The sequence below is a fragment of the Kogia breviceps genome, chromosome 3, assembly GCF_026419965.1.
Source record: "Kogia breviceps isolate mKogBre1 chromosome 3, mKogBre1 haplotype 1, whole genome shotgun sequence".
NCBI classification, from domain to species: Eukaryota; Metazoa; Chordata; class Mammalia; order Artiodactyla; family Physeteridae; genus Kogia; species Kogia breviceps.
The window spans coordinates 49,091,197-49,235,375 of record NC_081312.1 but is presented as its reverse complement, the minus strand read 5'-3'; the positions used below and the strand labels follow the sequence as shown (position 1 = coordinate 49,235,375).

The window sequence follows — 144,179 nt, the reverse complement described above, 5'->3', positions numbered from 1 at the left end:
ACACTGTTTTCACATTTTATTGTGATTAACATTTGTGGAAAAAGAAGTAAGGTACAAGATGCTCAGGCTCTATATAAAACTTATATAAATCAAGCCATGAGAATTTTACTTATTTCTTTTTGCCTCTGTTTTTATAGTCTGTGACTGTTAAGAGTACATATAAATCACATTTTTATTTAGGGCGGACTGTGCACATACATTTTATGTAGAATGAAAATGTAGCCAGAGGTCACTCAGGGAAGCTCTCAGTGGAAGAAGATATGGTGCTTGAGCAGAACCTTAGTGATGGTGTAAGGTTTAGGCTATGAAGAAGGTAGAATTGGACTTTCTGGGAAGTAAGAACAGCAGAAAGAAAAGCTGGGATTTGGAAATGATTATAGCCTGTTAGGAGGAATAACTGTCTTGCACAATGGTGTGAGAAAACTTTTATAGGGGGTCTTGAGCACCAGGCTGAAAAGTTCAAACAAAAATCCACAGACAAGTATAAAAGCAAAGAATTGACTCATTCATATAATTACAGCGTTGGAAGGGACCTTGGTGAGCATCCATTCCCACTCCTCCTTTTATCATTGTAGAATCAAAAGATCCAGAGGTCATTCCCAGTGTCACTTACCTAGTGGTAGAGCTAGAACAGAGCACAGCTGTCCCGATTCCTCATTTAACAACATTTCCAATGTTTCAGGCCACTCTGGGAAGTTCACGGGGCAGAGGCATTTGGTTCAACTCAGAAGGAAGAGAAAGAGGCAGGGTGACCTGTGAGGCAGTATTGCAAAATTCAGGTGAAGCACAAGAGGCTCAGTGGAGATGGTAAACTTTTGAGAAAGGATTGAGGGAATTTGATTGGGTATCACTAATAAAGGGATGGAAAGTGCCAAGGTGCCTCCACATTGGCATAACTTTGAAAGAAATAGAGAAATTGGACAGAGATGTCTCTTGGGCATAGAGATCATCAGTTCAGCTTTAGTACCTGTGAGAGCAGGGTGACCTATTATACCCAGTCCATGTGGGATCTTCTGTAAACGTGATGATCAGATTCCAAGGCCGTCTGCAATTTCTCCATTAAGCACTTGCCACCATCATTAGCAAGTGAGCAAGTCCTTGCCAAGACTATGAGATGACATTGAACTCAGTTTTGCTTCTATTTGGTGGTTTCTTCTACTGCCAGTCAGCCTCCTGTGTGTTCACTTCCCCCAGAGGCTGAACAGCAGAGTGGTAAATAGGGTCAGCTCTAAATACAGATGGCCTGTGTTTGAATCCTGCTCTACAACTCTTTCCTTGTGTGATTTGGGCAAATTACTTCACTTCTTGGTGACTCAGTTTCCTCATCCCTAAAATGACACTGTGATCAGTACTTACCTTCTAGCAATGTGAATTATTAAATGAATTAATACATGTAAAGCACTTAGAGTAGAACTCAACATGCGGCAAACACTCAATAAACAGTAGCTCTGATAGTGGCTATTCCGTGATTCATCTCTGCTCCATTAGAGTCCCGGAGGGTTTTTTTTCTTTACAATAGCCTGGAGGGCTGGAGTTCTGCCTTCCTACCTGGTACCTCATTCTCTGTGGCTGCTGTTGTAACCTTAGCATGTTTCATTCATCCCAGGCATCGCCCTCTGCTTCTCCAACAAAGGTCACCCTAGGCCCCCTGCATCCTTACCACATCTAAGTCCCCCATCGAATAAACCACGTTTTCCCCTCACACAGATACAACTCAAGTTTGTTCCCAGGAGGGGGCGGGGGGTGACAAGGACCCCTTTCTCCATTTTCATGCAATCTCACAATGTAAAATTGTGATTAGGCCCATCTGGCTTTTACCAAAGACCTCTCAGATTAAGCAAATCACGCTGTTCTGGAGTTCATCTAGCTAAAGGTTCAAAAGTAAATTCTCTGTTTCTGAAGCAGGACTGAGAAGGAATTAACCTAGGGGCAGGAAGGGAATAAAGACACAGACCTACTAGAGAATGGACTTCAGGACACGGGCAGGGGGAAAGGGAAGCTGGGATGAAGTGAGAGAGTGGCATGGACATATATACAATACCACATGTGAAATAGATAGCTAGTGGGAAGCAGCCGCATAGCACAGGGAGATCAGCTCGGTGCTTTGTGACCACCTAGAGGGGTGGGATAGGGAGGGTGGGAGGGTGACGCAAGAGAGAAGAGATATGGGGATAGATGTATATGTATAGCTGATTCACTTTGTTATAAAGCAAAAACTAACACACCATTGTAAAGCAATTTAAAAATAAATAAATAAAAAATAAAGCAATTTTTTTTTTGGAAAAAAAAAAGCAAAGAGAGAGGCTGCTGGACTGAGATTCAAATCCAGGCTTACTAGCTGTGTGACTTTGGATCATATAGTACCTCTGACTCTTGGTTTCCTCACTTATAAAAGTAGGACTATTAATACCTATTTTGCTTCTTGTAAGGATTGAAAGTTATAAACTTTTGGAATGTGCAGTACCTGGCACATAGTAAATGCTCAATCAACTCTGACTCTTGATAATATTATTACTGCCATGACTTCATCATCCCCCAATTATGAGTATACCCAATGTTTGAAAATATAAAGATTTTTCAACAAAGTGAGATCTTGTTTTTGGCTTTCATAGCTCAACCAAGTTGTGCCTGGTGATGACAGGCAATGTCCAACATTAGAACGAGTCAGAGTAAAGTGGCAGCAAAACCAGAATCTCTTTTGATTTCATCTTGAATGTTGGCTCTTTAGTCTGGAGGTGCCAATGGCAGGGCCACCAGCCAAGAATTTCAGGCTTCTCTGTGACGTCAGAGAATTTCAATGCCATGGGGTGCTGAACTAGTGCAGAAAGAGCTGTTTGAGTAGACTCATCACTACTATGAGATCTCAAGTCAATATGGTGATACTACTGCCTACCTTATTTTTCCATAGTCTTTATAAAACATATCATAGACCACATAGTAGTTTTAGGCATTTCTGAGAGCTCCCTGAGGTACATGAATAAGCTAGACATGAAAATTTAAAGCCTTTTGGTTTCCTCTGCCACTGAATTTTAAAAGTAGAGTGAGATGACCTCTCTAGAAATACAAATGATGTGGCAGTGACACCCCCAAATCCCTCGGGGGCCCTGTGCAAATGATACCTGTCCCTGTCCATGAAGATAAACTTGAGGGTCCTTCTAACCAATTTGAACTGCAGTGGAATTCTTATCCCTCCTCTGTGCAGTCAACAGAAAAAGGCAAAGTTTAGGTTTGCAGCAAAATGGAAGTTAACTCCCCTGGTGCCCTCTAGTCGAGGGCTGTTTGGGTTAGAATTCTAGTGCTCTATTTTTCATGCAGAGTATCTTTCTTTTTTACTATGTTCTCTGGCATTTTTACTGTCTATATTACTCTGTTCTCATCTAATTTGATCTTAAACATTTTAAAAGATGAAGTTGCATTAGATCCTCACAAAACTAAGCACAGGGAGAAGTTTAAAATAAAGATGTTCTGCAGGTCTCTACTTGGTTATGTAACAAAAATTATAAATTATAAATACAGGGGGCAGAAAAGCTGCCCTCTGATGAAATATTTTCTAAAATCTGCAGGAATAGGACCCAAACAGGGATTCTAGTTCTCACATTCCCTTTTAAGTGGAGAGCCTTAGATCTTCTAAAGCTACTACTGCCCCAGCCTGCCCCCCATCCCCACGCTCTGATTTGTCATGTCTGTGCCTGTCACAGCTCTCACTTGAAAGGGTTCTGACCAAGCTAAGCTGTAAGGAACTAAGTGGAAGGGTGTAGAGAAGCTCACAGACTCTACCGAAAAGCCAGAGAACCAGACTCAGAACCCAGATAGGGAACAAAGGAAGCTCACAGCCCAACTCTCATGTCACATAAACTGTTTGGCTCAGTCACCACCATCATCACTAGGGACTACACAGCGTGGCTGGTACTATTCACTGAACAGAAGGAACCCTAAACTTTCCAGGCTTCTGTGTGCCATTCACTCCAGTATTGAAACGCCCAGTGGGAACACCCAATTGGCCTCCCACCAAATACACAGTGGTGATGTCCCCAAACACAGGAAGGGGATTCAGATGATGGGCAGCCAAAAAATGATGTTCACTTTCCCTTCCACCTTCCTCTGCCTGCTCCCATTCTACCTTAAATTTAGTAAGGGAAACTTTTTTTTCAAAAAATCTTTTTTTCATCTTTATAGCATTATTATTCCCATGTCACAGATGGGAAAACCAAGCATCTTAATTAGAACTGCCATAACAAAATGCCATAAACTGGGTGGCTTAAACAAGAAGCATTTATTTCTCACAGTTTTGGAGGCTGGCAAGTCCAAGATCAAGGTGCCAGAAGATCCAGTATCTAGTGAGAACCCACTTCTTGGTTTATAGATGACCACCTTTTTCCTGTATCCTCACAAGGCAGAGAGAGCTCTGGCCTCTTTATCTTCTTAAAAGGGGCTCCATTCTCAGGACCTCATCTAAACCTAATTACCTCCCAAGGGACCCACCTCCAAATACCATCACATTGGCGATTAGTGCTTCATATGTGGTTTTTTGCTTGTTTGGGATTTTAGGGAGACACAAACATTCAGTTCACAGTACCAAGCCTCAGAGAGGTTAAGTGACTGTAGAAGTTCATAGAACAGTACTTATCACTTCTAGATTTTTGTTCCATGTTTGGGTTTTAAAACACTGCTACCCATTTTGTTTTGTCTTTTATTGTTGGTTTAAGAACTGTTTTTCTGTTTTGCCAATGGAACCTTTTAAAATTTTTCTAGCGAAACTTACAAGAAATCTCAATTTCTAAGGCAGAGAAAAGCAGAGCTGCTTGGGTTGAAGAGTAAAGGAGAACAGAAGACCATCTGCTGAGACTCACAATGCTAGTTTCAAACACACAAAGCACCACAGAGGTTTGAAAACTGCTGTTGCTTCCCTCAGTGAGAGAGGTCAGTCATTAGTCCATTTCCTGTCACTGCCCCTCTAGCCTCCGACTCAGGGACAGGAAATAGCTCTGAGTTTAAATAGAGAAGTAACTGTTCATACCCAAATTTGTCCATGGCTGTGGTCCAGCATTTCTCAAAACATATTCCATAGAACTCTTGTTCGTCGGGATATTAATAAATAATAACTGAGAAAAATAAAAACGTTTTGTCAATGTTGAATCTCTCACCTTAGCTAAAATGTATTGAAAACACTAAAAAATTTAAAATGCTTTCTTACCTACGTGGAAGGACTCTCAGACAGTATTGTGACACTCCAAAGAAGAGGTACAGTGTCTAGAATTTTCCAAATATTTGACCAGAAACCTATTTTTTTGAATTGCATTTCTGAGGGCCAGTCTCTGGAAATTTTTTGACTCAGTTTTATCTTTTAATGCCTACTAAACATTTGGCTATTTTTGGAAGCAGGATGAGTTGGTTCTTACCCAGCCATTTTTCTTATAAGAATTCTTGTAATGTTTGTAAATCCCAGAGGAATTACTAAATTCACTCAGGAAAGGTAGACACCTATTTGATCCCTTATGTCTGAAGGAATGGGTTTAGGTATCAGCATTTCTGTCAGGTAAGGGTATAGACAGTAGCTCAGAAACACTCAGAAAAATCTTGGGCCTGGATACTCTCAAGATAGTAACAACAGTTATTACAATTTGCTAATTAACAGAGGTCTGTAAAGTGCAATTATGAAAGGCAGTGAGGTGAAGGGAAATTTGCTTTCAGATTCAGTGTTTTTAAATCCTGGTGATAATTTATCCCTCAAAGGAAATGGAGGTGTCTCCAAAGGTCTGTTTCAAATGCAAGAAGGAACCAAAATTCTGGAAAAGAAATGATTTAGCCAGGTGGAAGACATAGAGCTGGCCAGGGCAATCTATTCCAGGTGGACATCTGTGACTTATCTTTTTACTTCCTTGAAGTCAAATGTGTAGCCTGATTTATAAAGGTCTACAGTCCCCTATGCCTTTTGCTTCAGATGAAACCTGCTCAGCCTGGAATCTTATACCTTCCTCAACCACATCTTTATCTCACCAATTCATTTCTTTCCTTAGATAAATCACCTACCTAATGTGAGCCTCAGGGTTTTATTTTTAGTATAAAATTGGAATAAACCTAACTGCTCTGTCAACTGTCAATTCTGAGGTTGTGTTGAGAATCAATCATGTTGATCAGGACCAAGACTAGCCTATACTACACCTTTGTGCTAATTAGAAAAAGGCATCCCCTCTGGAAGTAAGCAGCCTGCTGGCTCAGGATCGGCTAGTGTCATAGGCTAGATTTCAGCCCCATGCACCTCAGAAATCTTGTACAGCCTGCCCAATGGTACATCTTTTATCCATAAATGCAAAAGAATTATGTAAACTGAAAAGTGCTTTTATCGGACAGTGTTATAGAGCAGTCAGGGGCAAGACCACAAGGATCTGGGTTCACTGCTGGCTCTGCCACAACAGCTGTGTGACCTGGGCAAACTCAGTGACCTCTTTGAGCTCCAGTGTTCTCATGTGTAAGAATGGGGATGACAGCATCTAAGATTTGAAGATTAAGTGAGATCACACTTAGGGCTTCCCTGGTGGCGCAGTGGTTGAGAGTCCGCCTGCCGATGCAGGGGACATGGGTTCGTGCCCTGGTCCGGGAAGATCCCACATGCCGCGGAGCGGCTGGGCCCGTGAGCCATGGCCGCTGAGCCTGCGCGTCTGGAGTCTGTGCTCCTCAAAGGGAGAGGCCACAACAGTGAGAGGCCTGCGTACCAAAAAAAAAAAAAAAGTGAGATCATTCTTGAAAAATACCCAGAATATAGTAAGCACTCAATAAACGTTATTACTATTATTATTTAAAGCATAGAAAAATGGACTTTTGGACATTACTGTCATTTTAATTCTAACATAGATCCTACATTCTAGACAAATTAATCTTCTTCTCTGTGTAACAATGTGCATTGGCCAATCTGCACCTTTCCCTAGGCTGCTTCTTACTGCAAGTCACTCTGTGAATCCACAGCTCTCCTTTTACCATTCCCTTGGTATTTTCCCAATCACATACATTATTCTACAGTATTGTTAGAGACTAGTTAATATCTCCTGATATAATGCTAAATTTTAAACGGCAAGGTACAAAATGGTATATTCAGGACCTCAGTTTTATTTTTTAAAAATAATAAAAAAAATATGTACCCAGGCAGTCCATTCTTTACACAAGCTTAATATACATGAATTTCAGTTACCATGGGTTGGTTAAATAACAACAGTCTCTCAGCAACCCTGTTCAGATTTCAGTTACTTCAGCATATTATCTGTGAGTAATTGCATAAAGTGTAACTTCACTGCTAGCAATTTAGTCCACAAATCACTGTGTAAATGATGCATATATTTCAAGATCAGAAACCAACCATATGAATTCTTTCCAAGTCTGTCCCTCACTGGCCACTGCATGTCTGTTATTCAGTTCACGTACAGACAGCAAAGTGTGTGGTTGTGTTGCTTCCTTGTCTCCCAATGATAGACTTACATGGCATTTTTTTAAAGTGAAAAATTGAAGAGGGATCTGGTTAAAAATGATGCAAGTGCAGCGCAGAAATGAAAAGTGGTAACAGTGGATAAAATTTATATCAATGTAACTGGAGTTATAGAAGAAATGTTTAACCATGGCATGTTGACACTGATGCTGTTTAAGAGACTGTAGATATGGCCCCAGCCAGAGGAACTTAGGGAAGGTGAAACTGACAGAAGTGTACAAGTGGGAGAAAAAGGATGGAAATGTCCCAGAGGAAGTGATGCTGGCAAAAAAAAAAAAAACCAATAAAACTTTACACTAAAGGAATTCTAAGAGATATTTCACATTATTGACAGCGCAAAGGATAAAATGTTGGAAACTGATCTAAACTTAGAAAAGAGTATGACAATTTGCCAAGGCATAGAAAAAATGACTGCTCTATATCATAGCTTACACAATGAAAGATAGACAATCACTACTCAAACTGCTTTTGCAAAGAAATAAAACACTTTAATTCTGTGTTTCTAATATTTTAAATTACAGAATACTAAATACAGATTTTACTATTTCTATTTCTCTGTACATTTATAACCAACAGTAAGAGAGTTTTTAATGTTTTGACAAAAAATGCTAAAGGTCACAGAACACTTGAGTTTTCTCCATTGATTATGAAAATGACCTTGAATGGTTTCAACTTGCATGGTCACTGTTACAGTCATATACTATCATGCAAAGTGACAATTGCCTGTACTTATATCTCCATAGAAAAGAATGACTAGATGAAAGTGCACCAAAAAGTAAACACTGGTATTAGAACTATAACTGATTTTAACTTTCTTCTCTGAAATTTTCAATATTTTCCCATTATTCTACAATTAGCACAGATTACTTTTATAATCAGAGAAGAAATTATTAACAAAAAAATTGGTATAAAATTCAGTTCCATTGGGAGTATAAGGCACCCTTGATTGGCCCTCTCTGCCCTTGGTTCAGGGCCGTTTGATCAAAATATAAGGTGCCTTGCTGCTGATTAATTATGTAAAGGCATTTGGGTTATTGTCTGTGATATTTTTAATGATCTCAATAAAATAGACATTTCCTGTGTATATAAGGTGTTACCCTCCTATCCCCTGGAGCCCTGAACAGTGTTCTGAATACTTAATAGGTGCTCAATAATATTTCTAACCCATCTCTCAAAAACCTGCCAGCAATTGCTGGGGAAAAATTACCCCAAAAGCAGCAAGGAACACATTAGATGATATTTAAACACGTGTTAAGAAATTTCATATAAAAGTCTTTAGGTGTTCTGCTCATGTAATTAAAAAGTAAATTTTTCTTCAAACAACATAATAGTTGAGAATCTAGAGGACTCTAAATTATGATGGTTCCAGTTTTGGTTTCCATAGTAACTTTAATTCAGCCTGAGTCTTGACACATTTCTTTGGATTGCAGCAAATGGAGTTAAGTTTTTTATCTATGTATCTATAGAAAAGCAAAGTTATGATTGTTGTAGAAACCACAATTTCTATTTCTTAAATATTGTTCATTAAAAACTAACAAACTATCACACAAATAATTTTTTTTAATGTATGTCCTTTGTTTATATATGAAGTGCAATGGAAGACAAAATTTGTGCCTTCCTGGTTGCAGTACCTGACTCTTTTTTTTTTTTGAGATTTCACTCTCCAAGTTAGTTCAGGCTCAGGCATAAGAGCTGAGGGATGTAGGCAGAGGTGGCAGGTATATAATGCCATTTCTGTCACTCAGGTTAGTACACAGTGCATTTGGTGGTTTCTACCTAAAACACCTTTTCATCTCCCATAGATAAACTGTATTTCACCACATTGCCCTCAACTTAGTGGGACATCACCGAGGCCTGTGTCACTACACTGCCACCTCCAGAAGGAGGTGAACTGGGCAGAGGAGAGCAGGCAGAGGGGCTCTAATGTGCTGCCAGCAAATCACTCTAGATTTTCCCTTTTTACAAAGAGGTTTTTGTATTATAGCCTCTAACCCCAGCCAAAGAAACTCCATCTTCCATCCGAGACTGTATCATTCACCTTTTCCTAAAGAATGTGAACAAGTGAAAGCAAAGACAAATTCTAATTTCAAAATATATCTAGAATTTTTAGCTTTCCTCACCCTCAGCCTTTTTAATAAACACCCGCCTCCTCCCAGGCTTACTAAATTTTACCTGTCACAATTTGGAAATAAATAACTGTTTGTAGAGTTGTGTCTGTACCAGCTGACAGTTGGCTGCTGTACATAAATTCCAGGGCCTCTCAGGGCTCTTTCTTCAGGTCCCTGCCCTCAATCTTGGGTGGCAGCACACAAAGGTACCAGACAGGGGGAACTCCTGCTTTCCAATGGCAAATCCAGTTGATTCTGTCTGCCCTGCCAGAGCTTGTGGGTTTCATTCCCAAAGAGAATAATCTAGGTTAACCAGGACTCCCACTGCTGGATACCTGGACACTTGTTTGATATTTTAAGTACAAAACTGAAGATGGCAATTTGAAATGTGTTTAACATACATTTATGAAGCCCACCTCTCCACCTCTGTGAAATTTCCATTCCTTCTTCCCAGGAATAGAATCCCCATACTTTCTGAACTGAAGAGAGGGCCAAAGAGCTTGGCATTCACAGGTGTACTTTGGGGGACAGAAAAACAGGGTGTGTGAAGTGGAGATAACAGACTGCATGATTGATGGAGCCTAGATGAACTCAGGGCATTTCTTGTACCTCTTCCAGAGACTTAATAAGAAAAGGAAGTGAGTACACATTGTAACCCTCTTCCACAGCAGGAACCCAACTCCCCATTACAGTTGGATTTGGGAAATAGGGTGGGGAAGGTCCCTGCTATTTAGAGGTGGCAGGACTTGTGTCAGAGCTGGTAAGCAAAAGCAAAGTTAACTGCTTTGAATTTTCATTCCTTACATTGGAGAAGTTGCCGTCAGATTAACTGCTAGAACTTGTATGGAAGAGATAGCTGAGTGATACCCCATTGGGTTAACTCTGGATAATCCAGCCTCAACAGAAGAGGGAGTCTGGAACTGTGCCAGAAATGGAAAGAGGGAGTATGGGGGTATTCTTGCAGCCTTAGTATCCCCATCCCCATTATATCCCTGGAGCCCATGTGGACCAGTGAACCAAGGTTCTTTGAATAGATGGACTAGATAGATGCTTATAAAATATGATTTTGAGAGTTTCTGAAAGACCTAACTTGCCAAAGCTACATCAGTCCCCTCACTCTGAGGGCCTGAAATTTTACCTTTTAGAGTTCCAGTCTTAGGCTCAGGAATTATTGCCAGAAGATCCTTTTGAACTCAGATTTGTTCCCTAGGAACATAATGTATATTATTAGCTCCCATTTCTCCAGATTAGTTTATAAAACACTTGCACTTTCCCTTAACAGAGACTGGAGAAAAGGGGACTCTGGAATAATGGAACAGGAGACTGGTAAATTTTGATTATATCAGAAAGAATGAGAAGAAAACCTGCTTCCAGAGTGAACAGAAATATGAAAGTATCTTTAACAGTGTGAAGATTTGCCCATGGAGTGAAGTGTCAGAAAGAAAAATAATGTTTAGAGAGGAGAGCAAAGGGTGAACCCTGACAATATCAAATCCAGCTCTATCTGCCAAATCAAAGAAGGCTGCTGTTTGATCCTGCTGTTTCATGGAAAAGGCAATTGATCAGAATGAATTGAAGATAATACTTGTTACTTGTTGTCTTTTATAATAGCCATTCTGACAAGTGTGAGGTGATATCTCATTGTGGTTTTGATTTGCATTTCCCTGATGATTAGTGCTGTTGAGCATCCTTTCATGTACATTTTGGCCATCTCTATGTCCTCTTGGGGAAAATGTCTTTTCAGATCTTCTGCCCATTTTTTAATTGGGTTGTCTGTTTTTCTGATGTTGAGTTGTATTAGTTTTTTGTATTATTTTGGATATTAACCCTTTATCATATATATCCTTTGCAAATATCTTCTCCCATTCTGTATATGGCATTTTCATTTTCTGATAGTTTCCTTCCCTGTGCAAAAGCTTTTTGGATTAATGTAGTCCCGTTTGTTTACTTTTGCTTTTGTTTCCCTTGCCTGAGGAGACACATCCAAAAAAATATTACTATGACTGATGTCAAAGAGTGTACTGCCTATGTTTTCTTCTAGAATTTTTGAGTTCTTACATTTAAGTCTTTAATCCATTTTGAATTTATTTTTGTGCATGGTGTGAGAGAGTAGTCCAGTTTTATTCTTTTGCAAGTAGCTGTCCAGTTTTCCCAGCACCATTTATTGAAGAGCCTGTCTTTTCCCCTTTGTATATTTTTAACTACTTTGTCATACATTAATTACCCACATAAATGTGGGTTCATTTCTGGGCTCTCTATTCTGTTCCATTGATCTATGTGTCTGTTTTTGTGCCAGTACCATACAGTTTTGATGACTGTAGCTTTGTAGTATAGTTTGAAATCAGGGAGTGTGGTATCTCCAGCTTTGTTCTTCTTTCTCAATACTGTTTTAGCTATCTGGGGTCTTTTGTGTTTCCATACAGATTTTAGAATTATTTGTTCTAGTTCTATTAAAATATCCCATCAATATTTTGATAGAGATTGCACTGAATCTGTAGATTGCCTTGAGTAGTATGGTTATTTTAACAGTATTAATTCTTCCAGTCCATGAACATGGTATATCTTTCCATCTATGTTGTCTTTAATTTCTTTCATCAGTGTCTTATAATTTTCCAAGTACAGGTCTTTACCTCCTTCAATTTATTCTGAGTTATTTTATTCTTTTTTATGTGAATTATAAGTGGGGTTACTTTCTTTTTTCTCTTTCTAACAGTTCATTGTTAATGTATAGAAATGCAGCAGATTTCTGTATATTAATTTTGTGTCCTGCAACTTTACTGAATTCATTGATGAGTTTTAGCAGTTTTTTGATGGTGTGTTTAGGATTTTCTACGTGTAGTATCATGTCACCCACAAACAGTGACAGTTTTACTTCTTTCTTTCCAATTAGGATTCCTTTTATTTATTTTTCTTGTTTGATTGATGTGGCTAGGACTTCCAATATTATGTTGACTAAAAGTGGCAAGAGTGAACATCCTTGTCTTGTTCCTTATCTTAGAGGAAATGCTTTTAGCTTTTCACCATTGAGTATGATGTTAGCTGTGAGCTTGTCATATATGACCTTTATTATGTTGAGGTATGTTCCCTCTATACCCACTTTATTGAGAGTTTTTATCATGAATGGATGTTGAATTTTGTCAAAAGCTTTTTCAGCAACTTTTGAGATGATGATATGATTTTTATTCTTCAGTTTGTTAATATAGTATAACACATTGATTAATTTTGAGACATTGAACCATCCCTGCATCCCTGGGATAAATTCCACTTGATCATGGTGTATGATTCTTTTAATGTATTGTTGGATTCAGTTTGCGATTATTTTGTTGGGGAGTTTTGTATCTATGTTTATCAATTATTTGTACCTGTAATTTTCTTTTTTGTGTGATATTTTTGTTTGGTTTTAGTTCCAGAGTGATGCTGGCCTCATATAAGGAGTTCAGAAGCATTCCTTCCTCTGTAATTTTTGGAATAGTTTGATAAGAGTAGGTGTTAACTCTTTAAATTTTTGGTAGAATTCACCTGTAAAGCCATTTGGTCCTGGACTTTTGTTTATTGGGAGTTTTTAAGTTACTGATTCAATTTCATTACAGGTAATTTGTCTATTCATATTTTCTGGTTTTTCCTAGTTCAGTCTCGGGAGATTGTACATTTCTAGGAACGTTATATTAATTAATGGTATTTGAATGTGAATGAAATATAAGTTCCCAATCTTGAGTTTATAGTTTTTTTTAGACTTTGCAGGGTTTTGTTTATATTTTGGTTTGATTCATACTTGTGAAAAATGTTTCACTTCTACTAGTGTTGAAATCATAACCACCTACTGTTTTCTGTAGCTATGAAATATTATGTCTTGTTGCTTGCAAAAATAATGTTCTTACTGATTTTCCCTCCTCACCCTTTTGATTAAAAAGCAGCAACAGCAGGAGACAAGGCATGGGACTGAGAGTTGCCCATTATTTTTATGTCTTCTCTTGTCACAGTAATTCTCAACCCAGACTTCACATCAGACTGAACTATGCAGCTTTTTCAAATTGTGGTATTTCCAGGGGGAGAGCCTGACTGGTGTGTGTGTGTCTGTGTGTGAGTGTGAGTGTGTGTGTGTGTGTGTGTGTGCGTGTGCACGTATGTTTTAAATTCCACAGGGAATCTGATGCACAGCCAGAGTCAAGAACTCTCACTTTATTGACATCAGTGACTATCTGCCAACTGTTTAAGTCTGGGGTTGGGAGTTGATTTAAACCTCTATTTTAACTGATACTTACAAATGTAAGATCCTGCCAAATGATCAGATCAAAATATTTTGTGTGTGCTCCTCTCTCTGCCTGGTTGTTTCTCCTGCTGCTTACACAAAAGTTGGAGATCTAAACTCCTTTATAGGTTACCCCTGTGGCTGAAGGTATAAAATGTCAAGAATGACTTTTTAAATGTACTACTTTATACAAGGGAGGAATTGTTTTGCACCCTGAGGGTGGTGGCCTGAGCTGTGGCTGAGCCCCAAGCCTCACGGTTAAGCAGTGATGCTTCTGTGGCCTGTAAACGTAGCTCACTGTGTGGACACATTGGTAGATGAGAGAGTCGCCTGGAGCGGAGCCCCACTGCCCTGGTTCAAAAGTTCATGGGCCCAGAAAGGGCGGTGGTAGAGTAGAGGCCAGACAGAAACGCTTTCTTTCACACAAGGGAATGCAAAGAAGCAATGTGACTCCTGGTTCGTCTGGGCAGACAGTGCCCTGCGTGTATACACGGGGGTCCTCAGATTTCTTGTTCTGTTAGTTCAGGTTTATACACTATACAAATGCTTTCCCCTTCAGGAAAAATTGCATAGCATTTGACAGATGTTGTAAATATTCCTCTTGTGAGTATGCATTTAATATATCCGGTGAGCCTAATTGCAATATGTAAAAGAGGGCGTTGGTTCATGAAGTAACATAATGTATAGTGTGCATATTCATTCAGCCATTTTATCTGATATGTAATAAATACTTCAACAAGTATTAGCTCAAGACATAAGCTACAAAATGTGCAAGCACAGAGATAAATCAGATATGCATCAGATCTTAGAGTGCTTACCTTATGATTTTAAAGATAAACAGTGCTTATAAAGGGCAGAACATGGCACATGGCACACAGCAGAGTTACAGTTCTTTGCTGTTTCAGAATAAGGAGACTGACTCTAGCTGAAGGCAATTAGGAGAGGCTGTTTGGAGGAGATAGCCCTGGACCACGAGGGTTAGGTGGGATTTAGACAATACCTGGCTTGGGGGAGTGGCAGCTGGGCAGATTTCCAGGCAGGAGACAGAAGATCTAGGGGACATACAGCAAATTTGGCCAGAATGTGTAAAGAGGCACCTCTGACACCTTCTAGAAGACCCTCTTGGGTAAGTTACTGAACCTCTCTGTGATCATTTTCTTCATCTGTAAGATGGGAATGATAATAGCACCTCCTTCATGAGGCTAGGTGAGAAACAAATGAGTTAATATATGGAAAATACTTAGAACATTCCTTGGTACACAGTGTTCTATAAATGTTATAGAGTTAAAGTGTTAGATCTGAGTTATTATTAACGAGAGGGGTAAAGAGATTTCAAGACCAGATGGCTGCAAGGTCTGCTAATTCTAAGGACGCAGCACGCAAACCCGCTAAGAGTTTTGAGTGGCCTCCTGAGGGAGGAGGCCAGCTTCCCAAGGCTACTGCACCACTAAACCTGGTAACAGTTTGGGAGAACAGTGTGGGAAGAGACAGAGACCTGGGAACAGAGAAGGCTCTGAAAACAGAGGGCTGCTGCACCTAACTTTTGCTGTTAATATTAATATGGAGTTGAAAGAAAAGGAAAGAAGCCCTGTTAGGTCATCGTCTTCCCTCTCAGTGGAAAATTCCCTATTTTAATTTCCTTTGGCTCTTCTTTTGTGTCTTCTTTGGCAAATAAAGGATTTTTTAAAAAGAGAGAGTGAGAGAAAAACAGCTTTGCCGTAGAGAGGAGAAAAAATACAAGAAAAACAACCAAACCAAAACGAAAAAACAAAACAAACAGAAATCATCGTTATAATCTGTACTCACGGACACAGAAAGTGGCTCCAAGAGCCAAACCTCTATCCACCCCCTTCACATCCATGGCAGAAGCCCATGAAGAGTAACTGAGGCAGGTTGTTGGGTGCAGGGTAGGAGGCTCTCTCCCCTCCCTCACTTCTTGTCCCTTGTTGTTGTAGCTCATTGCCTTTCCAAGGCAAGCATGGGCTTCCTCAGTCACTCCTTGGCCTTTTTACTCCAAGCTTGGGAGTCAGGTTTTAAATGATAAATGATCTCCCAGGTAAAATTCTCTATGTGAAATGCTGAAAGAAACGCCCCTGAGACCCTCCTACTTCACTGGGCATGGTTCCCTTTGGAGTTTGCTCTCCACTCTGAGTGACTGCCAGGTCCTCAGGATTCAGGGAGGGAGTTGGGAGTTCTGGTCTCCATTTCAGCTCCTGTGGCCAACCTGATCTCCATCACACAGATTCCCTACTATTCTCACCTGAAAAATAAAGCTGTCAGAAGACTTGAAAGCCCCATCTGAAACCCCCTACATTTTATAAATACAAGGTGACATTGTTACTGTTCTAATTTTCATTACGGCACTCTCATTTGTTTTCCAGAAAAGGTATAAACAAGAAGACAATTTAGTTTGTATTTTTTTCACTTTCTTACCTCAAGCTCTCCTTTAAATTGCCAAAGGGAATGAGTTACTTGAACAGAGACACAGATTTATTATGGTGGATAGCAAAATAAGATATGCTAAAGCTCAGGGGCTTAATTTTTTTGCTTCATTCAGTAACATATTTCAAAAGAGCACCAGTGATTGGAACATAATTTATTTATCAACAGGGTTCTAGATTACTCCCTTGTAGTTGACTCTGAAATCCATCTGACTCTTGCCGAGTGCTATAACCAAGGTGAGAAAGGCTAGAAACAGACCTAGCATTACGATTACCAAAGGGAGAAGAGTTCACCATGGATATTTATACAAACTGGCATTTGACAACCGAACTCTGAGTCTTTCTTCCCAGCTCCTGACACTTCCATTTGTAAAGCAGTTTAATAATAGCATCATACCTACATCTCCACAGTTACAGCTAAATAACAGTTTCCATGATAAACCTTTATTTTCCTGCAATTTAGAATTTAAGACAGCAATTTTATCTACAATATCTAAGCCCAGAATTCATTTTTGGCTTTCTCAAAGAAAGTTGTACCCATTTAACTCTGCCTGGCATGAGAGAAAATTGTTTTTAAAAGTACAGAGTTTAATTAGCTAGGCAATTTGCATGTCTAAACCTTCAAACCCTGGCCATTGCCAGAGACAGGGAGCCAGATGAAGTGGAACCAAGGTCAGATACAGGAAGGCAATGTCAAGGGTTTGCAGTGAACCCCAGTTGCCAATAGCCTGGTTTAGTAATACGCATATTATTTTAATGACCTATTAGCACTTGTCCTTGAAGTGAAAATTGGGTGATTTTTTTTTAAAAAAGGGGATCTGTGCGATTTTTAGAACATAGAGGGAAGGTGTATTTGTTTTACCCTTTGCTTTCAGAAGCAGTCTGACACCCAGATGTTGACCTTCAAGCTGCCTCTCTTAGCCCTGGGGCTTCTCTTGGCATTACCTGGGCGGACCCCGCCTCAGCCTCCCCGGAACTGGAGTAGAGCTGAATTCCAGCTTGTGGCCGGCGTTGAAGTTGGGCAGATGGCAGGCAAACGTCGCTGCAAAGGGAAAATGCTGGTGTAGAACACCTTGGTCCAAGCTTGGTTTTGTTTCTCAAGGCCACCTTTTTGCTCCGCCTTTGTGATACCTCTGAGGAGGCTTTCACTGCCTTGGAGTTTAGGATGTGTCTTTCAGGAAAGAAGGTGCTTGTGACTTCACTCTGAGTAACCTACCTTCCTCCGCCTCTTTGGTAAGAGGAGACCTTTGCAGGAGATGTTTTCACATCAACACCTGTTGCCCTGTTTTCCGTTGATTGTCCAATGGTTGCCTTAGAGTTAGTGGTGAAACTCCCTGGCCCAGTCACTAAAGCACTTGTGAAGGCATTTTGTTCAGCCCTTCACACATCTCTGGCTATTTAAGAAAAGGCTCAAGAACTGCCTCCAAGCTTGTGTTGCTGCCTAATACGATAGCACAGGCAAAACCACAAAGCAGGGACTCTAACTGGATAAAAGCCTTGGGCCCCTGAGGATGTCGTGAAGCCATTAGCCACAAAAGGCAAAGGGTAAGGCCCTATGTCTGCCAGTATACAGAGCATACAGAGAAATGTCCCCAAATGCTTGGGCTTGATACCACTGGGCAGTTTTTAATAGTCTCCATCAGAGCTTAGCCATTGAATTTATTCATCAGTTCTTGACAGTTAATAGCCTCTGATTTGACTTTTTAATTTTCTTTGTCCTGCTTCCCCAATAACAGTTGACCCTTGAACAATGGGGAGGGGTGGTACAGGGGTGCCAACCCTTATAGTCCGCCTTCCACATCCGTGTGCCGCATTCACGGTTTCTTCATATTCACAGTTCCATCCTCGGATTCAACCAACTGTGGGTTGTGTAGGACTGTAGTATTTACTATGGAAAATAATCCACATGTAAGTGGACCCTGGCAGTTCAAACCTGTGCTGCTCAAGGGTCTGCTGGAGATACTGAGTAACCAGTAGACTCATCATCTTAGCCTTCTTGGTCAGCCTCATAACACCAAGATCAACTTCCTGAATAAAGAACTGGATATCCTGCTACTCAAAAATGTCTTCCCTGACATCCAGTTACCTACATCTGTATGTTTTCTTTCAAATGAAAATTCCCAGAGGGAGGATTGGTCCCTGCCAATCACTTCTTAATGTGAACTACTTTGGTCAGATAATCACATGCTCCCAGAAAGAGAATCGAAGAAAATGGAAGTAATTTTTAAACCTGTGGGACTCAGGGAGAAGGTGACCAGCCTATAAAGGAAGGACTTTGGGGCAACCAGATATGTGTGTGTGTGTGTGTGTGTGTGTGTGTGTGTGTGTGTGTGTGTGTGTGTGAGAGAGAGAGAGAGAGAGAGAGAGAGAGAGAGAGAAAGAGAGAGAGAGAGAGAGAGGGATTGAGAGAGAGAATGGGTATCTAGGAGAAGGAAGGGTTGGAAAGAGAATTCTCATTGATTCTGTAACTTGGTCTGTGGCTCTGGTGATATGCTCCAAGCCTGAATGGATGATTTAGAGCAAGGGTGGGCAAACTGCCACCTGTCACCTGTTTTTGTATGGCTCACAGATCAAGGGTTTTTTGTACATTTTTAAATAATTTTTTAAAATCAAAAGAAGAATACTATTTTATGACACATGCAAATCATACAAAGTTCCAATTTCAGTGTCTATAAATAATTTGGTTGACACACAGCCACACTGATTCATTTATGTGTGGTCTGTGACTGCTTTTGTGCAGTAACGCAGAGCTGACCAGCTACAACAGACCGTATGGCCTACAAAGCGAAGCTAGTTACTACCCGCCCCTTTACATGCAAAGTCTGCCAACTCTTAATTTAGATAAAGTTTTCTGGTTGGTTCCTTTTTAGCTTTAACGCTTTTGGTGGCAGCCTTTTATCACTCATAAAGTGAGCAAACAATATTTCTTCCTTTTCATGGCTAACCATTTGGTATTGGTTTAAGTATGGTACATCTACACAACTGAATGTTCTAGAATCATTTATTGGCATAGAACTATGTGTCCAACCTTAACTCTTTGTACAGCATAATCCATAAAAAAGGTTCCAATCAAAAATATCTTCAAAGATCCATACCAAAATTTAGACATGTTATATCCAAGTGGTGGGATTACAAGTGATTTTTTTTCTTCTTTTTGCTTCTCTGTATTTCCTACACGATTTTCAGTGAACAAATATTACTTTTATAAAGAAGAAAAATATGTAATGAAAAACTTTGTCCTCTGATGGATAGAAAAATAGAACAAGATATTAATATATTAGGTATTTTTCATCCTTCCCTAAAGGAAAAAAAATGGAGTTTTCCTGGGAGATATTGAAGCAAGGGCCTTGGCATCAAACGCCCACTGGGGTTCAGAAACCAAGTCTGTGGGTCACTAGTTCTGTAATCTGCAGCGAACTGCTCACTCTCTCTGAGCCTCGGTTTTTCTCTAGTAAAGAAAAAAAAATCCTCTTGGGGCTTTTTCAAGCATTAAATAAGACAATGCTTTCAAAGCAAGTAACAACTCATGTAGTGACAGGCACATCAGCATTAAAAAGCTGCCAGTTTCCAGCAAGCTTTATGGGGAATATTTGCTATAAAGATGTCTGCCTTTTGCAGCAGGGTCTTTGTGACAAGTCCCTAAAGTGAGATGTGTGGATCAAGGAGAAGGGGAAGGGGAGGTGTGGGCAGGAGGGCAGCAAGGGCACAAGAATGCCAGCTCTCCCGAGGACAAGGGAAATGGAGTGGTTCAGAAGAGCCATTTGGTTTTTTCCTTTGGTTAGGAAGCTTCCATTACAACCCGCAGCAGTTGGGGACAGCTAGATTGCTGAGGGGAGGGAGGGTGGGTGTGGGCAGAATGTGTGCATGTGTGTGACGGAGTGGGTCTTAGAGGAAAATTGTTCCAACAGTTCACAGTTGAGCTCGACCGTTTTGAGTGTCTTTTAGGAGGAAAGTTCCAGGCATTCCGAGATGCAAAAAACGCAACTCCAGAGGAAGCTACAGCCCCTCATGGTTGGTTGAGAGAGGGGACTTTGGGGAGAGATTTTGGGCAATTGATCACTTGTGCATCTACCATATTTTCTAGTTCAAGTAAATAGCATTCCAAGGAGTGCTCGCACACTCAGGCTTAGCAAGAATGAAGAGTATTTATTACAACAGTATTCTTTTATCTTTTCCTTTTTTTTTTTTTTTTTTTTTTTTACGGTACGCGGGCCTCTCACTGTTGTGGCCTCTCCCGTTGTGGAGCACAGGCTCCGGACGCACAGGCTCGGCAGCCATGGCTCACGGGCCCAGCCGCGCCGCGGCATGTGGGATCTTCCCGGACTGGGGCACGAACCCGTGTCTCCTGCATCAGCAGGCGGACTCTCAACCACTGCACCACCAGGGAAGCCCTACAACAGTATTCTTAAAATTACCTTCTTTTGAGGAAAATGATTGGGCCAGGAATAAAAAGAGTCACTAAAAATATCTAAAGATAAGTTAGGGGTCTAGATGCCCAGAGCTTAAGAGAATGGGAAAAGGTGAAGAGAAGATTCTAGGGCCCATTGTACTTCAGCACACATCAAGAGGCAGCCCTTGGGTGGGATAACACCAAATGTAAACTCGTCAGTGTGCATGTTCTTCTCGTCGTCTTTGTCCTTCTTATTTTCCAGGGAATACTGAACTTTTCCAGGGAAAAGCTCACTTTCCACTTTTACTCTCTCCCAGGCCCTCTCCATATCCATATATTCCCAACCTCCTAGACTGGTGCTTACTGTTAACACTGGCATGTGAATCTCAGTTCTTGAGATTATATCCTCAAAGCGTCAGTGGCCTATGTGAGCTGCAATCTCAAGATACCTGGGGGTAAAACAGAGCAAAACCTGTCGAAAACACAACCATTTTTTCATAAAGTTCACTCTGTCTCTCCCTGTCCTGCCTTGGCACTCATATAATGCATTGCTCAGTCATTATTTTTTCTATGCTGTATACTTCTCTGCAGTTTTTTTTTAACATATGTTTGCATTATGTTACTTATTCTAATTTTAGGATGGGTCAGGCAGGCCTTTGCTACATCAAAGAGAAATAAATCGGGCTTCCCTGGTGGCGCAGTGGTTGAGAATCCGCCTGCCGATGCAGGGGTCACAGGTTCATGCCCCGGTCCGGGAAGATCCCACATGCCGCGGAGCGGCTGGGCCCGTGAGCCATGGCCGCTGAGCCTGCGCGTCCGGAGCCTGTGCTCCTCAACGGGAGAGGCCACGACAGTGAGAGGCCCGCGTATCACACAAAAAAAAAAAGAGAGAGAGAGAAATAAATCATTCTCTGTTAATGTGTTCATGCCTGAAGTATTTAGAGTGTGTATAATTATATTGCTCATGTCTTACTCCAAAAGATGTATGTTCTTCTTAAATATATATTCTCTCTCTGCATCTCTTGAGGATGCAGAGAGAGAATATATATATCATGTTGTAAAACGCACCCCACTGAGGTGCCGTACCCCCTACCTGCAGGAAAGGCACCCAGTAGACCAAGACTATGTAGGATTTATTTATGTTCTACAGGATCTGGGAGAAGACTCTTTCTACCAGCTGGGCCCCCTCTGTGATTGGAGGTGGTATGTGGACCTTGCAAGCATTGGTAATGTAATGTAAGTTATAGTATATATCCAGAAACCTGTTGAAAATGAAGGTACCTAGAGTCACAAAATAGTTTATTCATCTGTAAAGGGGATTAAGGTGGGTCTGTCAGAAGGAGCTGGACCCTCTGAGTCCCAGAACTTGTGTCCTTCCCACTGCTGAAGCTGGATAATATGAGCCACTCCAGGGTGACTATAAATTAGCCAATTTCCACACCGTTGTCTCCAGAGGGTCAGAGAAAGTGGTGTCTTCATTGAACATTGACAGTATAGCCTGAAGCGTGATGGGTCAGTTTCCAGAGGCTAGGGCAAGTGCGTTCCCTCTAGGGTAAGGTAAAGATTATCCTGGACCACATCCTTGAATCACAGCAGGGTACCTGGAAGTCCTCTGCAGAGGCATCAAGACTGTGTTATGAGGTTTTCAATACCTTGCAACATCTCCTTGGGCTTCTGGCTCCAGAAAAGAAAGATCCTCCATTCCACACACATACTCACACTCACACATACACACACGGACTCACACACATTCAGTAATACACACACATAAACATTCACAAATACACAATGCACCCCCACACACTCACACATATACACAGTCACCCATATGAACACACACATAAACACTCAGATGCACACATACTATGCACACGTATGCAGACACCAGCTGGGTACTGTGCAGGCCCTCTCCATAGAACTATCTCTAACCCGCAGCCCTCACCCACCACCTCTGCCCTCATGACACACTGACCTTGAGCTAGTGTCCAAGTGACCCTGGCTCTCCTGGGCTCACTCCGTGAATTATCCCTATCCCGGTAGCTCTAGGGTTGAGTCTCTGAAACCAATGCTGAAGACTGAGAAGGCTGAAGTCAGGGAAAACCAGGAGGGCAGAGGAAGGCAGTGCCTTTCCTTTCTTCATCTATAAAAATGTTGGCCCTGATGATCTCTTCCATCTCTCTGGCTCAGGACAAACTCTACAACTTTCAAAGTTCAGTAGGCACCTTGTGGTAGGAGGTGCATTATGCATCCGGTTTAAAATTGAGTGGGGCAACTGAGGCATTTCTCATGACGATCGAAGAAGGAATTGGCAGTGTCACTGAAGCACCGGTTCTAATCCTGACTGACAAAGAGACAACAGGGGTCATCTCTCACTTCCTTTTTCTCTTTTGTAAACCTACCTATCTTTACTTATTTTTCTATTTTTCATTACCTGATAATATATGATTATCACAGTATTGTGAAAACTTCCAGAAATACGAGTTAAGCCAACATCTGTCTGGCATCTGGCCCCCTCCTCTAAGACAGCCCGTGTTAGCGGGCAGCATATGGTCATCCAGACTGTAGAATGTCTGGTGGAGTTTTTTCCTGACACAAATGGTACCCACTGCATAAATTGTCTTGTGACTTGCCTTTTCCCCCCTTAATTATATGTCATAAAGGTCTTTTTATTAAGTGATTTTTTTTTAATCAAACAAGTCAATAAACTTCAAGGGGTTGAGAGCTTTCCCCATTTCTGCCAAGTGCCACGCTGTGCTTGCGGTTCTGTCTGAAATTCCCGATCCTGGGCTACTGCCTTTTCCCATCTGATGGTTACAACACTCGCTTTGCAGTGTCTCTGGGCTCCTGCCTGTCTGCTGTGGCCACGTGAAGGAAGCAGAGTCGTCTTACTGTAATTATTTGAGGTTCTGGGCAGTTTTCTGTGCATCAAATCCAGTAACACAAAACAGAAGAAAACCATTATGCCCCAAACCCAGCTATTTACTCCCTCCCACACATTGTTTTCTGGGAAAGGGAGACTGCAGTCATCTGGGAAAAGAATCGGCCGCCATCCTCAGTGAGGTCGCAGAGCCGTGATACCCAGCGAACACTCTGGGCTCCCAGGAGGGCCAACCCCTGGCAAATGGGACATTTTCCAGGAACACTAGCCCAGTATTAGAGCCACAGAGATGTGATCAGACTTCCCCCCGCCCCCCAGATCCCGTTTCCATCACTTACTAGCTCTAGAACCTTGGGTTAGATACTTATCTGTACATCTCATCCTTATCATCTAGAAAATGGATGTAGTAAAAATTACAGGGGGTTTCATGAAGTGTAAGTGAGGGAATGCATGAAAAGTCCTTAACACAGGGTCTGGCATGTAGTAATTCCTCCCGAAATGTTGCCTGCTGGCTGAGCTCTCCCCTCCCCTTCCTTCTCTTCCAGTTCTTCTCGGCGGTTCCATCCACTTGCGTCTGCCCAGCTCATCACCCTTTCCCTGTTCAAGCAAGCTCACAATAGCTAGGAACCTGCCTGCTGCCCCAGCCTGGCCCTTCCCCTGGGGGGTGCCCCCTGGGATCTGCCGTCACTCAGCTTTTCCAAAACCCACAGAGCTAGTTACTACAGAGCCTCGCTCAACCCTGAGCCCAGCTACAGCTTATCTTCACTCCCTCACGCGTTCATTGTTCATTCTTCCAGTACGCATGTACATTAGCACCTACCCTGTGCCAGGCACTGTGAGAGGTGACAGAGGTAGAAAAAGACACAGTCCCAGCTCTGAAGGAAGCCCAGTCTATTGGGGGTTAGAGGCCAATCAACTGGTCATTGCAATGTGGGGTGACAAATCCATGCTCTGGTGGGAAGGTGTGTCCAGGCTGCTTCAAGGAGGGAAATGTACACCAGGCTTGGGTGCCTTCTCCGATTCCTGACAGTTTCTCTAACTCTCCCTTCCAAATCTCCGACTGAAGTTTTTTATGTCATCAATTACATTTTTAATTTCCAAGTCTCCTTCCTTGTCCTGATTATTCTTTTTTCATAGTAGTTCTTAAAAAGTGAGTAGGAATCAGCCAGAAATGTGTATTTAGACCAGGACAGATTCTAACAACCTGAGCGGGAAACCTGGTTATGAATATCCCAATCTCCCAAGGCCAGGTTCTCTGTAAGATCCAGGGAGACAAGGAACCAAGCTGATAAATGCAGTCATTCATTCCTTCATGCATTCGATCCAGTCAATTCATTGCATCGATGTTATTGTTGTCTGGCGTTGCAGGTTATGGTTTGGGTGGTGAGAGCATGGTCTGTGCTTTCAGGAGTTCACTGTGGAGTGGAAGAGACTAGCATGTGAAGAGTTATAACACCAAGGGGGTAAGCACCACGTTCATCAGTATATGGATTGATAGGAAGCCATTGAGGAAGAGACTGGGTTGGGGCAGCTGGCGGGGTGCCCACAGCAGAAGAGACGATTTTATTGTTGAGTCTTAAAAGATAAGAAGTAATTCACCAGGCAGAGAAGGGACCAAGGTAGTAGCAAAGGGGGAATGGCATTCCTGGCAGAGAGAAAGGCATGTATTAAATCAAAGAGGTATTAAAGGGCTTATAGCCCTTGAGACTGGTGAGAAGTTCTCTGACCAGAACCCGGTGTTCACTGAGTCGGGGAGGATGGGTGGGGAGAGGACACTCGCAGGAGACGACGCTCCGGAGAGGTTGGTGAGTCTGAAACTGTGCAAAGCCTCGCCTGTCATGCTCAGGGGCATTTTTTTCTTTCTTTTTTCTTTTTTTTTGGGGGTGGTGGTGGTGGTTCTTAAACACTTATCATGGACCCTTTTGAAAATATGATGAAAATTACAGGCCTTCTCACCCCCAAAATGCACATACACACAAAGTTTCAAGGCTTGAAGGATCTGAAACCCATTCCCATTCCTCAACTAAGGCAGTGGTGAAGCCCCCGACAATTTTAAGCAGGAATGTCCTGTTCAGATATAGGATTGAGTTCTGGCTCTTCCATTTCCAGCTGTGTGTGGTGGCAGCAGCCTTGCAGCTCACCTCTCCCACCCCGATTGAGGTGGGCGGTTCTGTGCAAGCTTGGACATGTCCTCACATTGGCAGTTGCGCCTCTGGGGACCCATACAAAGCCTCAGTCCCAGGGCAGCTCCTGACCGAGAGGCCTAGGGAAGAGGGGTATCCATGCATAATGGATAGGGGTATCCATTTTTCCAGGTTACTGTCCTTCCAATCACTTTCTTTCTTCCAGAAAATTCCAAAATATCTCATAAGCTGATGATTTGATAAACCTATCCCATTCTCTTTTTATACCTTTTTTTTTTAAAAAAAGTCTTTAACGTATTGTGAGGAAATACGTTAAAGGAGGAAAAAGAAGTGCTTGTACTCAGTTGACAATGACTAATGAGACATCTGTTTAAAAATTTTTGTACTACTTAGAGTAAAAAGTTTAAAATATAAGCCTTTAAAATACATGTTTAAATTTAAAACAAATATCAAATAGGGATTAAACATGGAAATAAATTAGAACCAGAATGGCTAAAATCCCTAAAACTGGGATTAAAGATGAAAACATTTAAAAATCACTTTTCATTGACCAAGTATAATGCCATGTGCTCAGAGTGCCACTACAACATTCTCTACAAAAGGCAAAATATTCGGAGAATGTGCTATGGTCCTAGGTTATGTAAAAAGGGAAATAGTGCTGAGTCCTAGTTTTGAAAAAGTGCATCCTCCTCCTGGTCCCAGTGTTCGAGATGGTTCAACACTGCAGGACTAGGAGGCCAAGGGCTTCCAAGTTAACACGGTTGTTTGTTTTTTAAGTGGTCAAGTCATTGAAAAGAAAATTGAGGAAAACGATTCATGGCTGTGACCTTGACTTTTCTATCAACCTATGGTTGTGGCATTGTGTAGAGAGAATTGGAGTCCCCAAATCCTCTGCTTGCCTAAATACAGACATATAGGAGAAACTGGGTTTGGGGAGTGAAGGTAGGAGAAGGTGCTGGAACAAATAAAATTATTAAGAAGAAACTGAGTACTCTTTCTACTGCTTCTTGTCTCTGTGGTATAGGAAACTCACTTTTTGTGGTCTCTGAGCAGGATCTCCAGGGTCTGTCATGGCCAGGAATCTCTTGGTAGAGGGGCAAAAAGCCAGAAGGAGGCTAGGGAGGGGCAGAAAGGAAAACACAAATGGGAAATTTTAAGAACTTTTAAAATTTAAATTTTCTTAAAAGCTTTGTGAGGTCTTATTTTGTTTCCATTGTTGTTGTTCTCTTTTGTTTCGCTTTGTCTAGTTTTACCAGAATTTCCCATAGAAATGTATAGAATGACCTGTAAAAAGAACTCCAGCACTAACGAGAGAGGACTGCTTAAACATCTCATCAATTTATGGTCGGTTTCAGTACCTTCTTCTGTGGCTTTCCACGATATTGGAATCACCAGGGAGGCATTAAAAAAGATGGATGCTTGGGTCTGTCTCCTAGAGATTCTGATTTAGTCATGAGTGTGACCTGGACATCAGGATTTTGAAGATCTTTCCAAGTTATTCTGAAGTGCAACCAAGGTTGAGAACTACTGTTATCAGTTACTATCTCTTATATATTATGTGAACACAAATCACCTGGGTTTCTAGTTAAAATGCAGATTTGAATTCAGTAGGTCTGGAGTAGGGCTCAAGCGTCTGCATTGCTAAAAAGCTCCCAGGTGATGCAGATGCTGCTGGTCTGAGGTCAAGACTTTGAGAAACAATGGACTAGAGATCTCTGAAGCCCTTTTGAGGTATTATTCTACCAAGTTGTGGATTTCATGCTTTATATATCACTCAGTTAGGACTCAAACAAGTCTGAGCATTATGGTATAAGTAGTTGATGGACTATTATGCAGCCATGAAAAGTTATGCTTATGAAGATTATATACTAATAATGGAGGAATGTTTATGTCATAATGGAAAATGAAAAATGAAGGCAGATTAAAGTGTTATATGCTCACAAATATGTCAAACAGAGAAAAAGTGCGTCATTGTCATAATGTGGTTCTTCCCACTAAAACATTCTATTTCTCTGTGTAAAATACCATCTTCATGTCTGTTGAGTAACATTCAGGGAGCACCTCAAATTGGAAGTAGTCATATGAGACAGGGGAAGGATGGCTAGGGAAAGTACCAGGACAAATTCTTGTGTAATCTCACCAGGTAACTAGCTAGCTATGTGACCTTGGGCACATTGCTTAAATGCAGTGGGGCCTCATTTTTCCCTTTTGTAAAATGGGTATTAATAGAAATGCCTACTTCATGGAATATCATAAAGATGAAATGAGATATCAGGCACTCAATAAGTGATGACTCCTATCTAAGCATCTTGATTTGCTCATCAGGGAATGAGAGAGTAGACTAGAAGATTTCTAAGGTTCCACAAACTCTAACCTGTGAGGCTGGAGAGCTTTACTTTTGGAAGATTTATAGAAACAAGATTACTTGGAATTGCTCTGGATGTCAAATAAGTTCTTACAGTTCTTAGCACTGTACTAGGCAGCAAGGACAAAAAGTGAATAACTAAGAGGAGCTCACAGTCAAACAATTCAATACAGTATGATGTGTGCCATAATGGAGACATATACAAAGTGCTTTGAGCGTCTCAAAGTGGATGTAGTAGAGATGGTGATAACGTGGGTCTTGAAAGGCAGTAGGGGGAAAGGCATTCAGGCAGAGGAAAGCACATGTTCAAAGGCTTGGAGACATGAAAGAAGATTGTGTGTCTGGCTGGAGTGTATATGAGTGGGGTGGGGGGTTGGGAAATAAGGATGAAATCTGGATTGAGACAGTTTATGAAGCACCTTTTTGGCTACAGTGAGGACTTTATGACATACTCTTTGAACTAGGGAGTAATATAATCAGATTTGTGATTTTAAAATAAACTCTAACAGTGGTGAGGAAGATGATCTTGAAAAAGGGAGGCAGGTAGGAGGTTATGACAACAATCCAGTCAGGGGTAACAGAGAAACACAAAAGTGTGTATTAGAAAGATTGATAGGCCTTAATGATTGTTTGCGTGTGCTGGCGTGGGCAGGGAATGAGAAGAGGAATTCAAAGATGCCTGTGACCCAGATAGAAAATCAGGAGGGCAAGGTTGGTGTGAGAAGTGCTACTATGGATACATTAGATGGAGAATCCACGAAGACAGTGCAGATTCGTGGATATGTGTCCCTCTAAGACTGGAAGAAGAGAGGTTACAGGATCTGTGTGCCAGTGGTGAAGTGATGGGTGCGTCAATGTTTGTCTCTGGAAACACCAGGAGTGTTAGGGGTTTCCAAGGCAGCCTGTCTCTAATGTGGACCAAGGACAGCCTTACCAGCATCACAGCCCCCTGGTGCTCTGTCAAGGCTCTGTCAAGGCCTACTGAGACAGAATCTGCAGGATGAGAGATGAGCATTTACATCTCAGCAAGTCTCTCTTTGCTCTAAGAAAAATAGCCCTTTAAATACTGATGAAAGCTATGGACACAGTACCATCCAACAGAAATATAATGTGAGCTGAGTAAGTAGTCTTGGTTTTTCTAGTAACCAGGTTTAAAAAAATAAAAATAATCAGGTAAGATTAATTTTAATAATATCTTTATTTAGTCAAATACATACAAATATTATAATTTCAACATTAATCAGTTAAATAATTATTAATGAGATAGTTTGCATTTTTTAATCACTCTAAGTCTTCAAGATCCAGTAGGGGTTTTAACACAGTACACTACAATTGAGGCTATAATATATCAGGCACTCAATAGCCAAGTAGTAATGGCTACTGCACTAGACCGTGTAGTTACAAATACCTCCCACTCCCCTGCTTTGGAAAAAAATACATACACACAAAATTTTTCTAGAATTTCTAAGGTTGCTCATAGCTCCTGAAGCATATCCATGTTTGGTTAAGAACTCTTGTTTTTCAGGTCTTTGGGTTTTTTGAGACTGATTCTGAAAATAGATGGCTTTCTTCAATATTGTGAGGTTAATTTTAAATATTCTAGTCATGTAGAATATAAAGTAAGGTACAGTGCAGAGTGATAAGAATTCATTCTTGCACATAAAAGAAAGGATTAAACAAAGCTTATTATTTTAAAATTCTGCAGTGGACTGTCTACTCTAAAAGTTGGATTTTTACATTTTCACAGGACATACTATTGGTTGCAGACTTGATTTATTAACTCTGTGGACATTGTTTCTAGGCCGGATAGAAACAAAGGGTTAAATGCAACACTTTCTAGGTGAATCATTTGAAACATGATTTTTAATTCAGTGAATTTAAAAAATTGGTTTAGGTGGTTTCCTTTCCCCTCATCGTGGTTATAGACATATTGCAGAGAAATGGCCTGAGACATCACTCCTTTTCCAAACTCCTATGTGTAGTCGCTTTAAAGCAGCACCATTATAATGGAGACTTCTTTCTGAGTCTCAGGCAGAAGTATTTTTAGAGAAAGCATCGTGTTGTATTTGAAAGAATGACCTTTCCTGTAATTGGCCTGTTGGGATCATTTGGTTGTGGTCTCACATAATTACAGACCCGTGCCAGGGGTCTGAGGGCCATCAGCATATTTCCAAGGCTTCTAAATCAAGGTTATATGGTTAATTGCTCACAGGTGTTTTCCTGTGCTTATGAATACTTACGCAGTCTATGAATTTTACAAAACTTGGCAGAAGGAAGTGCCGTGCGGCCAAGGAGTTTCTTAGATTTACTCAGCTAATTAATCAGACAGGGTAGGGATTTGGCGATTCTGCTGAGGGAGCTAAGCGTTTGGAGTATGACTGAGAAGTAACCTGTATTTTTAAAGGAGAGTTTAAGAGGAAAATGAAAGGGAACAGAAACACTTCAGTAAGCTGCTGCCGGTGAGAGCTCAGAGTGGTGGCGCAGCCTATTCTGGCTGCTTTGCAGAGCTGAATCAGCTCTGCCTCTGCAAAGAAATGGTGCTGGGTTCTAAAATAAAGTGACTGTGTCAGGGTATGAATTTTAATTTCTAAAATTGTGTCTAAAGTACAAGCCACACTGTTTATTCTTCTTTCTTCCGATTTCTCATGATCATTATTGTTTGGGCAATGGCCTTGGAAAGTGTGGAAATTCTGAGGAGAGGATTCCTATACTGGATTTGTTTAGAAATTCATCCTAAACAAGTGAATATGACATTATTCTGTAGCATAATGTGAAATCCAGCAGAATGTCTCAATAATTGCCCTAGGTCATTTCTAGGATAGTTATTCATGGGAAAAAAGCATGGGGGCCTGGTTAAATGAAATTCACCTACAGTCAGTTAGACCACATCATTCTGCCCAAGAAGCTAGATAGCAAATTGTTTCGCAATTCATTTCAACAAGCTTAGGTGAATTCCTACAAAAAGCCAGGTGCCAATATTAACAAAGATGAAAATGACATGATTTCTGTCCTCAAGTCGCTTACATTTGAGGGGAAAGGAGAGAAAACAAATAGAGAATGTCAATTGAAGGTACTACATGCTATGGAAGAGTCTTGATCCAGCCAGCAAATCTGGGACTCTTTCATGGAGGGTGTATGTAGCAGCTGGGCCCAATTATGAAAGATGAGGAAGAGTCCAGCTAAGAAAGCTTGGTATTCAGGAAGAACATTACCAGCATACAAAGAACTAAGTGGAGAGTAGATGGGCATGAGGCTGGAAACAGAGAGATGACAAGCTCCATGGATACCTCTTCAAAGATGAGGGGGACTTAATCTTGCTTATAATCTAAAAGTAAAGATCCAGCAGAGGGGAAGAGATTAGAGATACAAGCAGGTCCTGGAAGATCTTGGAAGATATGGGTATAAAGGACATAGTTTTCCTGAAATAGAGGGATGACTCAACCAGTAAGACCAGAGGGCAGGGCAACAGGGTGGTGGCACATGTAGAAAAGCTTGTGAGCAGATAGGAATTTGAGATGTTGGTGTTTACTGCCTCTCATTTTTCTGTTGAAGTTGGAAAGTTCTCTGCTTTAAGGCAATGGTTCTAATCCTTAGCCGTACACTGGAATCATCTGGGGAGCTTTAAAAAAAAAAACCAAAACTGATGCTTGGATCCACTGCCAGAGAATCTAAAATAATTGGCCTGGGATGCAGCCTAGGCACTGGGATTTTTAAAAAGTCCTTGGGTGATTTTAATGGGTTGCCACAGTTGAGAACTCCTGGCTCAGACTAGAGTAAGGGGGCTGAGGAAAGTAGTGAAGAGGTCGAGAACAGCTGCTGAGGTCTGGAAAAGGGGACTGAGGAGAAGCAAAATAATTGTGAGGCAATCTTAAAGCCAGGTGAGTCTTAAAATCATACCTGTATAAGAGCCCCAATCCACACGGGCTGATTTCTTCCCCCAACGGCAGTGTTATGTCAGCCAAGGAGGCTATCTGCGGGACTGGTCCCAAGGTGGGCTTTACACAGGCTCCAGGGAACAGAGGCATGAGAAAGGGGTCAGATCATTTCCTGCAGTTTAGGTTGGGCTTCGAAGAAAGTGAGGCAGGGAGCAGCCCAGCCCAATTCCACCATAATCCTATATTTCTACTAGTGGGAGTTCTTCTCAGCAGGAATTTAGACCAAAAAAACCAACAAGTAAACAACCCCACTGGGAAAAGCCAGGGAACCGGACACTCCAGCACTTACATAACTAATTGCTGAATAACCTAGAGGTGAGTGTACACGCTTACTATAAATATGTGTGCCACTGCATGTCAGGAACTCATTTCATGCCCATCCCTATTTGAAAATCACCTTTCATGCCCATGAAATAAAGAAACCAGGATGTGGATGATGGTGTGTATGGCTCTTCCATTTGCCATAGAACGCTTGTCCCAGATCACAGGAGGGCTGTCTACTAGCCCCCTTTTTTCCCCTGGGGATGGGCAGCATTGCTCTCGCTAAGGCAGTGACCTATTATTGAACCATTTTGCATGTGCACAGTGAGTCATTGTTCTGGCAGAATTCCCTGCTCTCCACACACATTTTTACCCACCTTTGGAATGTGGGAACACTGACTATGTATATAACAGCCTGGCAGAAAAGTGGCTCTGTCAGAGATTTTCCTACTGAACAGCAGGAGGGGAAGCCAGGAACAGGAGAAGGGAAGAGGGAGGGTAGGGAGAGCAGTGGCAGGGGACGTAGAGAGAAAGAGAAATTTCAAGAGGAACCAGAAATCATGTTACCATGTAGAAGAGTGAAATGAGAACACTTCCTCACACCATACACAAAAGTAAACTCAAAAAGGATTAAAGACCTAAATATAAGGCCAGACACTATAAAACTCTAAGAGGAAAACATAGGCAGAACAGTCTATGACATAAATCACAGCAAGATCTTTTTTGACCCACCTCCTAGAGTAAGGGACATAAAAACAAAAAAGAAACCATTGGGACCTAATAAAACTGAAAAGCTTTTACACAGAAAAGGAAACCATAAACAAGACAAAAAGACAACCCTCAGAATGGGAGAAGTTACTTGCAAATGAAGCAACTGACAAAGGATTAATCTCCAAAATATACAAGCAGCTCATGCAGCTCAATATCAAAAAAACAAACAACCCCATTCAAAAATGGTCAGAAGACCTAAATAGACATTTCTCCAAAGAAGATATACAGATTGCCAACAACACATGAAAAGATGCTCAACATCACTAATCATTAGAGAAATGCAAATCAAAACCACAATGAGGTATCACCTCACACCAGTCAGAATGGCCATCATCAAAAAATCTAGAAACATTAAATGCTGGAGAGGGTGTGGAGAAAAGGGAACCCTGTTGCACTGTTGGTGGGAATGTAAATTGATATAGCCACTATGGAGAACAGTATTTAAGTATTTAAGGAACAGAGCTTCCTTAAAAAACTAAAAATAGAACTACCAATATGATCCAGCAATCCCACTACTGGGCATATACCCTGAGAAAACCATAATTCAAAAAGAGACATGTACCGCAATATTCACTGCAGCACTATTTACAATAGCCAGGACATGGAAGCAACCTGTGTCCATCGACAGATGAATGGATAAAGAAGATCTGGCACATATATATATACAATGGACTATTACTCAGCCAGAAAAAGAAATTGAGTTGTTTGTAGTGAGGTGGATGGACCTAGGGTTTGTCATACAGAGAGAAGTAAGTCAGAAAGAGAAAAAGAATACTGTATGCTAACGCATATATATGGAATCTTAAAAAAAAAATAACACATGGTTCTGATGAACCTAGGGGCAGGACAGGAATAAAGGTGCAGACATAGAGAATGGACTTAAGGACACAGGGAGGGGGAAGGGTAAGCTGGGGCAAAGTGAGATAGTAGCATTAACATATATACACTACCACATGCAAAATCGATAGCTAGTGGGAAGCAGCCACATAGCACAGGGAGGTCAGCTGGGGGCTTTGTGACCGACCACCTAGAGGGGTGGGATTGGGAGGGAGGGAGGGAGGCTCAAGAGGGAGGGGATATGGGGATACGTGTATACATATAGCTGATTCACTTTGTTATACAGCAGAAGCTAGTACAACATTGTAAAGCAATTGTACTCTAATAAAGATGTTAAAAAAAAAAGAAAAGAAAAGAAATCATGCTACCTGCAGTATTCCTCACTAATGAGAACCCTGACTGAGTAAAGCTCAGTGTCAGTGAGATAACCAACGTGCATTTGTATGTAAAATCATTTAACATGTTGCACATATATATATGTTTAAGACCCTGGGCAAGTTACCTAACCTCCATTTTCTCAAATAAAAGACATATTACCTACCTCACAGGGTTGTTATAGGGTTTAAATGAGTTAATATTATTGGAGCACTCCTGGAACATCATAAGACAACAATAAATGGTAATCATTGCTGTTGTTAATACGTTTTTTCTATGTATTAGGCAGCTCTGAACTTGATGACGTTAAGTCACCTTTCCTAACTTGTTTTTCTTCTTAAAACCTGTTTTTTACTATCTGTAAAAGGGGGATAAAATCATCTGGTCAATAGGTACGTAAATTTAAGGGAATTAGAATACTCATGCACCTTAAAGTAAAATAAAACATGCAGTGTACAAATGCATTATAATGATGATCTGTTTATTCACAAATAGTTATTGAACATTTATGATATGCCTGCACTGAGCCAGGACATGCATGGTGTCCGCCCACATAGGGCTTAAAGTCTGCAGGAGAAGCTAGCCATTATATATGATAGAATAATACAATATAGTATATGTTATAATATATATTGTATTATAAAAGTTTACAGTTGTGGTGAGGGTTCTGAAAGAGAGTTGTTATGTTTGAGCATTACAATGGGAACTATGTTAGTCTGTGTACAAACCTTTGCTGAGGATTGATGTTTAGTTAAGACCTGCCTGATAAAGAAAGTAGAGATGGGGGTGGAGGTGGAGGGGAGGAAGAGGAAATGTTCCAGATCAGTTTACACACCAAAAGAAGAGTAAAGGCAGTTAGGGTTTAGGGAGCCAAGGGAAAAGTGGCAAGAGATCTAGACCTGCATTAAGGAATCTGGAACAAAAGCACAACTTGCTCCTGTTTACTTCTCTAAAAGGTCACCCTGGTTGTTGTGAGCAGAACAGATTGGAGAGAGGCAAGGGTGGAAGAAGAGAGACCAGGTGGAAGTCAAAGAAATGATGGTGTTCTGGGAAGACTGGAGTAGATGGAGATGAGAAGCAAATTAGGCAGAGTTAAAATATATTGTGGAAGTGAAATTGGCAGGACTTGGTGATGGAGTGAATGTGAAGGGTGAGGGCTGAGAGGTGCTGAGAATGGCTCCCAGGTTTCTAGCCTGAGATGTTGGGTAGATGGTGCAGCCACCAATGGAAATGAGGAAGTCTGTTGGAGGAACAGATTTAGTGGGGAAGTTGATTAGTACTTGTGATTTGTTTTCAAAATCATTTCATTGAAATGCAAATTATTGCAATCCATTGCAATCAGTAAAGAATTATAATACAATTATGATGTATATTTTATGAAAAACTGACAGTTTCATCTGATATATAGTTATAATAGTAAGGAAATCTGAATGATTCTTGGACTCCCTATGTTTTTTTCTTTTGTTTGTTTGTTTGCAGTAGGCGGGCTGCAGGCTCAGTGGCCATGGATCACGGGCCCAGCCGCTCCGAAGCATGTGGGATCTTCCCGGACCGGGGCACGAACCCGTGTCTCCTGCGTCGGCAGGTGGACTCTCAACCACTGCGCCACCAGGGAAGCCCTGGACTCCCTGTGTTTAAAGAACCTCAAGTAATTGGTTGTGAGGCAAAAAATATGATCAGTCACCTGGTGGTTTAGTACCCCCTTGACTATTATTCTGGCATCATTTAAACTTAAAGATTTCAGCTCTGTGCACAAAACAGAAATTTCTCATGACAGAAGTTCTGTACTAAAACTTCCTGGTCTTGGGCTTCCCTGGTGGCGCAGTAGTTGAGAGTCCGCCTGCCGATGCAGGGGACACGGGTTCGTGCCCCGGTCCGGGAGGATCCCACATGCCGCGGAGTGGCTGGGCCCGTGAGCCATGGCCGCTGAGCCTGCGCGTCCAGAGCCTGTGCTCCGCTACGGGAGAGGCCCCAACAGTGAGAGGCCCACCTAGCACACACACACACACAAAAGATAAAACTTCCTGGTCTTGATTATCTATAAAATGAAGAGTCTTCTTGTATTTATATTAAAAGATGAATATTCATAGTATCTATACGAAAGCTGGGCCACATGAAGGAGCCCTTATCTTTCATATGTGCACAGGAGGCCAGGGCTCAACAAGTGACCGACTGATACAGTATCCCTTCCACAAGCTGTGACTGTGTGTGACTGTTTATTAAATCACACAGTTGAGCTTTGAGGTACAAGGAGGAGGAGGAAGAGAAAAGAAAGAGAAGAATAAGGAAGACAAGTAGGGAAGGGGAAGGGAGAGAGGAAGAATGGAAAGTAGGGAGAGAGGGAGGGAGGAAGGGAGAGAAGGAAGAAAGGAAGAAGGGAAGGAAGGAAGGGAGGGAGGGAGGGAAAGGAGAAAGAAAAAAGAAAAGAAAAAATAAGAGAAAATTTTGACTTTCCCTTGAATCTGTTGCCAATACATAAAGAAAAAATACCATTTGGAAGAGTTATCATAAACATGACAAGAAAGATTTCTTCCCAGATACTCCATGAAACAAACCTCCCTACCATCCCTACCTTCCCTAACTACTCTTAAAGCGCCAGAGACAGATGCAGAGTCAGAGAATATTCCAGACTCAGAGCATAAAGGTTCATAGCTAATGCACAGTTTATGACTGGAGCCTAGGACACAGATCAGTCCAGATGTTTGGGGAGTTCATACTTTCCAACAGCTGGTCCCCCGTACCTACCAAAATTACATCAGCAACTTTGTGTACTTTTTAGAAAGTCTGAAATATCTCATCAGCTGGATTCCACATGCTTTCTTTTTCACTTGAAAACAAGTGAAAAAAAAGACGAACTTGAGAAAAATAGACAAGGCCTTTGCTTGTGACAACTGTATTTAATTTGCCCCAGAAGACAAACAGATATTTCCCCTGTAGTCAATAGTGTCACCCATGCCCTTTGCACTTTCGGTGGTGACTGGTAAATAGCTATGTGATTGGGCAGGTTAATTCACCTTTATGAGCCCCAAGTCCCTCATTGTAAAGCAAAGTGCCTGAACTAAATGGGCTCCATGAGATTTCTTCGAGGTCTTCGTTCGACTTTGACTTGCCTCCCTGGGAACACTGTGTTTAAACCCCATGGGAATTGGCTTAACTTGCTCTGTGGAGGTCATCCAAACCTGATTTCCACTCAGCTTGTCCTGTGACTTCTACTTTTAAGTTGGCCTGGGAACTTCTCTAAAATTTACAACTGGATGAAATAAATCCATCAAGGGTGGCTAATTAGCATGAATATAGTTGCCAGCACTAACTTATGAAGGAAGTTCTGTGAGGATAAAGGGAAATGATTCACCCCAGACACAAGAAAAGTTCCACTGATGAGGCACACGGTTGGAGATTGGGTGCCAGGACATAGGGCAGAGGGGTGATTATTAGGTCTTTTTCCCTGAGAAAGGCAGGATTCCAAAGTGGAAAGGGACGAAAGAGGCCCTGTGTCCCTGTATTTAGGATGAAGTTAGACTTCACCAGTCAGACATTTGCCTGGGCCCATGAAGGCAGGGCTTCTGCAGCCAGCAGCTGAGAGACATCATCTTCACTTCTAGGGATATCCCCTTCCCAGGAAGCCTTGCCCACACCACCAGCCTTTCTCTAGCTGGATTGTTCCAGCTTGCTGAGCAGTAACTGTCCAGCCCCAGCAAGATCTGGCAAGACAGGGTGAGACACAGACCCAGGCCACGGCCACTGTCACTCCCACCGGCCTCAGCAATTTTCCAAGGGCTCCCACTGAACATGAGTGGCCACAGCTTCTATGGGCCAACGTCTGCAAGCCGTGCCCCAGACATATTGTTGGTTGCAAGCTGGCACCAGCCTTAGAGAGCTGGGCAGTGCACCCACACTTGTCCTCAAGTTCTGACTTGCCCAGAGAGAGTTCCCAACTAGGAAGTAGTAAATTCAGGGAGAAGCAGGATCTGGGCCAGCTGACTTGCCAGTTTGCTGATAGAATCAACTTTGCTGCAATGGGGCTTTCACATCGCCACATTCCAGCACTGTAGTATAATTACTTTAAACACAAAGTGGCATCTAACCATGCCACTGTTTATGTGTCCAAATCAGCAGTCAGAGGAAACTTTTTGATGTTGCCTCGACAATGCATGTGACTTAGGCAGGGAAAATAAGCCTGGTTATTTGCACTTGACGTCTGACTCAAAGGCTCTGAAGTGGTGTGTTGGATCTGGTAGCCTGCCCACAACAGAGCTGTGTTGTCTTTCTCACTGGTCCAACCTGCAAACCAGCTTCACATGGGGGCTGAGATTTCCTGCCTTGCTTGTCTTTCTCTCATAGTGATGAACTGAAACAGTGTGACCCACCAAGGCTAAGCTATTGCCGGGATAACACTTCCTTAACTCCACCAGCACATTCAGATGCAGTGTTTCACCCAAAGGATAGGCATCAACCTATCTTTTTAACTAGGCCTGAATGTCCTGCTTCTCCACCCTGTAGGCTGTTCAAGAAGATGGGTGGATCTTCGTGAAAGCAACAGAGAGAACTAAAGCTACTGGATTAGATGGTGTTACTTACAGATTCTTGGATATCTAAATGAAAGAGGCCTTACACACCTCTGACAAATTTTTTAAAGTGTGAATTTATGTAATATCAAAATGATGACTCTTAAGAAGATAGAAAAGCAGAAAACAGGAACCTTCCTTGCCATGCACAATAAGTAGGTCAATGTGATTAAGCCTTTAAGACTGGGAAACTGGGATTCTACCAGACCTACTTGGGGCAGAAAGGCAATAAAGATGCTAAAGTCAGAACTGAAAGCTCCCACCTGGGACCAGCTTGTGTGGTCACAGAGGTGTCCAACATAAATAGGGTGACCATACACTTTATAAGGTAAACCAGGACTGTTTTTTCAGAATGAAAAGGAAATTATTAAAATTTAAACCTGGACCCATATCTTACATCACTCACAAAAATTAACTTGAAATGGATTAAAGACTTAACTGTAAGATCTGAAACCATGGAACTCCTGGAAGAAAACACTGGAACGAAGCTCTTTGACATGGGTCTTGGTAATGATTTTTTTGATTTGACACCTGAAGCACAAGCAACAAAATAAAAAATAAACAAGGGGGCTACATCAAACTAAACAGCTTCTGCATAGCCATCAACAAAATGAAAAGGCAACCTAAAAATGCAAAAAAAAAATTGCAAACCATATATCTGATAAGAGGTTAATATCCAAAGCATATAAAGAACTCAAAACCCCAAATAACCCAATTTAAAAATAGGGAAAGGACCTGAATAAACATTTCTCCAAAGAAGATCTATGAAATGTCAACAGGTGCATGAAAAGATGCTCAACACCACTAGTCATCAGGGAAATACAAATTAAAGCCACAATGAGATATCACCTCACATCTGTTAGAATGGCCATCATCAAAAAGACAAGATATACAAGTGCTGGTGTGGATGTGGAGAAAAGGGAACCCTTGTGCACTGTTAGTGCACAATGTAAATTGGTGTAGCCACTATGGAAACCAGCATGGAGGATCCTCAAAAAATTAAAAACAGAACTACCATATATGATTCAGTAATTCCCCTTCTGGGAATATATCTAAAGGTAACAAAAACACTAACTCAAAAGATATCTGCACCCCTATGTTCATAGTAGTATTATTTACAATAGCCAAGACATAGAAACAACCTAGGTGTCCATTGATGTATGAATGGATAAAGAAGTTGTGGTATATATATATATATATATATATATATATATATATATATATATATACACACACACACACAATGGAATATTATTTGGCTACAAAAACTGAAGAAATCCTAACATTTGCGACAATGTGGAAGCACCTCGAAGGCATTATGCTAAGTGAAATAACTTAGAGAGAGACAAATACTGTATGATCTCACTTATATATGGAATCTGAACAACAACAAACCAAACTCAGAGAAAAAGAGATCAGGCTTGTGGTCACAGGGAGGGGGAATTGGAGGAAGATGGTCAAAAGATACAAAGTTCCAGTTATAAGATGAACAAGTTCTAAGAACTGTAATGTGCAACATGATGACTACAGCTAACACTGCTGCCTGTTATATAGAAAAGTTGTTATAAGAAGATCCTAAGAGTTCTCATCACAAGGAGAAGTATTTCTTTTCCTTTATGGTTTTCTTCCTCCTTTTCTCTTTATTGTAGCTAGAAGAGAAGATGGATGTTAGCTGAACCTATTGTGGTCATCATTTCACAATTTATGTAAATCAGACCATCATGCTGTAAGCCTTAAACTTATACAGCCATGTATGTCAATTATTTCTCAATAAAACTCGAGAAAAACGTAAACAAGAATAACAGGCATAACCTGGAACTTTCTGGCAAGCCAGGATGTACATCCAAGTCACTCTCCAGCAGCCTTTGTCAGTGGTACTGCATCTGGGTGAACCATGAGGCCAATGAAGCATAAGCTTTGAGTCCCTCACTTGCATTGGTCCCTGTGAGTGCTGGGAGTGGACCGAGCCTGCAGTGTTGCAGGTGTGAAGGGAAAGCCAGACACAATCTGGAAGCGTCTCTATGGAAGCAATGCTGGTAACTCCCCTAAAGATATTTTAGGAAAAGTCCCAGATCTCCAAGCCTTCGGTTACCTGTTGTGATTTCTTTCCTAAATCATTATTCATTTCTGTACTTAATTTTGCATAATACATATTTTTTTTTTCTTCAGGAGTATCCCCCTTTCCACCCCTTCACCTCCACCCAAGTTATCTAAGCCTCAGGTTTCATACCTTGCGCTAAGGGCACCTGCTTAGGTGGGGCAATCTGGGAAGAGAAGTAGGAATCAGCATCATCCCACAGGGTGCAAATAGGCTATTTCTTACCCTCACCACGTTTATACTAATGAAATTAGGATAAAATGATCATTCAGGGCAGCTCAAGAGAAGAAAATCAATCTCCCAGCTGGAGCTGAGAGTCATAGCTGATAGAAAAGGGATAGCAGGAGTCTTGACTCCTAATCCTTAGTTAGAGGAAGAAATACAGAAGAAAAAATGATTTATCGTATGTTTGTGAGCTTCAAGCCTTTTCATAGTCCCCATTAGTAGAGTTATTTCCCTCCCTAGAGCTTCTCTCAGAGTCAGTCCCCAACACAGCTTCTGCCGCTGCCCAACCCCCAGCTCACATAAGCTCTGTTCCTGTTCCAGGGTATTTGTACCCTAAAGATTCATCCCAAACCAAGCTTTGGGAGTCCTTCAATCTAATGCTTTCTCTGCACTGACTTATTTTGTGGCTCTGCCATTTGTCAGAAGATCCTCAATTTTCTTGGATGTGCAATGAAAGTAAATAAAGCCAGCAGCTCCTTGAAAAAAAATAGATCAAAATTTAAAATCAGCTGACCTCTATGTGTTAAAGCAACACCTTAGGTGCAATGGAGTGTGCGAAAAGAATAGGTGATTGTTAAAACAACACAAAAATGATCTTGATGGACTTCCTGATCATACTTCAAGAAATGAAGTGAGATAACTCTTGTTTTATCACCAACTGGATACATTGCAGAATCTTTGCCCCAAGGAGTTAGGCATTTTGAACCAGTCTGCCATCATGTTTCCTGACTGCCAATCAAGGAAATGTCCTTTTGGGCTCCTGAATTCCACAGATCCAAACACTCAAATTGATTAGATTGTGAAAACTAGAGGCTGGATGGTGACTCTGAAAGCTGTAATTCTGCAGATCTTGCAGCCCTCTTCCAGCTCTGTCATCTTTCATATTTTTGCAAAGGGCATGCACATTTTCTCATGCCTCTGGACATGCTGTTTTTCCAGTTAGAATGCCTCTTTACAACTTCTCCATCTGGGCCACTCCTCCTTCCTTCACAGTTTCCCTAGCTATCACGGTTTCCAGGAAGATTTCCTGAGCACTGCTGCCCTCCGTTAGCACCTAGTTCCTGATCACATCATAGGGCTCTACACTGCATTTATTATCTGTCTACTCCACTGGACTAGGGTCAATCTGGGTGTAAGGACTGTGTTTACTATAGTTGTAGTAGACAGTCAGTAAATGTTGAATAAATGAGCAAATGAATGCAAGCAGGAAGGTATTGTAGATCATTAATAAGGCATAAACTGTGACTTAGTGGCTCTGGAAATAGATTCAAAGAATTTCCTATGAACCTTATTTTGATGTTTCCCAACTTAAGAGACTGTAGCCCTTTTGGGGAACACCGTACGGGCAAAATATTCACAGATTTGGATAAAAGAAAATTTCAACGGTCTGGGAGACTTTGAGTGATATATAAAAGGGTAAATTGGACTCTCTTTCCTGGCTTTTAATATTGTTGGCCTCCTAAAAGCAAGATGGATTTGTGGGGTGAGTGTGTATGGTGTATTATCCCATGATGGAATATACGTCTCTCCCATTGCTCTGTATTTTTATTTTTTTATTTTATTTTATTTTTTTTTAATTTTTAATTTTTTTTCTTTTTTTTTTTTTTGTGGTACGCGGGCCTCTCACCACCGTGGCCTCTCCCGTTGCGGAGCACAGGCTCCGGACGCGCAGGCTCAGCGGCCACGGCTCACGGGCCCAGCCGCTCCGCGGCACGTGGGATCCTCCCGGACCGGAGCACGAACCCGTGTCCCCCGCATCGGCAGACGGACTCCCAACCACTGCTCCACCAGGGAAGCCCTGCTCTGTATTTTTAAAACAGCCTCTGCTAGGCACAGCTTAGCCAGTGAACGTGAGCAGAGTCCGAAGCTGCTTCTGTCCAGCCTCAAGAGCCCCGAGGGATGTTTTTCACTTGCCCTTCTAAACTGTAGCCCTGAGATAGCTAAACATCAGCACCAAATATTTTATGCTCAGCAAGTTAGTAAAATGAATTTTTAAAGTTCAAATTAGAGCCAAGGGAGCTTGGGAAAATTTGTCTGGAAGCCTAACTTGCTTTGTTAAAACTCACTAACAGAACAGCTCACCCCAATCTTGCACAAATTAAAAACTGTGTAATTATACACATTGGAAAGTTTTCAAGTTGTCCAGGTAGTAGGAAAATCGTAATGACAATAATTACATTGTATCTAGAAACTATGCTTGAAGACTGTAAAGACAGTTAAAACTATTTCTCCTGTTTCACTAAAAGATGCCAACATAGTTGTAATTTTAAAACCACGTCATTTACTGCCCACTGTGTCTCCAGCATAGTATGAGCTGTGAAATAGATATATAGGTATAGGGATATGGGAGTGAAGCAGGGCAGTTTGGGGGCACTTTCATTACCAAAATCAGTACTTGAAACACTTGGTATCATACCTCCAACAATCTGCATAGAATGGGATGAATTTGTCTGTGTTGGGAGAGGTGGTGATATATTTTTTCCCCATTTAGCAGAAACGAATTCAGAAGAAGTTCAGTAATTTCTACTGTTGCATTTTCAGAGAAGACATGACGGAAACTGAAAAAAGAACCCAGAAATTCTGATTTCTAAACCCGTATTTGTCCCATGACCTTTCTGGGATTCCCCATACTTTTTTTTTTTTTTTCCCCCTGAATGATGGCAAAAAATAGACAAAGCTCTACCCATGACAGGAAGCAGTACCTGGATAACTATTCCCTGGACCTGGACTGGAACGTAACTTCTTTAGTGTCATAGTGAACTGCCGTAGGATTAATCACTATAGCGTTTGAGTCTTTTTGCTCCCTAGCACAAGCCCCATCACACCAACCAGGTAGGTGTCCTCACTGTTCTGGGATTCGGCATGCTCATTCCTAGTTCCAAAGATGCTCTTTCCTGTCTTCTCTGCTTATCCAAACTGTGTCTTCTATCAGGTTCAGCGAGGCCTTACGTCATTTGAGGAGGCTCCCTCTATTCTCATCAGCTCATAACTGGGCCCCTCTCTAAACTCCTCTAGCACTTACTGTCTGAATCATTCTTCTTAGAACTTCATTCTCCTCTCTTTACTGAACTGAGCTTCTGGAGAACAAGGTCCATCCCTACTTTGGAGGATTCTCATTTCCTACATTTGTTAGGCATTCAATAGGCAACTTATAAATGGTCGTTCAAGCAGCCCCCCAAATCATCTAATCCTTAGTGGTACTCCAAGGCTTGATGAAGAATGAGAGAGCATGATGGAAAGCACATGAATTTCGAGTCAGACAGAATTTTTTAATCTCCCTTGGTTCTGTTTTTTCCTTTTTTTTTTCCCCCTGTAAACAGGAATAAGAAGACCTAACTTGCCAAGTTGTCCAGATTAGAAATACTGTGAAATGCCAAGTACAGTGCCTTCTATACAGTAGGCTCTCAATAAATGGAAGCTGTTATTGGTTATGTACCAAGACCTGGAAAATAATGATTCTATTTTGTATTCGTTTGCCAAACAGATGGAAGAGTTTGGAGATTTCTCTTATCGAGGGAAAATAAAAATTATTGAGTAATATTGTTTGAACTCATGATCAGAGAAGTCTGTAGGGAAAATGGAAAAGGTTGCAGCATGTTACAGGCTGTGTGAATATTTTCTTTACTTATCAGCATCAGGCTCAGAACTGGGGTTTTCTGCAGTGAATATAGCAGGAGTCACAACTTCACAATGAAAGGTTTTAAAGCATATTCCTCTGCAAATCATTCAGTCTGTTCTCAGGATTTGTCAGTCTTCTCTGGTACTCTTGCCTGATGTCAGATTAAGAAGGTAAACAATTCTGAAACACACCAAAGGGAGATTTTAAAGGAATTTGAGATGCAATGATTTACCTTTAGTCAAGTGACTAGTTTTAATTACTTAAAATATGTGCATATATCCACTGTGTGATAATGTTCTTGATCCATAATCTCCTGTCTTTTCCTCAGTGGAACGGATACCAAAATCTTTGCATTGAATGTAAACCAAAGTTGCTACTTAATTAGTCCTAATGACCTGCTAACCTGAACACAAATGGTCCTTTTATTTTCAGCCACTTCAGTGATTTTCAGCAAATGAAGAGTCTGAAATGTTCTGGCTGTCTGAAGAACCTATAGCTGAAAGTCAGGTGAGTACCCTAAAAGAAGAGAGTCCTGTTCAAGAGAGTCTTACAACCTGGTGAACAATTTATAAAACACTGAAGAGGAGGCCTGCACGGCTCAAGGACAGAAATCTATAGAAACCGACTTGATGCCTATTCTTGAGGGACTCATATGTCCCTGGCCCCTTGTGGCATCTCCATTTGTAAAAATGAGGGTGACAATTTTTACAAGATATTATCATGAGGTCTACTTAGATGTATAATGTAGTGACTGAGGACTCCGGCTTTGGAGTCGGAAAGACCTGGACTTGAATCCTGGTTGTACTACCTATCAACGGCCACTTTGAGCAGAGAACCCCTTTATGTCTTACTTTCCTCATTTGTAAAGTTGGGGTAATTATTGTTCCTATCTCATAGGGTCATTATGAAGATTAAATAAGGTGCGTAGAACATCACAATAACTCAATAATTATTAGCCATTATTTGTAGAGTACTCTAAGCTTCTTATGGAAAAAAAAAGCCATATAATTCAAAATCCAAACTCTTCAATTGGAAGATAGGTTTGGGAGGGCATTTTTAATTTTAAGTAGATTTAAATAGGCTTCCACTTTAAATAAGTACTGTATGCCAAATTATCTCATATTTTCTGTGTGAAATTCATACCATTTCTGATTTCTTTTATATACCTGTAGAAATTTTTTATATGCCTGATTATTTTTCATAAGCCTGTAGAATTACAACCATCAAGATTAGCAGTGCATCACTCTCATCTGTGTAACACTGCTCCCTCGTGATAATTTTCCTGTGAAATACTGGAACTGGATGAAGTAAAAGGGAGAAGTGTTAAACTATCAAGTCCTGAACTAGTCAAACTTCACTATTTTTTGAGATTCTCACCCACATTCACTTCTTCAATAATGTAGATTGCAAATTAATAATCTTTGCTTCTTAGGTATATGTTTGTGGATGAGACCTAGAAAGAAGTTTGATAAGTAACTGAAAAATAATAATTGGAAGATAGGGTTTTCCTTGGTTTGGACTGTTACATACAGGGGTTAAGGCAGTTCAGAGGATCTAGCCAGATAGGACACCCTGGTGCACAGATGACTGAGGGACTAATAGATGGAGAAGCACAGCTCAGAGGAAGTTGGAAATCGAAAAGCAGGAGTGGGATAGGGTGGGGCAAAGAGAGACTGCTGGCCAAGATAGGAAGTGGCAGAATGTGCATATTGGGTGCTGGTTCGCAAAAGATCAGGCCATGCAGGTGTGTGCTGCCACCTCCATTCCTGACATCAATGTACAGAAGTAATTCCCGTCTGCTTATCTGCCCTCTGCACCTTCTCTTCTGCGGCTGACATCACCCAATCCTGCTTCCCTCCTCTGCTCACAGCTTACCCAGTTGGAAAGTTGGAGCATTGGGGTTGTTTACTGTTAGAATCAGAGAATAATGAATATGTGAGCTGAAAGACAGATGTGTCCCTATTTCTAAGAATACACCCTGATTATCATATTCTCCACAACCTCTGAATGTTACTTTTGATAAGGAGATCATTTCATGAAATGCATAACAATAAGCATTCTTTTTAAACAGCTTTATTGAAGTATAATTGATATATCATCTATTTTAAATGTACAATGTAATGACTTTTAAATAAATTCATAGTTGTGTAATCATCACCACAATCCAGTTTGAGAACATTTCCAACATCCCCAAAAGATCTCTTATGCTTGTTTTCAATTAATCCTTATTTCTACCCCTAACACTAGGTGACCACCAAATCTGTCCCTATATATTTGCCTTTTCTAGGCATGTGCACAAAAGTATCCAGTATGTCCTTTGCACCTGGCTTCTTTCACTTAGTGTAATGTTTTTGAGTGTTATCCTTGTTTTTAGCAAGCTTCAGTAGTTTGTTCCTTTTTAGTGCTGAATAGTATTCCATTGTCCATGCATAATTGATAGACATTTGAATTGTTTCCAATCTTTTGCTATTATAAATAATGCTGTTATGAACATTCATATATATGTCTTCATGTAAATATATGTTTTCATTTCTCTTGGGTTAATTCCTAAGAGCAAAATTACTGGTGAGGTTTAACTTCTTAAGAAACTGCCAAATGATTTTTCAAAATGAAAAATATATTTTACATTCCCACCAGCAATGTAAGAGGGTTCCAGTTTCTCCACATCCTTGTCAACACTTACTATTTTCTGTCCTTTTAATTATACCCATTCAATAGGATCATAAGCATCCTAAAATAACCAGAGGTCATTTACCAACTTGAAACAGGCCCTTTGATGTCTGTACAAACATAAAAGGAATGCTTATTTGCTATTTCTTGTTTTGACCAAACAAGTAGAATAAGTTCAAACGCATGCACACACACCTAGCACTTTATGTGGTCAGGGGTGGAGGCTCAGCACTGACTGTCTTCTCCCTCGGACCAGTGGGCCAGCTGCTTCTCCTATACAACTCCTACTCTGCTCCAGCAAATTGAAGCAGGTCCCTTTAGGATAACCCTCCCATAGCCCATGGTGGTATTTCAAAGAAAACAAACAAACAAATTCAGGGAAGTAATTTATTCTTTATTTTCTTCCCCAAATGGTGAGATTGGGTGATAAATAATGCAAGCAGAGGAGAAGAAAAGAAAGCAGAGAACCCAACATTTGTCAACTGCCCAAACACTGGAAATGAGATAAGCATATTCATATTTTTCACATCATGAAATTTTCATAATCTTTGATATAATTTTATGATCACTGGGCTTTCCTGTGACACAGTGGTTGAGAGTCCGCCTGCCGATGCAGGGGACACGGGTTTGTGCACCGGTCCGGGAAGATCCCACATGCCGCGGAGCGGCTGGGCCCATGAGACATGGCTGCTGAGCCTGCACGTCTGGAGCCTGTGCTCCACAATGGGAGAGGCCACGACAGCGAGAGGCCCGCATACCGCAAAAAAAAAAGAAAAAAAAAAAAGAAAGCTCAGAGAGGTTAGGTAGATTGTGTAAGGTCACACAGTGAGTAAAGCTGGGATTCAAGCTCAGGTCAAGTAGTTCCGAGCCAATTTTATTTCAGTATGCCAACTGAGAAGAAATAAATAAGGGAGGAAAATTCTAAGAAACAGGGAGAAAAAAGGTCATGTAAATGTTAACTAGTGAGAAAATATAACAGTGAGATTTACAATGGTCTAAATTATACAGCCAACAATTAGCTTGTGGTGCAGGGCTTCTATTATTTCCACACTTTGGTGCCTATGCATATACAAAGTTCAAACCCAGGGGACTAGGAATCAAACTTGAAGCTTCAGGAAGGATGGGGAGGAGTGGTATTCCTGTTTCTCTGATTTTCTCCCAGCTGAAAAAAGATTGTTCATTCTGAGCACTTGCCCAGATAGTGCAGAGAAAAACCACAGAGACATTTTTACCACCCAGAGTGAGAAACTGAGAAGTTCCAGAATTAACCTGGTACATTTTTTGAGAAATAGTCCTGCTTCCCGCGGGTAAGCAGAACCTTTGCTGATGTCATCACCACCCACCATCACCTGGCATCCCTGAGAGGTGGTGGTCATAGCAGTAGAAAAATAGGGTGGAGCATTTAGAAGAGGTTACTTGGAGGAGCTGTCTCAAAGAAACACATTTACAGATTCCACAACGGAGGCCTCCTTAATCTCTATCTTTAGGAATATTTGATTTACTTGTCTCTTACTCCATTTTTTTCCATAAATGTTCATATGGTCATCATGAAAGAAAAAGTGGTAACTCATCTTTAGGATGCCTAGTTTCAGGGGAAATAGCACTGCCTCCCTTTAGTTCTTCTAGTCCTTAGAGCATCAAGTTAGGGGTTGTTCATGCTTAGGTTGGGAATGTGGTAAGAGGAACAGGGGATGAGAGATGAGAATATGAGTAATAGTTTGTGAAATTACATTTTCTCTAACAACCAACACAAACTCTAGTGTTTGGGGACTATTTGGATTTTTGCCAACTAAGTCCTCAAATTTTAGGGCTTTAAATGAAATCCTGACTCTGGCAGCAAACTTGTTACTCAGCTCATATTACGTACTTAATAGCTCTTATTTTTGAATGGGAATAAAAATACCAGTTTACACCACAGGATCTCAGAGTGAGGGGAATAACTAGCAAAAGTGATTACAAGGTGCTTTGCCAGAACAAATGTTTATTGGTGTACCTAATAAAAGCAGTAATAATAGTACAATAGATCAATGCACTTCCCAAACTATGTTCTAAAACATGTTAACAGGTGATCTGTGGTGGGGGAAAAAAACCCCCAACTCCATAATCAAATACATTTGGGAAACACGGAGTGAAATTTGTGTAACACCAAAAAGACTTTAATATATTAAATGTGCATTATCAGCTTTCAAGAGGGGGATGCTATAGGGGGATTTTCTGAGCTGCTTGAAAAGAAAAATTTTTAATCACAGAAACATTTCGTGAAACATTTTGGGGAAAGATGACACAGAAAATTTGCAATTGCTTTAGGAGTATATTTTCTTGTCCTACCCAAAGTTCACATATCCAGGCAACTCTCCATTTCACTCATCTTCTGCCTAATATCTCCAACCAGGACCCAGATTGGTAAACCCATAGAGCATAGAAAGATGTTGAAAGAGGAATGATATCTATGACCCTTTCTAAATCTGAATTATCTTCTAAAAGCCTAGAGAGCCAACCTGATTGAGACACTGATTAATGGTGGTTTCACATGAAAGGGGAATTCTTCATTAAAAAACAAAAACTAACAAACACTAACTTGTGTAATAACTACATGCAGTACATGGAACTTGTTTGGACCTGGATTCTAACAAACCAACTATAAGAAGATATTTTGGGGATAAGTGGAAAGTTTGGAGGCTAAGGAATTATTATTAGCTGTGTTACCAGATAATTGTATCTGGTTATCTAAGAACATACACTCAGGTGTTTAGTGTGAAATATCATGATGTTTAGGATTTGCTTTAAAATAATTCAGGGAATTCCCTGGCAGTCCAGTGGCTAGGACTCCGCACGTTCATTGCCGAGGGGCTCGGTTTCAATCCCTGGTCAGGGAACAAAGATCCTGCAAGCCATGTGGGGCAGCCAAAAAACAAACAAACAAACAAACAAAATTTCAGAAAATAGAGGAAGTAAATATGGCAAAATATTAATAACTGTTCAATCTAAATAATGGGATATATGGGGATTTTTTTTACAATAGTTTTCTGTCAGTTTGAATTTTTTGATGATGAACAGTGTTTTTTTTAATGAAGATTTATCAGTCCCAGATCTACTAAATCAAACTCTCTGAAGATCGGGCCTCAAAGTCTGCTGTTGTTTCCCTCCTCCTCTCTCTCACTCTCTTTCTTTTTTAATCATATGTAGTATCAGGGTTTTTTAGGAAAGCTGAGTTGCTAGCTTCCTCCGGACTGTTATAGCCTTTGCACATTGCCCCATCCTTCACAGCCCAGTACTTGGCAGTGATGTAGGTGTGCAAGGTAGTTTTAATATAGGAGAAAGCCTATCACCCAAATATGTAGGGTGAGGCTACAGATGCTAACTAAAAACTCAACCACCTCATTAAACAAGTTTAACATGACTTGTTTTTACTGATTAGTTTTGGTGTTTATTTACTGTTTGTAATATGAACACAGTTGCACATCTTTGAATTAAAAATTAAAAAGTGAATAATTATTTGCTGTAATTAGAAGGTAACCATAAAGTTATCATAAAAACATAATATATTTTACAAATAAAACATTTTAAAGCAAACAGTATAAAAAATAATCCTAATCAATTTCTAACACATTTACCTAAAAATAATTTCCTTAGAGAGAACGGCTACTATGAGTGATCAGCATAATAAAGTTATGTATTATACTTCACGTGCTAAATGACTGTCAGCCTTCAGAGGTGACATTTTGATGTATCTTTTAAAAGAACACAGCGATGAACACAGAAATTCAGTACCTGCAGAATCCATGCTATTAATCCATATCAGCTGTACTTTCAAAAAACCATATTGTTGTACTTTCTAAATGTTACGGCAGAAGGTTTACATAACGGGCCTGAGCGTCATGCTGTGGTGCATATGGTCTGCAGAAAGTAGTCACCAGCATAATTAGCCATGTTCTAAGCCATCCCATCCATGGAATATGGGTTTGTGAGCTGTTTTCATTTTTCTAAAGTATTACATTGAAATGGACTCATAACTGTTCTTTTTAAATGGTTGTCTGTTACCGTCTAAAATCATGTGGCATACCACAAGGCGTACTCTTAATACACCTTGGGAAACATCAACCTAATTTAAAAGCAGCAAGATTATATCAGATCCTTTGCTAATAGGAAAGAAACGGGAAAATGATTCCTAAAGGGGAAGAAGTTACGTCATAATTATATTTGTATGACCTGTAGCTAGCACAGTGCCTAAAACATAATAGGCATGCAATACATGTCTGAGTAAATGAATGAATGCTCATCATGTCTCTGAATTATCTCTAGCCCCTACTCTCAAAACCAATTATTTGTCAAGATAAAGGCTTTTAATCAGAGCTCTGAGCCCATGAAAATTAAATTGCTGAGCCTGGCCCCTTTGTAGGAAATGTAAAACTCATGAAATTCAAGTACTCTTGCAAACACATTTTCATTTACCAATGTATATAATCGAGGCAAAAATAAATTTAGATAAATTCATTTAAATAATGGATATTAGCTTTTGACATTTCCTAAAACACTGGAAAAGGAAATGGAAAATTCTATCTCACGGATTTGGAGGCAGCTTAGTGTAACTGAAAGAATGCAGACAAAAAGCCCAGGCTCAAATCCTGGCTTTGCTACTAGTTAGCAATGTATCACCTGGTAGAGTCATGTAACCTCTCTGAGCTTCGGTATTCTCATTTATAAAATGAAAAGGTGAGATTAAACTATCTATAAATTTCCTTCCAGCTCTAAAATTCTATTTTCCGATTCTTCTACCAGAGACTCCTGAGCAGTGCTTGGTATGAAGCTTCAGGTCTTTTCCAGTACTGAGTAGGCAGAGTCTGGCATGGTCCACTGTATGGACCCAGAGCCATTCTGAATTACTTGAGCCCAGGTACTGGCAAACAAAATCATTGGCATATAAGTATAAGGCTCTCGGTTTTTCGATTTTCAAACAAACATATTCAGAAAACAATTGAAAATGCTCTCATTTCCTTTAATATTTTTGTTTGTTGATTTGTTTGTTTTTTTGCGGTGCGCGGGCCTCTCACTGCCGTGGCCTCTCCCGTTGCGGAGCACAGGCTCCGGACGCACAGGCTCAGCGGCCATGGCTCACGGGCCCAGCCGCTCCGCGGCATGTGGGATCTTCCCGGACTGGGGCACGAATCCGCGTCCCCTGCATCGGCAGGCGGACTCTCAACCACTGCGCCACCAGGGAAGCCCTCCTTTAATGTTTTAAGAAATTTTATCACAAGCCAGTACATTTAGCTGTTAAGCACTACTCTTGGCAATCAGATTGTTTAGGACTGAATCCTAATTTTAGAACTTAGACAAGGATAGATGTGCTAATCTTATTGTGGTAGTCATTTTGCAGTATATATGTGTATCAAATCATCACACTGTACACCTTAAACTTACACAATGTTATATGTCAATTATATCTCAAAGCTGGGGAGAAAAGATCTTAGGACAAGGGACTTCTCCATGACTCAATTACCTCATCTTTTATAAGTGATTACAAAAAGAAAAAAAAATACTATCTACTTCACAGGTTTGTGGGAGGCATAAGAATTAAATGAAAAACAATACTTGCAAAGCACTTAGGAGAATGCCTGACATGTAGTAATCACTCAAAAAAGCAGCTACAATGGGTCTTTTCCAAATATCCTTTATCTAGGAAACAACTGGTTTTTCCTACTAAAGAACACAGTAAAAGAGTTCATTTGGTGTGTACCTACCTCTTTGCTCTGAGCTATTTACATTTACATCTGCAGAATAAGTGAGGAAGGCAGGCAGGGATCATAGCCTGTCTGCTCCTGGTCTCTCCTACCCTAGAGTTCTGTTCCACTCTACAACCAACTAAATAGCTTTAGTCATCAAATTTGCCTAAAGTTAACCATCTGTCTAGCTGTGTACTATTGGCCCATTCTGGGCAGCTCTACAGAAGTTGCCATGTGAAATGCTGACTTGTGTTGAAAATGATGGTTCAGGAAGTCCCTGTCCTGTTTTTGCAAGGCCCATGAGATAATGCTTGCGGTTTAAATGCTGCAAAATGCTGTTCAAATGTCAATTATTATACATAAGGTCCAATTTGAAGATAAAATCTAAAGGGAAAAGGCCAGAATGTGGGATGTGACCTCTGGAAGGTCTCTCATTATTACAGGGGACTGTGCTCATGTCCCATGGGTCCTGGAGTGGTGGTTTCTCTGTCCTGATTTGGCACAATGAGAGGGGTGACCTGTGGGGGGGAGAGGAGAGACCCTGTTCCCCAAGAGGGCTGGGAATGAAAAGATGGAGGCACCATAGGGAAGAAAAGGCCATATTCATTTTGAACTACTTCCTCACATTCAAAAACATTTTAAGTAAACAGTAATTGTATTTTACATTTTAAAAAATAAATGTTTGTTTTTCTTTAAGATTACTGACAGGAAATTTATATGAATATGTCTCCTATTTAAGGGAAAGAATAAACATTTGAATTCACAACCATTAAATCAAAATCCTTTGAAAACTGGTTTTACTCTACAACTGATGTGCCCCCATTTTGTATGTTAATGAATGATGTTAAATGTATGTGTCATTCCTTTATTTTAGAAACATACTTTTGCAAATTTTTTTGGAAGCATAATACATAAGAGTGATGCCACTGGCTGGAAATAGTTGCTGGGGAAAAAAACTGACATCAAGCAAATGGCATGTAATCAGCCAGAACAGTACAATTAGCAATAACATTTTGCCCAACTGCACACACTTGCAGTGCCCTGTATCTAAAAACAAGCTTCAAGGGAATGGAGAACAGGGAAAACATTTTTTCCTTGTGAATTAGCATAAGTCACAAAGCTAGAGGGATTTTAGTTTGAAGTAGGAATTACAAATAATGGGGGCAATCTCAAAAACTGAGGCTAAAGATTAAATTCACAAGACAAGTTGATATCTTTATATCTTCGGGAAGGTAATCCATAAATCCATCTAAAACCATTAAAAAAAAAATCATTCCAATTTAACTCATCTCTCCCCAGATCTCTCAAAAGGTTTTAATGCCTGGCTTTTCCTGAAACTCAAGGACTTTTAGTTCTCCAAGTTGGCGAAGAGTAATGGGGAAATCTCTGATTTAAGAAATGGAACATTTGCCAAATTCTTTCCAAGGGTTTGGAGTGAGATAGGATAGCATGGTGTGGGAACAGTAATTTGGTCCCTACCACCCCATTCAGACTGGGAGCCTCCAGCTGTGGGTGGTTCTGCATTGTTCGCATTCCTCCTAGAGATTGTCAGGGCAGGGCTGACGGTCACTCAGGGAGCCACAGCTGACAGAGGAGGCTCCTGTCGCGTGCTACATTTTACAGCTCGGCTCTAGCAATGATAAACAAAACCATAGGAACGAAAGGCAAAGGTGATTCCAGGGACTGCCATCAGTTCCCTACATGGACACTGAACTGTCCAACTCTCTCCTTTATGTTGTGTGTGTGGCTCAGATGAAGTAACTGGAAACCCGAAGGGGAAAAGCTAGGCTGCAGATAGAATGCAGAGGCAGTAGCAACTTACCTGAGAGCTTTGTCATTCTTCCTTCAGTTTATCATTTTAAAACCCAGGCAAACTTAAGCTGTTAGGGTGGAAGGGGTGCGATTAGGCACTGCCCTATTGACACCTTCTTGTCAAATGATATATAATTCTTTACAAATTCATTTAATTTTTTTTTTTTTTTGCGGTACGCGGGCCTCTCACTGCTGTGGCCTCTCCCATTGAGGAGCACAGGCTCCGGACGTGCGGGCTCAGTGGCCATGGCTCACGGGCCCAGCCGCTCCGCGGCATGTGGGATCCTCCTGAACCGGGGCACGAACCCGTGTCCCCTGCATCGGCAGGCGGACTCTCAACCACTGCACCACCAGGGAAGCCCCATTTAATTCTTTATAATTATTTAGAAATAGATCTGTCCACTGGCAACAGGGCTGAGAATTTTGTCCCCAGCCCTTCCTGTCTCAAATCTGGGTTTGCACACCTTTGAGTGGGCACAGATCTTGGGTATTTCTCAATTTTCTGATACCATAGCTTGCTGTCTGAAAAATCAAACATTTTGCTAAAAAGTGGACACTCTAGTGTCAGGTTTTAAAAATTGTATTGAATGCAAATGCAAAATGTGACTTTTCCATTTTGCTTTAAAAATTATTTACAAACTCTAATACTAAGGGGCATTTTGTATTTGGGTATGTCGTCTGTGCCCTGGTTTCCTTATTTGTGAAGTAGGAATTGTGATGGTACCTATCTCAGGGGGTGACTGCTATGATTAAATGAGATAATAAATTTAAAACCCTTGCCACAGTACCTGCAACACAGTAAATAATAAACCATCAACTGTCATTTTATTTTATTCCTGGAAACCACTCTTTTGAAGTCACTCGTCATTCATAGAACAAAATAGTACCTATCCACGCAGGCTTGCCCTTATTATCCATGAGGTGTCGGTCACCTTCCAAAGCCCTGAGTGGGTCAGTGCAGTGGGCATGAAATATATAGATGTTTATCAGGCAGCATTAAAAGAGCAAAGCTATGAAATGGGAAGAAATAAAAACTGGGATGCTTATATATTCTGTTCAGTCTATATTCTCAGAACTGCCCTGCAGCATATTTACAGAAATGTTAGTTAAGACTGTGATTCATTTACATGCTATTAGATTCATGTGGAAGTTTCTGGGGACTTAATGTTATTGTGATGTTTCTGGAGATGCGTTATCCATGTTATTCACATTATTCACTAAGACTGGTAGTCTCTATTGCTTTATGTTTAGTTGAATGACTTTGTAAAAATTAATAAACAGAAACCTCACTTGAACTAGAGTTGGGTTAAAATGCCCTACAACTATAGCAGAGCCCAAAAGGAAGAAGAAAGACTTCCTCTTCTTGCCTGGCAAGAGCTCAGCCAATGAGAGACTCAGCCAATGAAAAGCCACTATACTTTGAACTCTCAATTCCTCCAATGGATTCTGTTTACTATAACCCTCCCAACTTCCTTTTCCCCTTTATGAAAGAGATCTCCTCTCCCTGTTGTGTGGGACTTGCAAGTGACTCACCATGGGTGCAGACCCCGAATTGCAATTCTTTGCTGGTCCTGAGTAAGCCCATTTTTGCAGGAGAAATAATTGGCAGTCTATTTGTTTAAGGTCAGCAGCTTCCTATTGACCAAATTAATGATCACGGTTTTAGTTACTCCTTTCACATCACAGAAAATTAAAAATAGGCAACCCTTTATGAATTTGAATTGGATGCCCTGACATCAATGTCCTTATTGTGATAAAAAGATGACTAACACATCTTAACACATTACCTCCCCACCAACACATATTTTTATTCATTGGATAAAATGAATTGGTGGAGTAACAGTACCTAAAGTATTTTGGGGCTTTCAAATGAAACATTTCAAAAGTATCTTTAATCTGGCCTCTTCATTTAAATCTTACTTTAGCATCGGTATTAACAGAGCAACTGGTCACAAATGAGTATCAGAATCATCTGGAGAGTTTGTTGCTTTTTTTTGAGATTCCCAGCTCTGTTACTAGTTCTTAAATGGTTCTGATACACTTATGGGTTTGGAAACCACTATCTAAAATAAATCAGCTTGGGCTTCCCTGGTGGCGCAGTGGTTGAGGGTCCGCCTGCCGATGCGGGGAACACGGGTTCGTGCCCAGGTCCGGGAGGATCCCGCGTGCCGCGGAGCGGCTGGGCCCGTGAGCCATGGCCGCTGGGCCTGCGCGTCCGGAGCCTGTGCTCTGCAACGGGAGAGGCCACGACAGTGAGAGGCCCGCGTACCAAAAAAAATAATAATAATAAAATAAAATAAAATAAATCAGCTAATAAGTCTAAGTGGAAATCGGGCAATATTTGTAAAAGGTACTTACTGATGTCTTTTTAAAGCTATTTTTCTTGGGTTTTGCTTTCATGAGAATTTGAATATATTTGAATACATACATATATATTCTTTATTTTAAAATGCTAGTGATATGAAGAATAATGGAAGGAAATATAGAGATAAGGAAGTGGCTGTAGTCAATATGAATGTGATCAATATGATTCATGCAAATAATTTTGATAGCACTAATAATCCTTTCAAAGTTCATTTCTATGTAGTATTTGTCAATAGCTATTTGTTCAAAACAATTTTTAATATTTAATCTACTAAGTACATTTCTATCACACTATTCTAAAATAAAATTTAGCAAATTATTTAAGTAATTACAATTATTATTCATTGTGAGAACTAATAACTAGTCAGGTTTGGTTAAATTATAAAGTTTATACTTTATTAATATAACTTTTCCTTAAGACTAATTTTAGTTCAGTATTGATTCTTTGCTGAAGTGAAAAGCTTTAGTGTTTCCAAGTTTTTTCTTCTCTGACATCACTATCATTTAATATGAATTGAGATAAATCTTGCCATACCTTGGCTGACAAAGAGGATGTGTTCTACCACCTTAGAAATTTTATAGCCAGAGATAGAAATTATGCTAATGCAAACACTGCTTTCGTCAGATAAAAAGATTATCCTATTTTCTTTCCCTCTCAAAAATCACTGTATACTTACAAAGGTGATACAGGAAGACATAAAATGTGTATCAAGTCTTGGGGCTGAGAAAGAGATCCAGGTAAAGTTAGAAGAGTAGATGGAGAAACCGAGCCTAAATACCTCACTCTGTTGGTCCCAAATGATCTCTCACCTCCACTCTTCAACAGACCTTCAGTAGGCTCAGCCAGCATCCCTAGGTGGGAACCTCCCCTCATCCCAACTCACAGGGCACCTAAATGTTCCAGTCAAGCTCACCCTTTAGATCAGCGGTTCTCAACTAGGGGCAATAATTCTTTATCATGAGGTACCCTACACTGTAGGATGTTTAGCAGCATCCCTAGCCTCTACCCACTAAATACCAGTAGTATCACCCATATCACCACGCATCCCCCACTGCACTGTGACAACTAAACATGTCTCCAGACATTGCCAAATATTTCTGGAGAGGCAAAAGTCACATACTGATTGAGAACCACCAGATTAGAAGTGGCAAAATAGGGGTTTCAAAAGTGCCTTATCTCAATAATATTATCTCCCCCCTTAAAAATGCTGAAATTCCTGTACTAAGGCCTTGTATCTTTCTTTCCACAATTGCAGAATACAAGGCTTAAACTTGTACCTATTCTTGTATAGGTACCAGTCTGAGGTTAACTTTGTGGGAATACTTTCAGCTCAGTCAATAATGACAAAAGGTTGGACTTCCCTGGCAGTCCAGTAGTTAAGACTCTGCATCTTCCACCACAGGGGGCACAGGTTCCACCCCTGGTCAGGGAACTAAGATCCCAAATGCCATGCAGTGAGGCCACAGAAATACATACGTACATAACATACATACATACATACATACAAAAGGTTGGTTTTCAGAACCTTCCCAGGTCTGCTCAGATCACCTCAAGTGGACCACTTTTCAGAAAGAGGACTAAGAACAAACTTCCAAACCTTGATGACTTTACCTGGAATTGTTCATCTACCTGTCTAACACATACCTGCTGCCTTGTCAGGATTGGTGCTAGATGTAGTGTGAAATATTCAGTGACTTCAACATTCTGTAGGTGGAAAGAAGGGTCTAGGAGAGGGTCAGATATTGGATATTTAAGAGGGAGAGGGGATAATTGAAATTTAACTACAGGATGGGAGATTAGGTCTCGTTTACCTGTGTCCCCAACACCTGGTACACAATAGGTACTTAATAAGAATTTGCTAAGTGAATAAACGAATGATGGAGAAGGCCCTCAAGCAGCTGGGGGGACTTGAGATACAGAGCTTTGGTAGGAAGAAATTGACTGAGAAGAGTCAGGAGAGGATGGCCTAAGAGGAAGATACACGGAAGCTTGGAAGTGGAGAGGACTAAAGCCCTAGTGAGAAGATGCCTGATCAACTCTGCACCAGAAGCAAAGCAGTTTAGGGAGAAAGCATGAGCTTGGAGTCAGATTTCCTGAGTTCAGACCCTGGCACAACCACTTGTTTTCTTTAAGATCTTGGGCATCTGTAAGCCAGGGATAATGACAGTTCCTCCGTCAGAAGGCTGTCATGAGGATTCAATGAGGTAATACTTATAAACCTCTTAGACCAGTGACCAGCCAAGGGTCAAGCTAGATTGACCGTTGAGAGTGGCAGGGTTTCAGAGAAGGATGAGGGACTTGAGAGCCATAAAAATCTGAATGATCATTGTGGTGAAAGGAAAAGGAAGCCAACCAGGAATGAGTAAAAAGTTGACCAAACGTCTGTGAGCACTCCACGGACACAACTGCTGTCTTGGTGATGTGACTAACTGACTCATTTATTTGATTTTCTTTAATCTTCCTCAGTGACTTTAAAGCAAAATGCAAGAACATTGATGAATGAGTTGACCTGAATTGGGGGATTGTTAAGAAAGCTGCATTAGAAGGTCAAAGAGGTATGGGACGTTGAGACTAAGGGGAGGATGTATTCAAAATAGTAAGCCCAGGCATTAATCTCAAAGGTTAAGAAGGGAAGCCCAAAACAGCTTAATAAACTGAAGGAACTAGGGGGTGGGTGTGGGCTGGTGACTGAAAGTCTCAAGGTCAAACAACAGCTCTGGTGGGAGAGGTGGAAGGGCAGGATGTGGTGGACAGAGCAGTTTCCAGTGTTCAGAGATGGAGCAGCTCCAGATGACACAAGGTCCAGTTAAACTTCACGTGAAAGTGGGGGAATCCAGCAAGGAATGGAAGCAAGGCCCCTTCGTTTCCTCTTGATCAACTCAAACCACTGTGTTCCCAGGGGTATCTCATCAAAATGTTTTGTTGGCAAGGAATTCAATAATTAACTGCTCTAGTAAAATTCCTCTAACATTCTTCTTGCTATCTCAAAATGTTGTAGAGTGAGTAGTTAAAGTCAGTCACACAGAAATAAAGTACACATCAAGGAATATCAGTAGAGATAGAACATTGATAATTATACCATATGTTTATACTTTAAATATAAACATTAGGTAACCTGGCTGATGTATGATGTCCCATTCAAATCAACTGAAAGTCTTCTTAAGGGGTTGATTCTTTTTCATCATTACCTGGCATATCTGTCCAGGAACCATCTCAGCAAATGTTAATCCTCTCCCATTCTCATCTCAGTGCCTTATCTCTTTTCTCCACCTCACTCTCAAAGCAGCCGTGTGCGGTTGTGCGCACACACACACACACATACATAAATACATACCCTCCCTACACATAGCTTATGGGATTCAGTCATTTAACAAATATGTACCAGACACTGTTCTAGATGTGGGGGCCACAGCAGTCAGAGAGGTTAGATCTGTGTTTACATGAAGATTATATTCTAAACGGAGAGACAGTTGACAAACAAGTGAACATATTCATAAATAATTTCAGATTGTGAAAATGCTACCAAAAAACTAAATGATGTGATAATAAAATATTTTATATTCATTTGTATATTAAGTCTGTACATATATAAAATTATCATGTAGTAGGTATATATCCCCATTATTTTTTAAGAAATTGGGGTGAAAGTGACAAAAATTATTATCCAATATAGAACTATTGGCAGAAGAGAAAGTCATTAATTTGCTGATTCTGTTTTTCTGCTCAAGAAATCACATAGAATATTTGTCTTAATGATATATGAATCACAAATACTTTATTTAAAGTTTTTAACAGAAAGCAAGTTTAAGAAAGTGTATTCCCCACCACCACCACCCCCGCCCCCCCCGCCCAACCCCAAATGGTCTTACCTTCAAAGCAAGATCTAGTTAAGAGTGCTACCAACCAGCACTTTATTCTCCCAGCCTGTCAAAACTAAACTTCAGGGTCTGAGGTCCTTTGAGAACAATCTCAAATCCGTGATTCCTAATTCCAACTCCATAGTCTAATTACCAGTGTCCCTTCTTCAAAGAACTAGAGCATAAGAATTCTGTTTAGACTAACAGAATGATATATTAGGCTACCCTTGAAAAAGAAAAATGGAACCACTGCTTTGCCTGCAGAAGAATTTTGTAAGATTTTTTTGGCATTAGGTTCCACAGGCAAGCCAAACAACAGTGAATGTAGGTTTTGTTTCTAAACTAGGATCAGGTGAAAGGGAAACATCGATCTAATGTGGGTGTTCACAAATACTTTTTCCCTTTTATCCTACCAGTTAATAATAACCAGCACGCCAGGACCTTGTGTTATAACCAAAATCCCAACCATTGCAGATGGGTAGGGCTGTCTCTTGGAGGCCCCACCAACAGAGTCCTTTAGCCTCAGTGACTCTCCTGTGAAATTCCAGAGCAAGCACATCTTATTTGCACTTTTACCCATCATTCTTTTTTAAGCAACTAAAATCAAGTTTAAGAGCATGTTTGTTATGCCTACAATCTACTCAAGGTAACCAAATTAAAACAGACTGAACAGATTTCAAACCTTCTTCAAAAATGGACTTTCCCTCAAGAAAGCCAGAATCAGCCAGGCTGTTAAGTCTGTATTCGTTTGGGAAGATGGACGTTCATACCTCCCCGGTTCTAGTTCAGTGTGTTTCATGTGTCTCAGGCACAAATCGATAAGATGGCATTTAAATATGGAAGAGAATTTCAGTGACATCTGTACTGTTATCATTTGTGTTTCAAAGTGACGGCCACCTAGAATACTATCCCAGATAAAGATCATCAGAGTGTGCCCGAGGCATAACTCAAGAGTAACCAGTCTGTCACCAGAGTCCTACTTCCTTTCCTTTCTCATCTGTCTCCCCCAATGGGGAGTGGAGGGCGTTGCCTTCCACCTCTGGAGGGTAGGAATGTTTTCTTTCAGCTTTTCAGAGAGTAATCAAGGAATCGGAACTGAAAAACTGTTCTGCGACCTTAAAGGCCCATTGTATAAACACACAAGCAGCATACATCAGGAGGTTTTATACTGTAGGCAGTCTACCCCTTGTCTTGTCCCTTCTACTAGACATTTTTTGGTATGAGGGCTCTTCTACCTGTCCTCAGTCTTCTCTAGAATGTGAAGCCTATTCATAAGGCAGCAGTGCTCTTTTCACACTTAATTCCAAGATCTCAGTGCAATTCTCTGTGCTGGGCTCTCCTACCTTGTGTAGCTAATACCTCGGCTGTACCACTTAGAACGGCCTCTCCTCAAGAGTAAAGGGCCTGGCCTGCCCCCCACCCCCCCCAGTCTTCTGGAAACTCTTGTCTGGAGTATTCAATAATTCAAGCCCTCAGGGAATTGGAATGTGGTGTTTGTGGTGAAACTAAAACCATAACGGAATAGAAAGAAAGAAGCTCTTCAAATGTATCTCCTGTAAACTTTTATATACTGTATTAAAACCAGACTTCGTCCCAGGATAATCAAGTTAACCTATTTAAAAATAGTGTCTCAAAATTTGATGTCCAAGGGAACAGAATTTAATGAATGCAGATTTTTCAAGTTTGTATCTCTAAATTGGGTAAAGGTAAATATTCCTGAGTTAGAGGTACATAATATTAATTCCAATGCTGTGCTGTCTCTGCAAGATACAATTGACCCTTGAACAACCAAAGGGTGCGGGGTGGGATTTAGGGGCACCAACCCTCTGTGCAGTCAAAGATCCAAGTATAATTTATAGTTGGCCCTCCACGTATACACATATACCCTCAGTTCCCTCCGTGTGTGGTTTCTCTGTATCTGCAGTTCCATATCTGCAGATTCAACCAATAGCGGATCCTGTAGTACTGTAGTATTAACTATTGAAAAAAATCCACATATAAGTGGATCTGTGCAGTTTGAACTTGTGTTGTTCAGGGGTCAAATGTAATTCTTTCTATTCCTGGTTAGTGATTCCTGGTACATAATAATGAGACAGCTGGATTAAATGACTGTTAATCAATTCTCCTGCCTTTCCTTGAGAATTAAAATATCTTTTGGTGTTTTTATTTTATAGAACACAATTTATATACTAGCTGAGAATAAAAAAAGGGCACTTTGAGTTTTAGTCAGTGAAAACCAGGACTACATCACTGCACTATTTGTTTCCACAAGTGATTCTTTTTTTCTTTCAAAGCGATATACATTAGCTAAAGAGACATTTAAGACCTTAGAGTAGGACTTACTTAAATTTATTTTGCTTTAAAATGCATTTTGTTTTGCTTTTTCAAATGAACTTCAGTAATTACCAAAAAGAAAAAGGAAACTAATTTCTTTATTATGACCTTCAGCCAGAATGATGAACAGTATTTAATTTAGGGAAAGTATTCTTTAAAAGCTAATATGTCAAATTACTGGCTTCTCCCTTTGACTAGAATTTATATTTCAGCATTAAAACATATGGTAAGTCCAAAATTCCCTTGAATTATGTATAAAAGATGAAAAATAACTAAGCTTTTTTCTTCTAACATACTGAACTCATCTTAATTCTTAACGTACTATTCTGGTGTTTGGAAAATATCAATACTTATAAAGGAATGTAAATTATAGCAGTTCACATCTCTTAGTTTTCTATATAACTGTGTTTCTTCCATAAAAGTGTGTAACTATCACCCACCAAAGCTTAAGCCTCTTCAATTCCAAAATGAGGCTATGGCCATTGTCCTTTAAAACCATGTCTCCGTGCACCTGCTCATTCTGTGCTCTCTTCCTAAGATACCCTAACCCATGGTTCCCACATGTGTCTCCACTTAGAATAATCTGGGGATTTTGAAAACACTCCCAAGCCCAGGTCACATCCCAAGCCAATTAAATCACATGCCTGGTACACAGGCATCAGGAGTTCTTTTTAAAGTCCCCAGGTGGTTGCAATATGCTGCCAAGTTTGAGAACCTCCTCCTCAACCAACTTGTTCCCAAACTGTCCTTCATCCTTCCCATCTCAGTTGACAGGGTGTCTGAAGCCCTCTCTGAAGGTTCTAGGCCTTCCCAGTACTCTTCCTGCATATCTCGACCATAGCAAGCAGTAGAAAGTATATTATAACTGTTTACCTGCTCACCTGTTCCCTCAAACTACTCCAAGAGTCAATTTTTAGGTCTCAATCCCAGAGTCTCACCCTGTGCTTGGTGTAAGGGCATACTCAATAAATAAATTCATGGAACAAATAACTCCTTCCTAATAAAACTAAAGCAAAAACATACAGTTATGTTAATATTTATACGCTATGGAGAAAGTATTAGTTTAAGATGTGTTTTAGGATAATGTTTCACTTGATGGGCAATGTCTCATATTTAGGAAAACATCTCATCATACCAATGAAAATAAATCTGTATCTCAACATCAAAAAGAATCATAAAATATAACTTTGATTACCTACAAAACTTCATTCTTTATTGTAATAAGCACAGAAAAACGTTTCCTGTGATAAGAAATATCTAAAACAACCCATCCTGGGCTTCCCTGGTGGCGCAGTGGTTGAGAGTCCGCCTGCCGATGCAGGGGACGCGGGTTCGTGCCCCGGTCCGGGAAGATCCCACATGCCGCGGAGAGGCTGGGCCCGTGGGCCATGGCCGCTGGGCCTGCGCGTCCGGAGCCTGTGCTCCGCAACGGGAGAGGCCACAACAGTGAGAGGCCCGCGTACCGCAAAAAAAAAAAAAAAAAAAAAAAATCAACCCATCCTTTCTTAGTTCCATTTCCAGCTTGAGTGGATTATGCGTTGTTTTCCAAAGCAATCCTTTCTGAACCTTATGATGTTTCAGGGGTTTATAAAACTGATTTTTAAGAGTTTTAAAGTACTTAGTTGGGACTTCCCTGGCGATCCAGTGGTTAAGACTCCGTGCTTCCAACGCAGTGGGCAGGTGTTCAATCCCTAGTCCGGGAACTAAGATCCCACATGCCACGTGGCGTGGCCAAAATAAATAAATAAATAAAGTACTTAGTTTACAAAGTGTATCATGTTAAGAGTCTATGTTTATCATGGTATTCATACTGTTAACATGATCATTATGATTTTAAAAATTCATACAGTAAGTTTTGCTATAATCAAATTCTAGACAATAAACCCAATCTTAAACGCATGTTTTATAAAAGGGTTTAAAAAAATTTTTTTTGTCTTATATATCCTGAGAGGTTTATTGATTTCTTTCTTTTTTCAATGTAATTGTAGCTTCTTTTTATTAGTAGGAGTGATAATATGATTTTTTATTGTGGTAAAAGATATATAACATAAAATTTACCATTTTTCCAGGTTTGTTGAGATATAATTGACATATAACATTTTAATTGTTTCAGGTATACAGCATGAAGATTTGATATACATATAGATGGTGAAATGATTACCACAATATAAGTTAACATCTATCACCTCATATAGTTACAAATTCTGTGTGTGCATGTGTGTTAAACTTTTAAGACCTGCCCTCTAAGCATCTTTCAAATATACAATACGTTGTTTTAAACTTTAGTCACTATGCTGTATGTTACATCCCCAGTACTTATTTACTTTATAGCTGAAAGTCTGTACCTTTTGAACACCTTCACCCATTTTGACCACTCCCACTTACCCCTTCCTCTGGCAACTGACCAATCTGTCCTCTATATCTATGAGTTTGGGATTTTTTTAGAGTCCACATATACGTGATATCATATTTAAAATATTTTGCTCCTTGGGTTACCTATTCATTTCATATTGCAGCAATGTTTTACAATCTTAACAATATGTTATTCTTTATCTGCTAGATTTTTATGCATGAAGCCTGAAGAAAATCAGATTTAGGAACTGTTTTCCAGGACTGTATTATATTCCTCACTTGTCTCACATCAAATTAATTTAAGACCTTAACAACTACTGTTCAATATGCACTCATTCTGAATGCATATTAAAGACAAAAATGAGAGAAAAAGTATAATCCTCCACTTTTTAAATGCCAACATTGTAATAAATTACTAAACAAAAATTTAAATTTAGTCTGTTAATTAAATACAGCTAATTTAAAAGGCAGTCATTGGAACATGGTTCTTATCCTCCTTCCCGTAACGGGAGTCATGACTTTAAATCATGAGTGCAATAGGCTTAGAAACAGTTCTGCTTTATCTGAAATAAGCTCCGAATGTATTTTCAATTGTGGAAAGACAAAAAGATTACCGTTCCTAATATTCAGTTCTAATGTCATGGTTCCCAAAATGTAAAAGCTGTGAATAAGACAACTATTCCAAGGAAGCTTCAGCTGTGAACACAAAACGGAATTTCTTTTGCCATGCAAACAAGGCACACAGGCATACTTTCAACCAATAACAGCTAGCTTTATACACTTATGTTTGGATCAAAAGAGCAGGGCAATTATAAAGCTGGCTTCTGTTAGCATCAGTCTGATCTGTGGTGGTGTCCTTTCTTAGGTCCTCTGCTTCCCTGTCTCCTTGTCACATCCAGACCCACCCCATTGCTCCTTTAGTGAGGAGCCCTGTGGAGCGTTACTGCCGCCCCTGTCCAGGGCTCACCGGCTCAGCAGGCAACACAACACCTAGGAGGGTAGAAGCCCGGGGGGCTGGGGGTGGGAGGGTTGGAGCTCTGTGGGTCTCGGGCCTGGGGGACAGGTGGAGGCTGGTTCTCTCTTCGTCTCCAGTCCCCAGAAGCTGGTCCAGTTGGCGCAGGCTGACTGGAGAGGCGTAACTCACCCCTTCCCTAGACCCAACAACTAAAAGTGGCAAAGAAATCTCCATCCCCTGTCCTGAGTCTTAGTGCCATAAGAAATATCTTCCACTGGCCCTTCGGATCACTCGCCGACCCTCGGCTACCATCGAGAGCGGGCAAATATAATTTCTGAGAGGTAACTGGCACTAAAACCACAGCGGATAGAGAGGCCTTGTCTACCTGAAGACCTGGAGAGGCAGAGTTAGCGGGGGAGGCTTGGCTTCCTCGGCGGTGCCCCCTCCATCCAGCATAAAACCCGCGAAAGAGCGGCGTCCTGAGTAGTGGGTGGGCAGGTGGGTGCGAGACAGGAGGACGGGACGGAACAAGGAATCACGAAGCCTCCTCCGCGGGGACCGCCTCCTCTCTCAGTGGCCTCCCCACAGGCGCTCCGAATTAATAAGACGAAAATCAGGCCAAATTGCCGCCCCCGGCCAGCCCAACTGGGCTCCGGAGGGAGCGATCCCCGGGATCCGCGCGTCGGAAGGGGCCATTAGGCCAGAAGGGGGGTAGCTGACAGTGTCCCCTCGTGCCTCCATCTCTGTCTCGCGGGGAAAGGCCTAGATCGCCGCGGTCCTAACACAGCATCCGTCCGTGGCTCGCCTCCCTCGCCAACCCCGGAGGCGTGGCGCCCTCGGCTTTCTCCCGCCCCCGACTCGCGGCACCCCTCCGCAGGACGCTTGGTTGGGCCCGGGGCGGGGCTTGCAGGCGCTCCACGTGCGGCTGCAAGCTCAGCTACCGCGGCTCTGCCACCGCCCCCGCCACCTCTGGGTCGACGGGGGGGGTGGAGCCTCAGGGGGCGGGGCGGGAGGCGTGGGCGAGGGGCGGGGCGGACGCGGAGCGCTCGTCCGGCTGCCCAGGCCAAGGGGCTGAGAGCAGTGGCAGGCGTGGCGGCCGCAGGAAGGCACTGAGAGCTGACGGGAGTACGACGCCTGGTGCTGCGAGCTTTCTCTGAGGTAAGACCAGGAACCCGGCTCCCCAGGACGACCCCCCAGCCCGGCCACCGCGCCCCGGCCGCTCACTGTGCCCCTTGCCGGCCGGGTGGCGGTGGCTAGACGGGACTTCGGGAGGGCTTCTGGAAGTCGCGAGCCCCAGCCCAGGCTGTGTCCCCTTCTCTGCGTCTTTCTTCGCCTTCTCGTCGCTGCCTTGGCTCTGGGCGTCGGGCACCGGGCTGGAAGGTCGATTTTCCGCGAGTCGGAGCTCGCCCACGCCGGGAAGGGAGGACCGGGCCCCGGGGCAGCCGAGCCGGGCGGCGGGGGAGGCGCGGCGCTCCGGGGCCGCGTCTGCGGAGAGGGCGGGAGGCCAGCCGGGGCTGCGGGCTGCGCCCCCGGGCTCGGTGCCCGCGCTCGGCTTCCCTGTGGTCGCCGGCGCCCTGGGCTGGGGGCGCCTGCCCTTCGCGCCCCGTCGCTGTGACCCGGCGGCGGGGCCAGCCCCTGAGCCCCAAATTCCTGGGTGCCGCCTGTTGTGCGCGCGCCGGCCCGGGCAGCCCGACCGCGGGAGGGGACCTGAGACGCGAGGTCTGCCCCATCGTCCCCTAGTCGGGGGAGCCGGAGACTGAGCTCGGGCTCGGCGACGCCGGAAGGGGGCCTTGGTGGGATGCGAGTGGGGGGCGCGGCCTGCAGAATTTGGGTTCCTGGAGGAGCTGGCGGAGCGCAGGCCCGGCCCGGGGCAGAGGAGACCCCCAGCTGCTGATCGGGGAGGGCCAGGACCTGTCAGGGTTGGACAGCTGGGATCCACCGGGTGAGGTCCACAGGGATTATAGCAGCACCTCCAGTCCCGGGACAGCATAACCTAATGGTGAGGGCGTTTTCTTGAAGGTAGGAAAAAATGGAAAGCTGTCAAAATAAGCCCATTTTAAAGTTGAAATGAAAGTTGGAGGATTTTCAGGCCGTGCAGTTGTGTAGCTAGTGTCCAAAGAAATATTAGCTCCTTGACACCCTTTTCGTTTGGATTTCTTAGCAAAAATCTGTTTTGCCAATATTTCCCTCAGGAGTTGTGCATTGCCCGCAGCGGGGAAGGAAAACTTAAGCAAGCGTTCTCGGGTTGCTTTTAACTTGCCTGTCCTCTCCAGCCTTTTTGAGGGTGCAGAAAAAGTATCTCTTGCTGGATTTCTCATGTAGGATTCCGTCTCTTCTTCTCTGGGACCCGACGATGTTTGTTTATTGGTTTTATAAGCATCTATTTAAATTTAGTCCTTGAACGAAATACTCCCCGTTGCCACAGGGTGTAGTTTAGGATTAGAGAATACTGTTGGATAAAACTGCTAGTGGCTTCATTTTGCAAGAATGTAAGTCATTTCCTTTCTGTGATTTCAGGGAGTTGATATTTCACAGCATCACAACTTTGTGGGGAAAATTTTCCATAATACATCTGTCATTAAAAAGGCTTTTGACTTTTGGATTTCTTCTTAGAGCAGAGCCTAAATTTAGGCTCAGCAGTGTTAAAGTTTCAGAAGTTTTTCAGAATCTACAGCATTCTGAAACTATTGTAGAAGGTAATTTTAACAAGCACCAAGACCTGCAAACTGCCTGCAGGATAGAGAGTGGGGGAGGGGAGAAGACCAGAAGAGAGGCAGGAAAACAGATGCCTGTGCTGTTGTCCTTTGTCGTATAAAACTTCTAGCGCTTAATCATTTTTCCTTGGGTGTGGTTTTGAGAAATAAAAGTGTTATGTTAAAAATGAAAATACTCCACAGTATGAGACAGCTGACATTTGAATGCTCTTTCAGTATGTTTGTAAACATATTGGATTTACATTTCATATTAAAATGGACTTCTGGGATTATTAGATGAGAAGGGTCCCCCAGGGGATATCTAGTATCAAGTTATCTGCAGGATATCTTTTCCAGAAAGCAGACTGCCTGTAATATGAACTAATTCTCCCCCCCCCACCCCTTTGAATTGCTTATAAGAGTGCCTGAGATCTGACACTGATGGACCACAGTAATCAGCAGTTCTTGCAGGGCCCCAAACATTTTAAGGGACAGGAAATCTTTCTCTGTTTCTACCCCCTCCTTTTTGGTGGGGCAACAGAGGTAAGCTACCAGCTTCAAATACATAATTTGAACTTGTAGATTTAAGATGCTTCTGGCTCTACAGGAAAACTGAATGGGCCAGGATGAAGACCGCTGCTTTTGAAAGCGAAATGTCAATGTGCTAGGTAATAATTTTTAGCTACAAGTTCTTTAGAAACTCATTCAGCTGGTCTAGTTGAATTGGGGGTGGGGGCGGGTTGTAGAGCTTTTCTGATTTCTGAACTTTGTTTCCACTTTTAACTACACTTACAAAGCTTTTGGCTTTCAGAACTTATGACATAATAGACCATGTAGCCTTTTGCTGCAGATGCTTGAAATGAAAGTTTCAAACAGAATTGTTTTTGACTGAGCTGTCAAGTTCAGAGTTTAGTGTAAATGAGTCCTGTCTCACAACTAACTTTTTTGATAAAGGAATTCTTTGTAGTTTTCAACTTGAATGTTGCAGATTTTGATTTCTGAGTCTGTGGGTTTTTTTTAAAAAAAAACTAAAACCTGCAAACAATTATTTTAATACATGAAAGTCGGTACCAAGAAAAGATTAATTCAGTCCAGATGTAAAAATGTATGTGAATTTTAGATTTGGATGATCTCAACCAGTTTTCCCTTTTGTTGATGAGGCTGCCTGGATCCCAGATGGCATTCACAAATTATCCCTTAGGTGGTTTTCTGAGTTCAGAACTAAATTTCACCCGCCTTCTCTAAAGTCATTTTAATATTTTTTCAAGTCTTCTGAAGGATAAAAAGTTTTCTGCATTTATAGAGAGGTGGATTTTTCATACTACTCATTAATACTAACCTTTTAAATGCCCTGGTTTGGTAGATGAAGCCTATGGGGAAACTGGAGGTATTCAGTATTGTGTATGCTTCTTCTTCTTTTTTTTAATTAAGAGGTACAAAACTCCAGTTATAAGAATTGTGTATCCTTATGGGCAAAGCATAGAATCTTTGGTTTTCGCTTATGCAATTCCAACTTTCTTCTTTTAAAGAAAAAAGTTTTAAATATGTTTACAATCTTCAGTAGAATCCTGTTGTAACAGTTTGTGGTCTCTGATATAGCAATTGTATGATGGGCCTCTACTGTTCTTTCTCAACAAGGAACAGCAAACACAACTAATAAGAAGACTCCAGCATTTTTTTAGCTTGTACTCCCAACACCAGAGTTATAAAGGATGTGTGTTATATATTTAAAATTACATATTTTTAGGAAGTCTTTGTATGATTATATAATTATACATTTTGGGTGTTTGAGTACATTGTGATTGTATATAAAACAATCCAGTGTGGGGGGGGAGGAAAGATTTAGTGAAGGAATTTATGAGTGGTGAAATTTTAGTTAAAATGTATCTGTCCTGAAACCCAAACAGGAAAAATGGTATTGTTGGTCTCTGTAGTTAAACTTTGATATAGGGAATAGTTGAGAGGGCTTTTTGAATTGCACATTCTTCTGAGGAAGAGGCTTTGGGGGCCTATAAAAATAAGTAGAACAAGTTAAAGGGATAATTTGAGAGGAAGGAAGAAGTAGAATACTGGGCATTGAACTGCAAGGAGAATCTAAACTTAGAAGGATGAGTATTGAGAACAAGGCTGAAATAGGGAAAGCTTTCTATTTAAAAGTGTAAATCAGAGAAGATCTTTTTAGCTGAGGAAAAAAAAAAGGATTAGAATTAAGGTGCCCTATAAAATCTGTATACAACATGAAATAGTGCTGCGGAGTGATATTTATGCTGGAAACCTTGCCTGCATTTGTGTTGAATCACTAGTTTGGTGTTAAATACTGCATTCAGGGACTGGATGCTTATTACTGTCCTCTGCTCCCCCTTGCCCCCTTATACCCCACCCCTTCCCATTTCAAAGGCTGGAAACATTTTTTGTCTAAGTTCTAATGATTTGAGAAATATTTAACTAATCCTCCAGCATTTGGGAGAACTGCTGATGCCCACCCCCCATGCTGTGGGACCAGAGGGACTCTACAGCAGTATTGGCTGAAGTTATCATAAAGTTTTGAGTGAAAACAAGCAATCTGTGTTTCCAGTTACCTTATATGATTTAGTGGTGTAATTACTTCTGATGCAACTTTGTGTACTATCACTTTTCATATGTATCAAATGGAGCAGTCATGCTGTATACTGTATTGATCAAAGAGGTATCGTAGTACATTGGGGTGGGGAAAGAAATCACTGATCTGACAGCTGGCATAACGTAAGGAGGAAAGTGTGGTGCCAAAACATTCACAGATGAACCAAACATAGAGCAAGGAGAAGGCAGTGTTTCCTGGAGCTTCCTTGGAATTGTCTGTAGCACAGCGTTTTCTGGAATGCCTTTCCCCACTTATGTGGCCTTACCTGGCAGAGTTTCATCTATACAGCAAGAATCTAGGTAGAGACTTGGTCATTAACCAAGTCATTTCATTAATGTGGTAACTGGGATAATTCTCATCAAAAGTATATTTTGAGCCTCCATATTATCCTGGGATATTTTCAGATGTTTTCTAATAACTTTGTCTTTGTACATATATGTTATAGAACTTTGAACAGAAATGTTTTACTGGTATATGAAGATAGAGGGAAAAGCAATATGTTATACTACCTTATAGCCACAGTTTCATGTGAGGGAGGAAATCATTATAAAAATCAAGGAGATTCTGGATGAAGATTTTAGGAAATTAATGTCATTTCTCATTTAGCTTCTCAGGTGGTTCTTTGTCTGATTCACATTAAATGAAATGTAACTAATTTTCTCCCTACAGGTAGCAGTACTTATGCTGTCCAGTTTTAGTAGATGGCTCTTGTTTGGAGGGAGTGGATGTCCCTGTGGCTTTATTTCTTTGAACTTGTTCCTGAATAATTACATACAACCAGAAAAATACACAGATCAGAAGTGTACAGCACAAAGTGATCATATCTAGGCAATCAGCATCCAAATCAAGAAACAGAACCTTACCAGGCACACCTCCCCCTCCGCCCCCCCCCCCCCCCCCCCGCCCCAGCTCCAAATTTCTTGCAGTCATAATCCCTGCCCCAAGGAAGACCACTATTCTGACTTTTATTGCCGTAGGATAGTTTTAACATGTTTGGGGGTTGCATTTATTTATTTTTCTTAATTTAAAAAAAATTTATTTATTTTACTTATTTTTGGCTGTGTTGGGTCTCCGTTGCTACGCACGGGCTTTCTCTAGTTGCGGTGAGCAGGGGCTACTCTTCATTGTGGTTTGCGGGCTTCTCATTGCAGTGGCTTCTCTTGTTGCGGAGCGCAGGCTCTAGGTGTGTGCTCAGTAGTTGTGGCACGTGAACCCGGGCTCAAACCCTTGTCCCCTGAATTGGCAGGCAGATTCTTAACCACTGCGCCACCAGGGAAGCCCCTCTTGGGCTGCATTTGAATGCAATCAAGTATAATTTCTTTTTTGTGTCATTTTTAACTCAACGTGATGTCATGTCCAAATTGATTCAGGTAGCAGTACTTGTTTTTTCTTTTATTTCTGTGAATAAATACACCTAGTTTATTTATCCATTCTGTTGATAGACATTTGGGTAGTTTGGGGCTGATGTGTGGGGCTTGACCTTTTGATGGCTTAAGAAAAATCAAGCAGTTTGGAATTGAAAGAAGAGTAATCTTAAGATTAAAAGAAAAAAATACATCAGAAATGTGAGAGAAAAAAATACAATATCACACAAACAATAAAGGCTCAACTCAGTCCACAGAATCCTAGTGTTTCAGGGACTCATTTAGGAATATAGCAACTGGATATTGCCGGATTTCACTTGAGAATTGATAAGAGGGAAGGGACCTTAGGTGACAGCTAGCCCCTTCATTTTTTAAAGGTGAGGGGACTAAAGATCCAAAAGACTGAGTGACTCAGAGTCTCACAGCTAATGACAGTGCCAAGAGTAGAAGCTGCTTCTGACTTCCAGTCTAGTCTAGACTAGTGCCATCTGAGGGCTGAAACCCAGCTCACTACTCTGTTCAAGCAACGAGTCCACTGGCCTGGAGCATGGGGTGCCCTTTCCTGATCCACACAAAGATATCCTATGGCTTGGTTCAGATAGAAGCAGACCTGCCCAGAGAAAATGGAGCTGTGGCCCAGTGAGGCAGAATTATACTTCCTCAAGCCTGCTCTACCTCTGCCCCCAGTACAGAGCCCTTGGAATTTCTGTTTAACCCCTTTCTCCTTCTCTCCTCTCTACTAGGGCTCTCCAGTGAGACTTTTGGTTATAAGTGCCAAGTAGGTGATATCTTGGGGACCCTCCTGGCTCATTGTTTTATTCATACAGAAACAATCTAGGATTGACCCCAATTTCAAAGGACTGCTCTCTAAATATTTTCAGAATAGTTTATTCCTAAGAATATATAAATATATATTTTTTGCCTCTTCCTGCCATTAAGTCACCCCCTTTCTATACACTTTTCTCCTCCATTCTGCCCCCACCCCCTTTAAGTTATCTTTTCTTAAATATCCCTGGAAACATCCAGTTTCTGGTCTCTGTCTACCAAAAACAACAGTGAAATTCTGATGCTGAAATCTGTGGCACTTATTGTAATAAGTGCTCCCAGGAAGCATTTATTGTAATAAAACATAGGATTATGAGAAATTTGATAGGTAAAACAAAGTGCTCATGAAGGAAGACTGTAGATATTTTCTTTCAAGAGAAAAAGGACATTTTGGTGGTTTGAGAAAATTCTGAGAAAAGACTCAGAATTTCAACTTAGGCTCATTAGGAAGGTGAAAAAAAGGTAAAACAAACAAAAAAAGCAAAACCTGAAGTTTCATAAATGGGTAGTAAATAACATATTCTGCTCAAATGAGATACAGCTTATAACAGCAAAAACTTAGCATGTATAATCTTAGCAAATAAGATATAAATAAGAGATACCTGGGGGAAGAGTGCTCACCATAGGACCTGACAGATTGCTCACTGAAATTACTACAGAAAAGAGTAATAAGTTTTGAAGACAAAATGGAAGAAAGGCAGTAAAATATAAATGTTAAGAACAAGATTTTTGAGATTAGTTCTCTGGGGTCCAAATCTAGGCTCCACTGTTTTCTAGTGTGTAACCTTGGGGAAGTTACTTAACTCTCTGAACCTCTTTTTCCTCATCTGTAAAATGAAGATAATAATAGCAACTATGTCACAGGGTTGTTTTGATTAAGTGAAATAGCACATGTAAAGCAAGTGCCATGGTGTGACACATAGTAAACAGTCAAGAAAAGTTGGCTTTTATTACTTAAGACAAAAAGAAATGATGTATACAAAGATATCTAGCCCTTGGAAGTCCCTAAGCTTTTGTTTACAAGTAGTTGTTCACAAGATTTTATTTTGTGTTTTGATCACATTAAGTAGGCAACAAATTATAGTATTTCTCAGTTACAGATATTGGGCAATCTATACTGCTGCACTAAGAATAGCTGGCATGTCCCACTGATCACTAATTGAGTTATTTTTCCTAATTCTCCTATTTCCAGCAGTCTCATTCCCGCAGCTTCTGCCTGCTTGCTAATTATTTCTTTCCAGCTGCCAAAAAGTAAATTTACAGATTAAAAAACTTCTCTTTGTGATGAATAATGTTGCACGAAGTACTTTTAAACTTAGAGTACCAGTGGCCCATGTCTCTTTCTCTTGTACTCTGTAGATTTCATGTGAGTCCTTTTTAAGAAAGCCACTATTATTGGTATAAAGCAATTGTTTATTCCTCCTAGCTCCACGCCCCACCATTGGCACAGTTTATAAAATGTGGGCCAGACCCCTTTACGATTTTCTGTTAGGCCCCAAACTTAAGATTTTTAAACCATTCATTTAAAGAAAATTAATAGTCTGAAAGTTTCAAAGGAGTTTTTAAGAAAAACAAACTTAAGCACATTAGAAAGACACATTTACATCTAAATAGCATAATTACAAACCCAGTCAAAATAGGCACAGGATGGTCCAGAATAATCATGGTGTCATTCTGCTCTGTTCATTAAAAGGGGGGCCTACCCCAGATAACCCTGTGCCCTGTTAGGTGTTGTATAGTATCTTAAACTTAATACTTTAAAAATGTTCATCAGGTCCCTCAAAAACCAGGTTTTGCTTCTGTATGAAGTATCCAGGCTTGTGTTGAATACTTACTGCAAGTCCTGCCAAAGGGTTTCTTGTCTTGGTGGGGGAACAAAATATATGTGTTTGGAGAGGTATTAGATATTTCCCAGTAAGTGCTAAGTGGACTCCTGGAGCAGAACCAATGATGGCCAAAGGTAGGATGGCCCTAGCTTCCCTGGGGCTGCTGGATTGGGGTTGGGTCAGGAGGTCAGGCTGGGATCTTTGTATTCCTCAAGTACAAAGGACCTTTTCTAGGAGCAACAGAATTGTTCAGGATTTGGTAAAAGTCTCAAATATTAAAAGAAAATTATGAAATTGAAACTATTAAATGTTTAATTAAATTCATTCATTCATTCAACAAAATACATGCCTACTGTGTGCTAGACACTGTTCTAGGCCCCATAGCTACATCAGTGAACAAAATAAAGAAAATAATCCGGCCTTTATGGAGCTTATATCCTATTAGGAGACAAACACTAAACATAACAAAGCTATTTTAGAAAGAAGTGTGTTTGGAAAAAGTAAAGGCAGAGCAAGGTAAGGGACATTAGGAGCGCTGGAGGAGGGAAGCAGGGCCTTTGGCAATTTCGAATAATATGGTCAAGGTAGGACTCATTGAGAAGATGACATGAGGGAAGAAGCTGGCCATACAGAGACACCTGGGGGAAGAGTCTTCCAGCAGAGGGACCAGCGAAGGCCATGGGCAGTAGTGTGCCTAGTCTGTTCCAGGACCAGTGGGAAGGCCACAAAGTAGCAGTAGATGAAGTTCTAGAGGTTTGGGGAGCTTATCATGTAGGGTCTGCCTGGTGGACCATTTTAAGAACTTTGGCTTTTACTCTGAGTGAAATGGGGAGTCACTGGAGAGTTTTGAGCCTAAGAGTAAGGTGATTTGACTTGCATTTTAATAGAAGCACTGGCGGCTGTGTTGAGATTGAAAAATGGAGTGGGGTGGTCCCGGGAAGCAGGGATACAAGTTAGCCGCTGTTGGCAATAATCCAGTTGAGAGATGCCAGTAGCAGTGGAGGAGGTGGTGAGAAATGACCGAGATTTATTTTATAGGTCGAACCAAGATTTCCTGGTTTGAGGAATATGAGAAATAGCGATCAGAGGAAGGATAACACCAAGGCTTTTTGCATAATTATGGAGTTGCCATGAACTGAGATGGGGATCTGATGGTGGAGCCGGTTTGGGAAAGATAACCAAGATATATTCAACTTCCAAGTGGAGAAGTTGAGCAGCTTGTTGGATTTAGGAATGTGGAGTTTAAGGAAGACGTCCAGGCTAGAGATAGAAATTTGGAAGTCGCCAGCAGGCTTTGGATGAAATCATATAGGGAATGTATGCAGACAGGAAAAGCAGTCCATGGATCAAGCCTTGGGTCATATCCATATTTATAGTTTGTGGAAAAGAGAAGTCTCATAAGAATGTATCTTAAGCCAAAGGAATTATGCACATATTTCTGACATAGTGGACCTAATTGTTTCCATTCCCTAAGTAACAGTGTTATTATTAGTCGATATTAATTCTGCTGACCCACACCATGGGAAGAAGGAACTATGAGGTACTTTTCCTGTGATGAGGGGCTTGGGCTGAGCCTGAGGCATTTCAGGCTTTAGAGAGTGAGTTGATAAGGAAGCAGTAGAGAAGACTGAGAAGGAGCAGTCAGAAGGACAGGAGGGAAATTAAAAGCATATACCTGAAATCCAGTAAGGAAAGCATCTCAGGGAGGAGAGAGCGATTCAGTGGTGTCGTGTCAAGTCAAGCAGCTTGGAGACTGAGAGTTGCTCATTGGATTTAACAACCTTGAGGTCACTGGTGACCTTGACAAGAGCTGTATTACTGGCAGGGTGGGGACAAAAACCTGGCTGGAGTGGGCTCAAGAATGAAAAGCTTCTGAAAGATAATTCTTTTTTTCAGTTCAGTTTCTAATACTATAAATATTCAGTATTGTATGTGAGTACATTTTAATATGTCTGATAAAATGTGGGGTGGGACTTCAGAATGCTGGGGGCCATGAGGGTCTTCAACAGGTTCTGACAGGGATGGGCGAGCCTTTGAGTTTCCCACTAGTAGAGTGTATGGTAGGATTGTTTTGTTTTGTTTCTAGTGACATGTTCTTTAATTCAAGCCATTAATCTTTTCATATGAAAAGGATAAAACAGAGCCCCAGTGAGACATGTGTTTTGAGTTGGCTTCTTTTTCACCAGCACTGGTAGGTTTGAGCTGACCACTCTATATACATCATGGTACTCCACCAGCCTGAAAACCTTCATTCATGGAGTGGATGGCTCAGGTTAGGGGTTCCCAGGGACCAGAGCAAATTGAGTAATAGAAACTTTGCTTGTTTAGTATTTCTTTTATGCTTTGATGACTTTCATTGTGAATATTATTTCAAGGCATGTGATTAAGCAATTTTCATAGTTCTGTGTTTTATATCATAATTATGCACTAAGAATTTTCTCGTCTGGGAATTACCTTTGAATTATAATTCTAACTTTCTGTAATACTATCATCAGAAAGAATCAACAGGTCTCTGATACTAATTATCTTTTCTTTCTCTAAGCTTATTAAAATGCTAAAACATAGGCCTTTAATGCTTAAATATTGTTTTGGGGTAGTTAAAAGCTTATAGTGATTGGTAGAATTAAAACATTGTTACATATATTTGAGTGCTACTTGGTAATGAAAGTACTGTATAGTAATAGTCTTTAGAAAGTTGCTGATTATGGGAAAATGCTGGAAAGGGTAAGGACTTTTCATTTGTAGTGGATTATTGCACAAGTTTTTTGAGAAGTGGAGCTCCAGTGATTATATGTGTGTTTCTAGTGGGTTGTGGTATACACATATAATGTCAGCATTCTCTGAGGTACTGCTCTGTCAACACTGTTTTATTAGTATCATTTTGAATGTTGTTCCAGCTGAAACTTATAAGTCACTCTACAGTTAAATGAATGAAATTGGCCTGTAACAGTGAAATACTTAACACAAGGCCAATGTGAAATAATTTGGCAGTGCTGAGTGTTTTACATGGTTAAATACTGGAGCGTGAAGAGGTATAAAACTAGGCAAATTATGAAATAAATGCTAAGTCTCTTAAGTCATTGACTACAGGATGAACTCCAGATCTCTTAGCATGGAGTTTGACATGCCAAACCAGAGTTGCAAGCCTGTGGAGCACCAGCACGATTGACTACAGACATGTTTTGGATTTAACACAGTGTTGAAAACATCTATTTTCCAGCATTTTAAAATTGAGAAACTTTAAATTTAAAAAAATTGAATTTTACACATTTTCTTACAAAACTAGAAGGCATGGCAATGATCTGTTGGAGCAACATAGCAGCTTCCCTTTTTATATGGGTGTGTGCTCTGCAATCCCCCGTTGTCCCCAACAGAGATCCTCTTGCTTCCAACATTGAGACCAAGTGTCTGTTGACATTTTTCATCCTGCAGGCTTCACTCCGATGTTAACTGTCTCTGTAGGCATGTGAGTTTGCTGTCCTCCTGTTGTAAATACTTATTTTCTAGTGTCATCTCGAAGCTCCATAAGTCTAGCCAAATTGTTCTGCCCTTTGTCCCGTCAAACACATACACAGTTAGTCTGGGTCATGCTTCCTCTACCCCTTCCACTGAACTGAGCTGCTTATTGCCTGTACCACTTGATGGAAACAGAGCACATGCTACTTTGTATAAGTCATCCTTTTGTATATATTTCCTAGCTTCTCAACTGTATTAGAATTTTCTTGAGGGCAACAACTGTATCTTAGAATTTACTAGTGCCTATCAAATTTATTTTAGATTTAATAGATTAACTATTGTTTAGATTTAGCTTCCAATGTATGGTAATAAATGATTATTAAGATGCTGTAAAAAGATTAGAAAGTATCAAAATCTTGTATAAAGTCTGCTTCCTCAAATAGGACTTTCTTAATTTACTATGTCCATTTCTTTGTAGCTTTGTAATCATATTTATGTAATCTAATTGAGTATTAATTCACTAAACACCTAATTTATTGCCAATTCTGTTAGGTGATGAATGAAGTTTCCAAATAAATGGGTCATTACAATGTACCATTTTACTTATTTCAGATATGCTTCTTTCTAATGGCTATTATTGTTTTACATGGCTTATTTTCTCATTCATTTAACAAATAGTGTGTACACTATACGGAAGGCCCTGAAGATATGTGAACTTGACAAGCATGATGGTACCTGCTCTTCAGAAACTTTTAGCTGGAAACGCAGATATTAAATAATGGAGTATATAATTGTTCAATTTTGATAAGTATTAAGAAGTAGGGCATGTTCTGAGACCTTATAACAGAGCACTCTGGTCTGGGGGTAGGGGCACGACTGAATTCTAAACTCCTTGACTTTCTCATAATTCCATAGCAGTTTGTAAAATATTCTGAAGGTAAATTTTTTTTTTTTTTTTTTTTTTCCTTTTTGCGGTTTGTGGGGCTCTCACTGTTGTGGCCTCTACTGTTGCGGTGCACAGGCTCCGGACGCGCAGGTTCAGCGGCCATGGCTCACGGGCCCAGCCGCTCCGTGGCATGTGGAATCTTCCTAGACCGGGGCACGAACCCGCATCCCCTGCATCGGCAGGCGGACTCTCAACCACTGCGCCACCAGGCAAGCCCGGCAAAGTCTCTTTTGAAATGCCTTAATTTGGGGTTTCTTCCTGGCCCGCGAAAGAACAGGGTTTCTTGTTTCCTCATGCCATCAGTTTTCTGTGAGCATAAGGAAGGTAGAGTGTGCACAGATTTCCTCTGCTTTTCTGGGGTTAGCCAAGGCATAAGCTTAATCCATTGAAAACGTCCACTTGACCATTCCTGCAGTTTTTTCTCCTTGGCTTAACAGGCTTAACAGGTGGTGGTATCCACTCATGTTGTGGTGATCAAGTTGTCCATGAGGAGGTAATCTTAATTTGACATAGACCTCTGACCATTTGGGTTGATATGCTTGGCCCCGTGGCCTAGGAATGAGATGATAATGGATGTCATATTTTATTATTAAAGAGTTTATATTGGTCTTACCTTTCTTTCAGATTAGGGGCAAAAACCACAAAGAGTTGGGATTAATTAATATAAAACTTTTGTGTTGCTGGGCCACCCATCTTCTCTGCTGTTGCCTTGACTTCCTTGGAAATAGGAGTTTTAGCTTCCCCTGACCTCTACTTCTTCATCCCTCTTCTGTGTTCTGTTCCTGCTTCATCTGTCCACCTGTGTGTTCTCTATTCTTACAGAAAACAAAATCTCTGCATATGGTATGTTTTATATTGGGATAAGGAGAAATTAACTAAAATCATGTATAGAGATTCCACCCCTTCCTAGTTTATTTTACTCTATGTGTGTGTGTGTGTGTGTGTGTGTGTGTGTGTGTGTGTATGTGTGTGTGTTTCCCCCTGAGGATATTAATAAAGTTACTTTGTGAGTACTTTTATGAATTAAACCTTCCACAAGCCAGGGGCAACAGTTTGACCCATAAAGCAAACTGAAAAATGTATTTATGAAAGCCAAGTATGTACCTTCCAAGTCTGACATATGAGTAAAATATGAATAAAAGTAACATGTAGTTAAATTTAATGTAGAATTGAAAAATATTTTATTTAAATTTTCAAAAACTATAAATAAAGATTGAATTTTAAAGATTGCCAATAGAATGTAGCTATAAAATAGAACATTTTCCTCAAAGGAATTGAGATGTCATTGATGAGGTTCCTATGGTAATTTAAAAAATCATATATTTAAAATGTTTGATTATGAGAATAATTATAATCATAAGAATAATTACAAATGGTGTTTTTTCAGTTCTCTGAGATGCTAAAATGTAAAATAAAATAGATTTTCATAAATGTTTATGCACCTTAATTAGTGAGATTTTTCCACCTAAATGTAGAAAGAAATATAGCCATACAGTATGATTAAGAATTCTAACTACCATTATAGTTTGGTATTGTAATAAATTACAGTTCAGAAGTTAAATTATATCTGATATTTGAGTGAGGCCATGGATCTTAAAGAATTATTAGCAACTGGAATATACTACTAAAATGAAATAATGTATTTGAAAGTGCTTTGTAAATGTGATATACTGTATAGACACACCTCGAAGTCTTATCACAGTTATCTGGATAGTCATTTACTACTGACACTATAGGAGAAAGAAGAGTGTAGAAATTATCATAGTGTACCTGGGCCAGCCTACAGCAGGGTGCTTAACCTAGACTGTAGGTCATGAGAGAGAGACTCTAACTCTAAAATTAAACACAAATGTCCGTATGTGTGCGTGGACACATTTGTAGGGCAAGGATGCATACTATTTATCAGATTATATAAGAACCATGATTCATATACTGTATGGTATTTTTTACTTAAACATTAAAGGAAGGTGGGAATTCCCTGGCGGTCCAGTGGTTAGGACTCAGCACTTTCACTCCCAGGGTTCGATCCCTGGTCAGGGAACTGTGATCCTGCAAGCAGCGCAGCATGGCCAAAAAAAAAAAAAAAATTAGTGGAAGGTGAGCATTTATTTCCTTTAACTAGATTTTCTAGCATCATAATAATGTATATCTCTAGGACATTTTTTATTTTACTAATAAATGGAACTTTTACTTGGTTGCTTTATTTGGTCCTCAAAGTAATTGTCTCTCCATTTTACAGATAAGGAGGTTAAATGACTTGTATGATTTGACACCTTTACCTGATTCAGTTTGTGACAAAACCAGAACATGACACTCTTCTTCTAACTCTGGGACCTGTGCTTGTTTCTTGCCACCTCAGTCACAATTGCCCTGTTGATAAAACATTTCTAGAGTGTTTGTAAAATATGGTGCAACATTTTGATTTTTTTTTTCTTTTTTTTTAACTACCTATTTAAGTGAGTTTAGTTTCTCCCAGATACTAAATGTGTGGCCCTTAATTACCTTACATTGATTTTGCCATAGAGAATTTTTGTGTCATTCTGAACTAGATAGGATAATCTTTTCAAACATTCTACTTCCCATGATAATGCATTTAACTTGGCACAAAATTCCAGATCATTGGATTTTGTCTGAAGAAAACAAGATATGCATAAAATTTCACACTATCAATCCTTTTGTTACCTTGAAAAAATCTCTATTAATTTGCAGGGTTGGTTAGTAAAGAGAAATTTTTTTTTTTTTTTTTTTTTACTATTTTGTCCAATGGTTATTTGATATGTTCACTCTTTTTTTTTAAATTTAATTTTATTTATTTTTTATACAGCAGGTTCTTATTAGTTATCCATTTTATACATATTAGTGTATACATGTCAATCCCAATCTCCCAATTCATCCCACCACCACTACCCCCGCCGCTTTCCCCCCTTGGTGTCTATACGTTTGTTCTCTACATCTGTGTCTCTGTTTCTGCCCTGCATACCCGTTCATCTGTATCATTTTTCTAGGTTCCACATATATGCGTTATATGTGGACTTACTTGTTTTTCTCTTTCTGACTTACTTCGCTCTGTATGACAGTCTCTAGATCCAACCACGTTTCTACAAATGACCCAATTTCGTTTCTTTTTATGGCAGAGTAATATTCCATTGTATATATGTACCACAACTTCTTTATCCATTCCTCTGTCGAGGGGGACTTAAGTTGCTTCCATGTCCTGGCTGTTGTAAATAGTGCTGCAGTGAACATTGGGGTGCATGTGTCTTTTTGAATTATGGTTTTCTCTGGGTGTATGCCCAGTAGTGGGATTGCTGGGTCATATGGTAATTCTATTTTTCATTTTTTAAGGAACCTCTATACTGTCCTCCATAGTGGCTGTATCAATTTACATTCCCATCAACAGTGCAAGAGGGTTCCCTTTTCTCCACACCCTCTCCAGCATTTGTTATTTGTAGATTTTCTGATGATGCCCATTCTAACTGGTGTGAGGTGATACCTCATTGTAGTTTTGATTTGCATTTCTCTAATAATTAGTGATGTTGAGCAGCTTTTCATGTGCTTCCTGGCCATCTGTATGTCTTCTTTAGAGAAATGTCTGTTTAGGTTTTCTGCCCATTTTTGGATTGAGTTGTTTGCTTTTTAAATTTTGAGCTGCATGAACTGTTTATATATTTTGGAGATTCATCCTTTGTCCGTTCATTCGTTTGCAAATATTTTCTCCCATTCTGAGGGTTGTCTTGTTTGTAGTTTCCTTTGCTTTGCAAAAGTTTTTAAGTTTAATTAGGTCCCATATGTTTATTTTTGTTTTTATTTCAGTTACTCTAGGAGGTGTATCAAAAAAGATCTTGATTTATGTCGAAGAGTGTTCTTCCTGTGTTTTCCTCTAAGAGTTTTATAGCGTCCAGTCTTACATTTAGCTGTCTAATCCATTTTGAGTTTATTTTTGTGTATGGTGTTAGGGAGTGTTATAATTTCATTCTTTTACATGTAGCTGTCCAGTTTACCCAGCACCACTTATTGAAGAGACTGTCTTTTCTCCATTGTATATCCTTGCCTTCTTTGTCATAGATTAGTTGACCATGGGTGCATGGGTTTATCTCTGGGCTTTCTATCATGTTGCATTGATCTGTATTTCTGTTTTGGTGCCAGTACCATATTGTTTTGATTACTGTAGCTTTGTAGTACAGTCTGAAGTCAGGGAGTCTGATTCCTCCAGCTCCGTTTTTTCCCCCAAGACTGCTTTGGCTATTCGGGGTCTTTTGTGTCTCCATACAGATTTAAAGATTTTTTTTGTTCTAGTTCTGTAAAAAATGCCATTGGTAATTCAATAGGGATTGCATTGAATCTATAGATTGCTTTGGGTAGTATAGTCATTTTCACAGTATTGATTCTTCTAATCCAAGAACATGGTATATCTCTCTATCTGTTTGTACTGTCTTTAATTTCTTTCATCAGTGTCTTACAGTTTTCTGCATACAGGTCTTTTATCTCCCTAGGTAGGTTTATTCCTAGGTATTTTATTCTTTTTGTTGCAATGGTAAATGGGAGTGTTTCCTTAATTTCTCTTTCAGATTTTTCATCATTGGTGTATAGGAATGCAAGAGATTTCTGTGCATTAATTTTGTGTCCTGCAGCTTTACCAGATTCATTGATTAGCTCTAGTAGTCTTCTGGTGGCATCCTTAGGATTCTCTGTGTATAGTGTTATGTCATCTGCAAACAGTGACAATTTTACTTCTTCTTTTCCAATTTGTATTCCTTTTATTTCTTTTTCTTCTCTGATTGCCGTGGCTTGTACTTCCAAAACTATGTTGAATAATAGTAGTGAGAGTGGACATCCTTGTCTTGTTCCTGATCTTAGAGGAAATGCTTTCAGTTTTTCACTATTGAGAATGATGTTTGCTGTGGGTTGGTCATATATGGCCTTTATAATGTTGAGGTAGTTTCCCTCTATGCCCACTTTCTGGAGAGTTTTATCATAAATGGGTGTTGAATTTTGTCAAAAGCTTTTTCTGCATCTATTGAGATGATCATATGGTTTTTATTCCTCAATTTGTTAATATGGTGTATCACATTGATTGATTTGCATATATTGAAGACTCCTTGCATCCCTGGAATAAATCCCGCTTGATCATGGTGTATGACCCTTTTAATGTGCTGTTGGATTCTGTTTGCTAGTATTTTGTTGAGGATATTTGCATCTGTATTCTTCAGTGATATTGGGCTGTAATTATCTTTTTTTGTAGTATCTTTGTCTGGTTTTGGTATCAGGGTGATGGTGGCCTCATAGAATGAGTTTGGGAGTGTTCTTTCCTCTGCAGTTTTTTGGAATAGTTTGAGAAGAATGGGTGTCAGCTCTTCTCTAAATGTTTGATAGAATTCACCTGTGAAGCCATCTGGTCCTGGACTTCTGTTTGTTGGAAGATTTTTAATCACAGTTTCAATTTCATTACTTGTGATGGTCTGTTCATATTTTCTGTTTCTTCCTGGTTCAGTCTTGGAAGGTTATACCTTTCTAAGAATTTGTCCATTTCTTCCAGGTTGTCCATTTTATTGGCATACAGTTGCTGGTAGTAGTCTCTTAGGATGCTTTGTATTTCTGTGGTGTCTGTTGTAACTTCTCCTTTTTCATTTCTAATTGTATTGATTTGAGTCCTCTCCCTCTTTTTGTTGATGAGTCTGGCTAATGGTTTATCAATTTTGTTTATCTTCTCAAAGAACCAGCTTTTAGTTTTATTGATCTTTGCTGTTGTTTTCTTTGTTTCTATTTCATTTATTTCTGCTCTGATCTTTATGATTTCTTTCCTTCTGCTAACTTTGGGTTTTGTTTGTTCTTCTTTTTCTAGTTCCTTTAGGTGTAAGGTTAGATTGTTTATTTGAGATTTTTCTTGTTTCTTGAGGTAGGCTTGTATTGCTATAAACTTCTCACTTAGAACTGCTTTTCCTGCATCCCATAGGATTTGGATTGTCATGTTTTCGTTGTCATTTGTCTCTAGATACTTTTTGATTTCCTCTTTGATTTCTTCAGTGAACTCGAGGTTATTTAGTAACGTGTTTTTTAGCCTCCATGTGTTTGTGTTTTTTATGGTTTTTTCCCTGTAATTGATTTCTAATCTCATAGCGTTGTGGTCAGAAAAGATGCTTGATATGATTTCAGTTTTCTTAAATTTACTGAGGCTTGATTTGTGACCCAAGATATGATCTATCCTGCAGAATGTTCCATGCGCACTTGAGAAGAAAGTGTAATGTGCTGTTTCTGGCTGGAATGTCCTATAAATATCAATTAAATCTATCTGGTCTATTGTGTCATTTAAAGCTTGTGTTTCCTTATTAATTTTCTGTTTGGATGATCTGTCCATTTGTGTAAGTGAGGTGTTATAGTCCCCCACTGTTTTTGTGTTACTGTCAATTTCCTCTTTTATAGCTGTTAGCATTTGCCTTATGTATTGAGGTGCTCCTATGTTGGGTGCATATATATTTATAATTGTTATATCTTCTTCTTGGATTGATCCCTTGACCATTATGTAGTGTCCTTCCTTGTCTCTTGTAACATTCTTTATTTTAAAGTCTATTTTTTCTGATATGAGTATCATTACTCCAACTTTCTTCTGATTCCTATTTGCATGGAATATATTTTTCCATCCCCTCACTTTCAGTCTGTATGTGTCCCTAGGTCTGAAGTGGGTCTGTTGTAGACAGCATATACATGGGTCTTATTTTTGGATCCATTCAACAAGCCTGTGTCTTTTGGTTGGAGCATTTAATCCATTCACGTTTAAGGTAATTATCGATATATATTTTCCTATTACCATTTTCTAAATTGTTTTGTGTTTGTTTTTGTAGGTCCTTTTCTTCTCTTGTGTTTCTCAGTTAGGGAAGTTCCTTTAGCATTTGTTGTAGAGCTGGTTTGGTGGTGCTGAATTCTCTTAGCTTTTGCTTGTCTGTAAAGCTTTTGTTTTCTTCATCAAATCTGAATGAGATCCTTGCTGGGTAGAGTAAACTTGGTTGTAGCTTCTTTCCTTTCATTACTTTAAATATGTCATGCCACTCCCTTCTGGCTTGTAGAGTTTTTGCTGAGAAGTCAGCTGTTTACCTTATGGGAGTTCCCTTGTATATTATTTGTTGTTTTTCCCTTGCTGCTTTCAGTAATTTTTCTTTGTCTTTAATTTTTTCCAGTTTGATTACTATGTGTCTCAGCGTGTTTCTCCCTGGGTTTATCCTGCCTGGGACTCTTTGCACTTCCTGGACTTGGGTGGCTATTTCCTTTCCCATGTTAGGGAAGTTTTCAATTATAATCTCTTCAAATACTTTCTCGACTCCTTTCTCTCTCTCTTCTCATTTTGGGACCCCTTTAATGCGAATGTTGTTGCATTTAATGTTGTCCCAGAGGTCTCTTAGGCTGTCTTCAATTCTTTTCATTCTTTTTTCTTTATTCAGTTCCGCAGCAGTGAATTCCACCATTCTGTCTTCAGGTCACTTATCTATTCTTCTGCCTCAGTTATTCTGCTATTGATTCCTTCTAGTGTATTTTTCATTTCAGTTATTGTATTGTTCATCTCGGTTTGTTCTTTAATTCTTCTAGGTGTTTGTTCTTTAATTCTTCTAGGTCTTTTTTAAACATTTCTTGCATCTTCTCAATCTTTGCCTCCATTCTTTTCCCAAGGTCCTGGATCATCTTCACTATCATTATTCTGAATTATTTTTCTGGAAGGTTGCCTATCTCCACTTCATTTAGTTGTTTTTCTGGGGTTTTATCTTGTTCCTTCATCTGGTACATAGCCCTCTGCCTTTTCATCTTGTCGTTCTGTGAACGTCGTTTTTGATCCACAGCCTGTAGGATTGTAGTTCTTCTTTTTTTTTTTTTTTTTTTTGTAGTTCTTCTTGCTTCTGCTGTCTGCCCTGTGGTGGATGAGGCTATCTAAGAGGCTTGTGCAAGTTTCCTGATGGAAAGAACTGGTGGTTGGTAGAGCTGACTGTTTGTTGCTCTGGTGGGCAGAGCTCAGTAAAACTTTAATCCACTTGTCTGCTGATGGGTGGAGCTGGGTTCCCTGCCTGTTGGTTGTTTGGCCTGAGGTGACCCAGCACTGGAGCCTACCTGAACTCTTTGGTGGGGCTAATGGCAGACTCTGGGAGGGCTCACACCAAGGAGTACTTCCCAGAACTTCTGCTGCCAGTGTCCTTGTCCTCACGGTGAGACAGAGCCACCCCCAACCTCTGCAGTATACCCTCCAATACTAGCAGGTGTGTCTGGTTCAGTCTCTTAAGGGGTCACTGCTCCTTCCCTTGGGTCCCGATGCGCACACTACTTTGTATGTGCCCTCAGAGAGTGGAGTCTCTGTTTCCCTCAGTCCTATCAAAGTCCTGCAGTCAAATCCCACTAGCCTTCAAAGTCTGATTCTCTAGGAATTCCTCCTCCCGTTACCGGACCCCCAGGTTGTGAAGCCTGATGTCGGGCTCAGAACCTTCACTCCATTGGGTGGACTTCTGTGGTATAATTGTTCTCCAGTTTGTGAGTCACACACCCAGCAGTTATGGGATTTGATTTTATTGTGATTGTGCCCCTCCTACCATCTCATTGCAACTTCTCCTTTGTCTTTGGATATGGGGTATCTGTTTTGGTGAGTTCCAGTGTATTCCTGTCGATGATTGTTCAGCAGTTAGTTGTGATTCCAGTGCTCTCGCAGGAGGAAGTGAGGGCACGTCCTTCTACTCCGCCATCTTGAACCTGTTCTAGTAAAGGGAAATTAAAGATTTTTTGAAATGATTGCACATCATATATTTAAAGGTGAGACATTAAATACAGTTGCCTGCTTTCTCTTTAGAACTTCGTGATTTTTAAATTATGATAAAGAATGCTCTGAAGCTTGAATAAAATAGTGCTAATGTTTTATGGAAGTGCATCTACCATATGCCCTCCTGCAGGAAGTTTTACTTACATGTGGCCTTTGGAGAAGAAACCTAATTTAGCATGAGAACATCTGCAGTTCATTCTTTCATTCAACAGTCATTTATGTGCCAAGCAGTTTGCTAGAAATTCAGTGATGAACAGTGCATGGATCTGTCCTCTAGAAGTTAGAGCCTGGTTGATGAGGGGAGACAGACAAACAAATGAACAGTTATACCATGTGACAAGTAAAATACTACCTATTAAAAACTCTGCGATTGCAATTTTTTTTTTTTTTTTTTGCGGTACACGGGCCTCTCACTCTTGTGGCCTCTCCCGTTGCGGAGCACAGGCTCTGGACGCGCAGGCCCAGCGGCCATGGCTCACAAGCCCAGCCACTCCGCGGCATACGGGATCCTTCCAGAACGGTGCACAAACCCGTGTCCCCTGCATTGGCAGGTGGACTCTCAACCACTGCGCCACCAGGGAATCCCTGCTTGTTTGTTTTTAACTCTAACCTTCAGGGCTGAGCTGTGTTTCCATTTTTCATGGAGGATTAACCCTGTTAGTGTAGGGCAAGGTGTAATTCTGATTTCCTTCCTCCACACCCTTTAAAAACCAGACTTGAAGTCTTTCTCACAGCATTAGAGGATGATTACTGTAAGAAGGAATGCTCTCTTTTGGCAATATGCAGGGGTAATGCACAGCACAGAACCAGAAAATCCAATGAACAGGTAGGTCAAATGGGCTATTTAGTGACTTACTATTGGGTTTTGTTGACTTCACACACCAAGGAGCCCAGAGGTTCACTGTTAAGTGGCTTTTATTTCTATTCCCTTTGAAATATGTGGGTAATAATTGAGTAGACCTTGGTTTTTATCTTATTTTAAAACCCTAGTTGAGAAGAGTTTCAGAAATAAGGCCTGTGTATTGGTATATGGGAAATAGAATGTTACTACACAGGTAAGTACCACTTGAAAATCAGATTTCACACTTGATAGAACTGGCAAATTCTTGGTAGTTGTCTTCCAGAAGCTAAGGGAATTAAACACTGGATGGCAGGTAGAGGAGAGCCAGCTTCTGATTGATGAGTCCCTTGGGAAAAACCTAAGGCCGCAGCCCTGGCCCCCAGTGAAGTTCCCCATAGCAATCTTAACAGTCTTGGATTCATGTTTCTCCAGAATGACACAAGCCAGTTTTCTCTCCTTAGAGTAGATTGGCTAATGATTTGATGATGCCCCAGAGGAATGGGGCAGGTGGGTGGAAGTGGGTGGTGAGATGTTTTTAAAGTTTAGATTGTTAGTCTCTGGTTAATGGTAACTGAAAGCTTTGTTAGGAATGAGTGTCTTTTAATGTGTTGGAGGTGTATCCCTGCATGACAATAGCAATGGTAAATATTTTGTAAAGCTATAATAAAGAAGTCATACATATATCTAAAAAAGACAAAAACTAATTCAAAAAGATACATGCACCCCAATGTTCATAGCAGCACTACAATAGGCAAGCCATGGAAGCAACCTATAAGCATCCATTGATAGATGAATGGATAAAGAAGATGTGGTACACACACACGTACATACACACACAATGGAATATTACTCAGCCATAAAAAATAACGAGATAATGCCTTTTCCAGCAACATGGATGGACCTAGATATTATCATACTAAGTGAAGTAAGTCAGACAAAGACAAATATCATATAATATCAATTATATGTGGAATCTAAAAAAAATAGTACAAATAACTTATGTTTAAAGCAGAAACAGATTCACAGACATAGAAAATGAAACCATGGTTACCGAAGGGGAAAGGGGAGGGATAAATTAGGAGTTTGGGATTCATAGATGCACACTACTATATATAAAATAGATAAACAGCAAGGATTTACTATATAGCAACGGGAAGTATATTCAATATCTTGTAATAACCTATACTGGAAAAGAATCTGAAAAAGAATATATATATATATATAGATAACTGAATTGCTTTGCTGTACATCTGCAACTATCACAAAATGGTAAATCACTTATATGTACTTCAGTTTTAAAAAAAGAAGCCATATATAAAACAAACATTTATCATTTCCCTTAAGGATTTTTCAAACTGTAAATCAGAGTTCTAAGGAGGGTTTTTAAATTAAAATAATCATTGTTTTTCTCTGACTTTTAAAATTGATATTTTCAGATGTCTTTTATATTTATGTGACAGTTTGTTTTCTAACTTACATATTCAGAGCAAAACCCCTAAAGGAATGTTAAATAAGACGTTTGTAACACTATAAAGCCTTGTTAGAATGTCCAGAGGAATCTTTTACTTGAAAGTCTGTAGATCGTGCTTTTGATCTTTTACTGTAGAGGGTGCCTGGCCCTGTGAATCTCACTTCACGCCATTCTGCACGTTTGACACATGCACAGTATGTGTGCGTGTGTGAGGGTGTGTCCAGGTAATGCTGCTCATTTGGGTGTGTCTGGTTAAAACAATTTCAGCCCATAGTTTATATGTATAAGTGTAAAAATTGGATTCTTAGCATTTCAAAGTCTTTTTCTGGCTTCATAAACTTTTTTTTTAAACATATAATTCTACAACTATTAGGATAAAAGGCAGGTTTTACTAGCATTTGGGTATGTTTACTTTAGTGAATCATTTTAACATGTTTCTTAACTTTCTATTTAAATATATGAAATATGAATTCTGAAAAGAGACTAGTTTAAACTAAATTGTTTTCTACCCATGGGAGTTTTTGAATAGAACTTAGAGAAGAAAAATTCTGGAGGGAAAACACACTAGCTGCCTAAAACTACCTGGTATCATCTTGGCCCAGTCATTCTCTCTAAGTGTCAGTTTCTTAACCTACAAAATTAAGGATTTGGACTGAACCATCTTGAAGATCTGATTCAGTGGTAAGGTTTTCATTTGACTGTACTTTATTGCATTACTTTTTCATTTAGTAGTAGATAGAAACCCATGCATAATCCACTGTCGACTTAAAGAAAGACACACAACATGAGAGTTGTGAGTTTAAGTTTTATTCAGTTACGTTTTATTCTCACTGGGGACTATATATAGCCCAGGAAACAGCCACTCAGTAGCTCTGAGGTAACTGCTCTGAAGAGGTAGGCGAGGAGCCAGTATGTGTATGAATTTTGGGGCTAGCAAATACAGGTAGTCAAGCATACATCTTGGCAAAAGATTACTACAATCACAAAGAACAGATATCCCAAGTTAATGATTCTAGTGCTTTTCTATGTATGGGAAGATGCAGGAAGCTGGGGTCTTTGAAATTCTTCCTGAGATTTGCATCTAACTATCTAGGAGCTTGTTTATCTAAAGCATGGAATGCCTCATCCTGTTTTTTCATCCTGAATTCCTTTCAAGATGCATTGTTGGTTAGTGACTACGTGGGTTGTGACTTAACCCTTGTATAACTGGTTGTTACATATCTTTTTAAAGAAACGAAATTGAGTTATTTGTAGTGAGGTGGATGGACCTAGAGTCTGTCATACAGAGTGAAGTAAGTCAGAAAGAGAAAAATCAAATACCGTATGCTAACACATATATATGGAATCTAAGGGGAAAAAAAAAGTCATGAAGAGCCTAGGGGTAAGACGGGAATAAAGACACAGACATACTAGAGAATGGACTTGAGGATATGGGGAGGGGGAAGGGTAAGCTGTGACAAAGTGAGAGAGTGGCATGGACATATATACACTACCAAACGTAAAATAGATAGCTAGTGGGAAGAAGCCACATAGCACAGGGAGATCAACTCGGTGCTTCGTGACCATCTAGAGGGGTGGGATGGGGGGGTGGGAGGGAGGGAGATGCAAGAGGGAAGAGATATGGGAACATATGTATATGTATAACTGATTCACTTTGTTATAAAGCAGAAACTAACACACCATTGTAAAACAATTATACTCCAAAAAAGATGTTAAAAAAAAGTTTAATCAGTAGTATGTGATTATTCACAGCATTTTAACATCAGTACCTCCGACTTTAACTTTTCTAAATTGCGAAATACACACATAGAAGAGTGTTTATAATGTCTATGTGCATTTTAAACAGTAATAATTATAAAAGAACACCATTGTATTTACCACGAAGCTTAAGAAAAAGACTATTTCTGTAGCACCTTTGAAGTCCCTGACCCTTTCCTGAAGACATTCCCTACCTCAGCCTCCCCCGCCCCTCAGTACCACTATTACAATTTTGAGATTAATTGTTCGTTTGCCTTTCTTTATAGTCTCACTGCATATATATGTATCCCTAAATGAATCATTGTTTGGTTGCCCGTTTTTGAACTTGCTATTCATAGAAAAGAATCATAGCATATATAGTCTTCTGCAACTTGGCTTTTTTTGTTCAACACTGTTTTTGAGATTCATACTTGTTAATGTGTAGCTGTAGTTCATTAATATTCGATGCTGAATTGTGTTAATGTACTGTACTTTATTTACCTATTCTACTGCCAGTGGACTTTTGCATTTCCAGTTTGTATATTTATTTCATTCTTTTTATTAAGAACCATTTCATGACATGTAAAATCCTTTTGCAGTGTTATAAGAAAGCTAGCAGCTTCCCAAATGCTTAATTCAATCTTTAAACAGTTCCATATATTACCACCAGATAATGAGAATTTCACAGCAAAATTATTATCTAGAAAGCTGCAGTTCTGTGTCAGAGGGAATTGAATGCAACTCCCATGAATGAAGGAATCAGAGATTTCATTGTGGAAATTAGAAGCAGATGCTTCTAAGTTGGAGGATTTTCCCTGAGAACAGCACTTTTTGTTGGCGATGTCATGCTAGAAATTCATCTTGGTTGAAAGGAATTTTTGCCCTAGTTGCTAAACTGATATGACTTTTGAATACAGATGGCTATGAAAAAATGAAGTTTCAGTGGTTTAAAATTTATGAATTTTTACCATTGCCTTTGTTCTTCTTGTTGGTTGCTTATCTAGCATCTGCCTTCATCTCCCAACTTCCCATGTTTTTGTTTTGATGTCCATGTACTTCAGGGGAAGTTGATCCCACCTCTAGCTCTGGAGGTGGGCCCTGGGAGGCTTCAGCTAATCTAACTATTCCATGCCCCTGCCCAGTGATAGGGGGCTTGTAGCCTGAGACATCCAGTCAGTGTGAGTATCAGTACTCTTGTTTGCCTCTACATTCTGGTCGATTTGGCTACTCTGAGAGATGCTATCCCTGAAGTGGAGTGGTTCCAAGGTGCCAGGAAGAAACTAGGTCCCGGATGACATGTTAAACTACTACATCAAACCAGCCACAAGCTTACCCATCCTACTTCTAGGCTTCCAGTTACTTTAATTTTTATAAATTCCCCTTATATCATTTAACTAGTTTAACTATCAGTAGTTAACACTTACATAGTGTCTACCATATGCCTTATAACTCCCTTTAAAGTAGATACAGTTATTATTTCCATTCTAAAGATATGGAAGCTGAGATGTAGCGAGGTGAAGGGACTTGTCCAAGGTCATATAGCTAGTAAATAGTCAAAGAGTCCAACCCAGGCAATGTGGCTTCAGAGTCCAAGTTCAATTTGGATATCTTGGGTACTTACAACTTAGTTCATCCCAACCAATGTATCTTTATATATGTTTGCTTAACCTGATACACATGGAGACTTTCCTAAAAACTGTTACTTTTTTGACAGTATTGACATTATGTTTGTCCACTAAATTTAAAGACAAGAAAAAAGGTGCCCTCTTTCACCTATAATTAACATACAGAAAATATTCAGGAAGCTGTGACCAATACTGACTCCCATTGCTGGGGTAAGGGGAGTGCTTCTTAAATAACCTAATTTTAATCTTAATTGCTAGGGAATTCATTCACATTTCTGGTGACTTTCTAAATAATTTAGTCAACATACCTTACTGGGTGCTTGTTACAGACCCAGTACTACTCCAGACATTAGAAACATAGAGGTGCTGGCAGAGCCTATCCTTGAGGAGATTCCAGTGCTCTTTGAGAGCACTGGAGAGTGCTCAAGGTTTCTTGAGGGAGACAGACTTGCCAACAAGTACAAAGGTGATAAAAGTGCAGGAGAAACGCCCCTCAGCTGCCTACTGATGTGGAGATGTGCTTCACAGACCAGTGTCTTGAGTTTTCCAGGGAGAATGAAGATTCTTTGCTTTGGTTCTTTTGGAGGTGGGTGGAATAATAGGCAAGGGAGGATATTATAGGCAGAGGAAACACTATGGTCAAAAGCATGGAAATATGAGAGCAACCATAAGGAAAAGAATTTCAGTAATATAAAACGTGAGTTGGAGAATGGCCACACTGAGGAAGGAGGGGACCTGATGGTGAAAGATTGCTGTGCCTCAGAGTTCAGATGCTATCCTGTGGAGGTGCTGTAGCCCTGAAGAATGTGAGCTGGGGTGTGATATGCAAGATCGGATGTACAGTTTAATGAGGTCACCCTGGCAGCATTGCGGGGGTGGTAGATTTAAAGAATGAGACAAGACAGAACATTTAGAAATCCAAGTGAGAACACAATGAGGAGGTATGGCAGGGGAGAAAGCCACCAGAATGATAGACTAGACAGAAGGAAGGGTTTTTTTTTCCTTACTAAGGTTATTTTTTTTAATGTATATATAGCAACTAAATCTATCCCAACCTTTCAACCATTGAGGATCACTTGTTATCCTTCTCTCCCACCTTCCTTGGCTTTAGATTTGGAAAAATTGTCTATCAAAATAAATTTAAGTCATTTGTTTTCACTTTTTTAATCTGGCAGGTAAAACTAATTGTGCTATGAAAATAAGCACTTAAAAATGATATTAAAGTTACTTAAGTGAATGCTCTTATAACTTCCCTTGAGATATCACCATGGGTACATATGCCAATTTTATTAGACTTTTTGAAATACTTAAAATAACTCTATAAAGATTCCCATTACTTCTTTTATGAACTCCAGGAAGGAAGCCATTGTAATTGTTGATTAAAAGAATTATAACTGTTCTGTTTAGGGAGAATATACCAGAATGGTGCTTTGCAGAAATATGTTTTTAATCTCAAGTGTTTAAAAAAAAACGTGGTGGTTTTATTTCCCCAGGTATCACTGTTATCATTACCCTTTGCTTTGCCTCTATAATTGAGTGAATTAAGTGAGTATGGTCATAGAAAATAATGTCAAAGAAGGGGAAAATTCAAAGGTCTGGGAGTCAGAATACCACAGTGTGCAAAACCATTGCCAGAGCTAGAGGAGGTGATTGGTTGCATTGACTTAGAACACAACTTTGAAAAAAACGACCAACTGTATGATGTCCTAATGAGCCAGAAGCCTCTCAGGGTACTGAAGAAAGTGCCTTAAGATGCAGGGGAGCTCCAAGACCTGATGTCATCCATCTGACCTTTGCTGGGGTGGGGTGTGGGCGGGGGGTGGGCAGACCTCTCTCCTACCTCCCCTCCTGGGGCCTTAACTGTGTCGGTTTCCACCCTTGCAGTCCTTCCTTCTTCTCCCAACAGCATACAAGTCATTCCTTTCCCTCCATGAAATTGGCCTGAATGCTGCACTCCGCTCAGGTCTCAGTCTTTTCTCAAATCCCGCAACCATTATGTTACAGTGCAGTTTAGCATTTAACTTAAAATACAATTATATTACTTTCTATTGTTTCTACTGTTAATTTCAGCTCTTCAGAGAGATTATAAGGTCTCTAAGGGCCAGAATTTAGAAATGGTATGAGAGACAAAAAGTAGTAAACTTTAACAAAGTGTTATAGGACTCAAATGCCAGTTGACTTATGATTGTTCATGGACTAACAGAATAATTGCAATCTTTTTCTTTCTTTTTTTTCTCCCTACCTCTTAGATTTAGAGGCTTTCTTTACTTCTTTATTCCTGCAAGTTCTGTTCTAAAAACACATAGTGAAGCAGGGTAATTTTTGGTTGTAGTGGGTATTTGTGATTTGGGGGAAATGTGCTCAGTAAATGGTATTTTTTATTATTGATGTTATTTTTGATATAAAATAATTTACCAATCCATTGCTGTTGTTAGACTATTTAGATTTTTTTTCCAGTTTTTACTCTGATGGATAATGGTTCCTTAAGTACATTTGATCAAAAGTGTGGTGCTCTGTTTGAATTATTTCCTTCTTATAATTTCCCAAGGTTGGCTTACTGGGTCGAAAGGTATGAACATTTTTATGCTTCCTACTAGAGTCATGTTGGTCACAGTGATTTACAATGCTAACTACAGCTTATGAGTACATTCATTTTACTCATTTTTCTCCTTATTGCAATACAAAGCTTCCTTGTCTATCTTTCTTATATTCTCCCTTGTCTATAGCCAAGGACTAGCCATATAATTTTATTCATTAGAGTATGATAGCATTACTTGGCACCGGTTCAAGTCCACTTTAATTGGAAGGTTCTTTTCCATTCCAAGCCTCAAGGTGCAGCAAATCTCATTGGTTAAATACAAAAATGAAATAATTTATTAGCTACTAACAGGAGAAAAATACTGTGTCTTGCAAAACTCAAGATATGATTAATGACAGAATAGATAGATTAGAACCAACACATATTACCAAAAAGCAATTCCTCCACTTGCTTTCCATGATAGGAAGTCAGTAACATTACCTAGTAGTAAATGAGCAACCCAATTAATAATCTTCCCAACAATTCCATTTCAGAGGTGAGAAAAATGGACACAAGGAAATGAAGAGACTTGCCCAAAGGCATCCAAGTGGCAGGTGTCAGAGCTGGCATCCAAATCAGAGCAGTCAGGCTCCAGAGTCCAAGCTTAAGCAGCACATTATATTGCCTTTTTCCTAACTTAAACTTTCCATTGATTCAATAGCTACATTTCACGTGTAGTTATCACTTTTATTATATGTACATATTTACATACACATACTATTTATGTAAAAATATATACATATACTTACATATTTAAAATAGATAAATACATATATTTACATATCTGCAAACTTTTCATACAATAACTATATATTATAATAACTGCATTTCAAGTGACATACACAGCTACTTATATAGTGTGTATAGTGTAATAATGTTACAGTCAGGTTATAGTCCATACTAGATTGCATTTGGTAATTAGCTTAATGATTTTCCCCTTACCAATTTTTGCAGTATTGCTACAACTATACTATAAACTGACCAATTCCGAAATTATATATCAACGATGCTTTCTAGCTATTTTGTTTGCAGAAAAAGCATATTTTTGCAGCTACTGTAATTTATTATAAGTGGAAAATATAATAAAAGCATATTCAGCACAATTCTGTAAAAACACATAGTGGTCTTTAATAAGAGAGGATTATTCACCCACAAATTAGTATTCCAGATAAGATATTCTCGTTGCTGAAAATTACTGTTATGAATTAATTGCCCTGTATACTTTGTTTGCCTTGAATGAATTTATGCATTATAGCCATAAATCACATGCTGTATGTAATGATCTTAGAGAATGATGGTATCTGACCAGCAACTCAACCACCTAAACTTTTCATCTACTCAGATTTTTTTCCTGCCTCTCAGGTCTTCTCTGCCTGCTAATCGTGAATATTCATCATAGAGAATATTCTTCTTTGTTTTAGAATTGAGAAAAACTTTAAAACTTAGGGCAATGTTTTTTTCAAGTAAATATTGATGTGGGTAGCCAGTGATAGTAGGCATTCAGTGAATTAATGAATGAATGTATCAAGCAGTATATCAGCTTGTTTGGATGGGCTGTATTAAAAAAGACTCATTCAGTTGCAAGTGGCAGAATTAGCTGAAGAGAACGAATAATTTATTCACTCACACATGGAAATTCCTAGGGGTAGTTTCTGGCTTCAGACACAGCTGGTTGTAGCAGCTCAAATGATGTAACGAGGATGCTTTCTGAGCTTCTCTTTCATCTGTGATGTCTTCCTTCTTCAGGAAAGTTCTTACCATGTAAAGATGATCGCCAGCAGCTCCAGGCTCATATCATTCTCACAAATAGCAATCCAAAGAGAGGGGCAGCCCTCTCCATTTGTATACTTTTTTATGGAGGAATTCTGGCCTTGCTTGATTTATATGTTCTTCCTTTAGACCAAGCACTGTGACTGAAGATGACGTACCCTGTTTGGCCAGCCTTGAGTCACATCCCTACCCTTCCAGAGTAGAGTATACACTGTAATTGATAGCGCCATTGGAAATATCTGGAATGGGAGAGGGACACTCCCCAGTGGAGAGATGGTACCAAGAAGATGAAAACGGATGTTTTTTTACATTCCATCCTTTGGTCAACAAGCACACACATTTGAACCTACACACTCATACATACTTTCTCTTTTTCAGTACGTAAAATTTCAGAGGAATTACCACCTTATATAATACAGCTGTCCCACTTACAACCAACAGTAGACTTAACTTCCCCACCCCAAATAGACATCCCAAAGTTTAGCCCTGATGCTGCCTCTGGCTCTAAACTCTAGATCTCTAGGTGATACGTATTTTTGTCAATCAGTTGTAGATGTGTCTTCTCATGAGCTGGCAACTCATGATGGTTATTTTAACGAGCATCCCCCCAACAACGTGATATCTAGTACTTTATGTCCATTGTCTCATTTAATCTGACCAATAATCCTAGTAGGCCAGTAGTATGTATTTTACAGATGAAGAGTCAGGCTCCCAGATTAGGTTCCTTGCCCGAGTTCATACAGCTCTTATTGTAGAATCTAGGTAGGATTCAGGTTTGTCTGATTGGGGAGGTTAAGTCTATCTTCTTAATCAGTATTCTGTCCATATTGTCTCTAAACATCTGATGTTCAACCGTATGGGCGGTGATCTTCAGCTTTTCAATCCCTCCTTTATCTACTAGAACAATGGTTAGAGGTGGGAAAGAGACAGCAACAAAAGAGTCTGATGTTCTTTCCAGAGAGTTTGGCTCCAGATAGCTGATAGATGTCAGCTACTTTCTTTTTTAGATAAATCAGTAACTGCAAAAGAGGCCATAAAATGTACAATTTACTTACTCTTTTAAAAATATATATATTTATTTTTTTTTTAGTTTTGGCTGTGTTGGGTCTTCGTTGCTGCGTGCATGCTTTCTCTAGTTGCGGCAAGTGGGGGGCCACTCTTCATTGCGGTGCGCAGAACTCTCATTGTCATGGCTTCTCTTGTTACGGAGCACGGGCTCTAGGCATGCAGGATTCAGTAGTTGTGGCTCACAGGCTCTAGAGTGCAGGCTCAGTAGTTGTGACGCACAGGCTTAGTTGCTCCGCGGCATGTGGGATTTTCCTGGGCCAGGGATCAAACCCGTGTCCCCTGCATTGGCAGGAGGATTTTTAACCACTGTGCCACCAGGGATGCCCTACTTACTTTTAAAATTTTATGAGGAAAATAATTCTGTGGATCCAAAATGACCCTTGTAAGCAAATGACTCTTAAGAAAGAAAATGTTCTTGTAATACAGAGAGCATACAGACAAATTGAAAATCAGGTATCACTTGTTTCCAGGTCAGTTTTTATATTTCTAGATACTGGGATCAAAATATAGGACTCTCCAGCAACAAGTACCTGGTAATAATGGAAGTCTACTTACATGAGAAGTTTGACAATATACTCCATTAAAAATTGAAGTTTCAAGAAGGCTAAACTTCAAAGTGGTTCTGAAGCTAGAGGCCATTAGACATTCAAGACGTTGAAAAATTTGACTTCAAGGTTCAATCCAGATTTCTGAGTTTGGAACTTAGTTGCTGACCTTTAGTTGGAAAATGTTTATTTGGTAAGAATTATACTACTACTTAAAAAATAGCTAGATGGTAAAAGTTGCCCATATTGACTCAATAAGGAAACTTGTTCTCAACAATGGGTGATTTTGCCCACAAGTTGACATTTGGCAATGTCTGATGATATTTTGTGTTGTCACAACTGGGGGGTGGGGGGATTCTCCCTACATTTAGTGAGTAGAGACTAGAGATGCTGCCGAACATCCTGTAATGCACAGGACAGCCCCTCACTACAATGAGTATTTGACCCCATAATGTCAATAGTGCCAAGGTTAAGAAACGCTGCTGTATATAATCTTCCTTGTCCAAGGACATGTGTGTAGTAAGCCAAACAACCCACTTTTAATGAGCATGTACTATGTGCCTGCCATTGGATATTAAAAATACATACACACACTCACACACACATACATACATAGCTAGTGACCCTGCTCTAAGAAGATCTGAATAGAGGAGATAGACAAGAAAAATAACAACTACAGGTTACTGAGTCATCCATGAGGCAGAACTTTAATGGAGCATGAACTAGTCCAGGGTCAGCTCAGATTCACGAGAAGGCGAAACAGATCCTGCCTCTCCATGGGAAGCATGGCAAAGAGTTTTCAGTTTTCTTTAATATACCATAAGTACTAAACATCAGCACTTGGCACATAGTAAGTAAATGTTAGCTATAATTAGTGCTATTAGTTTACCTTTTCTCAAGAGTAAGTGAGCCTTGGCATTTACTGTCCCTCTACTTGGAAAACTCTTCCCTGGGATGGGTGGATGGATGAAAGGAAATAAGGAAGGAAAGGAAGAAGGGAGGGAGGGAATAAATTACATCCCTCTCTTAGTTCTGGTATCTGCTAAAACATCAACTTGTCAGAGATGCTTCCCCTGGTTACCGTGTATGAAATAGCAGTCCACACTACCACATTATCTTCATCAACTCTCTCACCTACTCTGGGTTTATTTTTTTTTCATAGTACATGTCACCATCTACGTTATTATTGTCTGTCTTCATTAGAGTGGAATATTTATTTTGTTCATTGCTGTGTACTCAGCACTTAAAACAACACGTGACACATAGTAGGTGTTTAATGCATATATGCTGAATGAATGAATAAGTGAACAACAACAAGCCAACTAATTTTACCAAAGGCATTTTGGTTTCACTTTTAGGATACCATTCATTAAAAGACCATGTCCTTTTGTTCTAAAATGATCTTAGCTACAGTATTCATATACCTAATGCTGTCATCTGTTATGTCTTTTCATAAGAAATGCCCATTGGAGTCTGTGTGCTCTTGGGAAGCAGGGACAATGTCATCATCTTAAGCATCTTGGCCCTGTCATATCCCTAACTAGATGGTGAATTCATGGGTATAAGGGCACATCTTCTATTGCTTTTGTGTTCTGCTTTTCACCAAGTAAATACTACAGTGCTGTGTGTATAACTTGAGTTTCATTAATGTGTAGTGATTAAATTAAAAGATAGGGCTCTGCAATCCAGTTTTTCAAGATAATGTTTACCTTATTTTTGTTAGGTAATAGAGATACCTTATTGACTGTTGAAATATGCCTATTAGCCATGCTTGCATTATAGTAATTTTCTTATCAAATTAACTACCTGTTCACTTTTTGTAGGGTGACAATCTCAAAATTGAGAATCCTCCTTTGCCTCCATTCAAAGTGAGACTATACATATTGTATGGGTAGGAAGTTTCTGGTGACCTAGGTTTTTTTTTTTTAATGAACTTTTTAACTTTAGAATAAGTTTAGATATACAGGAGTTACAAAGATAGCACAGAGTTCCTCTGTACCCCACAGGTACCCACTTTCCCTGTTGTTAACCTCTTACATGAGTGTGGAACATTTGTAATGAACCAGCATTGATACATTATAATGAACTAAAGCCCATACTTTTATTCCAGGGTGACCCAGTTTTAAAGGCTACATCCAATAATTTCTAAAAAATGAAGATCAATATTGAATGTCCTTACTAGGTGGTAGCTTCCTGATTCTTAAAAGAAATGAAGTAACTTGTAATCAATGGGGCTTATCAGAAAGTAAGGAATTTACAATAATGTGGGTTTAAAATTCAAGTGGGGAAATCTTATAGCTTAACATTTTATTTGTAAGTTGGGTGTTTGTAAAGATGGCAGGATGGGATTTGATCAGTATCTAAGCTGTTTTGTTGTTGCCTGGGAAATATGGTACTATAACATGGTTTGTTCTTCATAGGTAATCTATCCCAAGATGATTGAACAGACAAGGGCTGCTCTGGAGTAGGAAATTGCCCTCCTGGGACTGAGTTGGGATTTAGCCTAGGATATAGAATAAGTAGCCAATGGCTCAGAGGCTAAATTCTATGATTAAAATTAGTTTAAATTTAGTCGAATTCTTTCCCCCAGGACTCTCCAATTTAAGATTAAATCTTATACTGAAGCACATTAGAGATATGGGTATTTTGCTATTTCAGTGGAACCTTTTAATCAGCTTTAATGCAGGCCTGCGTAAAGTAAAATCTTAATGCTATCTCTCCTTCAGGGCTTTTCTAGTCTGCTATCCTCAAAGCAGAAAAAGCAGCAATGAAGCAACACCACTTCTTAAAGACTCTGCTTTTATTAAATTTTCTTCAATAATCCCCTTCTAGTCTTTTCTTTTAATACTGCACTATCTGAACCATAAACAAATTCGTAAATAAAAATCATATCCACGAAATTTTAAAATTATTTTAATGAGGCTCTGGAAACATCCCAAAACTCAGAAGGTATTTTTCCCTAGTTTAGTTTTTAAATTCTAGAAATTAGTTCAGTAGAATTATCCCCCTTTAATTAGTTTAATTAGAAATGGAAAATTATATGAGTAACTCAATTTGAAGTATAGATTTGAATAATTATACTGAGATTAATATCATTTAAGGGTTTGAATTTAAACAAGTTACATTTTGTTTTTTTTTTTTAACATCTTTATTGGAGTATAATTGCTTTACAATGATGTATTAGTTTCTGCTTTACAACAAAGTGAATCAGTTATACATATACATATGTTCCCATATCTCTTCCCTCTTGTGTCTCCCTGCCTCCTACCCTCCCTATCCCACCCCTCTACGTGGTCACAAAGCACCGAGCTGATCTCCCTGTGCCATGCGGCTGCTTCCCACTAGCTATCCACCCTACTTTTGGTAGTGTATATATGTCCATGCCACTCTCTCACTTGAGGATATGGGGAGGGGGTAAGCTGTGACAAAACAAGTTACATTTAATCATAGCTTATAATTTCTTGAAAAAATTTTAATGTCAGAGAGGAGGCCTAAATGTTGGAATATATCAATTCATAGGGAAAAATTTTGCCATGAGATATAATATTTGACAATGAAATTGTTTCAGAACTGTATTTCTCAGGTGGTGTGCCTGAGAATATTATTCTACAGGACCTTAATAGATTTTTCTTGTGGGGAGGGGGGAGATTCTGTGCCCAAGTAAGTTTGAGAATTATTAAGTTAAATTTAAGAAGTTGCCCATAGGACTTCTCAGAGCCTTCAATGCTTTCTGAATTGCTAAGAGAGGGTATACAGGATATCCTGTTTCCTCACCTAGTTAACATTTTTTAGGAAAACATTCTGAGTACACACATTTGACCTGATTTAGGAATTCATACCTTTGAAAATGTTGAGGACTGTTTTTTTAGTTATAGTCATGATGTGTGCTATATTTCACATAGTTGCTTATCCCTAATTCTGTACCTCAAGATATTTTCCCAGTGTCTTCTATGAAGGTGTTATATCCAGCCCTCTGCTCAGCAACTTCTTTCTGTTAGCTAAAGTGTTGTTTCCATATGTGACTGCATATCAGAAATACTTGGGGAACTTTTTTTAAAAGATTAAGATTCCTGGGCCCTGACCCTGGAGATTATGAGTCAGTAGCAATGTCACTGTGCTCAGGATTCTGTATTTATTACAAACACCTAGGCGATTCTGATGCAGCTGACACTGGTCCTCCAATTGGTGCATCAGAACTGTTAAACTAAAAGTGTGCATTCTGCAGATGGACAATTGGATTTGGAGTGTAGTTAGTTTGTGATCGTAGAACACGTGGGCTAACCATCCCATACTGGAGAGAACTATAGCACTGACCTCTGGTGACCCTGTAGGGTGATGTACTGGCTACAACCTAATGTGAAACAATTGCTATTATGCTTTAAGAAAAGCAGAATACTCCTAAGGGGCTTTTGGTCACCTTCCTAATAAGGAAATACTTACTGTATATGTCTTTACTTAGTTTGAGTAGCTCCCTTATGGATGGTATTTCATTCATACTTTAAAAAGAAATACTAGTTTATATTTACTCATGGTGCCATCTAAGAATATATTCTGTCCCGTCTTCCTGCTGATAACAGATGGACATTGAACCTTAAGCAAATAAGCCTCATGTATGCTTTGATTTATGTCAGCAGTGATAGTAGCTCTTCTATTAAAACTGTATGGTTATACTTTCTGCCTGGAAATTCCTACATATCCTACAAATGTAGCTGTAAAGGAACAATATAAATAATTACTAATGGTTTGACAGATAAATAGTCTTAACATACCTTGGTTGAATAGTGTTATATTAGCAATAATATATGAAACACTAGACACATTCATTAAAAATAGGAAATATCCACCATTGTTTTAAAATTATTCTTCAAGGTCTTGCCAATGCAAAGAGACATGAAACAGAAATAAAAGTGTGATTATTGAAAATTGGAGATAAAGTCTTCATTACTTGCAAACAAAGTTCTATACACTGAAAATCTGAGAGAAGTTAAAAAATAAAATGACATAGTTTAATAAACTGATTACATATGAGAGGTATCCAAAATCCACGGTATACAAATATATTTATACAGTCATGTTATTTCTGTGTATTAACTGGTTGGTGAAATAACATATTGAAAAATTAAGTTTGCATTGTCAGCTTAGAGAATCAGAAGAGAGAGCAGCACCATAAAAACTCAGGAAGAAAAAAGTTGTAAGGAGGGCTTAACAAGCTCAGTAAGTGTTGTACATAGAGAGATGAATCAAAATGAATCCTATGGATTCTCTTGATGGTCTAGAGATCACTGGCTTCCTGTAGCAAAGCCATGCTGGTGAAGAGAAGGAAGTGGAAGCCAGACCTCAGTGGTTGAAGAAGGAATATAATGTGAGAGCCAGGACATTTATTTGAGTTTGATTGTAATGGAAGAAAAAAGAAAGAGATTGATAATTTTGTTGTTGTTGCAATTTTGTCATTTTGTTTGTTTATTCCAGAACCCTTCATTTTCTCCCATGTGAGACTGGAAACTTCTCAAAGGCAGGCTTCTGCTTCTTTGAGCCCTGTAGTACACAATACTGCCTTAAATGTAGAGGGTTTATGTTTAATTCATGACTGAATTAAAGTTTTTTTAATAGTTATTTTATTTATTTATTTTTTTGGTTGTGTTGGGTCTTAGTTGCAGTGCACGGGATCTTCATTTGAGACATTTGGGGTCTTTCATTATGGCTCTCAGCCTTCTCTCTAGTTGTGTCCTGCGGGTTTTCTCTCTCTAGCTGTGGCATGCCCACTCCAGGGTGCATGGGCTCTGTAGTTGAGGCACGCCGTCTCCAGGGCACATGGGCTCTGCAGTTTGCGGTACGCAAACTCTCTCGTTGAGGCATGTGAGCTCAGTAGTTGTGGCGCGCGAGCTTAGTTGCCCTGCGGCATGTGGAACCTTAGTTCCCTGACCAGGGATCGAACCCGTGTCTCCTGCATTGGAAGGCGGATTCTTTACCACTGGACCCCCAGGGAAGTCCCTGAAAGTTTTAAAACACTTGATAGCGGGCAAAGCACAGAGTACGTTTCTGTGCATTCTCATTGATGAAGAGAGGGAGCCCTCACTGTGAGACGTGCTGTACCTGCGCCAACAAGACTAGTCGTGCTGCTGATCCTCTCCTCGTCTCCCTCCTCCTCTCTGTCCTCACCAACCTTACAGCCTTTATTCACAGCCTCCTTTGGGGCTTTTTTTACAGCTATGAAACCCACATAGTCGAACGTCATGATGCTTCTTCTGTAGGGCGTGTGATGAGGAGCAGAGTTTGGCTTTGGAGTGCTCGGAACCAGAGGAATTGCCGAGGACTCGGAGCCCAGCCCTGATCACTAGAGAGCCCACAACACAATGAACAAATTGAACTTCCATAACAACAGAGTCATGCAAGACCGCCGGAGTGTGTGTATTTTCCTTCCCAACGATGAATCTCTGAACATCATCATAAATGTGAGTAGATCCCACTTTAGAAATGTTTAAATGATGATGTTCCCACCAGTGACCATTGAGTCATTCAAATTATGACTTGGCTAAGGATGAAATCATTACAGAATGAGACCATTAATAATGTGGGAGAATTGGGGTATTAAAGTGGTCTACACAGGTATAAACTTTGAATTGTGGCTTAAGTTCAGCTGGTTTCAGCATTCTCTTGTCTGGTAAAATAAGAGAATTTTGTTTATTATACTATAGAAAAATGAACACTTTGCTATTTTTAAACCTTTATTGAAATATTTTATGGATATCTGGTTTGCTTTTTAAATACTTTTGAATTGTCACCTACACACGTGAAATGGTAATACATAATTGCTAGCTTTTTAACATGCACTTGATCATTGTTTTAATAGTAACCTGTAGCCTAAGTCTAGCTAATTTCAAGAATAGGCTGTGTATTTGAGTACTAAACTATTGCTTATGGTTCATGAGTTGGAATTAACTCTTTCAGTTAACCTGGACATTGAGGAATATGATACTTTTTTAAATTTTTTACTTTTAAAGTTGGCTTATAATTTACTTACAGTGAAGTATAGGAATCTTAAGTGAGCAACTCAGTGAATTTTTACAAGTGTATACATCCATGTAACCGTCATCCAGCTTGAGATATAGTAGACTTCTAGTACGCCAGAAAGATCTTTTGTGATCCCTCCTAGTCAGTAATCTCCACCCAAGCGAAATAACTATTCCCACGTCTATCACCATGGAGTAATTTTCTTGTTTCTGAACTTCATGCAGATAAAATTGTGTGATATGCTCACTTTTATATCTGGGTATATTTTATGTACTCAACATTTGGCCTGTGAAAGTCATCCATTCTATCACATGTGACAGTAATTCCTTTTTCATTATTGTATAATATTTCATTGTATGAATATGCCCAGTTTCTTTTCCAACTATTATTGATAGATATTGGGTTATTTTAAGTTTGGGGCTGTTACAAATGAAACTATTTGGAACATTTTATGTATATGCACATATGTATACATTTCTGAGCTTATACCCGACAGTGGATTGTGAATCATGAAGTACACATATGATTAGCTTTGGTAGAGACTGTCAAACAGTTTTATGTAACCACAATCATGCCTAGCATTTTTCAACCCCTCTCCCTATTATCAACTTTCATATTCTTTCACTGATTGTATTCTGATGGAATTAAGGAAAAAATTGCCTTAGTGCATGCCTTGAATTAGTTTTCTTTGCTATATGTGACTATATTTTTAACCCAATTGCTGTATAAAAGAATATTTCTAAATGTTATAATGATGCTATATGACATTTAAATAGCTCCATTAAAAGTTTAAATAGGAAAAGGTTCTGCTTATTACCATAATTATTTTGGTTTTATTCTGTCAGTCACCACAGTTTCTTGATTTACTAATGTAACCTTGTTTTTGCTCACAGGAATTGTCTGAGCATCAAACCTGCCTATTGAATGAACTTTATCAATCCGTTAGGCAGAAATTCTATTGATTAGCTACATTTCTACTCAGGGTACCTGAAGTTGTTTTGGTTTTGTGAAGTGATAGGCTGTTATTTTTGGCAACATTATCATTCTTTGTCAGTATGGGCACTGTCAGAATATATCAAAATGTAATTTACATGTATACATGAATATGCTGTTTGAGTTCTTTTATACAGTTATATAAAAACATATAAATTAAATTTTTAAAATATACATAAATATAAGCATAAGCACTTAAGAAACTTCTCTCCATTCCATTTCTGTCTTTTCACCTGGTGGAATGTGTATACATGTGTTCATGTGTGTGTATACACATATACAGGATATGGGACAAAACCTTACTGATCTCAGGTAAGTTAGAAGAAAGACTAATCTGACTTCATGAGGAATACTAGGAGCTGACTATAATTTTCTAAGAAATTAATTTGTACTAAAATCTTAGCTGAGGAAGATAATTACAGAGAACAGACTGGCAGATAGCCAGTCCATTCGTTCCTGTAGATCAGTGATTTTACAACTTGATGTCCATCAGAATTATTTGGAGAGCTTGTTAAATATCCAGACTATTGGACTCCCCTCCTTGGAGATGCTGATCTAGTAAGTCTAGGGTAGGACATGGGGATGTAGGTGGAAATCTGTACTTCACAATTTACTCAGCAATCTTGGGCAAGTTAGTTTTTTTGCTTCGGTTTCCTCTTTTATAAAGTGGAGATAATCTTACTCTCTTCACAGGGACAGTGTGAGGTTATAAAGACATAACATACATAAATGCTTATTGCAGTGCCTGGTACCTGGGAATTGCTCAGTGAATGAGCACTTAATAGAGTAACACTTGTTTTCATTTCTTTGAGCTGTGTTCTCACTGTTAATGAAACTCAGCTGTGGAGTCTGAGTCCCAAGTAGTAGCTGTGGAGTTTGAATCCCACGTAGACCTGTTCTTATTCCAGGGTCCGTAGATGGCCCTGCCATGTCCCGACTCCTCATTAGCAAGCAAGCTGTTGGACCAAAGGAGGGAGAAGGAGGAGCTGGGTTAAGTAGTATGGAGGCCTCTCCTTGCTAGAAAGCCAACTCAGGGCAGCCGAAGGCCTGTCGTGTTCTACAAAGTGTTATTTTTGTCTTTGGAAAATAGCAGCTGATATTTGTAGAGTTGTGGTAGAACAAATTAACTGTAACAAAACTATTTCATTAATGGTCTCATTTTTAAAATCATTTCTAAACATTTTTTTAAACAAAGAAAGTTTGTTCCCTGACAAATGTAGTTGATAGAATGTTGCCTTTCTGCATGTGGGGTAAATGTAGTGTTTTGGTCTTTTTTTTTTTTTTTTTTGGTGGTACGTGGGCCTCTCACTGTTGTGGCCTCTCCCGTTGCAGAGCACAGGCTCCGGACGCACAGGCTCAGCGGCCATGGCTCACGGGCCCAGCCGCTCCGCGGCACATGGGATCCTCCCAGACCGGGGCACGAACCCGTGTCCCCTGCATCAGCAGGCGGATTCCCAACCACTGCGCCACCAGGGAAGCCCTGGTTATTTTTAATTCTCCATGAGTTAAACTAATAGGGACTGTTCTAAATGATTTTAATCATCAGATAATAAATATGGGAACTTGGAAATTTTTGGAAATCAAATGATGGTAAATGTAGGAGCCACAGAATTTTTGAGTGATATAAATTATGGGTAAGAGGTTACACCTCTTCACTGAGAAGAGAGTGAACAGTTCTTTTTCTGGAGCGTATTTTAAACATTCTTGCTCAATATCAAACCATTGACATTGAGAATCAAATGCTGTTTTTATTAGAAAGTTCCATATAGAGTATATTTTTAGATAATGCTTTCATTCTTAATACCTCATACTCTATGGCACTTTTTAAAGTTCCCATTGCTCCTGAAGATTAAAGAACTTGAAAAATTTCACAATCAGCTAAACTGTAGCCTTAAAGACTCATAATATGCAAATGCAAAAATCTCAAGTTTGTTTTCACAGCGGTAAGACTTCAGAGCCACAGCCTTACTTAATTACAGTTTTTAAACAAGAACATTGTTATTTCCTTAATAGTTGTTAAAGAGCTTTATCAGTTAGGCTCCAAATACTTGATTTAAACTAGCGGAACAATAATAATTATATAGGATGTGTGGAGGAAATGCACAGCATTATTTGAACAGCAGTTACACAAAGTTACAACATAGTTCATTTTGCCTACACCGTGTGGTTTGGAATTTTTCTTTTAACGTTTTATCACGTTTTACCCAGAGTGCTTTGTATATGACATTTTATTTTATTTTATTTTTAAAATTAATTGATTAATTAATTAATTTTTGGCTGCACTGGGTCTTCGTTGCTGTGTGCGGGCTTTTTCTAGTTGCATCGAGCGGGGGCTACTCTTCATTGCAGTGTGCGGGCTTCTCATTGCAGTGGCTTCTCTTGTTGTGGAGCATGGGCTCTAGGCACGCGGGCTCCAGTAGTTGTGGCATGTGGGCTCAGTAGTTGTGGCTCACAGCCTCTAGAGCGCAGGTTCAGTTGTTGTGGCACACGGGCTTAGTTGCTCTGCGGCATGTGGGATCTTCCTGGACCAGGGCTCGAACCCATGTCCCCTGCATTGGCAGGCAGATTCTTAACCACTGTGCCACCAGGGAAGTCCCATGACATTTAAAAATACAGTCAAAACTAAAGATTAAAGAAGTCCTAGACTATATGACATCTGAAGTCTCAAATTTGTAGTATCTAATTCAATTTTATTTAACATTAGACACTTTTTCCATTACTTCATCATTTTCTTTATTTAAGCTTATTTGTAAAGTGGAATCACAGTAATACAGAACTCAAATCCAAAGTCTTTTTAGTGAACGAAGATGATACTGATTTCCTATTGGCAAATGTATTCCCCCAGTGGTGTTGGTGGATTTGTATTGATACATTTTCCCTAAATTCTTACATGGCGCATTACTAAATGATCTGCTCAGTGGGTCAGAGAGTAGTCTGTAGTCATGGAACAGAAGGAAGGTGAGGAGCCCACAGGAAAATCAGATCTCTGGCTTTCATTCATCAGACATTTACTGAGTGCCTGCTGTATACCCCGAATGTAAAATAAAACATTGTCCCAGCTTCACTGAGTTCCTATAACTTCTAAAACATCCTAGGTGGTACTCTCTGGCCTTACATAAATACTTTTTGCACTTTCTAGTGGATAAGGTGCTTCAGATTATTTGCCATTTAATAGTGAATGTGGAAAAGAGCTGTAAACCTATTTTTCTTACTCCAGTTGACATTGTCACCATTTTGAATTGTTTGGCTTTCAATTGTCAAGAGATCTCAACATGGTTTATTTTCTGAGTCTGAGTTACATATTAAGGTATGATAAGAGGTCATTAATTCAGAGTTAACTAATTTAGAATTTGTAATCATTAAAACTGTAACTGTCATCACTGTTGAAGAAAGAAGTTGCAAGTTAATATTACAAATACATGGGGAAATACCACATAATATATGTACCTAGAATGATAAACTGTCATGTTGCACATATTTTATTAATATACACATACAAAAATATTGTAATAACACAAATGAGCAAAGGTGTGAGTTGCTGCCTCTGCCACTACTAGCTACATGACTGCAAGCTGTCTGGATTTTCTTTTCTACTTCTATCAGATGAAGAAATTGACCCACGTGGTCTCTTAGTGTCAATTCCAACACTAATAAGCTTTACTGGTTCTGAATTCAACAAGGCAGACTCATTAGAATTATTGTCTCCCAAAACACTTCATTAAACATTTGAAAAATCATTAGAACTGTATCTTTTAAAGACTGTTATCGTTCAACATGTGACTTTTCAGAATAACTTAACCCCAGAGTTCCAAATTAATATGGTTTTATTATGTTTGAATTATACTAGGACTCAGAAAAAGAACCTGGTTTAGGTACTTACAAGATGTGTCAATTATTAAAGTAAATAAAAGCTAGGTATTCACTCATTGTGCAGTATGTGAGCATTTTGTTTAGACCATCAAGAGGAAAACTTTCCTTGTAAAGATACTTGCCAAATTAATAATTTTGATAATCTGATTAGGCTATTTGGGGTTCCTTCAGAAATACATATTTATCATGCACCATGGCTATAGAGTAAGGCCTTGTCCATGTATCCTAAGATTTATGAGTCTTGTACAAGATTGCAGTGGTACTTTATTACCAGGTTGTAGAAATTTGAATTGTGATCATCATTATTGAAACACAGCTGCAGATTAAAGTGATTTCCATAAACCAGCTGTTGTTTTGCTAGTGTCAGCTTGTCCCTTCAAGGCATGTATTTAGGATGCATTACATTGCCTGATTGTGGCTCACTGTCTGGACTTGGCTGAACTGTTGTCTTAAATGTGTGTTTGTTTTTTCCTGTAGGTTAAAATTCTGTGTCACCAGTTGCTGGTCCAGGTGTGTGACCTACTCAGGCTAAAGGACTGTCACCTCTTTGGACTCAGTGTTATACAAAGTAAGTCTCAATCCCATCTCTGATGGAGTTAGCCAACTGTCCCTGAGGAAATGACATTTTATAGCTGTAACTTAAATTGAGCATATTGTTATGTAATTATGATTGTCAAAATACCCATAAACTGATCATGATTTTTAATCTAGTACTCATATTTTAATATGAGTACTGTTCTGTATTTCTTACAAGTTCAGAATTTTAGGTCATGAATTTATTATGGTTTGAACTTAAAAATTGGTTCCTGTTTAGGAGTCTGGGTTTTATGTGTTTGCTCTTTTATGTTTTAATGAACTAAGCTTGATTTTTGTTTCTTTGCACTTGGGGAGCAGCTGACGCTAGTAGGAAATTGGATGTTTTTGTAATTTAATTTGTTTTATAATTTTTAACATTAAAAGACATTTAGACATAATAAAACTGACTTTCCTCTATTCAAGTTCTCTTGATGTTGAATATATAGTATAACAAAGTGATCTATTAGTTTACTATTATTTTCTGTTTTTCCTTCCTTACCCCTTCTCTTTTTTCCAGTCAGAACACAGGACTTGGAGATATGGGATCAGTTTCTTCTGTATACTTCATGTGGAAAAGATTTTTAAGCAAAGGGCTCCATATTAGCTTTCTCTGCCAATAACACCTTAGTTAGAGTTAAGTTCCCAGGGTTTAAGTGCAGCCATTCCTTAAAACGTTCTTCTTTCAAATCATATTTTAAGATTTCTCTAAGTTAGTCTTCTAGATGCCAAAAACCTTTCAAATCTTTGCTCAGTTTTCCAAGGAGACTTTTTTTTGTGAAATTTATCTATATTTTATATTTGGATATGAATTATTTTCTACTACTGGAATTGGTTTCAATTTAAAGGCTTATGATATCTTGAGAATATGGTTAGTACCATAAAATGCTTAGGTCTGCCGTGTTGGAAAGTATATCATGATCAACTGATCAACAAGTTCAGCTCCAAAATGTGAGCAGTTTTCAGTTGTCTAAAAAGACAGCTCTGGAGAGGCCAGAGAGCATGGAGCAGGAAGTGAGGAACCAACCATTTGCTCTTCAGTTTCTTCCTGTGGTACTGAAAGCAATAAAAACACAAATGCTCAGCTCTATCCTTGTATTAGTACACACCTCAGTCATTCTTTCAAGGAAGGGTCTGGGGGTATAAGATGCCCTACAGATTCTAAATAACCTTACTTCTATTTTGTACTCAGAGTTAATTCTTCTTACTACAGCTACAGCCAGACTGTTGATCTTTGTTGTTGAACAAGTCAATCTCATAAAAACAGTTTACAGCTTCCTTAGGTTTCAAAATAAGAGTTTTTCAGATGTCCTTTTTAAAAGAGAGATTGCAGGATGGCAAAAAAACATTGGAACAGGAATCAGATGACCTGGTTCTGATTTTGTTTCTACCACTAGCTAGCTGTGTGGCTTTAGACATATCCCTTGACTTCTCTCCATTTCAGCTTTCTCTCAGGTCAAATGGAAATCACTGTTACACCTGTTTTCAGGATTGATGTGTGCTTGAGAATTCCTGAAGTACAAAGCTCTGGTCAAACTGTCAGATGGTAGAGACACAGTGATAGTTTTAAAAAATATGTACGTGCCATTATGGTGAACAGTCTGTTCTATTCATTATGTTGCTTCTTCAGACAGGAACTCAAGCCAAACACAAATCAGATTCAACAGGAAGGTTGTCTGATCTTGTCCATTTCATGTTTAATTGGTAACATAAGAGAGATGGGAGATAGTTTTAGTTGACTTGATAAGTGGATTTTAGTAGCATCCTCTTGTTTTGGGGACCTCTTCCTTACCCGTTTTGTCCAAACTGGTTGACTTAGTATGCCATTCATAGACAAAGAGTAGCTTTACCCTTCCTGTTCTCTTATGACACTTTTCCAGTCAAACTCCAACATTCAGTCATGAGTGACAGCATGGTCAAGTGTGTTATCCTTGAAGTAGTCAAAGAGACACACTTCTCTTCCAGAATGAGTACATTTGTATCCAGGGCTTTCCAAGAGCATGCCCCCATAGTGATGGTTAGAGGAAAAGGAAGGAGCATTTTTAAAAAGATTGAAAACTGTACAAGATAGGAAGGCTTTTCATATGAAATATCTCTCTCTTTAAAAGAGTCCATTTGGGAAATCGGAAAATTTTTACATTTTTTACCAGTTTGTTTTCACGTTTAGATCATTTTTACATGGGTCTTTTAGCAGTCTTATTTTCTGTTCATCTTAAGAACATCATTCCCTTGAAGAAATATTTTGGCATTCATTCTTGTTTTGCATAAGATTCTTCTCCTCTTCCCACAAGGTCAATCCCAAAGGCAGTGCGAGTAATGCTTTATCATTTCTTCATGCTGTTTTATGCAGAGGAGACAGAGAAGGAATAGTCTAAAAGACTTCTCTTCACAAAGCACATGGGTCTTAAAGACTATTCTTCACAAAACACATGGGTCAGGCTCCTCACTTGGAAATGGGTTGGTTCTCATCAATATTTTCTAATTTCTTACATAACAATTAAGGTGGTATTTCTGCCATGTTTCATTACTTTGCACTTATGAGGTGAGTCCTCTGTGAGCCAAACAAGAGCATGTTTTTCTAAAACCGAGTATCACACACAGTGTTGAAAGTTAAACTGTAAGTTATAACGACCCCAGAAACTAAGAGTTGGAATCTAATATTTCTTCTAAATGTTAACATATTTTTAACGAGACGTATTCTGTATTGCAAAGGCAAAATAATTCATAAAGATTGTCATTAATGTCTGTCCCACAGAACCTTTTATCTTTTAATATCCTGTTGAGTTTTCTTGGTAATATGTGAATTCAGAGTACATTCACAAATCTTGAGGCTTTTTTGAAAAACCCATTTCTTTTCTTTTAAAAAAATCTATCTTTTATCACCTTGTCTCCTTTTTCTTTTAATGTGCAGATAATGAACATGTGTATATGGAGTTGTCACAAAAGCTTTATAAGTATTGTCCAAAAGAATGGAAGAAAGAGGCCAGCAAGGTACGACAATACGAAGTCACTTGGGTGAGATTACATTTATGAGCAAAATTCTTTTGATTTTTTTAAAGGTTTATTTTAATTATTAGAAAAATATCTTAACACTTTATACAATAAAGATTGGGAAAGGGAAATGAATTATAAGTTCTAAAATAGCACATTAGTGAAGTATTAATAGCTTATAGCATGTAGCAATAGATTTTGAATATCTGCTAAAATAATATTGGATAATAACTTTTTAGTAATCTTGGGATAATGTTTTTGAAATGAAAAGCAAGGAGAAAGTATTTGTTCCTATTCTTTGGCCACGTTAGTTGTCAAAACTGATGGTCTAGAAATTATTGGTCATTTTAAAATCCACTTTTACTATCCTTACACTTGATATTTTGTTACTTTATTGAACCAGTGCCTTCCATTTGCATAGGAGAGCATTCACTGGGAATTTACCTAGTGTTTTGAAGATTACCCCATCGCAAATCAGTAATAATCCCCAGTGTCTAATCCTCATCCACCAATTTGTATTTAAGAATTCTTGGAGTAAACTGGAAGGCTACTTCAAAGCCAACTACAAAGTAAGGAACGTGAATGTGTAAATAAACAAACAGCATGTTAGCATTTGGTATGTGGAATGTCAGACGAACAGAACATTGTAATGAGGAGCAAATGGTCACCACAGGGGACAGAGCTGAGAGAGGAGCTGAATCTCAGCTAGAAATTTCCACTGGCATTTATTTTTATCTTCCCGTATGTTGTCATTGGCATTACAGTGAATGAGTATCAGATATAGTTATAAAACTTCCTATTTTCGCATAAACCTGGTTTCCATCTAGGACAATTGAGACAACTGTCTACCCGCTGCAAGCCCCTACTCATTAGAAGTAGATCAAACCTTTCAGTGTTTAAAAACTAACTTGTAAATAATGGTATTTGTTGTTTTTGAAACCCACTTTTGAAGTAACTAAAAACAGCCTGATTTTTACGCCATGTCTTTGTTTAGGGTATTGACCAGTTTGGACCCCCTATGATCATCCACTTCCGAGTGCAGTACTATGTGGAAAATGGCCGATTGATCAGGTATGAGGACAGGGAGAAATTCCGAACCTTTATTTTTCTACAGTACTCACTCATCCTTTAACATATCAGATAAAGTACTTGTGTTTATTGTTTGTCTACACCTGCTAGAATATAAAAGAGCAGGGATTTTTTAAAAACATTTTTACACACGCATGTATCTTCAGTCCCTAAAACAGAGGTACAGTAGACACTCAATAAACATTTGTTGAATGAATGAGTGATAATGTTAGACTATCAGCAAAAATATTAACAATCTCATCAGCTCACATTTTCAATAACAAATCAGTCACCAAAAAGATATTTCCTTTAAGAAAGAACAAGCACTCATGTAAAGTGGAAAGTTGGTTAATGGATTATATTCTTTTCTGGTCATGGTGTGGGGAGTGGAACAGCAGCAGGAACTCTATCCTATAAAAATGCATGGGTGTTTATATAGCCTGGTTTTCTTTTCACTTTTGGGGTCTTGCTTCTGTTCTTGGCAGTAGCTTTAAAGCTAAGATTACGCCCAGTGGAGGTATCCTGTGAGAATCTTAGATGCAGTTTGGCAAGGGCAGGTAATTGATTCTTTTTCTGGAGGCAGGTGCATGAATAATACTGTGCTCATGATACAGACTCAGAATTCCCCAGTTTAGAAGCTCAGTTTATTATTTGTATAGGAGGATTCAGGCCTGGAAGACTTTCAGAGGCGATTTTGTTGGCTGATAGAAAATACTAGAAATGTGAACTCTGTGTTTTACTTATTTATTTTTAAATTTTGAGAAACTCCACTTAAAAGGGACAAAGATACATGTGGCTAATGAGTTGCATCTGAGATTTGCTCTTAATGTTTATGTTACTGCCACATGCAAATTAAAAAGTAAAAAATATTAGCCTGTAAAGAATGTTTTTAAAGCAGAGAAACTTTTCTAGTTATTCTCAGTTTATATAAAACTTTTACTCACTTTACTTAATTGGAATGGAATGTGCTGGAAAGAAGGAAAATATATTATTTAACCACTAATTAGCCCCCTGGGACTAATGAATGTTTAATTGATCCCCATACTTCTGCCCTTTTCCCCAGTGATGAGCTAGTCCAAACACTGTGTACTCAACATTATAAAAAGAAGTGCTCTGAAAAGTCATAAGGGAAAAAAAAAATTACATAAATGCTTTATATTTAAATTTTAAACTTTTCATTTTTAAACACAGTCTTGGTTAAAGTAAACCCGTATGTTTTTATTATCATCAACTAATGAGCTATTAATCTCAGGTGAACATTCGACCTAAAGTAATAGGAGACAAATACTCATTAAATACATACACACACACACACACACACACACACACACACACACACACTTTTTTCTTGCATTTTTACTTTGATCACAGAGGCGTCCTGTTTGCCTGTGACATTTTTTGGAGCTTGACCATATTTTTCCCCAGTCAGCACTTCTTACTCAGTGTATTTAATGGGGACTGTATTTATTTCTGACCTCAGTGGATTGTAATGAGTGCGCTATTAGTATTTCCATTTGTGACGACTATCATGATTCATATAACATGTGCCTATAAAATCACACCCATGAAGTAACAGCCACTTAATTTTAAAAAAAAGATTTAAGGAGAGTTTTCAGTTGATTCATTCTTAGAGGAAAAAAAAGACTATTCATAGTTAGGTAAATTCTTTTCTAGTAGGGCATATAAACAGAAGTATTTTGAAAAGGGCCTTAGTGTATTTGTAATGTGCTCAGATGAAAAACAAAACAAAAAAGGACAGCATAACATTCAAGCCAGGACTGTCTCCTCAGATTTGTCCTTATTTGTGTCATGTGTGCAGCATTATTGTAGCAAGATTATTTTAATACAGACAACAGATGCCTAGGCTTCTATTCTAATACTTGTTCAATGTAGTATATCCCACATTGGAGTGGAATGATTCAGATCTGTTTTCCATAATCTGAATGAATCAAATGCTATTGGCTATAGGAAGTGTTATATTTGCAGTCTGGGCAGTCTGACTTGGGGTCCTGACACCTTGCGACCTTGGTGAAGCAGCAGTTAGGCAGCAATCAGGTATTAGCTACAACCTCCCCCTTTTCAGTGAGTGAGGGGGAGGAGGGAGCAGGAACAGGAGAGCTCTTGTCACCAGATGGATAGCAGGATTGGGGTTGTTTACATGCCTTTAGATTGTTCCATCAAAATGTGAGTTCTGTTTTATTTTCCTAGTGACAGAGCAGCAAGATACTATTATTACTGGCACCTGAGAAAACAAGTTCTTCATTCCCAGTGTGTGCTCCGAGAGGAGGCCTACTTCCTGCTGGCAGCCTTTGCTCTGCAGGCTGATCTTGGGAACTTCAAAAGGAATAAGCACTATGGAAAATACTTTGAGCCCGAGGCTTACTTCCCATCTTGGGTAGGCACTGTTTTCAAATTCTAAAGTGTTTTCTCTAGCACATTTCTAGTTCGTTGTGTGGGTAGTCATGCTGCTACGAGAACTGGGAACCCAGATGTTTGATGGCCAGTACACCCTCCATGACGCCCAGATACACATTTCATACTTGAGAGTGTGGCACATACAGTCTCTCGATGGACTCAATCTGCTTATGGGTTATGAGGAAGAGGATTGCTATCCATCCTAAAGATGGAGGAACTTGGAATTTGCCAGCCTTCTTTTGGCATTTACATGGCCTTGACCTTCTTATTTACTCTTAATTCAAGCAGCATTTTTTCCCTTCGAAGGGAAAAAAACATTACTCTTTAAAAGGTGAGATGGACATATATACACTACCAAACATAGGGTGGATAGCTAGTGGGAAGCAGCCGCATAGCACAGGGAGATCAGCTTGGTGGTTTGTGACCACCTAGAGGGGTGGGATAGGGAGGGTGGAAGGGAGGGAGATGCAAGAGGGAAGAGATATGGGAACATATGTATATGTATAACTGATTCACTTTGTTGTAAAGGAGAAACTAACACACCATTGTAAAGCAATTATACTCCAATAAAGATGTTAAAAAAAAAAAGGTGAGATCATTCACAGCTTCTCCTGTGTTGAGGAAACAAATATAAGTAAACTGCTTGATCTGACCACCATCTCCTTCACTCTCAAAAGAGGAGCAACCCCCTTACTTCAGCAAGAAAACTTAGGTTATTTGAGCCCTGACTGTCTCAGAGGTCCTTTCTCCATCCCCACCCTGTTGATATCGCTCCCCATTCTTCCTCTAGGTCTCTGCTGAGACGTCTCTCTCTCTCCCGTATCTTCAGCCTCTACCCCAACTAACTCTTCTTAAGTCAGAACATACTTTGTTTGCTTCACACCTCCCCATCCTCAGGGAAGAAAAGAGGGAGGGAAAGAAGACCTACCAATCTCGCCTTCCCTTCTCAGTAAAGCTTCTTGAAAAAGGGACGATGTATATTTGATTTTTTAGCTTCTTTACTTTGACGTGTAATTCTCAACCCACATCCATCTGCCTTCTTTCCTCACCACCCCCTCCACTCATGGTGCTGTCCTTAAAGCCAGCAGTGACCTTTAAATTGCCAAATCCGGTGGACACTTTTCACTTCTTTTCCAGAATTTCTCTGCTGCATTTGACACTTAGTCACTCACATCCCAGGAGATCTCCTCCAAATGCTTTTTACAACCACCTATGTGCTGGCACCTCCTGAATCTGTTTCTCTCCCCTATGTCTGTAAGACAGCTGTTTAACCATAGGCACCTCACACTCAGAACATCCCAAATCAAATTCATCTTCTTCTCACCTCAATTCTCTGTGTTCCTACCCCTGTGTTCCTAACCTCAGCCAGTGGCACTGCCATCCACCTGAGCACCTACAAACTTGAGTCACTCGGGGCTCTTTCTTATCACCCTTCTTTCTCCCTGCCCCGTCCAGTCAACAAGAACATCCTCTAACGTAAACCCTTGATTCCTCATCACCCAGCTTAAGAAATAAGATTTGCTTGTATTTTTGTTGCTCTTAACTTCCTAAGCATTACCACGTGTCCTCCCCGTCGTGGTTCTTCATGTTTCCCAGGCTCCAGCTCTCATCAGCACTCATGCAGATGCTTGTCCCTGCTTCAGGCTTTACTCACAGCTTGCAGAGGAGTTGATTTTGCTTCTGATTTAAACCTTCATTTGTGGAGTGAAGCCCAGGCTCCCAAGCATGACCTAGGAACTTCCCAGCATGTGGTCCCTGCCAGCCTTTCCAGCTTCCTTTCTGATTGTCCTGCACCTTGTGTGTTGTGTTCTAGCAACACCCAGCAATTCCTTTGTCTCCACACCTACTGTGGTGTTTCACACATTGGGCCTTTCTGTCTGCAGCTCCTTTAGCTGGTGAGGCCCCCTCCCTGTTTTACCTGGCTACTCCCGCTCATCAACTCAGGTGTGGTTCCCTGGGCAGACTGTCTAGGTGCCCAGTGACCCTCCTCTGGGTTCAATAAGACCCTGAACATAAGTATTTTATTTTCAAATGCTCTGTCTCTTGCACCCAGTGATCTAAGTGTTTCTTAGCATATTCAAAAGGACAGGCATAAACTTAACCTTTTCTGTTTCTTCAGCATTTCACATCACGGTGCTCAATATAAGCTTTTGTTCACTGGCTGACAGTGCTTCAGTTGTTCAAGAAAACCCACAAAAGATGTCAGGCTATTACATAGCAATATCTGTTGGGCCAAAATTAACCTGTATTTACATTCCCTAGTTATCATCAGGTACTCAATGACCCTTGGTCTTTAAAGCAGAGCTTCCCATTAGTGTGCCATGGCACCCAGGGTGCTGAGATACCAGCTTCCTCAACCCTTGCGATCACCAAAATCATCTACTTCATTGCCCTTACAGATATTATTTTCTAGGGGCTCTTTGACCTGAAAAAGGTTGACAAGTACTGATTTAGGTCATCTCCATGTAAAAGGAACCTAGAAAGAAAAATCTGTAACTTGAGTTCTCAGCAAAACTTGATGATTGGCCAATAACTCATCATGTTTAATTCTCCTTAAAATATTCATAGGAAGAAGCAAAACATCAGTAACTATAAAAACTGATAAAACTAAAAATTCTCTAATTTTCAAATCCTGGTCATTTTAAGCACTAAAATGCTTTTTGTTTACTTTGCATAATTCTTTCCATATTTTATAATCTTCGTGAAATCAGCTAAGACTTTTAACTTATCAACACCTTTCTTTGAACCCGCAGCTACTGGATACTATATATCTTTGATATCTAAAAGCTTTGACTACTTTCTGATGAAAACTGAAGTCGCAGTGAATTGTAATGAATATTTGAGTGTAACTGTTTTCTCATAAGCATTCGAGTAGAGTGTTCATATCAGCCTCTTATGCAAAAACCAGAAATGTTTCTGAGAATTCTTCGCAGTCCCCTGCTTTCTTCGGATTAACATTTAGAACCTCCCACTCTGTGGCTGTAATTTTAGAAGAGTTAAGTAGGATCCGAAACCTGAAGACGTGCTGACAGTGGCTGCATTTCATGGTACCAATAATTCTGCAAGTATAAGCAGTGAGGTGGACAAAATTGTGCAAGTTTGCATGGTTTTTCTTTGTTGGTGATTTTAAAGCCAAGGGAACATATTTTTCCCATTTCTTGTGATTTTTCTTCTTAGATATGGAGTACTACAGCTAAATTGACTCTGTAGCTTCTAGTATTAGCTGATTCAGCCAGGTCACATAACAGATGATCAAAAAAGAATAAGCATGGGAACTTTCTAATGGAAATCAGCCAATTTACATGGCCTATTTTCGGTTCTCATCCTTTCATCATTTGGGGGATGAGGGTAGTATTTGCATCCCTCCAACAAATGTTGCATTGCGCTCCCATTGTATTCCAACAGGTTGTTTCCAAGAGAGGGAAGGACTACATCCTGAAGCACATTCCAAACATGCACAAAGATCAGTTCGCACTGACAGCTTCTGAGGCTCATCTTAAATATATCAAAGAGGCCGTCCGACTAGATGATGTTGCCGTTCATTACTACAGATTGTATAAGGTAAAAAACTGCAGTAGGTCTGCAGCCATACCTTCTTGATAAGGAGAAGCTTTTATTTAAAGTTGTCATTTTAATTTTTTTTAATGGGCTTTTTAAAAGAGTTTCATTTCAACCACTGTTTGTCATCATTGGAGTCAGTGTGCTTTTCCTCAGTCCTGGGAGCAGAATGGAGTCTTTTTAATGGTCCTAGTATTGAGATAACAAGTGACTGTAAATTGTGCATCTGGCTTTTCAGTGATTATGAAATAGTTATTTTTTCCCTTCCCAAATCTGCATTTCTGCCTTGGGGAGTGACATTTTCAACTTGTTCGATCAGTAATTTTTAATACTCCTTGAAGTGAAGCTGTACCTGCATGTATCCATTAGTAATAAGAACATCACCACAATAGCTAATGTTTATTGAGTATAGTGTTTATGGGGCCACTTTATATTTATCCTCTTTTAAAAATCCTCATAACTATAAGTTAGGACTGTAATCTTCATTTTACAGACCAGGATACACACCAATATCACAAAACTAGTAAGAGCCAGGATTCAACCCAGGTCTACTTGACAAGAGCCTGTGTGCTTAAACCACTGACTCTGTGCTGTCACTCTAAAGTTTGTTACTGCCTTTCTCCTGTGTCCTTGTGTTTTGTGTTCTTGTGTCTCTAGCCTCATTTTTTCATCCTGGGTCAGAGGTCACGGACCCAAATAATAACTGGGGAGGGCTCTGCAGGGAATCACTGGAAATACTGTTTATCATGTTCTGTCTTCTCTCCTGCTCCTCCTTTCCAGTCCTCTCCCTATTTCACAAGGATCACTTCCATGGCAAGAACCCTTGAATTCCCATTTAAGTATTCAAAGGTATATTTATTCTCCAACCAAATAGGATGAAGTGGTTCAGAGTGTGGTCTGTTGGGCCTACCTTGCTGGGATTAAATCCCAGCTTCACCCCCTTACTGTGTAACCTTAGGCATGTTACTTAGCCTCTCTGTGCTTTAGTTTCCCCATAGATAAATGGGGATGGTAACGTACCCAATAAACTCTGAGGTTTATTGAAGACTAAAGGAATTAGTGGGTGAAAAGTGCTTAAAACAGTACCCAGCAAGTGTTAGGCATGAAATTAAACGTGTTGCCTTTACCATTATCATTGTTATTATTAGGTTTGTTATCTCTCCTGCATCCTTTGTGGTAAGATTAGCATAACTAGACAATTGGAGACTAGACCGTAGTTTGGATATATTGCTGGGTAATTTTCCTGGCTGGTTCAAAAGACTAAAAAGAGAGCAAAGGATGTTATTTTTTCTCTTTCATGCGCAAGAGATGCATTGTTAATGCCCTGTCGTCTTTCAAAGGCATAGAGTTCCACAGATCTCTTCACCTAAATTCCTGGAAGACTGAGTTCTTTTTTTTCTTTTAAGGGAGTTCACTGTGACACCTAAATTTATATGAGTAAATGCAAATAAATGACATTTTTTGACAATAAGTATATATTTTTAAATGTATTAGAGGTATGAATGATATATCAGAAAGACTGTGGCTTTATAAACCCTCCATCAGCATTCACTCTTGCTGGGATCCTAGGCAACTGTTGCTGCAATCCTGGGCATCTGTTAAGTGGGAATGATCCTATACATATCACAGGTTGGGAAGATTCAACAAGATGGTGAATCTGAAATAACCAGATGGAGTGCCTGGCACATTAGTGAATGCTCAGTAAATATTGGTTGCTTTTTGTTTTGTAGGGAAGCTTTGGTATTTTAAAGAATCCTATTAAGATCCTATTAGGAATCCTTTAGTGAAGTAGATATCTCCAATTTATCTTTCATGTAAAAATTAATCTTTCAATTTGCTTAAAGTGCACTACTTTTATGTGTCATAGAAAATCACTCTGGTCTGCTTAAAACAAGATAACTAATACTAATGAACTGAATGAGGTGGGGAAATATTTTTTCCTTATAGGCAGAATTTTCATTCTTTAAAGAAATCACGTGGCTGCCATTAAAACTGCTTCATTTAAGGCCTGTTAATAAAATGGAGACAGAAGACAGGAAACTTAAAACAACAAGAACAATAACAACAACAAAAAACTCTGTGCCTCTTTCCCAGTAATACGCACCTCATACACACACTACCAGCATTTTTATGAGCACAATCTTATTTCAGGAAGCAATCAGAATAACCTTGAAAGGGAAATTGACCTAAGCTCATGGTGATGGATTGGTTTCTCCTGTTAAACCTGTACTGTGTGTGCCTTTCTTGATGTAAAGAGTATTAGTGGGAAAAAACAGCCCCAATAGTGAAAATAGGCTGTGGCTTCTCTTTACTATGCCAGGTAAGGATGCATTTTCTACAAATATTCCTTTCCATGATCATGCAAAAACTGGCAGTAAATGCAATAAAGATCTGCATGTACTCATTTATTGTTTTTATTGAGAAATCTCATAATGAAAATATTTTAGTTACTCAGCAATTTTGTTTTTTGTATTTTGAACTTTATACCTTATATCCACTTGTTACAGATGAGCACTTAGAAGATGTGGCCAAGTTCAGAATACATTCTTAATTATACAATTTTTTCCCTTATACTGTTTTAGTATTTTTTTTTTTTTAGTTTATGGTTTAGCTGGTAGAATGTATATCATATTGGCAAGTGATAATTGAATTTCTTAAACATAAGTAGTTTCTTTCAAGACTAACTAAATGTAAAGCTTTTATAGCTTTATTAGCTATCTTCATGAAAGAGCATTAATTCTTCAGGCTTGCCTCTGACTTTGTTTTCAGAGTTAGGAGTTTAACCAGTTTTAAACACATAAAGTCTAGTACACCTCAGAATATAACTACGACCTTATATTCAAGATTCTAACTTCTGAGAAAAGATTAAGCATAAGAGAGATTTTAAAAATGATGTAAAAGCAGCAAAATAGTCTTACTTACTGGAGTTCTCAGTAACACAAATATTTAGAATATTGTCAGATATGAAAGTGTATATAATATAGTAAAAACACTAAAACTTTGAAATCGCAGGGATTTAGAAAGTAGAAAATACCATTACTGATTTAATATGTCCCCATGATTTTCTTAAATCTTATAGAAAACAAGGGATGCAGAAAGACAAGCAAAGTTGTTTTAAGTCAAAAGCTTTCTAATCCTGAAATTTATCTTTGGTTCTTTTCTTTGGTGCTGAATTGTTCATTATAGAAGAAAAATATACTTTTTCATACAATTTTATTCCTATAGGATAAAAGGGAAATTGAAGCTTCTCTGACCCTTGGATTGACCATGCGGGGAATACAGATTTTTCAGGTTAGTTAATGAGAAGTAAGTGTCAAATAGCATCCACTGTGTCTTACTCTGGCAGTGTGCCTGCCTGGTCCTGTGATAGGTTCACTGGTCCATTTCCAGCCATTGATTGGTCATTACTTCCTATTTGTCTAGCACAGATGTAGATAATGTGGGATAGACGAAGTGAAGCAGTCTGATCCTTGACACTAATAAGTCCTCTAGAACAGAAAACAACAAACCAGAGATTGGCCCCAGTTCATCACTCACAGATCATTTAATATCCAGACATTTTTCTTTGTGTGTCATTAATTTTTAATATTCTTTTTTATCATCTGGTGCATCTATAACTGTGGAAAGAAAAATGACTTTTTAATACAGTGACTGACCAGACATTTTAATTTCCATTACAATTTTCTGATAAAACCTGTCCCTGGAGTAAGTAGTTACCATCATTCTTTTGCAGGTGGGATGGTTTTATGCTATAGCCATCAACAAGGGAGAGAGATGCCTCCCTCTGTGAGACCTGGGAGAATATAAGGATGCCTTATCTTCGATATAGGCAAAATATCCAGTTATAAAAGTCTGAATGCCTTATCTCATCTCTTGAATGCCTGAATCTTTTGGACTTTTTATTTAAATTTGGGGATAGGCCAGAAGGGAAAAGATTGCCTTAAAAGGGCAGTTTAACATAGTCACTCAGGAACTAAAAGCGACAGAATTGTATCACTCCTCTTTTTTTTTTTTTTTTTTTTTTTTTTTTTTTTTTTTTTTTTGCGGTACGCGGGCCTCTCACTGTTGTGGCCTCTCCCGTTGCGGAGCACAGGCTCCGGACGCGCAGGCTCAGCGGCCATGGCTCACGGGCTTAGTTGCTCCGCGGCATGTGGGATCTTCCCGGACCGGGGCACGAACGCGCGTCCCCTGCAGCGGCAGGCGGACTCTCAACCACTGCGCCACCAGGGAAGCCCTACACTCCTCTTTTAATTACTGTCTGCATATCTCCAAAGAGAGTTGGGGACCTCTTTCAGATTTTAATTACTGTATTTTAGTTTTCTGGGAAAGAAGTTAGGGCTATTTTAGAATATCTGTCAGTTTCCTCAGTAACTCTCTGTGCATTACTTGTAAGAGTTATAAGTAACTCTTATAATTCTCTCCACAGAATTTAGATGAAGAGAAACAATTACTTTATGATTTCCCTTGGACCAATGTTGGAAAGTTGGTGTTTGTGGTAAGTTTAAAATAACTGACTTAAAATACTCAGTTTTTTGTTTTTGTGGACTTGTTTTTTGTTTTTTTTTAAACAAAATATTGTTTCAGGCACAAAACTTGATATTTTCTCAAAATTGAAGATGAAACTATTTAGCTGTCTTATATTCTTATGCATGTGCTTTAATTATAATCATTGCCACTTTTCAGTAGTGAACCTAAAACACAGAGTCTTATAGCAAAAGAAATGACTGATTTAATTTGTGTATCTGGTCCCCACCACTCTACCCTAAGTTATTCTAGTTTCAGAAGAAATGTGATGGGAAAAGTTCAAGATGAATTCATCAAACAGAATTGTTTTAAAAATGTACAGCAGAGGGATTAGAAAACAGAAAGCTGTAATCATAGGGTAAATTACTCTCAGCATGGGGGATGGCCAGTTCTTGTGGAAGTTAACTTCTCTTGAGCAAAGAATAAAGAGTGATATAAAAAGATGTTTCTATTAATATCTGTCTGTTGAAAACTCATCATTATAAAGAAAGGACTGCAATTCTTAACGGGAAAAGTACTTTTACTTTTAGATTATTGAGAATGATACACTTTCTTTTGTTGGAGCAAATTCTTGATTTTTCCCAGCTGTTTCACTGTTTTGTCAGCTGTGTCCATTTGGGGGAGGATTCAAAGAATTACAGTTAATTATATGTATTTCCAGTGGTCGTTAAAATTCATAATTTCGCTTTGTTCAGAAATTATTGGAAAAAATACACAAAGAAAGGAGGAAGATAAGGATTAGGACACATGTGCTTCTTTCTTTCCATCAGGAAGATGGCCTATATAAATAAAGGGCTCTGTTGCCAAATAGCATTTGGGCACTGACTCCACACTGCCCTGGGAGTTAAAAGACCTGTTTCTGACTTTACATTGGGCACAGTCCAATCTGATTTCACTTCACTCATACATTAAATGGGGCCTGACCTGCCTCCTACTCACTGGCTCTTTCTCATTCAAGCTCTTTGGGAAAGGAGTGGAGCTATTTGTAAATGAGCAAATTATTACCCCACTTGCCCCCTTCATGTCCCCATTTAAGAAGTAATAAAATACATTTATAGAAATTGAATTTCTTAAGGGTCCTGCACCCAGTGGTTCCTGAATCTAGTTGTGCATCACTCTCATCTGAGGAGCTTATTTAGATTTCTGGGCCTCATCATCCTCACCTAAGGGATTTTTGATTCAGTAGGTCTGGGGTGGAGACCAGGAATCTATTTTGGCAAACTTCCCAGATGATTCTTCTTGCAGCCAGCCCAGCCCTGCCTAGTTGTGTGACCCTGGGCAAATCACTTTCACATCTCTATGCCTTGGTTTCTTCATTCCAAAATGGGGATAATTGACTGTCCCCGCCTACCCCATAGACTTGTGAGGATTAAGTGAGTTAATACATGCTTAGTGCTCATTAAGTATAAGTTATAAGCATTCTAGTATTGAGATCCAATGTTGGTTCCTTTTAAAATGGAAAGTCGAGAGGTAAAAAATTCCATCCATGTCTGAGTTACACAAACCCATATTGCTTTGCACTGACTTTAAGTGTGTAGTTAGAATATGCCTCCCTCTTTGCTTTCTCTCTCCTCTCCAGCTGAGAATCACTGTGCCTGGAATATTCCTTTCTGTAGTCCTGTTGCCCTAATCATTGTCAGGAAAGTTAAAGGAGTTAATAACATTCCATAACTGTAAGGAACTTTGCCAAACCCTGGCCCTCAACTTAGAACTTTATGTTAATGATCCCAAACCTAATGAATGAGATTCCTCTACTGACAGATACTTAACGCTACTTCCATCTCTTATTTCTCCTTCCTGTCTCATCCCTCTAATTGTCCTTCTGGCTTCCAGCTCCCTCTTTTATCCAACTAGAGAGTTTTTCATTTTTTCTAAACCCTAAATAGATATCCTTTATTGTTCACTATCATAACTCCTTGTTTATTTCCTTCCCAGAATTTATCATAAGCTGCAATTATTTTATGTGTTTATTTACCATCTCTCCCACCAGAATGTAGTGACATGGGGGTAGGGACTTTGTCCTCTGCGCTGTTATTTTCTCAGGGCCTAGCAAAGTGTTTGGTACGTTGTAAGTGTTCAACAGATATTTGAATGCATTACCCTTCTAGGATTTGTTGTCTTGTTTACTGAGTTAGGGTGTTGGGATTACATTTAAGGATGCTTTTGTGATGGGCCCTTCTCTTCTCCATTATGTAAATGGCCTGGCCATCCAGAGAAACCAAAGATGGAACCAGAAGACCCTGGCTAGTCACTTCCTTGAATTTTTGGTAATCCTCTGTCCTGTGACGTTTTTGAAAAGGATAACAGTAATTTATCCGCCGGGAATTTTGGATGGAGCTTTATACATCTATTTCTGAGTCTATAGTTTTCCTTACTAACTAGAAAAAGAAGGGGAGCTTGGCACATCGTACACTTTTCTTCCTGATCTGATTCATGCCTTCCCTCCACAGGGGAAGAAGTTTGAGATTTTGCCAGATGGCTTGCCCTCAGCCAGGAAGCTCATCTACTACACGGGGTGCCCCATGCGCTCCAGACACCTTCTGCAGCTCCTGAGTAACAGCCACCGCCTCTACATGAACCTGCAGCCTGTCCTGCGCCACATCCGGAAGCTGGAGGAAAACGAAGGTCCTGCAGGGTCTCGGGCGGGAAGCAGATGGTGCTTTTGCCACCCGGGGCCCCGTACTCTACAGCTGCCAAGAACTGGGGCTTTAGTCTTCTGAAGAGTGGGACCTGGGGACCGGCATCTCCAGATCCCCAGCAGCATTTCTGTTTCATCTCAGCACTGTCCCGGAAGGCCCACCTCCCACAGTTCTAGTCAGCATATCCGAGATTATCTCTGCCATTTAGCTACCTTCGAGAACAGTCTCTGTAAGGTTTCCCCACACTTGGCTTGAGAATTCTTGCAGAAAGCCACCACATGAAGGTGCAGGCCAGGGTTTTATGTGCATATCAGCTTTTATCTGCATCTCAGAGCTTTGTTTATACACTGATCCACCTTGGTGCTGTTAGGCTATCTGGAATTCCTTCCAGTGTGATTATTCCTTAGGTTAGAGTGACAATAAAGGTGGGTCACAGAATGTCTCCAGCCTCTTGTTGACTTCTAGGAGGCCCCACGTCTGGCTGAGCAAGAAAGACAAACAAAGGAGAGAGAAGTTTACAATTGAGGATCTTGTCAGCCAGTCCTGTGGGAGCTTTCCTGAGACACAGAATAGAGCAGTGCCTTTGGGGCTTCAGAGTTCTGGGCCCTGAAAGTGGGGTCAAGTCATGGTGAAGAGAGGAAGACAGGGATGGGGCCTTCTAGCAGCAGACTTCAACTTCACAGTATTAACCTAATGGTTAACTCTATCTCCTATGGTTACCCTGTTCGGCACACTCCAGCTTCTAATCCCCAAAAATGCTACTTTGCATATTTGGTTTTTTAATGTCTTCAATTTGTTTGCAAACTCATTTTGTTGTAATTCTTGGTAATTCGATCGGATTCGATTTGGGATATTTGCATGAACACTAGGATGCAGATTCATATCTTAGGTCCATATCGGAAACAGATTTAGACCTCTCAGACCTCACTTTTCTTATAGAAGTGAGACAAGTACCTGTCCTCTTTTTTTTTTTTTTTTTTTTCCTAATTGGGGTGTAGTTGCTTAACAATGTTGTGTTAGTTTCTGCTGTACAGCGAAGTGAATCAGCTATGCGTATACACATATCCCCTCTTTTTTGGATTTCCTTCTCGTTTAGGTCACCACAGAACATTGAGTAGAGATCCCTGTGCTATACAGCAGGTTCTCATTAGTTATCTGTTTTATACATATTAGTGTATATATGTCAATCCTAATCTCCCAGTTCATCCCCACCCCCCTTTTCCCCCCCGTTGGGGTCCATATGTTTGTTCTCTACATCTGTGTCTCTATTTGTGCCTTGCAGACAGGTTCATCTATACCATTTTCTCTCTTAACAAACAAAAACCTTATAGAGGTTTGCATCTGATTGCTTTCTCTCAAAAGCTGTCTGTCAATTTAAATGAGACCCAGTTTGGAGAAGCCGTTGTAATTTAAGTAGCAGTTGGAATGTGAATCATTTTCCACTGTCTGCCACCAAACTGCATCTGTCTTCAGAGAGGATTGGTCTCACTGTCAAGTGTATTGGCTTCCCCTGCTGCTAGACTGCCAGTTCTTTCCCGTGATGACTCATCAGTATAATAAATGCATATATCTCTCTGACACTAATATGAAGATTAGGAATTTAAACTTCCTTGGAAGCACCAAGGAAACTTGTGAGAATAGGTAACTTAGGTGCAGAACCCATCATTTTGCCAAGTTGGCTTCATTCTTAAATGGCCAACTTGGCACCTTGAGAAATTCACTTATTCCAGCAGCTCTCTGCCAGCAGCATTTTAGTAAATTCTTGTTTAGGTGACCTTAACGGGAACCCCTTAGAGCTTGAAAGAATTAACGAACGTCCCCTACAGGTTCTAAAGCAAAATTACATAGAATGTCGAGTTAAGAGGGCAGGGCTTTGTGTGTTATCAAGCATACTATCACCAAGTGCATTTGGGGGCTTATGTGAGTAGGGGCAGTGAGGGAATGATAAAGGTGCAGACTGGATCTTTTACGTGGATACATATAGATAGATTTTGCGGGGATGGCTTTTTTTTTCCTTTACATCTTTAGTTTTCTCTGCTTAGAAATCCTTCCAGATCTGAAGAAAACCTGAAACAGTTTCTTTGGCCTTACCTTGGCCTGAATCCAGTTATCTCACCCACACTTAAGGACTCCCATCATTTTAAACAAAAAACGCTATTAACATTAGCCAAAATCACAGCATGAAAAGAATCTATGTTTTTCTTAATTAAGTTTCATCTAGAGTCACCTTGTCTGAAACACTATTTTCTCATTTTATAGTAAAAATGATCACAAGAATCTTACTGTATTTAGAACAGATGGATAAAAAATGCTTTCTGTCATTAAAATTTTTTTTCAACTCAACTTTATTCAATAGCTAGAGCTTATTCTTAGGTCTGTGTCAAGAGGGCACATTGACTGCATTATATTACAAAATAACATATGAAAAACTTGGTGGTCTGTGAGCTTTTACAGTAGAGGGAATAAATAGAACACTGACACATTGATGATTTGCCCTGTGGACACCAGTGATTACTAGGGGGTGAGAGGTTGCATTTTGCATCTCTTAGAATAAATTTCAGAATTATTTCAGCGTTTTCCTCATTTTGTAACCAATTGGTATGAAGCTTCTTAAATGTTTGCAGAGGGTCTAAGAGATAAAGCACGATGACAGGAATAGAAGCCAGCACATGGAACACCAAGGCTGCGCTGACATATTGACAGGAAGTAATTCATGCTAGGCTCCTATTAGATAGAAAACAAGTTGGCAAAGTGCTTGTCTTCTAGTGACTATGCTCGTGAGTATAGAATAACTGTAGTTGATTCCAAATCTACCAGAAATTTGGGAGTAAAAGAGCTATTTGTAAAGAGAAAAGTTTTTAAATTATTAGATCCACAATTCTCAATTGTCTTAGAACTCAAACACCATATAGGACTTTTTTTTTTTACTTTTTCTCTTCACTTTCCACCCTTCCAAGGGCCACATGGCTATTGTATTGAATCTACAATGAATAGAAAGTATGAGAATTTAGCAAACCCCTTTAGTTCTTCATCTTAACTCCTGTTGCCTTCAGAAAATAGGAATCATTAGAACCGAGTCTAACCCTAAAAAATGCGCTGTAGATGGATGTACTTTTGTTGCAGTGATGTGTGTGTTAGGCTCTGATGTCTGGTTCCAGTCTGCATCTGTGTGGCTACACACACTCACCTTTGTGTGTTTCAGCTCGATTCCTTAGAATTGACATGAAAGGGCTGAAGCCCAGAAATGTACACACAGCCTTCTCGAAGCATTTTTTCCATTTTGCATCCTGGAATGCATATTTTCTCTTCCTGCTGATGTTCATTCCCTCTCTGGGGAAACCTGTGGTGATTATAGTTCAGAGCTGGATTCAAACATCAAGAGTGCAAGTATTTTTACTTAACCAAGACACAATACAATTAAATCCATTAACAGGCCCTTGAGAATCCAATTAGTCCAGTAGTCAGCAGTTTCTGAAATAATATCAATTTAACATTCCCCAAATGCACTCTCCATTTTTAACCTTGTTCTAATGTGTTATTTCTCATCAGTATTAAAGATACAAGGCAGTTTAACTATTTCTTTGTTTTAAATTTCTGACCTGAAGCACAAAAATAGTATGTTTGTATCAGTTGTACACCTGTAGCTCAGTTGTAACTTTGTGCCTTTATGTAATGGTTAGTTTAGCATTGGATAAAAGGGACTTTCCAATAGTGTGTCTTTGCTACCTTAAAGAGGTGTACTGACATGTTAAAGAACAGTTTTATCAATCAGAGGCTACATGAGTATAAATTATCAAACCAGTAGTGATTACTATGTGTTCTTAATAGATGGTAAAACCTCACAGATTCAGCCTAAATGGAGAAAAGCAATCTTCATCCATGAAAATCTAAATTCTAGAATTTTTTGAAAGGAATTCTCAGAAGAATAATTTTATTTTAAATTGTCTTCAACAGTTAGAGCTAAGGTAACAATGGCCCAAATTGAACAGATGAGCAAATCAAATGAAAGGCAATTAGCATAAGTATATTTATTGAACCATTTCTATAGCAGTCCTTTTGAAATTATCTGTGGGGAAGGACCAGAGTTTTAAAAACTTCTAATCCACTGTGGACCAATACTTTTGCAAAGTTCAAAATCACATTCGTGGATGTCCTGGCAATGTCAGATCACTCTAAAAGTTTCTAAATGTTTATTCTCAATTACTGAACTTATTCCACTGTGGACCAATAACAGTTTGCAGACAAGAAGTGATCTGCCATCTTACACATTGAGTAGCATTCTTCAATGGTGTTTGAAGCTTTAAAACTCTTGGAGTAGTTAAATACTCCCCTCATATCTATGGTACTGGTTTTTATTCATTTTTCAGTCTTCTTAAATTGAGCTCCTATCAGAATTATGAGCACTTTCCAATCACTCACTTCTGAATGTGAAATTGTACTTGTTCTTGGCTTGACCCCAGCTAATCAGCTGTTCCTTCTGCCTTGGTAGAATATATAATGACAAGCCGTCTTCCTCACCACACAGAGAAGAAGCAGTACCGGGAATCTTACATCAGCGACAACCTGGACCTCGACATGGACCAGCTGGAGAAGCGGTCCCGGGCCAGTGGGAGCAGCGCGGGCAGCATGAAGCATAAGCGCCTGTCCCGTCACTCCACCGCCAGCCACAGCAGCTCTCACACCTCGGGCATCGAGGCCGACACCAAGGCCCGGGACGCGGGCCCCGAAGATGCCTACCCCGGCAGTGCCATCCACCGCAAGCTGAAAACCTGCAGCTCCATGACCAGCCACGGCAGCTCCCACACCTCCGGGGTGGAGAGTGGCGGCAAGGACCGGCTGGAGGAGGATTTGCAGGACGATGGTAACCTGACCCCAGGCCCTCCGAGCTAACAGTGCTGACCTGTCGTCTGGGATGCTCTGCTTTTTCTCTCCCAGTTTTTTCGCATTGTTGTTTCTGTAGAATTGATGTAGTAATAGAGAAGAAAGAAACACAGCATTTGGCTGCTTAACCCTGCGTTAAGGAGATATGATCAGACCTGTATCTGATCATACAGACTGTATCAGCCAAACTTAGTACTTGTGTGCATCTTTTTAATTTTTCTGTTTCAAGTAATTGCTATAGCATTCAGGTTTGGGGGAAAGATACACTGATTCCATTAAGGAAAACTGCAGAACATATGTGTGCTCACTATAGAATTCATGTGGATATCAAATCAAGTCATTGAATGCTCTGAGAGAAGGCAGCTATGGGTGATGGGGAGCTTCATGTACTACTCATTCTGTCCTTGTCAACAGTCTGCTTTGGCGTGAGACAAACAACCCATCAGTCTCCTTGGACCCTTTGTTATCACAGCATGCTAGTACAGCTTTTCTTTTTTTTTAAAGAGAAAGAATAATTGACGGTCAAATCATGGCATTAGCAGACATGTAGATAACACAGCAGTCCTGTGAAGAAGAGAAGCAGCATCTAGTTGAGAGTTGTCGCTAGAGTTTCCTATTGTGGAGTCTCATTAGCAGATTTATTTTAAAATATGAATAATTAAATAACCTCCCTCCAGGTGTGGCTCTGAGTTACGGTGGCCATGTCCCCTATGTCACTAAATGTCTTTTCTTTCTTCTGTGTCAGAAATAGAGATGTTGGTTGATGACCCCAGGGACCTGGAGAGGATGAACGAAGAGTCCCTGGAAGTCAGCCCAGACATGTGCATCTACATCACAGAGGACATGCTCCTGTCTCGGAAGCTGAATGGACACTCTGGTGAGCTCCCTCGGGAAGGTCCTCTCCTTAGCTAGCGGGTTCAGAGGATACTTAATAATATAAGAAACCTAGGTAAGAAAAACAGTATAAATTGTTTAGATAGTATGATCTCAAATTATAAAAATGTTTACATGTATATGGCAAAATGTACATTAAAATATTAATAGCCTTTTCTCTGGATGATGGGGTTATGGATTTTTTATTTTCTTCTTTGCATCATCCTAGTTTTCCAAAATCTCTACAATTTGAGCCCATTGTTTTAAAAACATGGAGCTAAGATTGAGTAGTGTCGTAGTGTAGTGCTCTATCCTTCATTCTTGTGGAAGTTTGGCAGGAGTCTGTTCAGTGTTCTGAGCACCAGGCTTGATACTGAGTTTTCTAGTGCTGGTTCTGGGTTTTGGAACAAATTATTTACAGGCAGAAAAGGGCACATTTACAAGGAAATTCAAAAGGAACCATACCCAGTGCCAACCAGTGCACTAGTAAACATCTTCTTCCTATGAAGATTGACTCAAAAGTTTAAGGCGTTTTAGAAGATAAGGAGCTTTCTAGAGAAAGATCTTCTACCCAAGCACTTTGTACCAACCCCCAAAATGTGAATGTCATCTGAGAATAATTTAAACTGTCTACATGTAAACCAAGAATGTACATATATAATTTTTTAATTGAACTAATCATCAAACAATACATTCTAGACACTGAATTATTATGAGACCCTTCTAAAGAGATAGAATACAAAAAGTCATTTCTGTAGGTTACTAGCAGTGGCTGAACAAAAATCACATTACTTACTCAAGGTTCTTCTTTTATCAGGTGGAAATGTACTTAAAGCCATTTAGCCTTAGGGCTCTGGGGCCTGACCTATTCACTTGCTCCATCTGTTTGCAAAAAAAATATGAGTGGTCTTCACTTACATCTCCAGTTCTCATTGACAATTTTACCTTCTGAAACATTTTCCCTGGGCGCTTTATTCCCATGCCACGGTCACTTAGGGAAGTGTCAGCCCCTGGATTTCTGTTTCTGAATTATCAGGTTCCCCGAGCACTGGGGTGACGAGGAGCTCCGTTGACCTTAGAGCCCCAGAACTGACTTCTCACCGTGGCCTCCCATTTTGGTGTCTCACTGGTGGGATCTGCTGCAGGAGGCCTGTGCCACGGTGTTCCCGTTGGCCAAGAGGAGCCTCCGGAACACAGTGTGTTCCATATGCTGGTCCTGGACCTAGCCCTTTGTGGGCATTTGCTCTTTAGTTGGATGGGTGCTAGGCTCAGCGCCATTTATAAGAGGAGCAGACAAACACAAGGACACACAGACACTGGCCAGGACACACAGCTCCTTAACTTACCTGAACCCAGTTCCCACCCAGATCTGTGTGACTCCAGAGGAGGCCCGATCCCTGCATTTACCCACTGCTCGTCTAAGTAGAACCAGACCTAGAGGCTGTGTCCACGTTAAATTCAAAGTCAGTGTTGTATGGAGAGTGGGGGGAGCTTTAGGAGATACAGTAAAGAGATTGCTTTGCACCTTCAGCCTTTGTGTTCATTCCTAACTGCATCATAAATAACTTAATTAAAAGTTTATTTTAGGAAATGCAGTTTCTAACCTCCATCCTGTGCTCTAACCCCACGTGTATCTCACTCCTCCCGTTCACTGCAGCACAAGGAGAGAATGTGATCCCCCCTGGTCGTCTGCCGCCAGAGGGCCACAGTGAGATTTGTGGGCAGTGGTTAATATTTGCCCTTTCCTTCTTGGTAGCAGTATATGTCACATGAGTGGCAAGAGGGATGAATAATTTGAAGTCTTCACTGATTTTTCTCTGCGTTTCACTTTAGGGTTGATTGTGAAAGAAATTGGTTCTTCCACCTCCAGCTCCTCAGAGACGGTGGTCAAACTTCGAGGCCAGAGTACTGATTCTCTTCCACAGGTATGGAAGGGATTGAAATTTTAAATCAGCAACTGAAGTTATAGAAAATGTTAAAGAGGAACTTACATTTATAATTACATAAATGAGCAGAAATTTAAAACCTTAATGAAATGATTCCTAGTAGATACATACATTCTAGTTTTAGTCTGAATTTATGTCCATTTATTTTCTAGTTCTGTTTATCTTTGAGTTGGGTTTTTATTTGGATAAACTATGTACTTTGTTTCATACTTTATGTGGGTGGGAAGCCTCTAGTCTTCAGGTTAATTCTGGTGTGTGTATGTGTGTGTGTGTTGATCTCGACAACTGGGAGAGTAATTTTCTCGTCAGGTGTGTTGTGGTAGAAATGTTTCCACACTCTAATTATTCCATTCAGATTGAATTTTCAAACTATGCTAAGCTAGAGCATTTGATAACCCATGATCACTGTTTAGACTATTAAACTATCAGAAGATATAGATAAATTAAAATACACCATTGCAGCATTTAGATATAATCTACTGGTGATATTCACCTCTGTCTCCAGGGAAGCACTTGGGTGCTCTCTGTCTCTTGTTTTTTTTCCTTCTACGCGTGTTTCTCTTTTCTTTCTTTCTCTTGCATTCTGGCAATCTTTGCCTCCTATATTTTTCTCTCTTTCTTCCCTTTTTTCGCATTTGTCCTTTTTTTCTTTTCCATTTAAGTAACCATAATGTGAACATGACGTTTTATTAAATATTCTTCTGGAAACTCCAATGAGTGATATTTATTGCAGTACATGTAGCATGATGATTAGGACTGCAAGCTCTAGGGTCAAACTGACTGGGTTTGCACCCCAGCCCTGCCAGTCAGCATTAGCTCTTACTGTACATGAACGTTTGTGGGGCACAGCAAAGGATCAGCTTCCACATCTACCAGATGGGAAGAGCATTTGTGTGCCTGCCTTGATGCTTTGTGGCGATGACCTGATGAATTCTATGTCAAATTTTGGTGGAGCCTCAGAAGACGTCAGTACAAGGATTGTCATCTTCAGGAGGCTCTCAGACCTGACCCTTCCAAGTAAAATGTTGTTGAGCTCAGGCTCTGTTCTTTCTTCCTGGTACTTTTGCCTCCAGCAAAAGTGATATCTTATTCTAACAAGGCTGGCCTTTGTGGTGTCAGCCGCAAAAGTACATTAGAACTGTAATGCCTCGTTTCGTTAAGTAACCATTAAGGATCTTCCATTCATGTAATTATTGGAACCATTTTTTAACCTACTTATGTTTTCAGCTGGAACCACCTCTTGGGATAATGAGTTCTAAAAGCCTGCCACCTGCTGTGTGGAGCATTTGTCAGTGTGACCTCTTGCAGTGTTTGGGAGCCCACCTCTTTATCCTGGGGCTGTCTCCGAACCTTTGCTATACCAAGAGCACTTCATGTTATTTTTCTACCCAAGAATTCTGGCTTTTGAAAAAATTGTTTTTTAAACTGTGTTTCTTGAGTAATAATTGGTTTGTTTTCCCATTTCTTATTAAAAGAATAACAGACCTCAGCATGAGAGTGTTGCCATGCTGAATTGTCATATCCTCATGGAAATACCGAGAAACAGTATCTTTACCTCTGCAACCTGATTTTAAGATAACTGCTTGGTTTCTGAGATGCTAGAGACAGTTGGATTCACATTGCACTGACTTCTCTGTGCCTTGGGTTATTTATCTGTAGAGGGGGGAGAATAATAGCACCTGGCTCACAGACTGATGGGAAGATTAAATGAATTTTAGGGTCTAGCACATAATAAGGGCTCAGTCAATGCTAGCTGCTATTATTGGTGGTGGTGGTAGTGACGTTTTGCCCCACAGGGCCTCAGGGCCCACAAACCACAGATTGGAAACCACTTCCTAACATTTAAGGATTCCTTAACCTTTTATGATTTTGCAGCTTCTCTCTGTACAAGGCAAATAGTGCTAAACTTTCGCTTTAGTCTATGCTCTTAAAGTAGTTTCAACCTTCTCTTGTCTTGTAGACTATATGTCGAAAACCAAAGACCTCCACTGATCGACATAGCTTGAGCCTCGATGACATCAGACTGTATCAGAAAGACTTTTTGCGCATTGCGGGGCTGTGTCAGGACACTGCTCAGAGTTATACCTTTGGGTGCGGCCATGAACTGGATGAGGAAGGCCTCTATTGCAGCAGCTGCTTGGCTCAGCAGTGTGTCAACATCCAAGATGCTTTTCCAGTCAAAAGAACCAGCAAATACTTTTCTCTTGATCTCACCCACGATGAAGTTCCAGAGTTTGTTGTATAAAGGACATCTATTTGCAGCTGTACAGACAGCCTGCTATTCGCTAGAGGCTGTGAAAGCCATAGGTTCTTTCTTTACCTATTACTTGTGCCATATTTTCTTCACCCCAAACATAGCTCTTTCTTTGTAATATTTGCGACAGAAATAAAAGCTGAGGGACAGTTGCACTTTAAGTATTACACAGAAGTAAAAGGACTACAGAGAATGTACACCAAGACAAGTGCCCAGACGTTCACTGATCCTTTGGAAGGAAATGTGATTTACTGGTTACCAAGCCTTCAGAATATCCAACTGTGGTGTGTTTGTTCATTATTTTGTTTCCCGTTCAGTTACGTGTAAAAACACTTTTTTATTTTTTATCATGTGGAAGATGTTGTTGAGTTCCTTTGTTTGCTTGTATTTTTTTTTTTCCACTCCCTCATGAAATGCCGGTGGTTGGAGGGAAGAGAGAGAGGAGAGGCTCTCATTTTTTAATAGAGAGACCGTCACCTACTCATAGCCATTGCCACCCCACTGGGGCTGTACCAAAGTGAACACAAACGAAGCAGTCAAAATCCAGCACGCCAAAGATGCCTCCACCAGAAGGGCAGCCCAGGGCCAAGAAGATGTGAGTCAAGCAATAACCAAAAGACCGTGCATGCCGTGATGCCTTGTGACTTCTACACACCTGGTCAGTGCCACGTCATCCTCCTGCTCTTCCAGAAAGCTCTAGGACTCAGCTGAGCCCCTTGTCCAAGTAACGGATAGGTTGTGTTCATGCCATAATGAATTTTGTGGAGTTTCCAAAACCAGTTTCTGTTAAAACTATGGAAATGTCTTAAAATATGTCTGTACTTGGTGGATTTTTTTTTTTTAATCAGAGCAAAGTATGGTCATGCTGGTTTCTGCTTAACCAAAATACCCTAACTATACGTACATGTTATACATATGTAAATATACGAGACTGTGTGTGTTTATATGTATTTAAAGCTTACTTACTTTTCATTTTGGCTCCCATGACTATCTCGTATACATGGTCTTTCTTGTTTGGTACAGAGGATATGTCATCAAATGAATGATGCCTACAGACAATCAGTTGACAGATGCAGAGTTAAGAACAACTGTTTTCTCATGTGTCTTTGCCACAGTTCTCAACCCTGGTTGCATCATAGAATTATCTGGGGAGCTTTAAAAAAATAATCATGTCTGGGTCCCACCTTGGATGAATTAAATCAGTCTCTTGCGGTGAGACCCAGGTGGAATTGCCTTTTCTTTTAAAGTTTCCAGATGGAGCTAGGATGTAACAGGATTGAAAACCACCGATCCAGAGGATATCTTTTTCATTAATTTTGAAGTATACAGAAAATGTTAGTGTTTGAGAAAGAACCATTTTTAAGACAGTTACTGCCACTGCTGTTAGGATATATAATGAAACCAAGTCAGGAGATTGAACTTAGTAACCTTTAGATGTACAGTAACAGTGTTGCTCACACTTCAGGAAAGTACTTTAGCACAATGTCTTTCTATGAGATGTTTTTAATGATTTCATATTTTACAACATTTGTTTACCATATTTTGATATACCATTTTTTCTATCTACCAGGTTTTATTAAAAAAACTATATTATTTTCTAAAGAAACAGTCATATTTTTATACAAAATTAAGTTTTCAGGTAACAAAGAAATAGACTTAGGTTACGGCAGCACCTGCAGTGTTCCCCATGGATGGGAGTCAGTATTATAAACACATGGAGAACGAGAACAAACTCCACCTGTACTGTCCCTCGCATGCCCTTGCCATGGACGTGACAGGGCAGTGTGTACACACAAGCCTGGTCAAATTGGCTTAACTTGACACTTTAAAAGGAAAAAAATTCTATGACATTCTATAGTCATGAAATGATTTTGCTTTTATGAAATGTTTGAAAGAACCAAAGTTTCAGGTATCAGAATGTATAAAAGTATCTCAGTCTTTGTATAAAAGGATGAAAGTATGAAAGGATCATCTAATGACTATTTTACTTATGTCATTAAATAATCCACCATTTCTTACAGATGCTTAAGAGACAAATCCTGACGAAGTTTGACTCTAAAGAGCCCAGCTCATAATGTGGTACATTTCCTTAGCTCCTAGTGTTTCTTGTTTAAACATTAAGAAAAAACATATTTAATTAAGTACATAGTGCTTTATACTTTATTTTCTCTCTACTTCAAACAGAATCAGGTCTTTAAGGTTTTTCCAGCATCGTTGGTGGTTTTGCACACCCTCTTTCTAATTGCATTTATGAATAGTCTTGTGGGTTTTCAAAAATGAAACATGCTAAGGACATTTTTGCTTTTTGATCCACTGTTTGCAGCAGAATTATATATATGTATGTGAAAAATCCATTTTGAATATCTACATTTTTGTATTTGGAAATTGTTTTAAAAATAAAAAAGGAGAAGTATAAAGCTGTTATTTATTCTGCATTTGTTAATATCCATTGCTAGTCAGTATACCAATTTGGTATATATTGCCTCTATACATCTACATTTGTATTTGCAACAATGAACTTTATATCTACATAAACTGTAAATAATCCTTTCTGTGAAAGGATCATCATATCAAGATGATACCAAAAGTGTGTGAAAAAAAAACTGCATTATTTTGTAATTATTCTTATAGGAATTTCATGGTAAGATTAGCAGTCAATAAAGTTACTTTTTGTCTTTAAAGTGCCTTTTTAAAATTGAGTTCTCAGTTATGCAAGAGTGAATGTTCTCTTTTTGTTCTTCTTTCCTATAATAGAGCACATTAAAGGACAACCTGGTAGAATTCTAAGCAAAGCGGCCCTTGTGGAGATGATGCTAATAGCTGATGCTGAGCCCTGCCACGTGCCACATCCTGCTCCACGTGTATTAGAAGCTCATGTGTTAATGCATTGAATCCTTGTGTTCCCATAAGGCAGGTACTATTATTCTTCTCAAGTTAGGGATGAAGGAACCAAGGCTCCAAGAGGCTCAGTCTGAGAGGGTGTGGCAGTTAGCCACTATTCAGTCACAAAGTGTGGGGCTGAAAGGACTCTCCTTAAAATATAATAATATTTTTCATTTTTAAAATTAAAATAGCTACTTTAACTTTTACCCATTCAACAGATATTATTGGAATATTGGTTCTAATTTCAGAAAAATGAGTGATTGCATTTAAAAGCATGCATTCACAAGACCAAATGTGAGAGCAATATGGCATAAAGTATAGAGACCTGATCCTGAAGGAGAATCCATTGTCTTATCTTTGCTCCAGCTTTCTCGGCTGTAAAACAGGAATAATTCAAAGGACTGTTGGGGATTAAATAAGGTAGTGGGTATAATATGCCCCTGATGACTAGGGTGGGAGAGAAGGGGGTTCTCAAGTCTTCTAACAAACATTTAACTTTTATAGAATAGAGTCATTTGGTCATTTGGAAGCATAAGATACAAAGCAGAAGCTTTCTAGCAGGGTGTTGCTCATGAATTTTGCAGAGTATCTGGTAAGTTATGTCAGTTGGAGGCAAGGGGAGGAAATATATGGGCACCTACTATGTGTCTGGTACCATACAAGTCAGGGCTAATCCTCACAGCCCTTCAAGGTGTCGTCACCCTCATTTTGCGGCTGAGGAAGCAGTTCAATTTGCCCAAGATC

At 39.7% G+C, this 144,179-nt stretch overlaps 1 protein-coding gene across 4 annotated transcripts; it reads left to right on the top strand.

Moving 5' to 3' along the window:
- The first annotated feature begins 67,806 nt into the window (after positions 1 to 67,806).
- On the top strand, positions 67,807 to 143,250 carry FRMD6 (FERM domain containing 6). 4 transcript variants are annotated; one of them, XM_059057170.2, is made up of 14 exons: positions 67,807 to 67,961; positions 107,164 to 107,408; positions 113,308 to 113,398; positions 116,315 to 116,394; positions 117,389 to 117,465; positions 119,671 to 119,857; positions 123,283 to 123,438; positions 126,661 to 126,726; positions 127,862 to 127,930; positions 130,410 to 130,584; positions 135,124 to 135,459; positions 136,225 to 136,356; positions 138,186 to 138,277; positions 140,259 to 143,241. In XM_059057170.2, the coding sequence occupies exons 2-14, from the start codon at positions 107,310 to 107,312 to the stop codon at positions 140,541 to 140,543; spliced, it is 1,845 nt and encodes a 614-aa protein (XP_058913153.1). In that variant the 5' UTR covers positions 67,807 to 67,961; positions 107,164 to 107,309; the 3' UTR covers positions 140,544 to 143,241. The 4 variants fall into 4 exon arrangements, with proteins under 4 accessions (XP_058913153.1, XP_058913152.1, XP_066884576.1 ...); XM_059057169.2 differs by having other exon boundaries at positions 67,821 to 67,961; positions 116,315 to 116,418; positions 140,259 to 143,243; XM_067028475.1 differs by having other exon boundaries at positions 67,860 to 67,961; positions 107,208 to 107,408; positions 116,315 to 116,418; positions 140,259 to 143,231.
- Positions 143,251 to 144,179: the final 929 nt, after the last annotated feature.

What these genes read in the sequence shown, in the direction of transcription:
- FRMD6 (XM_059057169.2), top strand. Translation starts at nt 107,310, where the DNA reads ATGAACAAATTGAACTTCCATAACAACAGAGTCATGCAAGACCGCCGG. An exon ending in GAAAATGGCCGATTGATCAG is followed by an intron (nt 117,466 to 119,670) that starts GTATGAGGACAG and finishes TTATTTTCCTAG; the next exon opens with TGACAGAGCAGCAAGATACT. An exon ending in ATTACTACAGATTGTATAAG is followed by an intron (nt 123,439 to 126,660) that starts GTAAAAAACTGC and finishes TTATTCCTATAG; the next exon opens with GATAAAAGGGAAATTGAAGC.